Here is a 144179-nt window from a genome sequence, read left to right as displayed (position 1 = left end):
GACAATAAATGTGATTCTTCATTTCGTCATTGATAAGTATTGATTTGCTGTGTTTGTGCATTTTCCCCCCGTTTTCTCTCTAGTTTCTCGTTTTATTTTAATATGTTTGTAAAAACAAAAAAGTTAGTGACCAGACGTTTCGACCTTAGCTCGAAGGCCTAATGAAAATACAACACACACACGTAATCAGGTATAGGACAGAAGCAGTCACGTGGAAAGATATGAGAGCACACAGAAAAAGCAAGGGATAAACAAAGAAGGTTGTGACAAGGCTTAGAGTGAAGGGGCTGGTTTCACCACAGGAGGATGGGAGCACAAAAGACAAACTCAAAATTGATGAGAAGATGGAGAACAAACAAGTAATTAATTGGTGAATGAGGCAGAATAAAGGGCGGTATATCTGCGGGGAAAAGGACTCAAGGACAAGACATAGTCATTTCCTTATTGGATATTGAGGCCATGGGGGTTAAAATGGACACTGAAGGCGCTTTATCCACAGTTTCTCCCTACTCGGACGAACAATCTCTCTTTATTGTTTGTAAATTGTTCTTAATATGTGTTTTGATATTTGTTATTTGTTCCAGTCATTTGGTTTGTTTTATTACCCAGACTTGTTATCTCAATACGAAGGCGAAGTCAATTTTGTCTGAGAAAGTAGTGGGGACTACTGCATTTAGTGAAAACAAGGTGTTTTCGTATTAATTTTAACAGCCGGCTCCATCAAACATTGGCAACTCTTGTCTTGTTTGTGTACAAAATAGTATATGTCTTGTTAAAAGGACAAAAGGGGACTCTTGATGAGTGACGCAATGGTTAATTTGTTTTACGGTTCCCTTGTTGCGGGTAAAGGTTTGTGACAACTCAGTCGTTTGTGTGCGTGTATAAATCATTGTTTAATGCTCGAATGTATTTTTACTTCGAAAACAAGCATTATTAGTGCAACTTGGTTAAGAAGTATTGAGAAAGAAGCTTAGATCAATAAACTTACTATGATACCGTCAACAAACATAAAGTGCAAAAAACGTGTGATCGTCATGCATGTCGTCTGATTTTTGTGAGTTTATTTCTCATGTTAATCGTAATGATGCACAACTAAAAGTGTCTTGATGGATCAAGTAGTTAATTAATACTTTTTGTGATAAACTTGTGGAAAACAAACAATCTAGGCCTAAACTGGTAAATGTACGGGTTAGATTTGTTTGTACACTAAACGAAGGGATGTACTTGTTTTCCCATCGATCTGTCGTAATAAAGCAGTTTAATGCAATGAATGGTAGTACGATATTGGTGTGAGTGTTTTTTCTATCTTAACAAACTGGGAATGAAACCTCAAAGATTTCACTTTGCCGAAATATTCGATTCAAAAGAATCGAATTGAACGTTCCCTTGATATGTAAAAACACAGAGTTATAGGAGGGATGGTTTTTTATTCTATAAAACGTGTGTTGTGCATGGATGTCTAGGGGGCCTACAAAAACTTGCAAATAAGTTATCTGAGTGATACTCTCTAGTCACAACTCTCGCAGGAAGGGGAGGCATCGATCGATAGTTCATTAAACCTAGGGTACTGAACCTGCTTCCTTGGTATGTGTGCAGGCTACAACGATGTTTTGAGGACAAACAAGTTGTGTTCATTGGATGTAACTGTATGTACGCCTACTTTGTGTGTGTATACATACATGTAGCTTGGATATGTAAGAACTTACAATTTGTTGGACAAGATAATGATAACTTAGCTTCTTCAATCTGTTTTGGGAGAATAGTTAACACTCCATGGACTTTAAAGGATAATTTTGGAACAGTCGTTCCATTGCGTAAAACAGTCTGACTTACATACACCGCCAATTGCCCATCGACTGAGTAAGATACTCGATATTTACAGTAAATTTAACCAAAACTAACGTCATGTTGGCACATGTATCGAACAAAAACCCCCACGCACCCTCCTTTATGATCTGCATTGCATTCATCTTGTATTGCCTGGTACTCCGATGTACGGAAAGTAAACTTAGTCCTGTATTCTGAGATGTTCACGAGATAATATACTCCGATAAACACAAATAATTAAATAAACACCCCAACTCATTTTAATAACACGCCCGTCTCATCAGATTGTGTGTTTCATTATAGTATTCTCTTGTTTTAGACGCACAGCTAAGTATAAGCAAAGTTCGGTAGATTGCAACACATCTTATGATAGACGTAATATATAGGGCCCACGTATAGTTGATCGAGAGAATTGATCAATACATATCGATTGAAGGATTAACTTCCTCATTCATAGCCATTCGCACTCGCCCGCTTAGTCCCGGAGATTATCTCCTAAAAGCTATTCTCTCCCATGACGTCACACATTGCACCACCACCTGTAATCGTGGCTACTGGTTTATTTACCCTTTGTATAAACAACCCGTTACACTCCCACCCAAATACAAGCTTTTTCCCATGACTTTTGACAGACTGTTGGGTCATCGTATTTTTCCGTTAATCGTGTAGATAAATGAACTAATCGCGGACAACTGTCCTCTGTTTGGTTTTGTTGACGCAGATAACGCAACCCGCTACACATTGGCTCAACCCTTGAAGATGCTATCGAACGATGATGTTTTCCTGCAGACATGATGACCGTACAACTGACCAAAGTTATGATGTTATAATAGTTCAACGAAAATAATATTTATAAGTCAATGGGCTATGCGGGTGGAATTTATACAATGTATAACCCTGACTAATAATACTTCAACGTCATCTTCAACGGATCAATAGGATTTATTTCCTTCAACCATTCAGTAAAACTGCAACGTCATTCCCACACGCGACTCTTTGTTTGGGGATTCCCCTGTCAACTGCTATACCAATACACACACACACTACCTATGCATTGCACCACCACGAGACATTTTAACTGTTTTTAACCCATTTCGGGCACAGTTTAACCTCTCTGAAGGAAGGTCAACTTAAAGTGTTCCATATTTCTACCCTATTTTGGGTACAGTTTAACCTCTCACTGTTCTCTAGGGCAAAGGGCAAAGTGTTCCATATTTCTACCCATTTTGGGCACAGTTTGACCTCTCCTTGTCCTCTAGGGCAAAGGGCAAAGTGTTCCATATTTCTACCCTATTTTGGGAACAGTTTGACCTCTCATTGTCTTCTAGGGCAAAGGTCAAAGTGTTCCAGAGAGACTATCTTAACTACTAACCTTGCCTTGAATAATCATTGGAGTCAACCATTTACTAACTGTGCAAAGGTACATGCAGTAAAGTTATGCAAATTTCTTTCAAACTCGGCTTGAATATATTCATTACATTTGTAGTGTCTACAAAAACCAACTGTGCACACGTACATACAGTAAAGTTATGCAAATTTCCTTCAACCTTGCCTTGAATAATCATTGGAGTCAACCGTTTACTAACTTTGCACAGGTACATGCAGAAAAGTCATGCAAATTTCTTTCAAACTTGGCTTGAATTATTCATTAGGGATGACAGTAACATTGTGCATTGGTACATAACGTAAAATCATGCACAATTCTTTCAATCCTGTCTTGAATATTCATTAGGGTCGACAGTAACCAACTGAGCAGGTTACTTTATGAATGAACTACTGATTGAATGGCAAATAGGCCGCCACCTGGAGTTGATATGAGTAGAGCTAATGGACCATGAAAAAATGAATTGTAAAAGTTTGTGCGACAGAGTTCAGTTTGCCAAAAATTGCTGCTTAGAGTGCGTGTACAAATTCTGTAAAAACAACATTTCTGTTGGCTTGTGCAGGAAGTGCACTATACAAATTTTGATGGGAACAGTTATTTTTGTTGTGTACGAGTTTCTTTTGAGAGTTTAAGTTTCACACGATACAGCAGGGTATGCATTTTGCCTGAACATGTACAGTACTTGTGCTGAACTCAAAAAGAGAGTAGTCAAACGTATTCAAGACAGAAGGTTTCACAGCTGAGTATGCTCCTCAAACTCAATTTGACAATGAAGGTAAGTACAGTCAATGAGTCAGTTTCAACAACACACTTTATAATTTCACAAGAAATTGTTTCGACCAATTTTTGCAATAAAATTGATCGAAGTGTGTTTGGCTTAAAAGATTTGGGTACTTTTTGTAACACATAACACAAAGTCCACAGATTGACATTTAACTTACACAGCTTGAAGATAATGATCAGCTGATGATGATAATAGAAAGCTTACCTTAAAATATTACTTGCTGAGGTGCTGTCGTTTTTGAGAAATTAGTAAAACAATGTCTTGATAGTTACTGGTAAATACAATTTACATACTAAAATAATTTTGTCTCGGCGAGACAAAAAATATTGTTGTGACTTGTTTTACTAATTTCTTAAAAACTACAGCACACCAGCAAGTAATATTTTAAGGGAAGCTTTGTACTATCTTTAAGTAGAAAAGTTTTATGTGTAAGTTTAATGTAAATCTGTGGTCACGTATCCTACAAAAAGTACCCAGACCCTTTAATACAAAACAAGCCATTACTTTTTAACTAGTGTTATACGATGCTGACCAATTTTACAATACAAAATTATTTTGGACCATGATTTTTCCCAACTGTCCCTGCTGGCTCGTAGAATTTTAATTTAATTTTCACCCCTGTAATAACATAAGTAAAGTCCTCATGTGAGAGGGAACAAATATCAACTCTCTAATCTCACATTAAACTGGTGTAAATTGCTATTTGTCTTTGATAATATTCCAGGGCATAATTTGTCAACATCAAAAACACTTGATGAAGTTATTCTGAAAAAAATAAACCTGTACTTTTTTGTGGAAATTAGAAACCCCAAAAGATGCGAGAGAAAAAAAAATGAGAAAAAAGGGGGTTGAAAGTTGAGCTGTTTGAATATAAATTAGCAGACTTTCTGTCAATGCTAGTTTGAACCCATTGTTTTGATGTTATTTATGAGGAAGGAAGTTGCCCATATAAAATAGATGTAGGATATGTTTTGACATTTAAATTGAAATTGTTTTTGTTGTTGTTGTTGAGAATTTCATCCCAGTCATCAGTCTGTTGTGGCTTGTTTCTCCATACTGATACATGTACGTGTACATATACATTTCCGACAGACAACTCATTTAACTTGGTGTATCTCAACATATGCATGAAATAACAAAAATGTGAAAATTTTAACTCAATTGGTTGTTAAAGTTGCGAGAGAGAATAATGGAAGAAAAAAAAAAACCTTGTTGCACCCCAGCTGATACAATTTAAACATTTTAGTGAGAAATAACTTCTTTCTCAAAAACTATGCTACTTCAGAGGGAGACATTTCTCACAATGTTTTATACTATCAACAACTCTCCACTGCTCGTACCAAGTAAGTTTTTATGCTAACAACTATCTTGGGTAATTACCAATAGTGTCCAGTGCCTTTAAATGGTCTTTTAAATTTCTGTGCACAGAATACTTCTAGTTCATTCTTAAACGTTATTGATAATCAATCACAAGGACATTGAGTGTGAGCTTATGACTGACTAAAAAATTCCCCTGTGAATCCCCTGTGAATACAGACCCATGACGTCATGTATGAAATATAACAGTAGTATAAATTCAACGACAATTTACACCATTGTCATATGAGGTTGCAGACTTGTCTTCCAGACTTTAATGACTCATCTATTGGAAAATGAGTGCACCACAAGATTTAATGTGACCTTTGGAGCCCCTCTTTAACACAAAACTTATTCAAATTACCACTGAGATAAATAGGTATGTACCTGCCAGGGTAGAGACTGTTAATGTGAATGCTAAGAAACCTGTGTGATCATTTGGTTGCTGGTGCTGCATACTCCTGAGGAGTTGAGATGGTTTCACAATGCTGAAGGTGCTAAAACTAGTAAAAGTGTATAAGGGCACTTTGATACAATGATAAAAGTGCCAAATAGTTGCCTTTTATTATATTTAAAAACAAAGCAATGAATACTATTAATTTCTGAGCAACATCAATGGTCTCAAAACCAGTGTTTATGTCAGATCAACAAATATAAAAGTTTGAGTGTACACATTCATGCTAAAAACTAGATGTAAAGTTTCACAAACAGTATGCCACATGAAAAAAAAAAAAAGGAATTATTTAGCCTTGAAAACCAACTGAATATGTACATGTACACGTAGCCTGAAAGGCGCTAAGATGGGAGTACGGCTCACTAACCATTCATGAAAAGATATTCATATCAGCCAAGAGTTACAAAAGATTTTACCCATATTTCAACATCACTGGGGATTTTCCCCAAAAGTTCCAAAAGTTGCAGGTGGTGACTCATAATGTATCTATAGTTATGAGACAGCTTTACTTTTGTAGCAGTGAGAGACGTTTCATTATTTTGGAGGAAGTTAAATTCAATCCAATATTCTTGTCAAAAAACAAGTAACAAATCCATTGCTTAACTAACATTGGTGTATGGGTAAAACCAATAATATTCTACTAAAAAAAAGTCCATCATAGTACAAACAGTTTGTAATGCTGCTTTCAACGATATTTCTTTTAACTATTTTTCAATGCAGGAATACGCATTCTAGAAAACAGAGATTGGGCCGACAGTCACAAACTTGAATCAAACATGTCCATGACACTGAAGGGACAATGGATTTTTTCCTTTAAAAAAACCCACAAACATTTGGAGTCAAAAAGTCAACATGGTCATTCTCCTAAAATGGAAAAAGCTACAGAAGACTCACATATTTATGAAACAACTTTAGATTACAAAGGTCCACACGGGGGTACTTCAAAAAAGTCCCTGAAAAAATCATCCACATGTACCGAAAAAGCGTGTGATAATTGTTATACGACTAACGAAAGAAAGCAACCACACTCCGAGAGTTTAAAATCAGTAATCTATGGCAACTGCATTCCACAATTTGCGGAAGAAACTGATTCAAGAAACTACACAACTCCTTTGGAAACTGGAGTTTACTACAGCAGCATCCCCGAACAACAAATTTCAGCTGTTCAGACAAGAGTTCCATTGGTCAGTATAACTTCAATTCTTAGTCTAATCAACCTTTATCATGCAGCCACAATCTTGGTCATGTTCCCTGTATCAAGTACCAGTTATAAATGCTAATAGTCATCACACAAAAAGGAACAAGACTATTTTCCCTTCCTGCCTCGGTCTGGTTACACTGGGTTGAATGGGCGAAAATCAAGATGGCTGCACCATGATAAAGGTCTATAGCATGTTCTGTACATACGTGTACATCTTCTTCCCATGGCATAATTTACTGATACGTTTTCTCACAGAATCCTATTTGTGAGTACATAAACAAAAACAACACCCACCTAAGGTTCAAATCTTGGGGAAATTCCACAAGACATGTAGCTCAAAACTATTGCTGGACCAGAATATTGTTCACTAGCCATAACTCAAAATGAGAAAACAAGATATCTGCAATGTGTTATGAGTTAACTTGTTTTCATTGGTGCAAATTACATCTTAAAAGTACTTTAAAAAGTACTGAAACTTGCTAAAAATTATCAACAGCACATGCTTATAAATAATTTGTAAAAATGGTTGAAGAAAAATACAAAAATGAAACAATGGGAAATATTTGGTAAGATACTAGGTCAGTTTGTGAAACGAGTGACGAATTGCAACACTGAAGATGTTTTCGATCTGAATTCAAGAAAATTTTCCCAATTGATTTACAATATGCATCTTGTCTGTGATCCCCAGCACTACGAAGATCCAACTTACGAGAATGTCTGCCCAAAGTACAAGGTCAAATTAGGGACGCCAAGTGAAGAAAATAAGTCATCTGGAAACAAACAAGAAAATGAAGTACACCTCCGCCAAATGAGTGAAACTGTGACATCTCATGAGATGTCATACACCAAGCCTGTACTAAATGCGAGAGGACATACTCCTTCCAATGGGACAAACAAAGCTCAAGAACCCTCGAGTGAGCAAGAGGGGCAGAAACATTATCAAAGATGTACTGATGAAGTCACTAAAGAGGACAACACAACTAGGGTTTCAGATACCAAGATTAACCCTGTACCACGACCCAGTAGACTACGGGAATCCTGCAAAGAGATACATGAATGTGAAGACCTATTTGAAGAATACATGGAGAGGGAACAGCATGAAAAGAACAAAGCTACTAAGATGCCTTCTTTCATAAAGGAGCTGGAGACAAAACTTAAAGCAGATCAACGAGCACCTTGCAAAGAGATGACTGAAACTGAAGAAAACCTGAAAGATGCCAAGGGGCAGACACAAGAAGAAAAACGTGATCTCACTCAAAAGGACAAGATGTCAGCTCCCAAGAAAAAACTGCAGACCGAACTAAGTCCAGGGCGACAAACCTCTTGCAAAGAATTACCTGAAATCGAAGAGCACCTGGTGGAGTTCAGGAAGCAGTTGAAGCAGCAGGGAGGGTGCAGAGACGTTACCAGTATGGTTGTTTCAAATCTCAATTTCGCAGGTCGCATGATGGACAAGAAAGGCGGGTGTTTACAGCTGAAGTCACATGGTGTAGTCCTCTACATACCACCTGATGCTCTTGGAGATGGGCCTCAGGAAATATACATCTACGTTCAACAGAACTTGACGTCATCTTCTCACACTGTGAAGAATGGGTTTGTTTCACCCATTGTTCATTGCGGTACCTCTGGGCTCAAGTTCAACCTTCCTGTGATTCTGACCTTCCCTGTCCAGTCCAGCTCTTCTCCCAGCAAGTTGATGGGAGTTCGTCAAGATTCATCCACACAACCATGGGCAGACATCTCTGATTGTTCCAGCGAAGTTGTACTGTTTCATGATGGTCTTTGCACAGTGATATCCGATCACTTCACTGGATTTGGAGCCGTTGAACAGTTTGATGAGCGTCCTGTTAATGGCCCACATAGTGTAAAGCTCAGAGTTGGGGTTTTTATAGCACAGCATGGACCACTACATCCCGTGAATGGTTGCCTGCAGTTAAGAGTCCGTATCTGGGATGAATCTCCAGAAACATATGAGGTATGTTGAACAAATTTGTTTTTAAAGGCACTGGACACTATTGGCACATGTACAAATGTACATGTAAATGTAATTACTCAAAATAATTGTTAGCATAAAAACTTACTTGGTAACAAGCAATGGACAGCTGTTGATAGTAAAAATCATTGTGAGAAACAGCTCCCTCTGAAGTAACGTAGTTTTCGAGAAAGAAGTTATTTTCTACAAATTTGATGACAAGACCTCAGAACTAGATTTTGAGGTCCCAAATTCAAGCATCTGAAAGAAAACAACTTCGTGTGACAAGGGTGTTTTGTTCTTCCATTATTATCTGGCAACAATTTGAATGAGTTCAAATTTTCACAGGTTTGTTATTTTGTGCATGAGATACACCAACTGTGAAGAATAGTCTTTGACAATTACCAATAGTGTCCAGTGTCTTTAAGTTAATGGCTTTTAGTTTTGACCCTAGCAGAGTCTTTCTCGGAGGCTTATTACATTTGTTCACATTAATACAATTATGTCATTTTGGTTGCAACAATTTTCTTCTTTTTCATTATTCTCAATCAACTTCAGTGATCAATCCAGCCCAAACGTTCACAGGTTTGTTATTTTAAATGCAAGTTGGTATGCACAAAGTGAGAATAATAGTCTTTGATAATTACCCCCCAAATACCCTGTTTTTCAGGACAGAAGCATCATGACAGGGACTTCAACCCACACTCTACTGATCAAAAAACAAGTTGGGTGCGATTCTCAGCTCGGCCTTGACACACCATGCTTATGCACCATTAAAAATAACATGTGACATTACTGCTACATTTATAGCTACCAAATTTTATCTCCTACTCAACTCCTTTCAGTATATTAAAGAAGCTGAAGAAAACAGCACAGCGATGGACACACAGCGTCGACTGTTCCTCAACACCACTGAAGGCCCAAACAACCATGTATTTGTTGAGGTTCAGAGTCTGAATAAACAGTGGGAAACATCCAACAAAACACAGGCAAGAGAAATTCAAGAGTTAAAACTCGTTTAAATTGCATTTGTCATTATTACAGACCTGGAATTTCATCTTTGCAAAGGCAAGGACATTTTTATTTTTGGCAATTGAGAATATTTTAAAGTCTATGGGAACTTTAACATTACATGGAGATAACAGGTGTGAGTTGCCAAACAAAAAAACAGTGCTTTAATTTTAACCTCTTTCTTCAATTGAGCTTCCCTGTAAAACAGAAGCACATCTGTGTTTAGGGTGATTGCTCAATACAAATTTAAATAGTAACAAAGTCAAAAGGAAAGTAAATGATTTTCCTTGGAATTGAAAAATCATTTCAATTTTAAGTTTGACTCAACACATCATGAAAATAACCTGTGAAAACAATCACATCATAACCGCTACAAAATGCCTTTTCATCAATTTCATGTGCATTCATCAATTTCTTTTGATGAAATTGTGTTGTTGGTAAGCGTAACTAAGTCTCAATTAATTTACACGCCACAGGTGCTGCCATTGCAAAGATTTCAAATGGACACTCGTGTGGATGAGTCATGCACTTTTAATTTGAAACCAGTCCCCCAGAACGATGCGTCAAATGATAACCAACGACAGCTAGAATGTGATGTCAGTGTGTCCCAAAGATCACATCCAATGTCTGCAGTGGTCATCAGGGCAGTTCATGAGATTAAAATAAGGGTACGTGCACAATCTTAAGACTATAAATAAGTCATGTTAGTTGTCCCACAAGTGCTCGTTTAAAACTGAAAAAATACATTCAAATTTGTTTTAATGAGAAATCGCCTATAATCACGGCCACAGACAGCAACTCCAAGTTGAGGGCTACGCTTGACTGACGACTTGGGCTGTAAATAGACCCAAATCAACTGTCACCATAGGCAAGCTTGACCATAGGGATGTTGCCAGCTTCTCCTGGGGCTGAAATAGGTACCCATGTGTAAGGAGGTAGACAAAGGTATCATCCACTACTTAGGAGCCTGGCTAGTAGAGCAAAATGCACTACCTTAAAAAAAATTTTTACAAATCAATTATGGCTTTGTAAGTGCCCTGCTCAATGGCGATTGTGTCACGATCCAGGGATTCGAACAACAACTTTGCTCTGACAACACCAGAGACTGGAACCAGTGACCTGCATGTATACAAATGTAGGCCACAAACTGACCGTAGTTCTGTACAATGCAATGCAGCGTATTCAGAGCACCGGAAACAAACTCAACCATTATTGCTTTTGGCCTTCAGATTACGGCTGTAGCTTCATTGTGCTGCATAACGTACAAATGTACCTTTATATATATCCTAATAAGTGTATACACAACATTACCGTTAGAATCAATTTAACTTAATGTGCATTGTAACTTAATCCACAGAACCAAATGGACAGTTTGAATATGCGTGTAGACAGTGCAGACTCCCACACCTGGCCACCACAAATGTACAAGAATTTATTCTGGTACTACAGAGAAAGGCAACTGAAGATTGAAAGAGGAGAGATAAATGGTCCAATAGATTGTTCTGATGACGACCGGCAAGACCAGGCTGGACAAGCAAACCATCCCATCCGGGAGAACTACGGGCATCAAGTTCAACAAGACAATGGGATACAGGTTAGAAATGACCAATTATTGGCTCAATGTCAAGCAAGTCAAAGCAGACTTAGAATAAGTGAACAAACCAGACTAGTAAACCAACAGGTTGAAGAGAGTCGGAATGCAGCAGGCAATTCTGAAATTGGTGGCAATGTTGAACATCTCTACTTGCATTCTAATGACCCATCTGTAAATAGTAACAGTCAGCTAGATTTGCAACCAAATCAGATCTCTGTCACACCCAGGAATACATTCACACGTTTAACAAATTTCATAGTGAACCGCTTCAAAAAAAATTCACAGCCAGGCGAAGACTTTGATCCTTATAGTTTGCCTCACGATTTCCCTCCAGCGGAAGCACAAGCTGAGCTTCCAAGGGGTTACCGGCACCTACTTCCACCAATGGAATTAACTACCACTCAAACGGAATCTTACTATGTCAATATTCCTAAATCACACTAGTTTTGGACTAGTGAGATCAAAAGTAGTTGCTTGTTGGTTGGTTACTTGCCAGGGTCTTAGACAAAGCAAAAAAGCCGATTACACATCAGTCTGTGTGCAAAGCAGTTTTTAGCTGTGCTGTTACACACAAATCAGAGTTAGACTGTGTAAAAAGGCATTAATGTACACACTGGACAGTGAAAAAGCTAAGAATAAACCTTAACAAATAAAATAAAAGTTGTAATTACCTTAAAATCCACTGATTGCTTGATCTGACCCATTTGCCAATGTCACAGGTGGCTCCTGTAGTCACAATTAACCACTGTGAGCAGGTTACTTGCTACATGTACATCGCCCAAAATGTGCACTACATGTACACTGTATTAAAAAAGGAAACTGACTATGAAGGACAAAAAGTGTACAAACAAAATCTTGCCAAAATCTGGTGTTATAAACCAGAAATCATATTTAATTAAAGTCCCTTTTCAAATTTTAATGTTTTGCTATCAGAAATTCAGATTTTTCATTTCCTCGTACATCGGGTAGTCCAAAAGTCTATAAGGCAAAATTCATTCAAGCTTTCTGCTGGTACATATTTGGCAATTTGCGTTGTACACGTTTGGACTGCAGGAGTGTGGAGAAATGTAAAATCTGAATTTCTAATAGCAGAAGTTGAAAATTAAAAAAAATTGACTTTATTTGAACACAATTTTTTTAATTATTTGTACCAGATTTAGGGTCAAGCAAAATTAATGTGATGATACCCGCTGAGCTGGGCTAACAGTACATCTTAGAGTCAGTTTCTTATGTATACATTTGTAGATATAAACAATGTATCCCCTTGTTACTCAATGAATGAATTCCCTAATGCTGGATTAATTTGCTCTGTATTCATGGTTTAATTAGAAATATATTGTGCTTGCTAAAGCACAGTAAACATGTAAGTAATAGTTTAAAACAGACCTATATTATTACAAGTATTGACTTCTTACACCAGTACCACTACTTTGCTGCCATTTTATGAGTCAAATTGTTTGTTCAAAACAATTCTATTTAAAATCTTGAATAAAAAGTTGCAGATCCCCTTTTTAAAAAAGGTGAGCCCCTGGCTGAAGCGTCCCAGGTTGAATCGTAAACTTTGGTGTCGTTCCTTTCTACACGACAGCTATGTAACGGTTGCATGGCTTCTGACCACAAACAAAGATATTTACAAAGTAGGGAAACCAACAATGTATTATGTGGGGCTAGATAGCTCAGTTGGTACAGCCCTGGAAAGTTGGTCCAGAGGTCGTAGATTCATAACCCGCTGTAGTACATTTTTCTTTGTTCAACCCCAAATCATTGTGAAAATTAAGTGTAAACACAGCATTGGCGAAAATGTGCAGGAACGTACACTGTATAACACAAAAGGTCATTGACTCGTAGAATGGCGCAACAAAGATTATTGCGATGATGACATCATCAGGGCCCAAACTCAAGGCTCTGCTTATTGTCGAATTCTGCACTTGCGATCACTGTTTTTTTTTTTTCAGCTGAGGCTACTGTTCAAGCACAAAATTTCTGCGCTAGCTGTGTAAGCCAATTAACGTGGAGTACGCACAGGCAAAACTTCCCTAATAACAGGGAAATAAATATTTCAAACCTCAAATGTTTAACTGTCAAAGTGTCTGTAATTGTATTTTGTTTACGTTTTTTAACAAAAGGGCATTTATGAATGGGAATAAAAGAGTAGTGACTTGTTCTTAAACGTCTGTTTAAAACCTTGCAGGGTCGTTGCCTCGCCTTCGACTCGGGCCTTATCACACGGCAATTCGACCCTGCCGGCTTTAAACGGCCATGTACATGTAAGAACTCGTCGCTACCCTTTTGTTCCCTTATTTAACCAGTTCAAAATATTTAATGAAAGGCCATTTAAATTGTTGTCATTTAAACCCAAAGTCCTTCTGGTTGGTAAGCAGTTTGCAACAGCTAGGCCTAAATTTCTCATTAAGGTTTTGTTACTGGTATTTACTCAAACTACATGTGTAATTGTTGGTACCAAAAAACTTACTTGGTAACAAGCAATGGAGAGCTGTTGACAGTATAAAACATTGTGAGAAGCGGCTCCCTCTAAAGTAACGTTTTTGAATTGAATTCAAGACCTCAGCTGAGGTCTCATAATTTCAAGCATCTGAAAGCACACAACTTGTGTGACAATGGTGTTTGTTATTTTCTCACAACTTTGATTACCAATTGAGTTCAAATTTCAAGGTTCAAGGTTTGTTATTTTAAGCATACAACATACACCAAGTTTGACAATAACCAAAGGTGTCCAGTGCCTTCTGTTCTCTTCTAAATCTCTTGGTGTTTTTGGGTTTGTTTTTTTTGTTGGGGGAGAGGGATGGGGAAAGAAAACTGAAATAGAAGTTTATAGCTGAGTTGTTAGTCATTTTTCTTTACAAATACTATTTACATTGTAAAATCAGTGAGCTTCAGATTGAAACTTGTTGTTGTCAAACCTACATTCTTGCATAAGAATAAATTCAGAAATTGTACCCATATTTGATTGAGTAATATTATTTGCATACGGTAGTAGGACTCGGGAAAGAACTGAGCATACAGTGCAAACACTATATGGGTAAAAAATAAATAATCTTTATCCCCGATGCAAATTGAACATCTCTAATATGTCGTTGCGGTACCCGCTGCCAAAACATAGGATTCGAACTTCTTCTAGCTACCAGGTAACGTCGGTAGTCTAGTTGGTAAGACACTGCTCTATTGTGCTAACACACAACGGTGTATGGGTAAAAACCCAAATTAATACTCTTTATCCCCGATGCAAGTTTAACATCTACTACCTTTGCGGTACCCGCTGATAACATATAGGATTCAAACTGCTTCTAGCTACCGGGCAACCTCGATAGTCACTGCTCTACAATTGCAAGGGTCCTGGGTTCAAATCCCACCTGAGTAATATGCCTGTGATATTTTTTCACAAACCTCGGGAAAGTACTGAGTATCGAGTGCTAACACACATCGATGAATGGGTAAAAACTGACTGTATTATAATTTTTTAAAACCTGTTTAGAAATATACATGTAGGCTACACTTGTATTCCCTTTGTGGGGAGCGAGGGAGCTATTGGGGCAAAATGTAGAAACCCACATAACAAGTGAGGGGAGGCAGACCGAAGAAGCCTGTATAACATGCCTAGGGAGGACCAAGGCAAACAGGAGAAAACCCAGATAACAAGTGAGGGGACCGGGGCAGGGTAAACAGGAGAAAACCCAGACTACAAGTGAGGGGAACGGGGCGGGGCAAACAGGAGAAAACCCAGATAACAAGTGAGGGGAACGGGGCCGGGCAAACAGGAGAAAACCCAGATAACAAGTGAGGGGACCGGGGCGGGGCAAACAGGAGAAAACCCAGATAACAAGTGAGGGGATCGGGCAGGGCAAACAGGAGAAAACCCAGATAACAAGTGAGGGGACCGGGGCGCTGCAAACAGGAGAAAACCCAGATAACAAGTGAGGGGATCGGGCAGGGCAAACAGGAGAAAACCCAGATAACAAGTGAGGGGATTGGGCGAGCAAACAGGAGAAAACCCTGATAACAAGTGAGGGGACCAGGGCGCGGCAAACAGCAGAAAACCCAGATAACAAGTGAGGGGATAGGGCGGGGCAAACAGGAGAAAACCCAGATAACAAGTGAGGGGATCAGGCGGGGCCAACAGGAGAAAACCCAGATAACAAGTGAGGGGACCAGGGCGGCGCAAACAGGAGAAAACCCAGATAACAAGTGACGGGAACCGGGGCGGGTCAAACAGGAGAAACCCAGATTACAAGTGAGGGGACCGGGGTGGGTCAAACAGGAGAAACCCAGATTACAAGTGAGGGGACCGGGGCGGGTCAAACAGGAGAAACCCAGATTACAAGTGAGGGGACCGGGGCGGGGCAAACAAGAGAAATCCAGACTACATATGCAAGGGGGTAAGCTTGGGCAGTTCCTTCAGTTACCCGGTTCTACTCGGTTCCAAATATTATATGTACTCAAATATTGGTACCATCTTCCTGTACTCAAATGTTGGTACCTTGTTCCTTTAACCAAAGTGCTCTGGGCTGCCGGTCTGTTTGGTAGTGTGTCAGCCAATGAACTCTGCTACAGTATACTTTGTGTTGTGTAGCATGTGCATTTCATGTGCCAAATTTGTTCATTTCGGGGGGTCACATACATGTAAGTGCCAAATTTAATAATACCGGGGACCACTACTACTACAGATCACACAGTCGCAGTTCCTGGGCGGCATACAAAGTAACACAAAAGTCAACTTTGTAATATGCTAGGGCGCCGCACAACACATGTGGATGTATGTGTATTGTGTACCAAATTGCAAAACCATTGAACGTTTGGGGAAGCCAGAAGCCTTTTATTCCTACAAACTAAAAGTAGTGTTTTTCTCTCATCATTTTCTCGCAACTTCAACTACCAACTGAGCCCAGATTTTTTCAGGCTTGTTATTGTAAGAGAATACTGGTCTTTGACAATTACCAAACGTGTTCATTGCCTTTAAAATAAAAATAAATTGAAAAACAATAAATAAAACTTCACTTACATGTACATGAAAAACCTTGGCACATAGAGATTCCTGAAGACTGCTGAGAGATTGGAAGAACACAACTTTAAGAGAAATGCTTCAAAATCAAGTCCCTGTCTCTCCGGCTTCCAAGACTTGTCAGAATGTCTGCAATGGAGAAAACAACATGTTCCAAGATTTAATTTGAATGTTATTTGATACAGTTACAAAGCCTATCTAAATCATAAAACTAAATGCAACAATATTAACCTCAGTGGAAATTAGAGATACACTTCAATTCAATTGTTTATTGTCACACATATAAATACATATACAGTGAAATTCACTTCGGCTTGTGAGTCTAAAACTATTACAAATTACAAAAATTTCAGAAAAACCATAGGCAGGCATACAATACTAACGAACAAATAACTAGTATACGCACATTACTTTTCAGTACATGTGCGTAATCACTTCAAATATATTGGCAATAGAATACCTTGTTAGGTAAGAAATTATAGCAGCTTTTGATAGTATAAAGCACTTTGATAATCCCTTTGGAGCAATGTGGTTATGAAACCATACAATTTGAATCTGAGTAGCAATACTGACAGTACATGTAACGTCTCTCAGATTGCGTACTGCATTGAAAAAATCGCTCCGAATTATGGGCAATACAGTATCTCAAAAACATGAGCACCTTTTGAACAAAACGTTTTTGTACATATGTACAATGTGAAGGATTAAAACAATCAAATGCTTCCGAAAACTAGGTATACATGTACTTTCCCATTTAAAGGGCATTATAAAAAGGCCCCTCAACTCAATTGTCAAAGATTTACTATTTGGTCAGACATTTGTTTTTGTCAATTAAATTACAATCCGTGACAGTTAGGAGATATCGATATTAAGGATCGAGGTATTTTGATCTAAAGTGTGATGTTTAAGGGTTACCAATGCTTATTTACCACTAGATCCAGCTCTGCAGTTTGTAAAAAAAAAAAACATGCACCGGGAACATGGTTTCCTCCAAAACCTAACTTCAAACAATTAAAAGTAAAAAAAAAAAAACTCCTCTTTGACAGTGCTTATTCTCTGAATGTTCTGAACTAATAACAAGTACCTGAACAAGACCTCAGACACCTCGGACATTTTATTAAAGGCAGTTGACACTATTGGTAATTACTCAAAATATTTATTAGCATAAAACCTTTCTTGATTACGAGTAATGGGGAGAGGTTGATAGTATAAGACTATTTTAAATTTTAAATTTTAAAGGTCTCGAAATCAAGCATCTGAAAGCACACAACTTCGTGTGACCATGGTGCGACAAGGGTGTTTTTTTCTTTCATTAATATCTCGCAACTTCGACGACCGATTGAGCTCCAATTTCCACAGGTTTTTTATTTTATGCATATGTTGAGATATACCAGCTGTGAAGACTAGTCTTTAACAATTACCAATAGTGTCCAGTGTCTTTAAGGAGTTGAATACACCCCTGGAATCTTTAAACAGTAAAGCAAAACAACGTGAAAATCGATGGTTGGGGATTTTATGCCGTTGACAACAACCATAAAATAGAAACCTGTAACACCATGGATTTTGGGGGTATTTCCTCCATGACCCGTACTTTTCAACAATGGAATTGAACATCAATACATGAAACTTACTATTTCCTCAACAAAAGCTCACAAACCCTTTCAGCAGTGAAAGGAGTAGGACGTCTCCTTGACTGTATACTCAACAGAGAAATTAAGCGCATGTGCAGCACGCATTACTTTACAGTTACAAAAAAAAGCTCACAAGTTTTTCAGCAGGGAAAAAAGTTGAACGTCTCCTTGACTTTAGTACTTCAACACTGGAATTAAGTACATGTGCAGCATACACGAAACTTCATAGTTCCTCAAAAAAAGAAGTTGGACTTATTGAAGTGAATGAGGTTCCCAGACTTCTAAATTTTCATGCAACACTGAAGGTAAGTTCCTTCGTAAGGTACATGTCTCAACCAAGACAATCCTTCTACATATACATAGAATCACCTTTACTCATTTTAATAGACCCTTCCCATGAAATATGTAAATTACACATAGCGCGTGCGTACTAGCGTTTTGGTTAGCAAAGTGAGGGAACATCGCGCTGTTTTGTACACGGCTAATGGGTGCGTGACGCAGACGCGATTGCGCGTTTGCTTAGTGCACAACTCTGGCGTTTGCCAACCAACAGGGTCTGTACGCATGCGTGAATGTAATTAGCATATTTCATGGGAAGGGTCCATTGCTACATGTACAGTAGCTCCTGTAAGTTATTAACAAAAATCATTTTACAAGCCACCAGTGTAGTGTGCCTGTGATTTCCTTTTTCACAGAACTCATGAAAGTACTTACAATGAAGCATACAGTGTTAACACACATCAGTGTACAATGTATGTATATGGGTAAAAGTAACATGAATATTGTTTATCCCAATGCAAATTAAACATCCTATAAAAATCCTTTTCTTAATTCAACCACCAAAAGTTGTTTGACTCTAATTTGCCTGATCTCATGTGAAGCATTATCAGTTGTTCAATCCAACGGAATCAAGAAAAACATGATCTAGGAAAGGGGGTTACATTATAACTCTTACCCAAACAGTCCCATTTTCACACTTAAGACAACAATAGCACATATTGTATAGTCATTTCACAATAACTGTATCAATGCGCTTTACATAGTGCCCTGGATCACTTTAACGCTGATTAATGGGCATCCCCTGGAAAATAGCCACCCCTGCTCTGGTGGGCAAGTTAAGCTGTAAAAGCCCAGGGTATTCTAGGAACATGGAATTGAAACCTTGAGAAAAAAAGGACCTCCGATGACAGTTTAAAATGTGCCAAGATTGTGGGATAAGAAAACGCTAGTCCACAGGGATAATTACAGATAAAGTTTGAAAAGGGCTCTTGTAACCTGCATAGCATATTGTGCACACTACACAAATGGAATGTTTGGTGACAAACTACAAGTCGATGGGTCAAATGACACAACCAAAAGAGCAATTATTAAAACCCTTTCTATATGAAACTTGATTTGGGGTTGAACGAATAGATCAGATTTGAACTTACTACATCCTAATTAACATGCAAGTGCTCTTCCAACTGCGCTATATAGCCCTTACGTTTGCAATATTGTTAATAATCTTTGTTCCTTTCATAATTCTACCAGGTCATTTTCCCGTTTGGTTGTTATTTTGAAATTAAATTATTTTAAACATTTAAACATTTCAATCACCATATCTCAGTTCGTTCTGAACAATTTTCGTGTACCATTTTCATGTGTCAAGCGATTAAAGGCAGTGGACACTATTGGTAGATTTTGAGACCACAGAATTAGATTTTGAGGTCTCGAAATCAAGCATCTGAAAGCACACAAATTGCAACTTCGTGTGACAAGGGTGTTTCTTCTTCCATTATTATCCCACAACTTCTTGAGTTCGAAGTTTTCACAGGTTTTTTATTTTGTGCATACGTTGAGAATACACCAAGTGAGAAGTCTGGTCTTTGACAGTTACCAATAGTGTCAACAGCTTATGACTAGAGACTAGCTAGTCTCCTCCTCTTATGTACCTAGATCATTTAACAATAACAGGTGGATACTTATAAGCAATCATTGTATCCATCACTTAATGACACTCAGTTTTCCTGCAAGCAAGGGCATCGATAGGTAGGGGATGGGGGGAGCGGGGTGGGTGGCAACAAGTGAGGGGGGGGGGACACACATGTCCCCCTCACTTGTTAAATTTAAATTGGAACCAGTTGTTTCTTAAGTATGAAAAAAACCATTTGTATCCATGATTACAAACAACAGGCTCAACCTGAAATAATAATAATGCACTGATTCAAAAGTTATAGGACCTACCAATGGAAAGACAGAAACATTTTACCTAGAACACAAATTTAATAATTTAATTTATAAGTAGCCTGTATAGGCCTGGCCACTCATGGTGTCTGGTGGCTACGTACTGTATGCATCACCGGACAGGGAATGTACAATGTATGCATCAATTACACAAGCCTTACACTGTAAAAAAAGAAAGAAAAAAAAGTTTGTTCACTTTGGATTTTCCCCAAAAATTGCGAAAGAGAACTTTTGACGGGAAAGTACCTCGCAGTGTGCTAAAGAATTTTGTCCTATTCATGTCTGACATAAAAAAGTCAACTTGGGCCGTTAAAAATGATTACAAGAGCATTTTCGTCTTGATAATTAAAAATATTTAGATTGTTTCGTAAGCTTGGGTGTGATCCCTGGCAACATGATTTACATTGTACTAACGGTTGTATGGTAAGTGACTGGCACCCTTGAAAAATACGACAAAGGGAGACCGCCAACAATAGGGCAAATATTTCCAATGAAAGTCCTAAAAACTGCAGCAATTAAAAATATTAAACCCAAAATTTTCCTTACACCAATTGTGGGCACTTTTTTTGAATACTATTGCAGCAAACTGTAAGTTGGCCATTTTGTTTATCAAGTTAAAGACACTGGATACCAATGGTAATTGTCAAAGACCAGTCTTCTCACTTGGTGTATCTTAACATACAGTATGCACAAAACAACAAACTTGTGAAAATTGGTTATCGAAGTTGCGAGATAATAATGAAAGAAAAAACACTGTTGTCACTTTCAGATGTGTGCTTTCAGATGCTTGATTTCGAGACCTCAAAATCTAATTATGAGGTATTACCTTGAAAATCAAAATCGTGAAAAATTACTTCTTTCTTGAAAACTAAGTTACTTCAGAGGGAGCCGTTTTTCACAATGTTTTATACTATTAACAGCTCCCCATTACCAATAAAAGTTTTGTTATAAATTATTTTGAGTAATTACCAATAGTATCCACTGCCTTTAAACCTAGTATATTTTAGAACTGAATAGTAAACAAGCTCAGTATGAATAGCCATTTTTTGACCCAAATTCCTTTGTAGAGTACGCTGTAAGGTATTTTTCTTGCAAAGTCCCTCTTGCGCAATTTTTTGGGGCAACCCAAGTAAACAAACTTGTTTTGTAATGTAAGGCTTTTGTAAGTTTCTTGTGAGTGTTCAGTGATGCATAGGTACGTGGGTCATTCCATGTCAGACCAATGCACTTTTTTACCTCATGTCTTCCGATTTTGATAAAAATTGCTGTGCTTGTAGGTCCTAATGAGCAATGAATGCACACCAATTTTTAGCCCGATCGGACTTACCGTGTGGTCAGGGCAGAAACCACTAGAATCTGACGTTTTTAGGGTAAAATACCACCTTTTTGGTAAAACCATGTCAATACTCAGCACACATATGCAAATTTGGTATCAAAATGATGAGAATTGCATGCTGAAATCAATTCTTTTGTCAAAAATAAATTTTCTGAAATGTAAGTCACTGTAATCTTTATTATGTTATCGTGACCTTTGACCCAGTTTTTAAAATAATGTATCATTCCAAAAATCAACGAAATAAAAATCACTTAATAGAGCATGTCTTCCTCTATCAGAATCCACTAAGAAACAGTTGGGCTCTTCAAAATTTACAACTTGATGACTATTTTTGTACAAGTAACCATGATCTTTAATATGTTGTCGTGACCTTTGACCCAATCTTTGAAACTAACAATAGTTGGGGGTCAGGCAGTCAGAAGCCAACAAACTGCTGTCCTTGTTCTGATGGTCACAGGCTTAAGTTTTCGTTAGTTCTTGGGCCACCAATAACTTTGAATTTACCCAGTAAGTTGTTTGATTGTGATTTACTGCTTGATACTTGTTTGTTTTGTTTGTTTGATTAGTTATTAATTTTCAACAAGAAGTGTTACTAAGCCATTATTACTATTATTTTACTGAACCATTTCGTGGTTACCACTTATAATACTCAGCTTATAACACTCAGCGTAAAACCTTACTAGGTATTAAACGAGCAATGGTTGACACATGTAGTATAAAATATTGCAAGAAATGGCTCCCTCTGAAGTAACATAGTTTTTCAAAAAGAGGTAAATTTGCACTAAAATGTTAAAAGACGTCAGGCCTGCAGCTTTTTTAGGCATCTGAAAGCACACAAATTTGTGCAAAAAAGGCGCTTTTCTTTCTTTATTCTCTTGCAACTTTGATGACTAATTGAGTCCAACTTTTTACAGATTTGTTCTTTTGTGCATATATGTTGGGATACACCAAGTGAGAATACATGTACTGCCGTCGATTTCACAAAGAGTTAGGACTTGCTTATCTCGAGTTAGGACAAGTAACTCGTCTTAACTTAGGATTAATCTTAAGGTCTGCATGCTACAGCGCAGGGTTGGGACTCGTCTTAAGTCCTAAGATTAGTTTTAAGTTAGGAAGAGTTTTGTGAAATGGACTGCAGGTCTTTGACAACCCAAAGGTGTCCAGTGCCTTTAATACTTTTGAACTTCTTTTTACTGTTACGCCTTGAGTAAGCCTGGACAATATCTTGATAATTTCATCACGATAGGATATTGAAACACAACATTGTCAATTTTGACGTTGGTTTTGAAAATATTGAAATATCGTGACAGAGACAATATTCTATTTACAAAGACGATATAATCCGTCACTTCCTGAACACGTCTTTTATTTAAAGACAGTCTACACAATCGTGTACAATAGGTGGAAGTGTTATTTACTTGGCAGCACTTTTTCTAATCGAACATATACGTATAATAACCAACCTGTGAAAGTTCGAGATCAATCGGCCATCTGGTTCAGGAGAAAAAAGTGAAAAACCGACGATATAATTCCGTTCTTCGTGCATGTCGTGTGAATTTCAAATGCTTGCACAATTCCTAGGACAGATTTTTGAATGTCGCCCTCACGCGTTTGAAACAAGAAATCGACGACTATTTTATGAAAGATAGCGATTTTTTTGTGAACGGTCGTTGGTACAGTCGCTCCTACTCGGGCTTCGGGGAGAGAGTGCCCGTCTGCAGTTGGTTAGAAAGGTCACCGAAGAGCCAATCTTTGATAAGCGATCTACTATGCTTTAGCGCGTGGGATCTGGAGACGGTGCGTGTGTGTGTGTATCGTCGGCCTGCATGCTGCATGCATGCGGTACAAATAATGCTAACTTGCTAGCTATACCAGCGCAGAATGACAGTGAAGATAAATTCTAATGGACGTTTTTAGGACTATTTTTAACTTTCCTTTTCATGGAGATAGAATGATATTATCAACGCACACCATGACCATGTTGATCGTCAAACTACAGGGGTCCTGTACCGAGATAAATGTGGAACTTGCATTATATAATGTCCATATAAACAGATATTTTTTTCCCTTTCCCTACATTGTCACAGGCGGCAATTTACAGGCAACCAGCTCGCATCTGCAATTTTCCAAAAGGAAACTCATTCACATTCCTGTTTTAATTCACAAAGGACATTATTTCTAGTATTACATTTTCCAAACAAAAACAAATAATCGACAATTTATTACCAAAGTCTCCTCTCTCGGCCGTCCTCCGAGACGACACTCCTCCATTTCAATCTTGTTTCTCAAAATTTCTAAATTTATATAATTTATTTTGTAATTTTAATTTGCCTCTGTGGGGTCTAAATATATCAGTAAAAATTGTTAAAATGTACGTCTACTCTTTTTGTCACGCACCATCAATTATCTGACAATTTATGTTGCACCCTGGACCATGGTCACACTTTGTACGTGCGTTTACTTTTGTGAAATAAACCTAAGTCCCAGCAGAGTGGTGGCCCGTTGATTTCTTCCTCTATGGTTGAACCGTGGCATGCAACACACAGGCACCCGGCAGGCGAGTGTGGGTGAGCCTGCTGCCGGGTGTACTCCGACTCGAGCATGCAATAAACAACACTGAGAAGTGCTCGGGGAATATATTTATCGAATGGGGCTAAGATGCGAGGAGATACAAGAAGTAAAACAATGACTCAGTCGAGCAGTAGGTTTCGTCAACAACCAAAATAAACTTTATTTATTAAAAATCTATAGAAAGCTAAATCAGTCAGTGAAATCCAGAATAAAAATGAAAGGGTTAGTAACTACACCTTATTTGAAACCCCAGAGAACTAGTGAACCATGGAGGAATACATTTTGAACACAGCTATAAGAAGACGAGAAAAAAAAACAGAGTGCTAATAAGTTTCAGATTAAAATATAAAAAAAAAACGACACCATGTAGCACTGTATTGAACACACGTAATGTAGGCAAAATTGTGAAAAGAATTACATAGTTGGGGGGGGGGGGGGGTGACTTGGATCGTGGAGGAACAAGCTGAGATTGATTGTTCAAATTCCCCCCCCCCCCCCGAAAAAATTATCTCTATGCCTTTTGCTGCCCCCCCCTCCTCCAAATAATTTTGTTTACGCCAATTATTTTAATTCAACAAAAGACAAAGTATGGCTTAGTTAGTGTTGTTATTAAGCACAATTCTAAATCTACCATATATGTAAAAACCAGTAACAATAATTACTAATAAATATAAGTACCAAGGTAAAAACACACACGTTTATTCCATACAGAAAAGCGTATAGGAACCCCTCCCCAACACCCAACTAACTGTGTATTTTTTTTTTCATAGAGAATGGTTTAGCAACCCACCCTCACCCCAAAGGATGTTTTAGTTACACACTATTGTTTCATGCAAAATATTTCCTTTTTTTTAATTGCAGACATTAAACAATATTATGGACCCTATGGCAATCGCTCTGTAACGTGCGTTATGGAGAGAACTCCTTAATGTCGACATTGGCGATGAAAATCCTGGAGAACACAACCGCCAATGTCGACACACTGCTTACAGGTGTTATACTTATGGCAGCATGGTCGACTTGGCGCTGGAGTGCGCCGTGTCATTCCAAGTTGTGTTATCCTTGCTATACGGGCAACATACCCAGATCCATTCAACCAGTACACTGGATTCAGACGGGACAGATTAGCTTAATCCAGTGTTTTGGTTGTATCTGGATCATTCCAAGTCGATTCAACATGCCATAATATATAGCACCTGTAAGCGGTGTGACCTGACTGTCACGGTTTGAAACTAAGTTTGGTGTGTAGCCTACACACCAAACTTAGTTTCAAATTGTAGGTTTTGTAACTTTCTTCATAATAGTAAACCTCATCTGAGATGGCCTTCATTTCAAGTGATGGAACTATTGGTAATTGTCAAAGCGCAGTATTCTCACTTGGTGTATCTCAACATGTGTACAAAATAACAACCTGCGAAATTTTGAAATCAATTGGTCGTCGAATTTGCGAGATAATAACGGAAGAAAAAATACCCTTGTATTGTCCCACTAAGTTGTGGCTTTCAGATGCTTGATTTCTTGACCTCAAAATATAGTTCTGAGGTCTTGAAATAAAATTCAAATGTTTAGTGGAAAATTACTGTTTTCTCAAAAACTATGTTACTTCAGAAGGAGCGGCTTCTAATGTTTTATGTTATCAACAGCTCTCCATTGCTCCTTACCAAATAAGTTTTTATTCTGACAAGTAATTGAGTAATTACCAATAGTGCCTAGTAGCTTTAGTAACTGTGTTTTTAATAAAAGTTTAATAACTTGATCACTGCAAAAAGTTATGAAAACATTCAACATTTGGACCTCGCCTCGGAAAAATGTTTATTTTTTTTGGTACTTTTTGTACATCAATTGATTAATACACTGTCTATATTATTTCTTGAAAACGCTATCAGATTTTTAAGTTCAAATTTGACAATGCATTCACCTTTCGGGAAAAAATATGAAATTTTTTTCTTTATTTTCCCCAAAATAGATTGAGTCTGCTTACATAATGAGAAGAAACTTGAAATAAATGTTTCCAGACTCCTTGTGTACATATTTCAGAACGTTTGGTTCCAGACTCCTTGTGTACATATTTCAGAACTTTTGGTTCAAGACTCCTTGTACATATTTCAGTACTTAACTTTATATGCATGCAGTACACATATTTAAAGACAGTCATGCCACCAGACTGCCATCATTCAAAAGCGTGACATGTGTCGTCGTTTCAAGATGTCCTCGACCTTTGGTGGAGTCTTGGTTGCGAGGCGAGGGGCAATCCTCCTGGGGTCATCGTCCCGTCTCTCAGGGGGAACACTCAGTCGGCCTGTATCCTCCAGTCTCATCCGTAGTATTTTCTGCATCAAAGCGGGGATATAGGTGTACTGCTTGGGTACTTTGTTCTTGATGGCGACATAGTCTTTGGAGTTCTTGGACCACCTTGCAAGATACCTTGGGTTGTAAAAAATAACAGTTTCAGTTTTAAGTTTCAGCTGTTATTGTTTTTCACATATTAAAAAATATTTTACTATATGGTCAACCTATATACACCCCAACTACGGTCACCGGATGGTTGGAAATAGACAAATCTCATGTACAGTACAAGCCTGGAGCACAAGAAAAAAAAATTGTTTGTTGGCATTACAATCTGAAATATAACTCCTGAAAGAAGCCAGGATAATGGATGGCCTATCCATAAAACACACAGGCCTATAACCCTTTTCAGATGGCTGACAGATGACCCTTTCATTAATTTAACTTTCATTAGTTGTGCAACCCTTTAAGTACTACTGTTGCCTAGCAACAACCATGTGCAACGGACTTTCAGCTACTCAGCAAAAACACAGCAGACGACCAACTGTGACCCACTGTGACGACCAATGACACTGAACACTCTGAGAGGTGATTGTTTCAAATGGAGAGCTATCCATTGCTTGTTAGTTTATTGTTTCATAGTGAAAATTGAAGAGTCTGATTGGTTTTCCACTGATGTTTGCTTTTCACCATGGAGCTATATTCTAACTTGGTACAAAATCAGGCAAGACTGTACGACCTCGTCACCAATTTCTTTCCTTTTTTGAATAAATAAAATAAAAATGTTTGTACTGTTTATGTTATTTTTCCTCTCTTTTCTGAATGTATATTTGCAGAAAACATTCTTATTTGCAGTAAACATTCTTATAATATAAAAGACACTGGACACTTTTGGTAATGGTGAAAGACCAGTCTTCACAGTTGGTGTATCTCAACATATGCATAAAATAACAAACCTGTGAAAATGTGACCTCAATTGGTCGTCGGAGTCGCGAGATATTAATGAAAGAAAAAAAAACCACCCTTGTCGCAGCATGGTCACACGAAGTTGTGTGCTTTCAGATGGTTGATTTCGAGACCTCAAATTCTAAATCTGAGGTCTGGAAAACTACTTCTTTCTCAAAAACTACAGAACTTCAGAGTGAGCTGTTTCTCACAATGTTTTATACTATCGACCTCTCCCCAAAACTCGTAATCAAGAAATGTTTTAAAACTTTTATGATATTAATTATTTTTGAGTAATTACCAATAGTGTCCACTGCCTTAGTTTAATAATTATAACGTAAGAAAAAAAAAGTCAGTGTAATTTGAGCGTATTAGGACGGATAAATTGTTGGCCAGGTGGTAAAATTTGACCAAAATACCCTGAAGTTCAGGGCCTAATAAACAACTGGACCATGACGTGGGCATGGTGGTGGGCGTGTGAATCTGCATGTGTGTGTGTGTGTGAGTGGGGTCGTCTCAATTTGCCGTTCAAACCAGCATAGCTCACCAGGGGCGAGCGCCGTGTTTTTGCGGTTGAGAGCATGAAGTAACATTTTTTTGGTCAGATAACATCTAAAGAAGATGACTGCAAAGTTATGTATAATGAACAAGTATTTTGGTATTTCAATTACAGTAACACTCACCTGCTATCGTGCAAGTCAAGCAAAGTTTTTGCAAGATCCGCATTTGACTTGCGGAGCTGCAATGCTTTGGTTTTCCATCTGATGATCTGTTCATAATGGAAACTGGAAGCTTGATGTTCCCACTAATGAGCGCCTTTCTTGCCCTGTACTGTTTGTTTGCAGATACATGCGATCGTTTCCTTGCGCTGTCAGTTAGCTTTTTCTTCCGTTTACCTTCTTCCATATCGCATCAAAGGACTTGCCAAAATATTTATGAAGAAGTTGTGCGCTACGATAGGACGAGTCGAATGGCAGCTCGCACCGCGTAGTCGATGTCGGTGTGTCTTCGTTCGTCGCGTGTATTTTCCACCACACGGATGTACACACGATTACGTACGTACGAGTCACTGTCAATGTCAACCCATGGGCCCAATTGCATATGATCGATCGTACCAATTAAGAATTATGAATAACTTGTTTTGGTCGTGTGAGGGCAGCGTCGTGTTTTATTTTAAAAAAAACAGCGGTTTTATCACGCGTGATAATTAGCGAACGTTGGACCATCGTTTTACTAATTTCTCGAAAATTATAGCATTTCAAGACGAAATATTTCATGAGAAGTTTTCTACCATGACCATCTTTATACCATGTAAGTTACATGTAAAACTGTTTCAAGTTTTTTTTGTCATCATAGACGCTGCAGTAACGATTGTGTAGACTGCCTTTAAGACCTTCTTCGCGTGTTTTTCGCTAAGGGTTTATAACAACCCTAACAGGAAAATCAGATTTGTTTGGGCTGATGCCATTTTAAGGTATTTTTTTCCGGACTTCAAAACTAAAAAGTAGGCTTAACCCGTACTTTGTGTACGTCTTCACATCTAGCCATGGTGGTCTCTCTTTTTAGGCATTGCCAAAGCAGGACGAATGTTTCTGAATACCACGTGATAATATTGGCGTATGCGCGCGCCGAAACGCGGAAGCCAGCCAGTTATAAACAGCTCCAGCTGGATCAACCGTTTAAACACCCCCACCTGACGCGCTCTCCACCAATAGGAGTAGCGAAACTGTCTGGGGTATCGCAACATTTCTTTTATAGAAATTGAGTTTTTTTTCTCGTGAAAAAGTTACCTCTAAGCAGCAAAGCTGTCGGCCGCCATCTTGCTTGTAAATAGTTTGCTGCCATCTTGGGTCAAGACTAAACCATACACTGCCAATATTATAGGCCTTGTTGACGGCTAGTAAACAACAAAAAGTAGGACCAAAATATATTACTGACACATGTATGTATAGTGTTGTCAATTGTCAACGAATCGGAATAAAAAGAGCGGCACCAGCTTTTAAGAAAACACAACATACAATCGATTGAGGTAAAAATACAAATTAATTGAATCCGAACCAGTGATAAAAAAACAAACAAAAATGTAACTTTTTGTTCATGGAATATAATAATAATAAGACTTGTAATGCGCACATATCCACCCTGCTGGGTGTTCAAGGCGCAGTATGGATGTTAATTTGGAGATTTTCAGATCAACAGTTTGTATTGAATTTTGTTAATGTACACAGTCGCGTTTTTTTTTTCATTTATTTTACAACAGTCATGTTTTGTTTGTTTTCCTCCTTGCAGTAAAAAATTGTTTCCGTGTGCGATTGTGCCATTGTTATTTGATTCTATAGGGTAATTTAAATTTTCAAAAATCTTCACGATATATCGTCATATCGGCGATACTACCCAAAGACATATGGCCAGTCAAAACTTGTGATATCATCATCCAGGGTTAGCCTTGAGTTATATTATTTATTAGAAAGTGCGCTTGACAAGTTTGTATTTTTATTATCAAACTTCTCCAGTAACCAGTTTGTAACAGTATTTCCGATACCACCCACTATAAATAGCTTTTGTAATGTTATATTTTTATGCAGGAATATTCCTAAGTTCCACTTGGCAAGGAAACGAAAACTAAGACAATGGCTTTGAAGAAGTCAACCGACAAGACCATACTGCACCAGGATTCCGAGGGGCACAACAAACAGTCATTCAAGAATGAAACTGCCAAAGAGGATAAGTCTAATTATGTATTTATGACTCAGTCCAAAGAAGAACATCTGTACCAAAACCGCAAAGAGCATAATTACAGTAAACTGCATGATTGCCAAAAACAGCATGATTTTGGTAAAAAGGACAATGGTAAAAAGTTGGTCACTGTAAAAAATTCAACAGAGACCCTGGAATCAAGTACGGAAGATGAACATAAAGAACAAAATCCAGAGAGTGTATATGAAGTAGTGTGTATTGATAGTACTTTGGCAAAATCAGTGGATAAAACAATACATGAGAATCCAAAGCCCCAAAACTCTGACTGCAGTTATGGGAAAAAGGAACCTAAATGCCATAAAAAATAACGCGGTAACTACACAATTCTGCAACACCACACAACAAGACTTGGATGAGACTACACTTTCCACAAATTATCCCACCATCCCACAAAAAGGCAACAAGTGCACTCAGGCTGTGGAGACCAAAGATTTTCCGGTAAGTAACTATTGCCAAAGTTCTGTAAAGGCAGGGTGTACTTTTGGCAATTGTTCCAGAAGTTAATGGCCACAAAGATTTACTTTGTAAACAGCACTTGAGAGCTGTTGATATGTTAAAACATTGTTAGGAACAAACCCCTTTGATGTAATGTAGCTTTAAAGAAAGATGTAACTTGCTAACCCAAAGAATTTGAATAATTATAAGAAAGGTTTCAAGCATTAGGCCTTTCTCAGGCATCTGAAAGCACACTATTATAAATGCAACACTTGTGAAATGTAGTTCTAAATGAAACTACAATTATTGAGGTCAAAGCAAAACTGTGATAAAAATTAACAGGCTCTATTCCTATCTTTTATTTAATCCACAGATTTATCAAGATCATATTCTTGACCCTCCAACATCCGAGGAGAGAATAAAAACCCAACCGGAAAAAGAAAACACTGGGATGTCAGCTGGGATTTCAGCTTCGACAAAGCCAAAGCCAAAGCCAAAGCCAAAACCTAAACCTAGACAAAAAATATCTTCCCAAAAGCAAACTGATGCTGAAGAAACCTCAACAAGCTTAATGGGGCAGAAGCAAAATCAAAGACGACCTAATGCTCTCACTCAACAGGATGAAGCAAAGAAAGAACCCTTGACAAACTCCAAGGAGCAACAGTCACATCAGTGTTGTACTGATGATCTCACTCAACAGGTCAAAGCTACTGAAAGGTCAGTTCCAAAAATCAAGCCAAGGACCACACACAATCAGCAGACAAATGACAAAGAGATGCCTGAAGGTACTGATGAGCTCAATCAAAAGGGCCAAAAGACTGAGAGGTCAGCTCCCGAGATCAAAAGAAAGCCCAAACACGACCAACATACACCTGGGAAAGAGTTACCTGCAATCAAAAAACACCTGAAGCAGTTTAACAAAAAACTGAGGGAGGAGGTGTTCAAGGAGCAGTTGAAGCAGCTAGGAGGTAGTGACATTACCAGCAAGTTTTTTGCAGATCTTAATTTCACATGTCGCAAGATGGACAAGAGAGGCGGAAGTTTACAGCTGAAGTCACACGGTATAGTCCTCTACATACCATCAAGAGCTCTTGGAGATGACCTTCAGGATATATTCATCTATGTCAAAGACACCGTGCAGTCATCTTATCAAACTGTAAAGATGATTTTTTGTGGAACCAGCGGGCCCAAAGGCAACATTTCTGCAATTTTAACTTTCCCAATGAAGCACTCCTGCAAATGGGAATTGTGTGGAGATCATCAAGGTTCCGTTGCAAATTCTAGTGCAGACAAATCTGGCTGTATGAGTGACACAGTAAAGTTTTGTGATGGCCTCTGCATAATGATTACGGATCACTCTATTAGGAGAGAAGACCAACGTCTCACAGACGCCCGGGCTGCTGATGTGCCCCCGCTTACAGTTAAGACCTTTTACTTGGGGATTGGAGCAACAGAACCTTCAGACAAAGTACGATGCCTAAAAGATAACAAAACAAATATCATCCATCATGACTAAAAATTAATGAAATAACCCCAATGCTTTTGATCATTCAACAAAACTTATTAAGATTCTTGTTTCCAGTAGTTCTGAAAATATCATTATCTTCTTTGTTGCTACAGCGGCATGATCTAGATGAAATGGCGCTTTATAAATCCCATTGTTATTTTTAAAACCAATCTGTCAATTCCTTTTTATTATGTATAGGATGGAGAAATGAACATCACGTCAAAGGAACCACAGCTGCGACTAATTGTTTATAATGTTGAAGATCAACATGCTACAATAACCGCACAGGTAGCAGTCTGAATAAGGGAAAAAAGAGTAGGCGCAATGAGGTCTTAAATGGCATGGTTGCCTTTATCACAAAGCAACAACCATACAAGGTTTTACACTGTCAATTAAGACCTAATCACTATTCTTAAGTTCCCAATCATAAATGCCCTGTTAGTAAAAGGAAAAAGCGTAATAAGGTGGGGAATCTGTAATCTTTTTGGTAAATTTTCAATTCCTATCACATCTGCAGGCAACACTTATTGTTTCTGGGTACGCACACGTGCTATCATGTGAATACAAGTACAAAATTGATGGCGTTAAGCATAAATTAATCTTGTGCCCAAAGGGTACATGTACAATATGTTCAAACACATTTCACTGTGTTTATAACACAAACATAGCCACGTGATCACATTTCGACCAATCAAAAGGTATTTGTGAATGTTATTTCAATACTGTCCAACTGTTGATAATAATACATAACACTTTTAAGACTTTCTTCTAAAAAAAAAAAAAAAATTGTAGTAAGGGCAAGTTATTTTCACCACAAACTAATGTGCATGTTAACGCCTATGATAAAAGGATTGGAGGACATGCAGTAATCATTATTCACAACATTTTATGCCTACATACTGCGAAGCTTGCATTTTAGTACTATTCAGCAAGCATTTTTTCCATCATTTTTGCTTTATTGCATGCTTGAAGTGCAATCCGAGGCAATGTGTCTACTTTGCTACAAAGCAGTACAAAACAACCTCAATAGTTGTCTCGTTGGATGAGAATTTCCAACTTTCAACGCATGCAATATTCTCACCAGTGCACTCACAAACATCCATTATTTGGATACTATTCCACAGGGCCAGCAAAGAGTGTTTGATACAAGTACGCCCACAGAGATGGCAGATGACTCCACCCCAACTCCAGTACAATCGATCACGAAGAAACAACTAGAAGGTATCATGCTACAAACTTCAACTTAAAGGAACATTTATACAGAATTGGTTTTGCTTGCAAAAATGTTGCTGGCAGTGTAAGCACTTTATGTAATCCACCATATATATAAACTGACAAACCTGTAGAAGTTTGAGATCGATCCACCATCTGGTGGGTCATGAGAGAATAGTGAAAAAACGTTTACAAATTTTGCATTACATCGATGCCAAAACTAAAAATGAATAAAACACTCCCTGAGCGATAAACTCCAAACGCATTAGACTATTTGTTTCTCATCAAATATGACATTTCAGACAGAAATATTTCAAGGGATATTTTCTACTATCATCATCATTAGACCGTGTAAGTTTTATGTAAATCTGTGATCTTCACGATTTTTGTTTCTTACCAATTCTGTAACGTTCCTTTAAAGACAGTGGACACTATTGGTAATTGTCAAAGACCAGTCTATTCACTTGGTGTGTCTCATCATGTACATAAAATAACAAACCTGTGAAAATTTGAGCTCAATCGGTCATCGAAGTTGCAAGATAATAATGAAAGAAAAAAACACCCTTGTCACACAATTGTGTGCGTTTAGATGGTTGATTTCGAGACCTCAAATTCTAAATCTGAGGTCTTGAAATCAAATTCGTGGAAAATTACTTCTTTCTCGAAAACTACGTCACTTCACACAATGTTTTATACTATCAACCTCTCCCCATAACTTTTTACCAATTAAGGTTTTATGCTAATAATTATTTTGAGTAATTACCAATAGTGTCCAATGCCTTTAAGCACCAATGAGACGGGGTGATTTAATAAGGGAGCTTATGATTAGACCAGGCCACTACATTGTACATGTAGATCTGAGGGTTTCTCAACAACACCAGTTACCATATTTAGCTACTGCCAATGGAACAACATACTCATAACAAATTACAGTTGGGAATTCCTGCTGCAGCTGTATAATTAGGATTTGTTGTCACAATAACAGTGACCTAAAGGCAGTGGACATTATTCGTAATTACTAAAAATTCAGTAAACCCTGCCATCTTTTCATCTTGCAACAACCAATGAAACGTAAGGTTGCGTTTTTTTATTTATTAATATTTTGTTTTATTGTTTAAATTATTGTTCAACCCACAGATAAAGAGATGGCCTTCTCACAAAATGAGTGTGAGCAATTCTTCAGACGTCTCTCTAGGGAGAGTCTTTGTACTGACTGGGAAAAGGTAGCAACGCATTGTGGATTACCGTCTGGTGAAATTGAGATCATCAAACATGATTATTCCAAACTGGAGGAGAGATCATTCCAATTTCTGGTCAACCTGAGGCAAAAATTTCCTGATCTGACTATTTGGTCGGGGAAATTATGTAAAGCTCTTCGTCAAGAAGGAAGGAACGACTTGGTGGCACGTCTGGAAGAGTTCACATCACGAGGTTTGTAAATAAAAGGAGACGCCATTTTGTTAATGTTCATTATCACAATTTGTTATCCAAGTTCATGGCAGTCAAAGACCATTTTCCACATAAAAACTATAGTAAGGTTGAGGAGAAACTACTAGCTAACTGGGTGAAGTTTATCCTTTACAATTGGGAAGTTTCATTATGTTTGGCAATGGATGAAAAGAATTGTGGCCTTTCTTAGTATCCAGCAAGTAAGATCAGAATTAGAAAACAAACTCAAGAATACGGAATGGCTGCTTTGTAATCACTGCTATTACAAGTGCTCAATGTGTAACCTGCTGGTACTGATGATTTTCAACATAAATGTTGGCTCAGTTCTTACATATTTGTTTTGCACAGGTGACAAGTAAACTTGTATTTACTCATACGCGTGAGTTTGTGAGTTCTGATCTTGCAGGTTGTCAAAATTCAACAGATATTCTAACAGCAGCCCTGATACTTCAGCTTTTAAGGGGCAAGCTTGACTTTTTGCACAAATTTAGGGCATCAAGGCAATCATAAAAAGTTGTGAAGGGCACGAAGGCAAGTTGAAAAAAAAAAAAAACTCTAGAGTTGCCTGTAAAAATAGCTCTCTCATTAACAATCAGTTGCTTCATCTTTAACCCAATAACTAACACACTAAAAAAAAGCATTCATCTAACTCAACAAAACAAAATAAAGAACAAATCTTAGATTACACAATAAAACAATGTTTGTGTTCATACGGAATCCAGCTAATTTTCGTGCATGTTGTGTAGTTTTCCGTTAAGACGCTAAAATTCCCACGTACATGTAACTGCTTCATTTTGACAGGATGTTAACAGAATGAATAAATGCGGTGTGCGCGACGACTGTGCTGTACACGATGTACATGTACTACATGTAAATAATTTGCGGGAAAAACAAATTTCTCGAGCATGCGCAGACACGTCGAGTCTTTGTCTCACTCAAGGCATTTGTTGCTGGTTTGCGTAATTTTACCATAGAGGGCATTTCATCTCGCGCTATCGCATTGTTCCAAAACGCCCTCTAGCGTTCAATGTTTCTTGTATTTTTGTTTCGCACGCAAAGTAACAATGACTAGCGGGCCTGAAATCTGCTGTTGTGTTACATGTACGTGCATTCAATTAGGTTTTATTTCTTTTCGTAAAATTCACACAGACATCGGACATTTAGGTGTTTTTTTCTTTTTTTCTAGAGAATGTTGAACTCGGAAATCGTTTAATATAAAAAGAAATCAGGGGGAAGGGTAGACGGCAGTGATGAGATATTGGGACTGCAAAAAATTGCAGTAAAAAGGGTTTTTGAAGGGCATTGCGGCAATCGGTAGGGGCATTGCCCTGCCGTCGTGAAGTATCAGGGCTGTAACAGTTCAATCCCTTGTTTTCTCAGGGATATTTGGTTGATCAGTAAAATGTGAAATCATATTTCCTGAAAATGTAAATTTGATAAACTTTTAAAAATCACATTTCAGCCGTGTTTCTTTTTGTTTGTATGGTATGTATGTAACAATGTCAGTAATGTTTTAAAATAAGGGACCTACTGTAGCAGTTTCTCATACCTTTTTTCTTCATAACTTTTTGTCTTCAATATAGTCAAGAGTACATATAAGATGCCATTAATTAGTCTTGAAAGATTGGCAGTTATTGCAATATTGAAATATGAAGTTTATGTATGTATTCTTTTTAGAATAAAACTTTTTTAATAGTAAGAATGTTAGTTACTGTTCTAAAAGAAAACAGACAGTTGTATAATTCAAGGGTTTGATAACTATTATACACTTGTAGATGAATGAAGATGGATATTACATGTAATATAATTTACCTGCATGAGTTTCAGCTTCAATTAGACATAATCCTTTTTTTTTTTTTAAAAGGTAAAGTCACAAAGGAAAGTCTTGACGTTGTACCACACAACTCAAAAAAGTGTCAAACATGAAAGGCCTAAGCTGTGGAACTGGATACATGTACATGTACCTCTTTGACAAAAAATACAGAGTTTATTCTTATTCAAGCGGAAACTACAAACTCGATTAGTCAGCAAATATTTATAAGCAGACTTTCTTTATTCCAATCTCGAGTTTAGTTTACTAGCTATGCCAATATCTAAGTTGTAATTTAGTTCTGATTGTTTTCATTATAAGTTATCACACAAGCGCAAGTGGAATATGGAAAAATATATGCATCCCAAATCCAACGTGGCCGAAGGCCGAGTTGGGTATGGGACGCAGACGCGCTATATTTTTCCGTATTCCACAAGCGCGCGTGTTATAAAAACAAAATTTCCAGTTCAACCTCATTTGTAAAGAAACAAACAAACAAACTTAACTTAAACAACAACTTCATTAGCAATTCTGGAACAATTTTATTGTATTTATAGCCATTGACTTGACTCGTTTTTCGTAAATTTCGTCCGCAGAATGACAAGCAAAGCATTTACTGATAAAAGGAACGTCGTTTCTAAAAAATGTTTCGCCATTTTGCTAATCAAATAGTTGGCCGTAATTTTTTTTCTTTTTCTAACAAGCGTCACACATGCAATGTGCAAATTTTTTAATTTCAGAACGTTATTTTGCGAAGAACAGCATGCACGCGCACAAAGTTTAGAATGTTATTTTTGCACTGTCCGTATGCGGAGCAGGACTCATTGAAACTCATTATATGACCATTATATGCAGTGTGCAATCAAAAAACTGGGAGTAGGTTATTATACACATAATGAATGTTTATGAGTGCAATGGTGCGAATGTGTTCATGAGTTGAAAGATGGAATGTTCCATTTAACGAGGCGGAGCCGAGTTGAATGGAACATTCCAGTATTCAACGAATGAACATTTCGCACCATTGCACGAATAAAAAACATTCATTATTTGTTTTATATAACATCCAAGTAGATCTTTGTCATTTTGATTAAAAGATACAACTTTCAAAACAAACAAAACGTAGGCCTACAATTTTTAATTGTAGAAGCCGAATGTTAAGTAATTTTACTACCTTGCAGTAACACTGCTGCGTTACCAGTAACACGCGCACGCAGTGATATGTGTTTACTCAGCTTTTTCGTTCCATCTGAAAAGTACTATTGCACGCTGGCAGCGTGCAATAGTACTTTTCGGATGGAACGAAAAAGCACGGTGAGTGACTCAGCGTGCAATGGCACTTTTATTTGCTATCACGTGACGGACAATCCTCCAATCGAATGGCAAGGATCTGCTCGGGTGTTATATAAAGGTTTTTATACCCCCTCCAAGTCTGATTGGTGGATTAGCACGTACTGGAAGATGAATTGTTGTATTGTTCTTTGTTTTGTTATTTTACGAGTGGGGTCTGTACTCGACAAGCAATGCTTCTTGGAGACCTCCATCCTCACACAAAATTCTATTGTACTTATGTTTTCTCTAATCATTGATGTAAACAATATCGCTTTTCTTTTTATGTGGAAAAAATAATAGAAATTAATGGATGAATAAAAATAATTTCGGTGACATTGTTTTACTCATTTCTCAAAAACTACAACACTTCAGCAATTCATATTTTAATGGTAGTTTTCATTATCTTCAAACTGTGTAAGTTAAATATAAATATTTGGACAGCGAAAAAAAGTACCAAAACCATTTTAAGACATTATATGTGACCCGCTCTGTGAAAATGAGTCAGATGTTGACAATTAAAAGAATTGAGTTATATGCATGGCTGGAAAGAACCCACCAGCAACAGTTATTTGGTATATGTCTTAGCTTTGAGGTGTATTGCGTTGCTCAGTTCATCCCATTTGAAATTAGCCAACTTTTTTTGTTAAAAACGAATTACAAGTAAAGTGATGTTTTAAACTACCATTTCGCCAAAATGATACAAATTAGACAGAAGTATGGTCTAAAAATTTTTGTATTCATAGCTTTTTTGCCTAAAAATAAGTGTTCTAAAGGTTTACAATGCAAATATAAATCTAAAAAAAGTAATATGTGACCCACAGAGTGGGTCACATATTTTGTCTGTGTGTGGTGAATTAATGGCGCAAATTTTATTATGAATTGTTACGAGTTAAGCAGAAATGTATCCAAAAACAATAGGCTTCTGGGGGATTCTAAAAGCAGTCCACAAACCAAGTTGGGAGTTGATATGCCAAGTCCTGTTTGAATTTTTCTCAGGCAACATTGCTTTTGTTTAAGCCACAATGAGCGTTTAACTGAGGGGGTAAAAAATAATATATAGACTTCCTGGGTGACCCCACCATGACCAATCCACAAACCTAGTTTGGAGTTCATTAAGCTAAGTCCTTAATGAGTTATTGCTTGGACAACATTTCTTTTCTTTTAGCCATAATGACATACAAGCACATGGAAGGCTTGCCTCGCCGGGCGGGGGCATACAAATTTCAGCACAAAGCAACTAAGTAAATAGGAGGCATTACATTGCAGTGGTAACAAAATCCTTGAAATTTAATACACCAAAATGTTGGAAATGAGTCAAAGAGGGGGGCTACACAATCTGCCGGCTTCCTTGTAACTACATGTAGTGCCTGTGTCATGGGGAATTTGAACACCAGTGTGTCCCCAAACAATAAGTTTTAATATAGGTCAAAAACATGTTTAGCACCCAGACCCGCTTTCTTTTTAGAAGCCGCTTGTTTTTGGGTTTTTTCTTTTGATAAAAACAAATAAATAATAAATAAAGATGTATTGTAAAAGATAATAATTATGTTGAAGACTTCGGCATAAAAAAATAACTTAAAAAAAGCTGCCAACCATCATGAAAAATACCCCCCCCTTGAGGGTTATCCCAGAAAAATGTGTAAACACTTTTAAAAAAGGCCTTTATACTCAGACTGAGCTGAGATTAATTCTGTACTAAGAAGCGTGACAGTGACTATAAAAAATGTATTTGCTTAACAATGAGCCACGGAACTTGATTCAAAAGGGCGGTATTATAAGTATTTTGACAAAAGTTGTATTGGGGAACACTTCTAAGAATCTCATGCCACACTCCAGCAGTTTTCTAACTCACATCTCATGCCTCAGTCTCTAGGCCCTATTCATGATTTATGCACGGCCACAAACAGACAAAGTAGACCCATGTCTTCACTTAAAGGGACAGGGGTCGATTTCACAACTTGGGACTACATGTAGTCCTAAGAGATATCAAAAACGCATAGCTAGTCTTAAGTTAGGATGAGTAACTCGTCCTAAGTCGAGATAAGACTAGTCCTAACTCTTTGTGAAATCCACCCCAGGACACTTTTGGTAATTGTCAAAGACCAGTCTTCTCACTTGGTTTATCTCAACATTCATAAAATAACAAACCTGTGAAAATTTGAGCTCAATTGGTCGTCGAATTTGCGAGACAATAATGAAAGTTGTAACAAACCTCTTGCTTTTTCTGTATTCTGGTTGGCTGAAACACGGTCACGTGGGACGAACTAATATAGTTTAGTGATCATGCGCGCCTGTTTTGCAGAAACTGGTTACCGAGCGGGCACTTGTCTTTGAAAATAGTGCCCGGTACAGCGCCCTCTCTTGACTTGAATCGTGCACAGCAACTACAAAACTTCTTTTCTTTTCCAGATTTAAGTTCTTAATATTTCACATTTAAGACCGAGCTGTGTTATAAAACACGACAACAAAAATTACAAAATACCAGTTGATCGTCCGTAATTTTTCAAAAAAAAAGGATGAGGGCCTTTTTATTTATTATTTACTATTGTTTTTTCAAGATGGTCGCTTAGTATTTCAAATCAAACAGGCCACCAATTCCTAAGTTTGAAGCCACCGCAAACTTATTGTATACCTATCTGTGTTAACACTATTAACAGGGTCGGATTACACTAAAAAGATTTGCTGGTGCATTCACTAATATTGTTTTATGAAATAGACGGTTACATGTGTTCGAGAGCATCACGTTAGATACGGGAAAAGCTCCTAGGCCAGTCCTTTTGAAAAGATAGATTTAAAAAAAAATATATAAAAACTTTTTTTAATTACAAAAATCGAAAAATAACAAAAAAATAGTAAAAAAAAGGATGCGGCCTTGGGAAATAGGTCGCTCTTCTGGTCACTCAAAGTCCCTCGGGGGAATAGTAGTACACTAGTTACCTCATTGTGTATAATAACACCCTTGTAACACAAAATTGTGTGCTTCAGATGCTTAATTTCCGAAACCTCAAAATCTAATTCTGAGGTCTCAAAATCAAATTCGAGAATTACTTATTTCTCGAAAACTATGTTACTTCAGAGGGAGCCGTTTCTCACAATGTCACTACACTATGACTAATCACCAGCTCCCCATTACGTTACCAATTAATTTATCGGGCCTTCAGATTTTATGCTAATAATTGAATAATTTAGCACCTTATCCACCTGGCTGATATCGTCACTTTCCCACAACATCCCAGTTTAGCCCAAATGGGGCTGTAGGATTAACAAACCAAGAATAGTGTCCACTGCCTTTTAAAAAACATTAACAGAAAACACAGCTAAATAATGAATTGGCAAATGTTTGGAAAGTTTACCAAACCTAACGTCCACCATTTTACTCTTGTTTATGGCTACTAGTTCCGCTTTTATCAAAACAATTGTAAGCAGTAGTCCTAAACATTATAAACGTCGTTTGTAAATTTGCACCGTCCTGAGCGCGAAACAAAGTAGCGCATACTCGAAATGTGTGCGTTCAATGTACGAAGCAGCCCAAGCAGATTTAAACAATGCGCGCCAGATTCTTTTGTTTTTCTATTTTGCGCTAACCAAATGATTGAAACAGCGTGCAGACAACATTCTTCAGCTTGGAAATTTGATAACTAAAATAAAAACCAAATTTGTGCACAGTTATATTCCCCTTTCTTTCAAATTATTCAGGAGAATATGTTACTGGAACAAGTCATTTCTTGACCCAAACATGACAGAGATAAGAAGTCAAAAATTTTCATTAACTTACCACCAACTTTGAAGATGTACAAGCACTATAGCTCCATGGTTTGAGAACATACAATGACACAATTTTGAAGAAACCGCACGAACTCGTCCGTCGCCGCACACCGCACGCACGTGCAGACGACAGTAGTAAACATAAACACGTGAGACCTTAGACTGGTACCCTGTCTTTATCAGGAAAAACAGGTACTACATTTTTTCGAACCAGTGATTTTATTGGATACGATAATTTCATTGGATAACGTTCAGTGACGTAAACTTTATATATCTGCGTTTGATTGGTCCGTGGGGTGACGTTTGGCAGATGCAGCACTTTGGCAGCTAGCCTTTTGTCAAGGCCTTCGTGGCTTGGACAGCTTGCGTGTGTGGTCTCCCGTTCCAGTCGCTTGGGACCGCGGCTCTAAGAAGCTGTCCAAGCCACGACGGCCTTGACAAAAGGCTATTTGGCGGCCAGCAGTCGTCCATTTATTATTATGAATCTAGGTGAAAGGTGTAAATGGGGACGAGGATTTACCTCGGCAACTATTTAGACTTGTTCAAAGTTAAGTCACACGAGGGCGCTCTAAAGAAAATTGCACTACTTGGAGGGGTGCACAAAAACACACAAACAACAACAATGCTAAATGCTATCTTAGCCTATTGAAAACCAACGAGACAACTTTTGGCTGGATAACCACTTGGAATTTTTGAAAGACCTCTGCAAAAGTTGAAGAGCAGAACCCATAGGCTTTAATAACATGTCATTATTAAACATTATTAATTTCATGGCCCAAAGCCCTTAAAGGCAGTGGACACTATTGGTAATTACTCAAAATAATTATCAGCATAAAACCTTACTTGGTGACGAGTAATGGGGAGAGGTTGACAGTATAAAACATTGTGAGAAACGGCTCCCTCTGAGGTGACGTAGTTTTCGAGAAAGAAGTAATTTTCCACGAATTTGATTTCAAGACCTCAAGTTTAGAACTTGAGGTCTCGAAATCAACCATCTAAACGCACACAACTTCGTGTGACAAGGGTGTTTTTTCTTTCATTATTATCTCGCAACTTCGACGACCAATTGAGCTCAAACTTTCACAGGTTTGTTATTTTATGCATATGTTGAGATACACCAAGTGAGAAGACTGGTCTTTGACAATTACCAATAGTGTCCACTGTCTTTAATTAGCAGAACAAAATTATAAATAATAAGTTATGCCCACATACTTTGGCCCATTAAGTTCAGTTCATTTAATTACACATTATTAATCGCATGGCCCAAAACAACTAAATTAGCAGAACAATATATGAATAAACAGTTAAGCCAACATACTTTGGCCAACTTAGTTCAGTGCACATAAGGGCAGTAAATTACCGTTTTCAGTTGAAAATTATGCTTAAAAAAATACAGAGAACATCAAAGTCACAGATATTAACATGTAAACTAATACAAGGTCAAGTCTGTGTTTAGCAAAGTTAGAAGAAAAACTTGCACACCTCATCTCAAAATCTTCCCTCAAAAAGCTTACATGTCTCATATGTTATGATAGGATGCTATGAACTTTACAAGTTATTAACACAAAGGGAGGTTAATTATCTGGAAAAGCTTTGAAATGGCTGTAGGGAGGGGGTGGGGCTTCATTTGAAGAGCAAATATCACACAGCCTTTTCAAGGTCAATACTTTTAAGGGCTAGCATTTGTAATGTATTACATCTGCCAATGTCACAATGGCATTTAGTTAGTTGGAAAACAAAACCTGAAAAGGTTTGACAGTTGTTTTATAAGCGAGAAAACTCTTGGTTCAGCCCACAATCACTGTGAGATCAATGATCGCGATACCATTCACTGAGTTACACAATCCATTACAATAAAACTAGATATAGGTTGACCTGTGGCATTTTCAAGATGCCAAAAACTTTTCAATCAAAAAGGCCGACACAAGTCACTGCAAGAAACATGCTGTGAAACAAACTCAAAGTACCTACACTATGGTATGTCAAAACTATCATTCGGTCAACAGTGCACATCCACTACACGCACAGCAACAAGTGCACAGCCAAATGTCCATTAAAATTTTAATTTGATAAACGAGAGAGGGGGTGTACAATTTTGCGGTACAAGAGGAAAGAATAACAACGTACGCTGTCTATAATAATAATAATGATAATAACCAGTTTTTATACAATGCTTTTCACACCCGAGGGCTTCTCAAAGGGCTTCCGACATTATTACCCCTGGTCACTGGGCCTTAAATAATTCTTTAAACCATCTCAACTCCCATGGGGGGTATGCAGCCTGTGCCACAATTATTTGCGCTACTTGGCTAGACGAATCACAAGAACCATCTCTGCCCTTAAAGGGAACCATTTACCCCTGGGTGGAGAGACGCAATTAAGTTAAGCATCCTGCCCAGGGACACAAGTGTCACGACTGGGATTCGAACCCACGCTGAACAGAGGCACCAGAGCTTGAGTTCGGTGCTCTTATCCGCTCGCCACAACACCCCACAGTGTCTATAAAGGAATGACTTCTATCAAATAAAAACTGGAACGGGAATAGAAAGTCTGGTGGACTCATCCCACTTGAATCGTTTACTTTGTGCGGCAGTCAGCCGAGCACAATTTAGCAGTAACATGGGCCTGATAAAGCTGTAATAAGCAGAAAATACTGCCTGACAAATTTCTTTGCTAAGCAAAAATGTGCTGGGATGCAAGTTTATAAAATGTAAACTTAAAGGGAGTGGACACTACTGGTATTTACTCAAAATAATTGTTAGCATAAAACATAAAACCTTACTTGGTAACGAGTAATGGGGAGAGGATGATAGTATAAAACATTGTGAGTTTGGCTGGCAAATCATTTCTGTTAAGCAGTATTTGTCTGTGCTTAGCAAGTTTTTGTGCTTACAGGTGTTAAGAAATTGGGTAATTTTCCCTGGGATTGGTGCAAAAGATTGTGAACAGAGTACGTTCCCCCCCCCCCCTGATTTGCTGATGACACAAAGTCACAGAGCACAGGCTGAAGCAAACCATATTTCCATTAAATGCAAAAGTTCTCCTACAATTCAAAACTGCTACATGGGAGGAATAAAACAAACATTACTAACTTGCATTTATATAGCGCTTAAAGGCAGTGGACACTATTGGTAATTACTCAAACTAAATATTAGCATAAAACCTTACTTGGTAACCAGTAATTGGGAGAGATTGATATAAAACATTGTGAGAAACGGCTCCCTATGAAGCAATGTAGTTTTCGAGAAAGAAGTAATTTTTCACGAATTTGATTTTTATAGAGACCTCAGAATTAGATTTTGAGGTCTCGAAATCAACCATCTGAAAGCACACAACTTTGTGTGACAAGGGTGTTTTTTTCTCTCATTATTATCTCGCAACTTCGACGACCAATTGAGCTCAAATTTTCACAGGTTTGTTATTTAATGCATATGTTGAGATACAGCAAGTGAGAAGACTAGTCTTTGAAAATTACCAATAGTGTCCAGTGTCTTTAATACCGGGTTTCTAAGCGCTGAAACAAGAAATGTACGATAAAAAAATAATAACAATTTTAAGTGGAATGAAATAGCACAAACTTAGATGGATTTAAATAAGTGTGTTTTGAGAGCCGTTTTAAAATGAGTCCAGTGTAGTGGAGGCACAGATGTGGACGGGAAGACTGTTCCAGAGAGTGTGTGTGGCAATTGAGAAGGCGGATAGGACCAGAGTTGAATTCCAGGTGGGCGGAAAAACTAAGAAACCAAAATCAAATTCTAAAAGTACCCTTACCTGTCTCCCTTTGTCCAGGTCAGATTGATTTGAACCTTCATTAAGATCAGGAACTCCTAAAAAACATTTGGGGAGAATGTATAGGAGACAAGGTGATACAGAGAACAGAGCACAGAACGAGTAGTAATAACAAAATTGGCAAAACTTAAAACCCACACTTAGGCCTTTCCACCATTGAGAAAAAGCATAGGTGACAAGGTGATACAGAGAACCAAGTACAGAACGAGTAATAATAACAATAATAGTAAAACTTAAAACCCACACATAGGCCTTTCCACCAATAGAGTGCTTATGGAACTAGATGCTTGAATATGCAATGGAAACAAATTCCACAACCCAGGAGCAGGTGTAAAGAGTTACAAGGTGACAAAGGCATGAGACATTCAGGATTTGTTCGATTAGCTTCCCCGGCTCGACCCCGGTCTGCCCCAAGTGCCCTGCTTCCATGAACTATTTATAGACTATGACAAATCCTTAAAGGAACACTAACCTGTACACAGAATCTTGATTCAAGAGGTCACAGCTTCATCCATCTTTACGAATGACCAAAGTTTGAAGCAACTGGCTGCCCCATAGCCAGATGATCACCCACTGCAAGTGCCATTGGTGCAATGAACAAAAAACATTATCACAAAAATTGTGTAATGGGAAAAACATATAAGAGACGAGCACAGTATCGTGCTAAACAAAATCACACTTACATGTACTATGTTAAACACAATTTGTATCAACCCGCGCAAATAATCAAAAGTCACAGGACTCTAACTATTTAATGAATAACTATGAGGGGAAGCAGCACAGTTACAGCAAATTAACGCTGTGGGCAAGGGTTCGGGATTGGCTGAGGGCTAGGGTTGGGATTGGCCGTGGGTTTGGACTGGGGCTAGGGTTATTGAGCAGGGACAAAAAGGGTTTAGCCAAGTTCAGGCTAGGGTTAAGGCCGAGTCACAATGCAGCGATAACGAAATTGATAACGGTTGAATTGCTCTACACAGAATACGCACACGCTCATTCAACCAATAGAATGCGTTCTCTGTACGTTAGATTGTTACTGCTGCAGTGTGACTGAGCCTTTTGTGTTTGGCTGACATGCTGAAGGCTTTAGCTTTGGGATAAAAATTATCACAGGGTTGAGACAAAAAAAACTTACAAGTTTCAGAAAAGGCAGTCTTCAATCTCACCTCAATCCCCACAGGGATGACTTGCAGTATACCAGTGAGTTTGCTAACAGTACAAACTCTTGTCACATTAATGACCTGCAGTGCTTGGGGTGTAGCAATAAGATCAAGAGCGGTGAAGCAACCTTGGAGCTTGGCAGTCATCTTGGACATCATCCACATAAAGTTCCTGAAAATGATCTTCCTCTGGAACTGTCTCCAATCTACGTGTTCATGTACAAATAAAATATCTCAGACATTAATCCCCATCCTAATCAACAAATCTCATACCTTATCCCTATGTTAAAGTCCAGCAACCAAGCTCCTTACAGGAAAAATTATACCTTTGGTTTTCTGTAAGGCTGTTCTGGCTAGGGTTTGGACTTGGGCTAGGTTTTTGGGCTGGGGCTATAATAAGGGCTATAATTAGGGCTGGGGTTAGAAATAGTACATTTAGTTGGCTGAGAACTTGGGCTTTGGCTAGGGATTGGCTGCAGGCTTGGGCCGGAAGGATAGGATTTGTCATAGGGTTGAGACAAAAATAACTCACAAGTTTCAGAATAGGCAGCCTTAAAACCAGTCTTGTGCTTTAATCCCCACCTTATCAATACATCAACTATCTGATACAGGGCTTGAATTTTTGGGGAAAACGCATAACTGCAGGCAGGTCTTGTAGCTCAAAATTTGTCCTGGACCAAGCACTTTGATTTGCATTTGTGTAAGTGTACTTTGACACTCTTGAAAGATAATTGAATCATACTCACTGTCAATATTTTTTGTACAAAGATATAATGAGGTATGTTATTCGATTGAAAAAAAAAAGACATTACCACAGATCTTGTCCCATTTTGAGTTTACTGGCCCAATGCTAAAATCACAGGCCTCATCCAGTCCAGTGTTAATCTTGAACCCTGTCATACATTTATCTCAACAGTAATGTCCAGCAACCTTGATCCTTACAAAGCTTCTTAAATTATGTTTGTCAGTAATGTTCCAGTAATTACGTATGATAGTACATGTAAATCCATCACTTACATTGATTCCGCATGCTAGGGAGCCTTGTCACAGCAGTATCACAGGTGGGGCTGCTCCCCATCCCTGCTTTGTGACTGTGGTGAACCAAAGACGATGCACACTACAATGCTCTGTTGCCTACACTTCCTGATTAATGGCGGCATCACAGTCCTTCATCAGGCTTTGGGCCACCGGCTGACACACTTTAGAGATCGATACAGCATACGACATCATCATCATCAACTCACAGTTTGGTAACAGAATCACTAAAAACTGCATCTGTAACTCAATCTAAAAAAAACTATGAGACCCATTATATGTAACACCTTGTAATGGTTAACAAGGTGCTTTCGCGCATACAGCAGCCACTGCCAGAAACACCCTTCTCTTAGCGAAAAGTGTAAGTGGGTTCTTTTACATGCATAAAGCCAGGTTCATACTTCCTGCGAGTGCGAAGTGAATGTTGACATCACAAATTCTAATGAATAATTCGCAGCAGTTGAGCTGTGCTCAACTATTGCGAATATTCGCAGCAAAAACAGAGTTGTGACGTCAAACTCACATCGAATTCGCATTTGCATGAAGTATGAACAAGGCATTACACAACACACAGGACCAATGGCTTTGTGTCCCATCTGAAGGACAGAGCAACATTTATTAAAGTGTCTTGCGTAAGGACACAAGTGTTACAACCTGAACTCGAACCCACATTCTGCTGATCACAAACGCCAGAGCTCGAGTCCAGTGCGCTTGACCTCTCAGCCACGACACACCAAAGAAAACCATTGTAAACAATCAAATAAGTTTAACAGATTGAAACAACTACAGTTTAATGTGTTGCACCTCCTTATCAGATTATTCCGAGCATTTTTTAATCAAGCAATGTAATAAAATAGTTTATTTAAATCTCATTATCAATGGAATCACAACAGATCTAATAACTTTATAAATGATTTACAAACATACAATGTACTATAGACCTTTATCACAATGTCACCATCTTGGTCACGTTCCCCGTTTCCACTGACAGTAATGAATGCTAACATCCATTGCGCATGGCACCAGACTAATATTTCGGTCAGCCTCCGTTTGGTTACATGAGTTGGAATGGAGTAAAATCAAGATGACCACATCGTGATACAGGTCTAAAAGTCCACAATAAACTGTGCTAACTGCAATGAATTTAGAGTTTGATGGTTTGAAACAAAGGTAGTGCAATAAAAGTAACTTGAAAAAGCTGGTGCATGTGTTTGCAATTTAACAGTGTCTCAATTATCCCACCACCATGTTAAGGCCAATTTCCATTGAGCTGGCTTAAGCATAACAAATTGCATAACAAATTTCTGCTCAGCAAACAATAGCAGGATACGAGCCACAGATTGTGTTTGAGAAATGTCACTTTGAATGGTGTGACCATATTATGACGAGCACAATTTTATTGTGCTCAACTATTTCTGCGCATACATGTTCACTGTAAGCCAAATTTCATCAAGCTGTTAATAGAAAATACTGCTTAGCAAACTTATTTGCTGGGGCGCCAGTTAAAACCGAGTAAACAACAGTTGTCTGTGCTTAACAAGTTGTTATGCTTACAAGCTTTATGAAATCGGGCCCAGTTTATTAAAGACATGGACACTATTGGTAATTGTCAAAGACCAGTCTTCACAGTTGGGGTATTTCAACATTTATGCACAAAATAACAAACCTGTGAAAATTTGAGCTCAATCGGTTGTCGAAGTTGCGAGGTATTAATGAAAGAAAACACACCCTTGTCGCACCTTGGTCACACGAAGTTGTGTGCTTTCAGATGCTTGATTTTGAGACCTCTAATTCTAAATCTGAGGTCTGGTTTCTCACAATGTTTTATACTACATGTATCAACCTCTCCCAAATACTCATTTCCAAGTAAGGTTTTATAATAATAATTATTTTGAGTAATTACCAATATGTGTCCACTGCCTTTAAGCTAAAATGCTAAGAACAGAAAAATCATAGAACAGAAAAATCATCAATAAAGTAGTCTTATACTAACGAGTCACTTGTAAATTTAATCATTCATTATTCTCTGAACAAACTGTGGCCATATCCTTGCAGATGTCGGCTACAGCTTTGACTGTTGCTATGGGTGTTGCTATGGTCATTATTTACTCCAACACATGACGATGGGGCGATCTAGCCAGAGCCGCCAAATAGGACACGGCTTGATACTGGTAGAAAAAAAAAGTCTGGCCCCCCTTCACTGTTGAAATTAGTGTTCAAGATTGCTATTGCTTAACACATGGACCAAGACAAAGATTGCTGAAGTGTAAGGCCATGGCCAAATTGGTGGCTACAGCTACAACTACAGCTAGATTTCCGTGTAATCACGCATTGAGATAAAGGACGTCCTTAGCAACGTCCTTAGCAACGTCCTTAGCAACACCCTTAGCAACCGTCATAGCCGTAGCAAAAACTGTAGTCCCCAATTCGGATACGGCCCATTACTTGTCTAATCTAACAAAATGAAAGGAAGCTTTTAGACATAACAATTTTGAGTAAGTTCTACATAGTTCTACAATGGACTTTTCACAAACCTCGACTTAGGGCTCCCTTTCTGGGTTTGTCATAAGTTTTAAAGCAGTGTTTATTTTGCACATAGGATTGGAAATGCCTCTGGCCATCGAGCTAGCTCCATGGTCTAGTGTTCAGACATCTGCTCTAGCAATGAAAAGGGCATGGGTTCAAATCCAGCACAGGTGCAAGGTAAACAAACAAAATTAAAACCCCAGATGCAAAGTAACATGTACATGTTTTAAAATTTGCATGAAGTTTCTGTCTTCAAACAAAGCCGGGAGACTTAATCAAGGTTTTCTAAAAAGCCACGTGCATCCATCACCTTTACAGTGGCCAATCCTGGATATTCACTTATTACCATGGCAACAAGTTGAAATGCAATCATCGAGCCATCATAATCGCAGTGTGCACATACAATCATAAACAAAATTAATAATTTTTAACAATTTCAAAGTTCAGATCCTTAATTCCACATGATTTTTCTTCAATTACAAATATCATTCTTTAAAATATAGCTTTATTTATAAATATAAAATTAATCTGAAATCAGATTTCTCAAGAAAAAATGTCATAGAAAATTAATGTTTTCGAGATGCATGTTTCATGTACATGTACATGTACATGTACATGTACATGTACATGTACCTGCATTGCGTATAAAATAGTCTGTTGTGTATTCAGACCCAAAGTTACCTTATAAAATAAACTAAAGTTGAACAAGGTTTAGTCTGCTTTGATGGGGTAATCTAATTCTGAGGTCTCAAAATCACATTCGTGGAAAATTACTTCTTTCTCGAAAACTACGTTATTTCAGAGGGAGCTGTTTCTCACAATGTTTTATACTATCGACCTCTCCCCCATTACTCGTAATCAAGAAAGGTTTTATGATAATAATTAGTTTGAGTAATTACCAATAGATAGTGTCCACTGCCTTTAACTTAAGGTAGGCTATTTTGTAGAGTAAGTCACTGCGCGTGACTATTGCTAGTTAGTCAGGGTTCCACTTTAGCGGTGGTTCCCTGGCCAAATGTCAGTGGAAACGGCGGTGGACCAGCTGAAACACCTTGCCAAGTGGTCCGGCTGACCAGTCAAAACTATAAGCAGCCGTACTACAGAACTATGACTATTTATTTATTATTATAAGGTTCGATAAAACGTAAAAACCTTCACTCGAAGGTGCTGTTGTGAAACGTTGGCCAGTTGAAAGAAAAGTTAAGGGGGGTCTATTGACAATTGGTACTGGTGTTAATGGATGCGTGTGTTTAGCATGTAAAGTTTTTTGCAAAAATAATGAAACTTAAATTGAACGTTACTTTCCCCCTGACAACTAAAGCCTTTGATTGGATGGAGTTCCTACTCTGTCCGTAGCTTAAAAAACCACGAAAAGAAAACCCTTGCAGCTGCTAAACCTCACACTATTACTCCCATTAATACTATTATCTACACAATAAATCGTCAAACATTTCAGGATTAATATTAGGTACTGAATAATTACTATCATGATTACTTATTAAAAACAGATTGGCATAAATTTCAGGCATCAAGATACACAAAGGCACCCACAATAAAAGACCCTTCCTATGAAACATGTTAATTGCACATACAATTGTAGTGCGTGCGCACTAACAATTTTGATGGCAAAATAAGGGAACATCATGCTGTTTTGTATGCAGCTTATAGCTTTGTGGCGCAGATGCAATTGTGCGTCTGCTTAGTGCACATCTCTATCACGTTTGCCAACCAATGGTCATGCATGCGTGAATGTACATGTACATCATGGGCAGGGTCTATTGCCATAAGCTTTTTTGAGGTATGTGTATGGTGTGTACATTGTATGGTGGATGAGATAGGAGTGTACCGTTTGGTTTTGGTGTACATGTATACACACAAATTTACCCAAACCTTCCCAGGTCAAAATTCCAGTTGAACCTAGTTAACTGGGGTCAACTGGTTCAACTGGAAAGTGACCAAACTCGTCCATTTTCCATATTAACCAACTGGTTTGGACTAGGTTCAACTGTGTTCAACTAGGTTGAAATTATAAACCAGTTGGTTTCTGTCCATTTTCCATATTAAACCAACTGGTTTTAACTGTGTTTAACTAGTTTATCAACTGGTTTCAACTAGTTCCAGTTAAACCCAGTTTAACTAGGTTCAACTGGAATTTCGACCTGGGTTACAGTGTTGTAACATTGTGTCCGCCATATCTCAAAAAAGCCTCATGGTGCCATGTGATTTCTGTGGTGCCCTTTGCAAAGTTCCAAATACCAAATTTGAGCATTTCTCATAACCCCTCATGAGAGGGAAACTGTTTGGTTTGCAGTTCGTGCTTATTTTGTTATGGGGTAGAATTCCCATATAAGGTGTCAATAGTTACTACATGTATTTACCATTGAGATTTCACATGCATTTACAAAACACTTCATGCATTTGTTGTAATAAATATAGATTAAAATCAATCTCACAAGTGTAAACCTAGCATGTGGGGAAGATATTGGTCAGTATTTTTAGTTTTAGTTTAATTATTTAGAGACAAGCAAAAAAGAATGATTTACATGTTTCACCACCAAGGAAGCTTGTAGTTCTTTATCCACTCCCAACAATCCGCTTTTTGACCACTGAACAAGTAAAACCTTGCCTATCATTATTTGAAAAAAATATATGACAAAATCGAGTCGGCAAAAAATTATACCTTTTCTTGTAAGAGTCAGATAGCAGAAGCCTGCTATAATGAGCCTCTCAATATCTATGCCCTCTACTCCCAATCTCATGGCCAGTACAAGCAAGGTTGTCAGGACCTACTATACACAGAGTGCAAGATTAGTGTCACAGGATGTTATGCTCTTGCCGCTTCAGTTTCAGAGACTGGCACAAGACAGGAGAGATTGGGAAAAGCTTGTGTCTGCCTGCTGTGCAGACGACTGATGATAATGACCAGCTCAAGCCTGATAAATAACAGAGGCACCGAAGGCGACTGCCTCCATGCCCCCTGGTCGTTGCCCTGATGCCCTTGAAATGCTCCAGTAGAAATTTACAACTTCCTCATAGGCTGCTCTTTACCAATGAGAAAATGCCTTGGTACCCTCGCTCTTTCAAATAACAAAGCATCAAGGCCTTTCAGCTTGACATGTACATACATGTACATGTAGATTGGTCTTTTATGGAAACTTCAAAACCTGTCTTTTAAAAAGTCTATCTTTGCTCAAACGCCTTGATCTCCTTTATGGTGGATATTTGTGCTACATAAGACTCAGACTCCAATATGATTATGACATGTGCCAACTACATGTAGCATTGTAGTAGGGACTCGATAGTCCAAGACCAAGACCGAGACCTGCATGTAATAGTGCTGTAGTAGAGACCAGTGTAGTCCGAGACCGAGACCTGAAGGTCTGTAAAGACCTTTCCATTGTTGATAAACAAGCAGAAATGTTTGGCATGAAAGCTCAAATGTTACAAATCACTCAATCAAATTCATTATTTTCTGCAAATTTTCAAAGAAATAAAACACCTCTCATGATTGGTTGCCGAGACATCAAACATTTGGGTCACTCAACACTGCTCATAAATCCTGACCTTATTCAAACAGAACTATAACAAATCAAGGCACCTCACAAAGTTATAAAAGATTAACAGCAAAATCCTCCTGATTAATAACAAATAGCTCAAGAAAAACAAAATAGCTGATCAACCCCAAAAAATACAATAATTCCAAATTGCAACGTGTACATGTACATGCACGTTATAAAGGCACTCAACATCATAGGAAGACCCATAGCGTTCATTTTCATTTCAGTACTGACCATCCTTGAAGTGTAACTAGATTGGACCCTATACATGTACATGGTGTAGAGAAAGTAACAGCAATTTGTTTTACAAAAGGCAGACATAAAAGTCTGAATTCAGATCTAGGTCTAAAATTTCTCACCCTCTGAGCACGGACTGTTTACTTCTCATCTCACTCTCCAGAGTTTTCTCAAGCGTCCACATAGAACCATGTGATGAATAGACCAATCCATTAAGCCGGCCTCAGGTCGACCTTGCGTCAACAAAAAACAGTTGGCGACTGACTTTTCACACTGCGCATGAGCTAAGACCATCGGCAACCTGAGTGTACCAGCGATGATTTTAAGACAATCTGAAACAGTCGCCGCTCGAAAAGATTAACAGTCGCAAGAGTAGAACAATTTCAACTCGAACGATGTGATTCCGACAGTCGGGAACCAATCGCAGGGGCATGATTTCTCAATTGTTGCGACCTAAGCATATTTTTTCTGCGCGTTGTCGACGGATTGTTGCAGGCGCAAGAAAATCGTAGGTCGTAAATCGTAGGTTCACCAATCACAACCCATTGCGCTTCCAAAAGTCTAACAAATAAAGTTTGACATGCATGCGCGTATGCTTGATGCGCGCAACAGAGTTGTGCAGATCGCATTCGAGAGGCTCACGTGTTCTTGCTCACACATGCGCCATGGGCGGAGCCTAATGGATCGGTTTATTGACCCACATTCCATCCGACAAACTTACTTAACGATTTCAAAGGAACCTACAGTATCTCATCAAGTTTTGAGAGGAAAGCACACATCAAGTAAACCCATACAGAAAAGGAGAAAGGGAACAACAATCATGAGCAGTAACAAGGAGGTCTATAATCTCAGTCACATTTACAATCCACCACGTCCACTGATCACGCCGACCACAGGCTTCAAGAAAACCCACCACATCCCGCCAGTTTTCCTGGCCAAAATTACATCAACTACCGAGCATCAGTCGCTTTAAAAAAGCTGGATATCCACTAGCGAAACTGTCCCCAGTACAAGGTGTTTCCTGATCCTTTTGATATTGCGGTCTTGCCAAAATAAAACGATTAATGAATTGTTATCGACCTTGGCCCAACTTCAAGGCTCTTCTTACTGCCGAATTCTGCACTTACGGTCACCACTTACTGTGCAAGCGCCAAGTTTCTGCACTTGCTGTGTAAGCGAATATTACCTAATAATGTGGAGTAGGCACGCACACACACACACAAGCAATAATTCCCTGCTAACCCATGAAATATGCTTGACGTAAGCAGGAAGTTCCTGCGTTTGTAAGCATCCAACACAGTAAGCAGAGCAATAAAATTGAGCCCTGATGAAACTCTGTATGGCAATCTCAACAAGTTGCTTCTGTTAGCTCCAACGCGACTTTCTTCCTGCATTCTACACCAGTAACCAAATGTACAATTACAGAATTATCTACTTAAATAAAAAATATAAACCCAAGGTTTTCGACGAGAACATTCTCAAGAAGTTTACACACCATTATTTACAAAAAGGAAAACAACAAATTGAAAGGTTGAATCTCTATCACCCTCTTAAAAAATTGACCCCTGACCCAAGTCGTCACCTTTGAACTCAGGTCAGAACATTAATATAAAATGTTGGCACTCTGCAATTCTAACCTTGCTCCATGGTTAATTATAATTTGCAAACCTGTCAATCGCAGTCAAATAATTTGTACGGAGAGTAAAAATACTCTCAGTGAACGGTCCAAGTTTAGACGTAACGTCATGTCAGTGTAGCAAAGTAACAAAGGGTTTGCCCTGAACCTATTCAGAGACTAGCCAGCAGCAGCCGATTGCACGAACTGCTATATCCTTACATCGAGTTCAGACGAGTATCTCGTCCTAACTTAGGATGGGTTTACTGCATCCTAACGTTTATGGTTACAGAACTAAACTCGTCTTAAGTCCCAAGATTAATTTTAAGTTAGGAAGACCAGTAAGCTTGCTATTTCACTTCTCCAGCAGCTTTTTTAATAGTCCTTAAAACATAGGAATGCTTTTCAACACTGAGCTAACCAGCTGGACCACTTGTAGTGTATTTGGCTGATCTACAGGTGTTTTAAAGGCAGTGGACACTATTGGTAATTACTCAAAATAATTATTAGCATAAGACCTTTCTTGGTGACGAGTAATGGGGAGAGGTTGATAGTATAAAATATTGTGAGAAACGGCTCCCTCTGAAGTGCCATAGTTTTCGAGAAAGAAGTAATTTTTCACAAATTTGATTTTGAGACCTCAGATTTAGAACTTGAGGTCTCGAAATCAACCATCTAAATGCACACAACTTTGTGTGACAAGGGTAGTTTTTTCTTTCATTATTATCTCGCAACTTCGATGACCGATTGAGCTCAAATTTTCACAGGTTTGTTATTTTATGTATATGATGAGATACACCAAGTGAGAAGACTGGTCTTTGACAATTATCAATAGTGTCTACTGTCTTTAACTGGCATTTGGCCAGCAGACCAGTGTTAAGGGAGAACGCTGTAACAACAAATACACTTTCTTTCACTGCATAGGCCTAGGAATGACACCGAAGCCACAGCCCCTGGTTTTGGCCTTGGCGCCCCTTTAAAAATTTCCCTTAGACTTTTGAGACTTTCCAATGTGCCCTGTGCAACATGAAAATGGCCTTGCCCTCTCAAAGAATTTTTTGTAGGCCTGCGTAAATGAATGTTATTACCTTCCCAAGGTTTGTAAATAAGTGTTTTTAGGTGGGCAGATAAACATACATGTATGTATTCACTGTGGAAGGTTTTGAAAACAAGTAAGTAAAGTACATGTACGTCCCAAGCCAATATGTCTCATCAGGCTGGTCGACTAAGAATATTTCTATTTCCCCTGGACAGAATGTCAGTCCTTCACAGGTTACTCCCCAGCTCTCTCTGGTACCCATTTGCACACCTATCTGGAGAGAAGCAACTATGGTAAAGTACGTTGCTCAAGGACACAGGTGTGGTGACTGACTACACATTCTGTAAATAACAGAACTTGAGTCCATCGCACCAGATCGCACAGCCACAAGTGGAACCTCCTAAACTGCTTTGATACTCTGACATGGCGCTATTGCATTTCACCGTTTATTTTACGACTGCATACAGTGAATTCAGGACTACAATATATTCATACACAACACTCTTACCATCAACCTCCTACCTTTTTCATTAATTACATTGTACATTCATCACCATACAATATGTTTGAAAGCCGGGGATGAAGGAAAGAGTGTTATCTGAAAATTAAAAATCCTGACCAATCAGGTCGTAACTTCACCTCTCTTTCCTGCCCTCCGTACCCTGAGTGTCCGACACCACATCACGGATGCTGGGCGCTCCATTCGTGTGGGCGTAGTCACCTTGATGGGGGGTGCTTAAGCCGTTCTGGTCGGTCTTCTCGCCGGATTTATGTTTTCCCGGCTTCGGCTTGGAGGGAAACGTGAGGAGGATCAAAAGACACAAGATGTGCAGACACCAGTAGACGGAGCTGCAGGAGAAACACATCATAGAACAGCACAACTTAACCCTCTCACTTCTTAACCCTCTAACACTTGGACACTATTTGTAGGGAGTCTGGGAGTTGACCACACTTTGAAACCATTCAACTCGACTGCATGTGTTATGGACGGTGCCATCATGCGCGAGAATTTGTACGGGCGCATCAGAGCCCATCCCAACAGTCTGTGATGAGACCAGTGGGGCTGGGCAAAACCTGCATCCTCACCACAATATATCTTGCTAGCCCTCTCACCAGTATTCCAGGACTGGGACTTTACGATCATCTCAACAGCCATTTCTTTGGAATAGTCTTCCTGTGCATATTATCCAGGCTAGTTCTTTACACTGTTTTACAAAATGTAAGTCTCTGTTAAAGCTAGTTTGAAGCTGCCGACATTGTACATGTATTTGTAATCTGCTTATTTGTACATGTAGTTGTATCTCTGTAATAATGTGGAAGCGCTTTGAGATGCCCTTCGGGTGTAAACAGCGCTATTTAAAACTGGTTAATATTAATATTATCTGCAGTGTTTCATGAAGTGAAGAGACACTTTCTCATGCACTAACCGTCACTATAACCTATTCTCGCAGGGTTTGCATGAGCACATAGGGTGTGTTAGATTAGCACATTGAGTAGGCATTGAGTACACCGCAGCGAAAGGCGCGGTGCTCAACACTTGCGCATCCGGTGCGAGTCGGATTGGTCAATAGACATTTAAACTCTTTTATATCACATTCTACATGTTTGTATCTTTAACGTCAGCCAGTAACTACATGTATTTATCTTCTTCCTTCTTGTTATTGTCTTTGATGAAGTAAATTTATTGATACTTGCCGTCGTGTAAACACAGTTTTAAGCTGTTATTAGTGTCAATAATGTTGTACTGACACCATAATTTGTTATTTCCTCATTTTAAAATTATGTTTACGGTTATTAGCATATTCAACAGAGCAAATTTTCGTGGTATGGAAAACAAAGCATTGAATTGAATTGAATTAAATGATGCCAGTGCATGGGGTTAATAATTAGTAGTGAGAGCATTAAAACATTCCTGAAATGAGAGACTTTGGAACGCTAGGTGGCAGCAGACTTAACAAGTGAATTTTTATTGATTTCATTGTTCTAAGCATGTGCACACTACCAAGAGCAATGGATTTACATAGTAAGTCTGCTGCCACCTAGTGTCCCAAAAGTCCCAAATTATTGTGGAAGTCTCGCATTAGACTGGGCCGTCTTTATCCACAAGGATAAGGACAGGTACCTGCTACTCAGATCCAGTGATTCCATTGGATACAATGATATCATTGGATACATGTAAATGCAGTGACTAAAAGCTACTGTATCTGGGTTTGTTTTGATTGGTCTGAGGTCACCTGGGACGACCAATCAAAACACAGATATGGAAAGTTTACTTTCAGTCGTCTGCATGTGTCCTTGTGTGTGGTATTATGAATACAGTGCATACATACATGTACATGTACATGCATGTAATGTCAGTGTAGAATTTGACCCCGTATCTCTATGTGAAATGAATGCAGGTCAAAGGTGAATGTACACGCCGGTTTAGAGGCTGGTCTCTGGTGTTATTCAAGTGTGAAGTCAGATGTTCAGGTTAGTCTTGCATGTATTAAAAACTTGCTGACCAAGCTGGTTCCAACTACAGTAAATTTTAGGTATGTGCGATTCAGTTTCTTCAAATGCCTTGAACAGTTAAATGCAGTCTAATGCAAGAGAGAATAGTTGACGTAAATTTTTGCCCAATTTCATAAAGATGCGTTAGCCCAACAAAAGCTAAGCACAACAAAATAGTGCTTACCAGAACAGGGCTACCAGCCAAAATACCATGTCACATTGACTGGTATCCTGCTCAAATCTGTTATGCAGAAAACAGGAAGAAACTGTAACTAAATAGTAAACTTGCAGGTACAACCATGTGTAAACATCTATTGTGGGGAGTGTTGGCTCTGAAAAGAGCTGGTCATCCACATTGGCCCATCTCACACCCAATAGAGAAATTAAGACTAGGTTGTACCTGCAAGTTTACTATTTATTTATAGTTTCTACCAATTTATCCACACCATGCAAAGCTTCAAACGATACTTAAAGGCAGTGGACACTATCGGTAATTACTCAAAATAATTGTTTGCATAAAAACTTACTTGATAACAAGCAATGGAGAGTTGTTGATAGTATAAAACATTGTGAGAAACGGCTCCCTCTGAAGTAAGTTTTCGAGAACGAAGTAATTTTTCACAAATTTAATTACGAGACCTCAGAATTAAATTTTGAGGTCCCGAAATCAAGCATCTAAAATCACACAACTTATAGTGACAAGGGTGTTTTTTCTTCCATTATTATCTCGCAACTTTGACAACCAATTGAGTTCATAATTTCATAGGTTTGTTTGTTTGTGCATATGTTGAGATACACCAGGTGAGAAGACTGGTCTTTGACAATTACCAAAGGTGTCCAGTGTCTTCAAGGAGAAATTTTTTAAAAGCATTAGCTAAGCAGAACATTGTTAAGCAATATTTACTGCTAAAAGCAACTCTAAGAAATTGGGCCCTGATGTGAAAATGGACAGCAAAGTATAAAAAAACTTACTTGAAATATTTCAGGGTGAGGTCCAGTTTGAGAAATGAGAAGGGCACGATGACGTAGGCCAGAGATATATAGGTACACGCCCACGTGATGACATCGTAGAATAATTTCAGCTGCGTTGATGATAAGAAATAAGGTCTGACCAAATAACGGACCTGCATAAAAAATTGAATAGATGTTAAATTTGCATCAGGGATTATTGTTACTTTGGTTTTACCCATACACCAATGTATGCAAGCACTGTATACTCAGTACTTTCCAAAGTTTGGTGAAAACAAATCACAGACATATTACTCGGGTGGTATTCAAACCCATGACGACCCTTGCAATTCTAGAGCAGTGTCTTGCTAACTAGACATCCGAGATTGCCCAGTAGCTAGAGGCAGTTCAAATCAATTTTTTTTACAGCGTGTACCAGTTTTAATAGAGGCTAAATGTTATCAGCATCACACAATGTTAAAGGGATGATTTACCTTTAGAGAGAGAGGGATTAAAAACAAATTCAATCCGAGAAACAATTCTTATAATAATTTTGGGAGGCGAATCATCCTTACTCGCAGCAAAGAGCTGAATGGCTAAGGATGCAGCTACAACATGTTCGAGAATTTCAGAACGTTATTTCACGACGAACAGCATTCACGCGCACAAAGTTTAGAATGTATTTTTTTCACTGTCCGTATAGAGAGCGTGACAAAATGAGATTTCACAATACACACTGTGTAATAAAAACAGAGGAAGTAGGATATAAAACAGAGGTCGTAGCAGATACGTTTTTATCCCCCTAGTAGTTGGAACTTCTGATTGGTGGATTAGCGTGTACTGGAAGATAATGTCACATGAAGTAGTTGAAGAGATAACGTTTATATACTCCCCAGGGTGCTGAGATGGTTCAAGGAATGAATTAAATGGCCCAGTGACCAGGGGTAATATTGTTGGAAGAGCTGTATCCTAAGCTTGGACGATATCATAATATCATCGAATATTGCGATACTAATTTGGAAACGATTTCGATATCGGAACGATTTGGTTTATCACGATATATCGCAATATCGCGATGTACATTGTATTTCCTAGCTGAGACATCTTGTACCCCATAGATTTGGAGTAAAACCAGAAGAATAGGTCATAAGAACACCTCTCTTATGCTATGATTGTCTCTTCTACAACTTTCACTGGGAGTTTAAGACAAATTTAATTAATCGCGATTATATCGAATATCGCGATATATTGTCGGCGATATATCGTGAATAAAATAAATCGATATCGCCCAAGCTTACTGTAACCGATTGTAATTATTATATAGCAATTCACTTCTTCAAATAAAACTCTCTTTGTAACATTTCATTACTTGTGGGTATTGTGGCTGAGTGGAATTTCTGGTGGTTAAGTCATCTGGATGTGGGTTTGAATCCCGGTCATGACACTTGTGTTCTTGAGCAAGACACTTACACATACCATAAGCTTCTCTCCACCCAGGGGTAAAATGGGTACCTGTGAGGGCAGAGATGGTTTATATGGATGATTAGCTTAGAGAGCGGTAACTCACAGCACCGGCTAATTACTCCCAAGGGAGCTGAGATGGTTTAAGGAATGAAATATATGGCCCCATGACCAGGGCTACAATTGTCAGAAGCCCTTTGATACGCCCTGTGATGAAGCGCTATATCAAAATCAGTTAGAACTATTTTTACTCACTTTAAAGGAGGCAGAAACAAAAAGGGGGGCCGAGATGAAAGTCGCAAAGTAACCCGGGTAGAACCCATGCCAAATGGCAGACAGTAGAAACGTAAAGAAGCGCTTGCTGAACGGGACACGGTCGTAGCACACAAACTTCAGCCACTTGGCGCTACGGATGTTCCAGTTGTCAATCAACATCTTCAAGCTTGTGGCGGTCTGCAAAAGGTCAAAGGTCTTCGATTAACATTACTGGAAAGCTCCATTAAAGAGATAGGTCAGAATAAAATGAAATGTTTTCGTCTGGCAACTCACACCCGTTATCTCCATGTTATTCCTTTTCCGAACAGGTGACTGAATTGGATAATGCACAAACCAGTAGGGCTGCTGACTGCACCAGGGGTCGATTTCACAAAGATTTGAGACTAGTCCTAACTTAGACCTAGTCCTAGGAGACCAATTAAAACTTAAGGCTAGTCCTAAGTTGAGGACGAGTAACTTGTCCTAACTCGAGATAAGACTAGTCTTAACTTGAGAAATCCACCCAGGTAGATTAACTCACTGATTAAAGTAATTCACTGTAAACACATGTTTTTGTGGCCAAGCTCTGAAAGAAAATCTTTAATGGAGCTTTTCCACGATGAATAGACCATTATATCGCTAAGAGAAGGGGTTCACCCTGGTGTTTCTGGCTGTGGCTGCTAAATGGGCCTTAGCACCTTGTAAACCCTAAGTGGGTCTTAGAATTCATAACTTTAATAACCTATCCTCTTCTGTAGAAATGTATAATACTAAGCGCCTTGAGTACCTCGTTGGTAGATACATGCGCTATTTAAGACTTTGATATTATTATTATTATTAATTGTCTGGTTAACAAAAAAACACCCCACCTGAAACTTGACAATGTCGACATTCGTGATCCCCGCCCACGTCGGATGACCATTCTTGTCATAGCCGCTGAACCCTAATCCTGCTGCATTGTTTATAGCATCCGCTGGAAGAAAAAAAAAATTCATGGAGAAGATTAGTCTTGGGTTCAAGCAGTGCTTGAATCGCTCACTGGACCAGCAAGAGCAAGTTCCAATGCATTGGTCGACCTGTGGTGGACTACAGACTGGCATTGCGCAGTGATGTACTCACCCGAACAACTCGTTTGGAAGTCTAGTCAACGATTGGCAGTGATGATACTTGGTTCTAGGAACATTTTATCGTGTATAACACCTGTACAAGGGCTAGCCTACATTTACAATGTCTGCATGGTGAAGGCTTTAAAATACTTTTCAGGCCTTATTAATAACACTTGAATTGGGTTAATGAAAAAACCTGCATAGATCGTCACCGTTCAAATATCTGCCCTACAACATGACGTCTGTGCGTGTGTGTATAGGTATGTGTGCCGTAGAAATCAATCTTGGAACGCTGCGTGCTTCATTGATGTATGCATTTGGACGCGCATATGGTTTTCCCTACAAGACGGCGACTTTCATAGCATCAAAGGGGTTATTCATTAAGGTCTATTAAGCGTGCAAGTAAGCCAGTCTGTAAACATTTTAGAATACAAGTCATCCGTCATTTCCGGCCTCAATTTCATGGCTCTGCTTATTGCCAAATTCTGCCCTTGGGTTCACCATTCTTTGCTTACAGGGCAAGCGCCAAATTCCTGCGCTAGCTGTGTAAAGGAAAAAAGGCCTCGTAACATAGAATCAAAGAATACCTAGTTACATGGAGTACACACATGCACAAGCAAAAATGTCCTGCTAACCCGTGATGTACACATGATATAAACGCCAAATTCCCTGCTTTCATGAGCGCCAATTATTTCCTTCATGGAAAGCAGAGCCATTAAAAATTGTGCCCAGGGGCCAATTTCATAAAGTTGTAAAGCATAAAACACTGCTCATCACTTTTCTCTGCTAAGCAAAATTTGAGTGAAGCACTAGTTACAACAGTGAAACTTAAAGTAATTTTGGTTGGTAACCAATTTCTGCTAAGCAATATTGTCCTGTGCTTAGAAAGTTTGTTGCTGCTTACAGGCTTTATCAGTGTATGAAATTGAAACCAGATGTGAAGTGGTTACCAGATTTCGACGAGACCATCTCTTTGTGAAAACGAACACAATATACTTACCCCAGACCCACGCAGTAAAATATTTTGATTTGGCGACTTCAATGGACAGGAGCAGATAGCCGAACCTGTACAGAAAAGACCTGTTTAGGACTTCATCAGCTGTGGAATAGAACAAAAACGAAATGTATTAAATTTTTGTATGTATCATATAATTATTATACACCACATGGGGAACCGACTTGAACTCATACTCGAATCAGAGACTCTACCAACTTCTACTACTAGTAGAGTGTCATGGCCGAGTGGTTAAGAGCATCGAATTCAAGTTCTGGTGCTAAGTCACCGGAGTGTGGGTTCGAATCCTGATCGTGACACTTGTGTCCTTGAGCAAGATACTTTACTATAATTGCTTCTCTTCACCCAGGGGTAAATGGGTACCTGCGAGAGTAGAGGTTGATATTGTGAATGAAAAAGACTCTGGAGCGATATAAACTGTTGCCCAGGTTGTATACTCCCAAGGGAGGTTGAGAAACATTTAAAAGGGATGTTATTGGCAATAATATGACCAGGGCATTAATGTAAAGCGCATTGATACAGTTATTGTGAAATGCGTTATATAAGAGTTGTTATTATTTATTATTTATTTATATTATTTTATAGCGCTTTATCCCATCCCTAGGGGTGTATCAAAGCGCTCAGTATTTTGTCCTGGTAGGTACATGTATGTGGAGCCACAGTTTGAATTATGAGACCCATTCCTTTAAAAATGTAATAGTTTATATGCAGCCAATCAAACCAGGAACAATGGGGCCAACCCCTTCTCCTTTCAATAAGTGCACTGAGTTATTTTACGTGCATGAAACAACACACAGGACCAATGGTTTAACGTCCCATCTGACGGGCGAAGCAATGTTTAAGTGTCTTGCTGAAGGACACAAGTGTCACGAAAGGGACTCGAACCCACACTCTCATGACTCTGCTGAGCTATACAGCCCTAAATGTAGTTAATTTTGACCATTATTGCTACATCCTTCTGATGGGACGTAAAGCCATTTGTCCATTGCGTTTTTAATGTGTGACGGTCATGAACATATGCCTGCAGTCTATTTTTTACTTATTTTCACTCTCTTATGTAATACTTCCAAATAGCGCCCTCCAGCGATCTCATTTTTGCGGGCTTTCAGTTCATAAGATCCCGCGACGAAGATCTCATCACATCGTATTTATCTTCGTCAACCGATTCATGAGTGTAAAAATAATACTGGAAAGCTAACAACTGAAAAGCCGTGTCAATACAGTCAGAGGGGTCACAAATGCATTCACAAGAACCCAGTACAACTATTGGCACTTGTGGTTGATCGGCAGCATGTTGCGTCAAAGCACTATGCAAACCATAACATGGTGCTACATGTATATCATTAACATGTTTTATAACTTGATAAATTAATAAACAGTGATAACTTACAAACATTTGCCATGATGGGGTATTTGGGTGCAACTTTTACAAGCACGATGCAGCAAAAAACAGTGAAAAGAAGCTTTGTAGTAACAGCCCACTGAAAAATAACAACAGATATGAACATTATTAAATCCCACCAGCTGGAATAAAATACTCTACAAACAGTAATAGTAGCTCAAGTGGAATAGTACATTTTACAACAGTGGACAGTTCTTTTCAGAACTGAGAAGTCTCCCGACCCTCCAATTATCTACTCCACGGCAGTAGAATAAAGCAAGACAGTTCCCTAAGAACGACTCTACCTGGCAAGTAGATACACACATGGTGTTACCGCAAACCAAATATATAGTGGAATAATTACTCAAGCTGCACTGACACATTGGAATGGTTTACCATCAGACATTCAATTAATACAACTCTTTCAGTTTTAAAGGCTAAGCTTAATACTTTACTTTTTAAACAAGCACTTGGCTAATTTGTTATTTCATGTGTAAAATTGTTTTTTTTTTTACTTTCTGCTGTTTTCTTTCGATTATGCTGATTTTTATGCTGTTGTAGACTTTTGTAATGCCCTTTTGAACATTTTATGGTGAAATGCGCACAATAAATGTGGTTTTATTATTATTATTATTATTATTATTATTATTATTATTATTATATTAGCAAAACAAAATGCTTGCTTCTTACCTTTGAGGACGGCTCATCAAAAATGATCTTCTCCTCTCCGTTTTCATCTTTGACTTTGCGTGAAAAGTTCTTGCCCTCGATGAAATCGATGTAGCTGCTGAAGAAACAGACGGGGCCAACCAGGAGGCCCTGGGGGCAGAAGATGTAGCTCCAAAACTCAAGGAATCTCGGATATCTCCTGAAGGAGGGAAGAAACCGTCAGAGAAATCAAAGGTAATTTGAAGTCTCACAGGAGAGCCTGCAATGGGCCGTATTTTGACTGTGTGAGGGCGCTCTCAATAGTAATTTTATCACTTCCAGGGGTATACGCGTTTTTGTCCTGAACAGTTCTAATAGGCGTTCTGTCACTTTTGTTGCGCTGTAGTTGCTTTAGAGGTGAATTATAACGGCTCCTTTAAAGGTCTTATTGCGCATGATGGATTAGATGTCTGTGGTGGTAATGTGTTCCAGTGTTTAATAACTGTTTGGGGTATGAATGAATATAGGCCTACCCCAAGATGTGATTAAAAGCGGTCCATTCAGCTCAATAACTTTGTTTCAAATCGGTAATCAAATTGCACATGGTAAAATTATCATTCAAAGACACTGGACACCTTTGGTAATTGTTAAAGACCAGTCTTCTCACTTGGTGTATCTCAACATGTGCATAAAATAAAAAACCTGTACAAATTTTGTGTAGCTTAAGTTCAACCCAAAGTTATATACAAAATATAATTGTTTATTTTTTTTTCAGTAACCTGCAAAAGCTTTGACGTACCTGACAACCAATTCTTTCTGAAGCTTAGTCAAGCTAGCCTCATCTTTTGTAAAGCCTGAAAAAAACAAGCAGTAAATGGAAACTTATCAACAAAATTGTGTAACATTTATAAAATTTCATGGAAAGCAAGCAACATTGAATCAATTCAATGCTAAAAATACAACATGAACAAACACCAGAAATAAACTTTGATTGGGGTTCAGACATTTAACCACTTAGCATTCAGTGCGTACAAAAAACCTTTTCAGTTTAAATAATTTGCTGTGCAAAATGGCTTGGCGAAATTGTTGCCTGCGTCCAGAGTTTACATAAGCCATGTCCCTGGAAGAAGGGCCTAATGAAAGTGTGACTGGAAAAAGGTTAAGACATGTTAGCAATTAATGTCCAAAATTGTGTTCCAAGAGTGTGAAAGTTTTGTCAGTTTTCTTCCACCCCATCGTAGGAAAAATCAATTAATAGACCGACCGGGTAGATTTCAAACAGTCTGGGTATGGACAAAGAAAATTGAGTGGAGCATACGCTTGAACCAAAATGCTGTACCTGATTAACTTGCACCTTAACCAACTTACCATCGTGGATGCTGAAAGCAAGAGCACTTAGTTTCACTGTAAGAATCATCAATGGCCTGCAAAGATACACCAGACAAATAATCACCACTCAGTTCAACCAAAATCAGGCTTAGAAAGTCATGTTGGAAAGGGCAATGAATTGGTCTCAACATATCAACTAGCCTAATCTAGTCATCATCAGGAGACTGACAAGAAGTCCCCTGGATCTACCAAGCTACATGTACTTAGCTTGGTAGATCCAGTGACCTTCTTGATCTAGGGTAGATCCAGGGTAGTAGATCTACTTACCAATTTCCTACCTTACGCTCAGGGCCCAATTTCATAGAGCTGCTAAGCACAAAAAATTGCTCAGCATTAAATTTCTTTCCTGATAAAAACAGGATTACCAACTAAATTTCCACCTGATTTTCAGGATAAGCAATTAACAGCTGAATATTAGTAACAAGCAATATGCAACAAATGGAAATTTGGTTGGTAACCCTATTTTTATCCAGGAAGAAATTTAATGATAAGCAAATGTGTGTGCTTAGCAGCTCTATGAAACTGGGCCCAAGTACATGTAGTAGAAAAATCCTGCTTATTAAGTTTAACAAGCAGAATAGTTCTCTACAAACTGATTAGAGTCTCCCTAATTTCCGAAATCTACTCCGCGGTAGTAGCAAAAATAGCGAACAAGATCTCCAAAAGAATTATCTATAGGCCTATACAGCAAAGTAGATGTAAACATGGTGTTACCGCAAACCAGATAAATACATTGATACATGTACCTCCCCATGCTATGCCCCCGGGCAATCTCGATGATCTAGTCAGTAAGACACTGCTGTAGAATTGCAAAGATCATGGGTTCCAATCCCGCCCGAGTAATATGCCCACAGATGCTTTTTTCACAGAACTTTGAAAAAGTACCGAGTGGGCCTATAGCCTACCTGTATACAGAGCTTAATCACATCGGTGCCAGGGTAAAAAGAACAGAACTAATATCAAGCTCTGGTATTTCCAATCAGCAGAGTGTGGGTTTGAGTCCTGGTCATGACACTTGTGTCCTTAAGCAAGACACTTAACCAACATTGTGTCATCCTTCGGATAAGACATTAAAGAGCCAATAAAGGATGATCTCATTATGTCAACTACAGTATTACATTGTGTACCTTTGTATGGCCAAATAGACATCGCAGATACCGGTTAATAACCATTTTACTCTCAAAATTTGCATTTAGTAATAAATCATTCGAGGTAAAAATGCACCCGGCCGCGCAGCTTTTTCATCCGAGAGTCAAAAACGGCTTAGGCCCCCTATCTATTATAATGACCCTGGACGCCAGTGACAATTATCCCCTATTGGTTTTGAACACAGTTCTCCAGCTTTGGCATTTCCACACCAAATAGCCGCCACTGACGTCACGATTCCTTTGTCGCGCGGGCTTGTTTGACCCCACGTATTTCAGAAATTTGGCTTGGAGCGTTCTGGAGAAAAACCCATTTTTACCATGTTTAACGTGAGGTAAGAGACTCAGTATATTTTTTATGTTTCCTGGATGGACTGCAGCTGTTAGAAAACTGTAATATCTATATATTTGAGATCATCCTTTATTGGCTGTTAAACTTGTGGGTGAAGCGTGTAATTATAAAAACTTTTAAAAGACACAGCCCATTTCAGTTCCCTCCATCCTTTCAATTCTACTCACCCTATGTAGTCAAGATTACCGACCCCAGCATTCCTCACTTGCATGTAGAGATGAACCCAAGACAGATGCAAAATAGTAAATACCAAAACGTAATACTGCATCATTTTGGGGTTAAAGAAAAGTATCATCAAGTAGGCCACGCCAGCTCCTAAAAGTATATGAAAAACACCCCTGCAAAAAATAAAAATAAATAAAGAGCAATCAATTGTCAAGATTTTAGTTCAGCTTAGTTCTGTTAAGGGTTATTTGTACAATGGAACAAGGATTAAGTTCGTGGCCAAGTGGAAGTGTCGTGGCCGAGTGGTTAAGAGCACTGAATCCTGAAGCACTGAATGGGTTCGAATCCTGGTCAGGAGATGTGTGTCTACAAGCAAGACACTTACATGTAGCCATATATTGCTGCGTCCTTCGTAGGGACGTATAGTTGTTGAACCCGCCTCTTGTGTAATTCACTTGTCGAAAAGAGAAGGGGTTCACCCCAATGTTCCTTGTTTGATTGGCTGCATATTGTACATCATGTGTAAACCATTAAAGCCAGAGGACACTTTCGGTAAACAGTGTTGTCCAAGGCCAAAACATCGTGTATCACAACTTATATATAAAATAACAAATCTGTGAAAATTTAGGCTCAATCGGTCAATGGAGTCGGGAGAAAATAACGGGAAAACCCACCCTTGTTTCCCCACGTTTCGCCGTGTCATGACATGTGTTTATAGTAAATCCGTAATTCTCGTAAAGCATTTCATGGAATAATATTTCAAGATAAGTCTTTCACCATAACCTTCTTTAAACCCTGTAAATTATTTGTAAATCTGTGAACTTTTTTCTTTTTTTTTCTGTACCGAAAGTGTATAATGGCTTTAAATGTACACAGTGATGTCAAATAATTTGTCTCATACTTCAAGCTCTACCATGTCTACAAAACCTTACAGGACAATACTTAAAAGTACTCAATTCCATGCAACAAGGATGCCAATGAGTTTTTTTTCCCGACATTATTTTCTTGCAAATTGATGACAGATTGAGCCCAAATTGTACACTAGTACTGTATGCATGTTGGGATGTACTATACACCAATTGAGGAAACAAGTCTTTGACAATTACCAAAAGTATACCCTGCCTTTAACTCAACTGTACGCATGTATGATCAAACTTCCTGCTTTTGTAGTTATACGTTGACTAAGTATTTAATTAAAGCTCTGCTATGTCAACATAATCTTTTAAACAAATACTTAGGGGCCTACATGTATGTATTGCTGCACACAGAGTAGACAAAATGAAAGGAGTGTGTTTGTTCAATGAATCAATCAAACACACTGTTGACTCATTTTTTTTAAAGTGTCTCTGGTAATGTGACTGTCAATTGTGTAAAAGTCATTTTTTCTTCTAATTCAAGGCAATTGCTTCAATCAATCAATCAAATCAATAGAATTAATTTTGACATCAAAGCACACAGTTGGAGTAACAACAAAAAATATTATTATTATCCGCACCAGGTAAAAAATATAGGTTTATGTTAAATTTGCATCGGGATAAGAATATTAATTAAGGTTTCACCCATATTTTGTATACACCGATGTGTGTAATCACAGGCATTCATTACTCGGATGTGATCAAGATGGGATTCAAATTTTTCACAAGACTCGGGGAAAGTATTGAGTAAATGTATACAGTGCTAACACACATCGGTGCATGGGTAAAAACCAAAAATAATATTCTTTATCCCGATGCAACTTTAACATCTGTTCTAGCTAACCATTGTTTAAAAAAAATGTTTGTACAAGCTCTGGAAAGAAAATGGACAATGGATTTTGACACCCAAGAAGGCACAAACCTTCCTCAATAAGCCTTTTTGAGGTATGGCGGACGTGATCGGAGTGCACTGTTTGGTTTTGGTGTACACACAAATTTACCCAAACCTTATAGTGTTGTAGCAATGTGTCCGCCATATATTAAAGGCCGTGGACACTATTGGTCATTCTCCAATTCTAGCCTTCACAGTTGGTGTATCTCAACATATACAGAAAATAACAAACCTGTGAAAATTTGAGCTCAATTGGTCGTCAAACTTGCAAAATAATAATGAAAGAAAAAACACCATTGTCACACGAAGTTGTGTGCGTTTAGATGGTTGATTTCGAGACCTCAAGTTCTAAACTAGAGGTCTTAATATCAAATTCGTGGAAAATTACTTCTTTCTCGAAAACTGTGGCACTTCAGAGGGAGTCGTTTCTCACAATGTTTTATACCATCAACCTCTCCCCATTACTCGTCACCAAGAAAGGTTTTATGCCAATAATTGTTTTGAGTAATTACCAATAGTGTGTACTGCCTTTAAAAAGGCTTAGTCCTAATGTAACCAGCTCAACATAGAAAAGACTAGTCTTAACTCTTTGTGAAATCCACCACTGGAAAGGAAGACACAACCTACAGACCCCTTTTAGAGGTAGATCACTTATGCGCATGATCTACAAACAACAACTTCACAGCGCAAATCAAAATGACAAACAATGGAAACAAACAAATACCAAAACAAACAAATTGAAGCCGCTGAGCATTGCCTGTGCAGACGTCACCGTGATGATTAAACTTTTGGTAATTTTCAAAGACCTGTGGATTTCACAAAGAGTAAAGACTAGTCCTATCTCAAGTTACGGCGAGTTACCCGTCCTAACCTATTAGGACTAGCCTTAAATTTCTAATATCTCCTAACTAGACTAGTTAGAACTAGTCCTAAGTTAGGACTAGTCCAAAGTTCTAAGTTAGGACTAGTCCAAAGTTCTTTGTGAATCGACCCCAGTGTCCTCACTTGGTGTATGCTCCTAAGCTTCACCCATCAAGTGAAGCGCTTAGAAACTTATTTTTAGTATGAAGCGCTATATAAATGTAATCATTATTATTATTATTATTATCAATCCGTGTTGAAGTAAAAAAAATTATGTCTGATGTTCTTGTACAACTTACCATCCAAAAGACACGCAGGCCAGTGACAACCCTAGAAGGATTTGTGCAAGGTGACGGGAGGTCGGGGAAACCCATCTTGGGTTCAGGTACCATCGGAAGAGATAGGAATATATTAAGGCAGTGCACTGGCAAAATACAAAGTTGACCTGATATATAAGAACAAAACAAGTACATTGTTAGAAAATAACAAAATATGGAAATTTTGTGTGCGTGTAGCCTGATTAACCAAAAGGGAGATCAACATAGAGGGCAAGTTTAAGCGGCGACCATTTTGTCAAGCACTGTACAAAGTTTGGCAGTTCACTGGCAAAATACAAAGATGACCTGAAATATAAGAACAAATACGTGTACTTAGAAAAAATGTATAACATAGTTTTGTTGTTGGTAATAAACACTTCTAAGGCATGATATTTTGACCTTTAAAAAAAGTAGGAAATTTTGTTAAGTACAAAGGCTGACCTATTTTAAAAGAACACTTCTTTGATTTTTTTCTCGTGAAAATAATCGGAAACAGACTAAAGTAGGAAGAATACCAAAGCTGAATAAACCACAAGCTGTTTAATCTCTTCAGAGTTGAGAAAGCTCGATGTCATGTGAATTTAATGTTGTTGAGATTATTCAATAATCTTGACAAATATTGTCTAAATTACTCCAAGTGGCGTTTTATGACCATTTGCCCGAGCGGTCTAGTTCATCGGTCGGAACCAAGCTATGGTATTGTCAGCAGCAGAGTGTGTGTTCGAATCCCAGTCATGAAACTTGATCAAGAGCACAACCATAATCGCTTTGTAAAACGCTGGGAAGGTAGTACAATGTTTAGCCAAGGTTGTCAGTGTTTTTATTGGGGGGGGGGGGGGTGAGGGCAGATTCCAGCAAGTTTTCCTCGCTTTTTTTTTCATCCAAAACACATTCTTCTTAGTAAAACTTGTTTCATGTGTTTAATTGTCAGAGACATTTACATGTACTTCCCACTTGTGCCCAAGAATATTTTAGAGGGGTTTCACAATAGGTCCGGTTCCCATCTTGTGACTATGAAGACGTTTATCACAGTAAAACTTTTAAGTCCACACAAATCGGTAAATGGTGTTATGTTCAGTGCCACTTCGTGAAACCATGTTAAGAAGTACCCAGTCCGTGTATACATCAATCAACAGCCAATATTTGCAAAACCAACTTACTGCCAGTCAGTAGCAACCAATTTCTCAGAATTTTTTTTTGAAAGGAAATTAAAATCCAACATTGGAAAACTTTCCGTATCCTGCCATAACTTCTTAACTCATTTATTTTACAAAACAGGAACATCTTATTTGAGCAACTAGGCTTTTTAATAAACCCTTGTTTGATGGGTAAAATAAGATACTATTTTATTTCATACAATACAATACAATACAATAATCTTTATTAGATCCCAAAAAGGGTATTTCAAATGCTCGCATACAGTAAAAACATTGACATATTAAAAACATTTTTTTTAAACAGACAAAGGCTATATAAAAATACAATTACAAGAAAAACCACTAAAAAGCGATAAAAAAATACTGGCAATAAATTTATAATTATCGTTAGTAAAATTGAGATAAGAAAAATACTGGAGACTCGGCGATAATTAATAATTATCGTTTAAAATTGAGATTGTGTTATTGCCTGCGGGATAAAGGAGGATGGCAGCCCTGATACATGTACTTCGGCTTTTAAGGGGCACGACAGTTTTGCCTTGACTTTTTGTAAAAATTTAGGGCACCAAGGCAATTTTCTAAAATTTGGAAGGGCATCATGGCAATCATAAAAAGTTGCGAAGGGCACGACGGCAGTTTGAAAAAAAACCTCTGAGTTGCCTGTAAAAAATCAAAAATAGTTCTTCCAATTTTTCCATTTTCTAACTGTTACCCAATGAAAAAAGAAAGCATTCATCTAATTCAACAAAATAAAGAACAACTACTTACAGTACACAATAAATAATTTTTGTTCATACGTTATCCTACTATTGCTCATGCACGTTGTGTAGTTTTTCGTAGAGACGCTAAAATTCCCACGTAACTGCTCCATTTTGACACGATGTTGACAAAATAAATCCATGCGGTGCGCGACGACTATGCTGTACATGATGGTACATCACATGTACCAAGCATGGGGAAAACCACTATCCCAGCATGCACAAACACGTCGAGTCTTTGTCTCAAGGCGTTTTGCAGTGGTTTCGCGTAATTTTACCACTAGAGGGCGTTTAATCTCACGCTATCGCTTTGTTCCGAAGCGCCCTCTAGCGTTCGATGTTTCGAGTATTTTTTTGTCGCACGCAAAGAACAACGACTAACGGGCCTGAAATCTGCTATTGTGCCTTACATGCGTGAAATTGGGGTCTATTTCGTTGCGTGAAATTTACACAGACATCGGGACTTTTTGGCTTATTTTCGAACTTTGACAACGTTGAATATAATTTGTTTTCGGGAGGAAGGGCACGGCGGCAATGATGAGAAAAGGGCAAGGCAAAAATTGGGTTTTTGAAGGGCATTGCGGCAATCGGTAGGGGCAACGACGGCAATTGCCGTCGTTGCCGTCGTGAAGTATCAGGACTGGGATGGGTAGCGGTTTGTCGCAGAATATGGCACTCACATACATGTAAGACCAGATCTTGGGATCAGCTGGCTGGCAAGCGCATGAAAAAATTGAAGCGGATGGTTAGCATCATTCAGTAGCATATTTAGCTTGCCAGCCAGCAGATCCCCATATGCTGTGTCAACAAGCGGCCGCGACTCCCCAGTGTCGTAAAAAGTAGCTAAAATATTACGATTGACAAGAAACGAATCAACGGTTCCGGTTAGTTTAAAAATCCTGTACTAAACTGAAGTAACATCCCACGACTGTTGGTTGGATATGACATGTTTCCCACTTGCCGAACAAAATAACAACTTCCATTGAATTGTATTGAAGTAAACAAAAACTTTAGACTGAAAGTGAAAGAGACGGTCATTATATAGATTTCTGTTTGTGTTTCCACCACAGCCAAACACAAGAATACATTAGTACATCAGTCCCATCATATTCTATTATAAAGAGGACGTAGAAGTACGTAGATATATACGTACACACGGAAAAGTTTCCGTATGGCGCCACCACTTTTTCATTCGATATGAAATAATATAGTATCTAATTCTAATTTACCTCAATGAGATATCCCTTTTTGTAAAAATGAGTGAAAAAGTGGTGGCGCCATACGGAAAGTTAACCGTACACACTACTATTATTAGCTGTGTAAAAAATAACAACATAGTATTTGTAAACATGAACGCTCCCACTTGTAACTTGAACCAATGTTTTATTTGTATGGATGTCCGGAAACTGGACACCCGCAACAAGTCAAAATTACTTCCGACTGGTACGCGACAAGAACCAAAACTCCGGAGCGTAAAATGTACCTGACTGTACTACACTGTTGTCTGTCTTCGATAAAAAACACAAATAAACTCACCTCTTCTACCCTGACACCAAGCTTTGTAGCTACATATGCGATTGGGTTTGGCACTTCCATGTTGGACGACAACAGAGTGCTACATAAAAACATGCATGACACACATTCTTTTCTACATTTAACTTAGGCGTAGGCCAGGTGACACAACCTTGTTTTGAGATGCTTCCCCACTGCCCCAGCGCTTTTACAATAACAACGCATTGGGTAAGGGGTCGACTATTAAGTGAGCACGAAGTTGTACAGGCTAGGAAAATCCTGTACAAAGGTCAACGATGTGTTTAATAGACTTGATTTCGAGTCTGAAACCCGCCATTTTCGTTGGTTTATCCCAGACTTTGAGCCAAGTCTAGCATGTAAACAGTCTTGTCATGGGCCCAATTTAATAAAGCGGAAGTTATTAGCTATTAAGCAGAACCGTTACTGATTATGAGAGGTCTGTGCCAAGAACAAAGAGTGGAACACAGTTGCAACAACCATGTTCGATTGGCTGGCCCGGGTTTCTGCTTAATGTCTGTGCTTAATAGCAAGTTGTTGCGCTTCGATTAATCTAATCCTACCTCCTTCTAATCTAATAAACATAATCCCGTTGCAAACCGAAAGCATAAACCCCTTTAATGTATCATAACCTAACCATCGTAATGGACACAATTGCAATATTAAGTGCGGTAGGAGTGCGGTGGTTTAATATATAAACTTCATAGTTGCTTATTATAATAACTAATTCTTAATCCTTTAGCGGTATAAAATAAGCGCATGAGTGAACAAAATGTATAATAAAATATTATAATTGCTGATACACTATTTTGAGAAAATTATCGGTCGTTCACAAAATATTGGTAGTCAGCCAAATTGAAAATTATACCCTGAAAAATGGGGGAAATCACCGCTTTCTGTCTTAGATTACTTTGTGTAAGGTCCACACACTGCCGGTTGGTGGTGCGCTCCACAAACTGTGTATAGCGCCCTCATTGATTGTCTTCATGAAAGGTTTCATTCATGTTGTTGTAAAAACAGTATTGAACTAAACCACACGTGGATGTTGTACTTTCAAAGATCAGACTGTAGATTATAAAGGCACTGGACACCTTTGGTAATGTTAAAAAAAAAACCAGTATTCTCACTTGGTGTACCCCAACATTATGCATTTAATAACAAGTCTGTGAAATTTTTGGCTCAATTCGTCATCGAATTTGCAAGAGAACAGTGCAAGAAAAACACCCTTGTTGCATTACTTTGTGTTCTTCATTCAGATACATAGTGAAGGGCTTCTCCCAGCTGAAATCTGTTGTTTTTATTAATTTTTGAGTGAGGAACCACTTCTTTCTTCAAAGGGAGCCGTTCTCAAAATGTTTTATCAACAGCTCCCCGTTGATCGTTACCAATAAAAGTGTCCAAGCGGTGCCTTTAATCATCCGATTGGAATTAATTTTCACCAAGCGAAGCTTGTGCAGTTCAATTTGATTCAATGTCAATTATATTTCACCCCAAATAATTCAAGTAGCTGGAAGACGACATCTGAGGGTTTCTTCATCCAGAAACAAAATCATCTCAGGATGTGATCATCTTACATCATGATGTAATCATTATGCAGTAACCTCGGCAACTTTTCCAGGAAGTTTGAAGGCAACCAACTGCAGTGCATACCACGAGACCATTCTTTTTGGTAGCGCATGAGTAATTTTCCAAACAATGTATTGCGAGCCCGAAGAAAAGTATTGTGAACATTCAAATGTGAGCACCCTTTCTTCTTTGAGATTACCTGGAATTGGTTGCCTGTAAATTGCTCCGTGTGGCATGGCCCTAACTCAGGATCTCAACATATCGGATGGCACTTCGAGAGTTCCGTATGTGGAGATTTTCATCTGGTGATCCTAGTCAACCTCGCGCTCATGAGATCATCGTCTTCCAGGAAAAATTGATACTAATAGTAATAATAATGTGTGGGCAGCGGACTCAAAGCGCGCAGCAATGACCTTGCTCCGGGGATGAGGATCGAAGGAGAAAATGACACACTCTGAGCTGAATCTTGGAGTATAACGATATAGGAGGTGAATAATTTTCCCTGAAAGTGTGAAATCGACCATCTAAAAGTGTAGACCTGTAATAACACTGCTAAAAGGTTGATTTTTTTGTAATAATAACGAATTGATCAAATTAAACATTTCCTAAGTTAACATTTGAACCTCCGAAGATGGTCACACTTAAATGTGGTTTGATTAAAATCGAAAGTTGTGTTGTGCTATCTTATTTTTCGTCCATGATCTCGGTTAAGATAATATTAATGTTGTTTGTTTTTTGTTGGTTGTTGTTGCTGAAGGTGCTGCCTGTTGCGAGTGCACTTTGGTGCTTTCGTAATGTAAATTTATACTAGAAAGAGGTAATTTCTCACTCAAATAATGAAAGACTTCGGGCCTAAAGCCTTTTGATGCATGAAAGCATGCACACAATGTGTGCAACAAGGTTTGTTTATTTTATTGTTCTGTTGAACCTTCGATGACAAATTGAGTCCACATTCTCACAGATGAGTTATTTTATGTTGGTATACACCAAAATGAGGATACTGGTCTTTGACAATAATTACCGAAGGTGTCCATGCCTTCAATCAAGCAAAACCTACGAAAAATACGAGGTTTTTGAAGCGTTTAACAAAACACACAGAAGTGTGTTTGCTACAGTTAACTTCTGTGTATTTTGTTAAACGCTTATACAAAAAAACTTCTGTGTATTTTGTTAATCGCTTCAAAAACATCGTATTGTTTAAAAACAATACTGTTCATGACAGTGTTTCAAATGGATTAAGATTGATACAAAACACCACGTGCGATTATTAGTATACAAATCTGTACCATTCTTCGAAGGACGTCAACAATGATAAATGTTTACACAAACAAATTGATTTGCGGAGAAATTGAATTGAATACCAGATATACCGGAATAGCTTTCCACATCTTACGGAAACATTTTTTTCCCTTGACCGGAAAAAGCCCGTCACTGGCCGCGGGTCGAAAGTGCATTCTCGGTAGTCGTGGTACACTCATCGGCTAAGCATGCAGAGCACTGGCGCGTCTTTTATTTATACATCGTGATTATGGAGTCATATAGGCTGGATGACAGCGTTGGAAATAAAATGAAAAAGGAGAAGGAGAGCTGTTCACGGGAAAGATAATATACTGACTGACAGTGCGGTTGTCTTGGAGAGTGCAACTGGCTTACATTAGGATATCTGAACATCTGACGTCACACTTCGAGGCTCGTGAATTACTCCAGAAGAGATCAGGGCCCAATTTCACAGAGCTGCTTAGGCATAACAAGTAACTAAGCACAATGAAATTACAATAAAATTGTGCTTACAAGAATAAAGTTACCAGCCAAACTACACCATCTCACACGTACCATTTGTGAGTGACATCCTGTCTGCTTAACACACAAAATGTTAAGCCTCATACTTTCTGCTTAATCTCAGCGCTTTGAAAATGGGCTCTGATGATGGGCCCAGTTTTTAGAGATCTGCTTGAGCAGATATTGCTCAACAGTTTTCTGCTAAGCAGAAATGAGCAGGATACCAGTCACACTAAATTGTGAAATGTTAGTTTAGCTGGTAACCTTATTCTAGTAAGCGTTATTTCGTTATGCTTAGCTAATTTTCTGCCCAAAATGAGTAGTCCTACGAAATTTGGGCCCTGTCGTGGAGTCCACGTTCAATCTTTGGCCTCGCATCTTTCCACATGGCCTTCATGGTTCTAGAGATTCGCAGTTGAATCCGACGTACCAATGATATTTTTTGTCCTTGGAAATAAAGTATGACAAAAACTCTTGAGTACAAGGCCTGACCAACTTGTTCATTACGATAATTATATATATTTTTAAGGTCATTTAATCACCCATGTTCCTGATTTTTCAAAAGGCAAAAACAATCAGAAATCAAACTAAAGTATCATGCCTGCAGAAATTAATATACTGCAATGTTTTCGACGGCTTGTATAGAGTTGCAAATTTGAAGTTCGCCAAGGTGGAAACAGTGCAAGATCGGTGTCAACTACTGTTCAAATACCCAATGGTGCAATACAATAAACCTCGCCAGGTTGCATTTCCACCCCGCCGCGAAGAGTTGACGATTCTGTCAATCCAATAAATGTTGAAGTTCAATGTTCACTGGCATATTACAAGCAGTACTTTCAGACGGCTTCAAAATGTATAACACTTTAAAGTCACCTGGAAATAGAATTTTTTTTTGAGTACATGCTTACGAACAATAAATTTGTTTGTTAGTAATTGTTTGTCACGATTTATATGTTTAAAAAATATATAAAGTTGTTTGGGGGACTGATTCCGCCTACCCCTTTTGTGACGTCAATCGAGGCAGACTTTGCCTGCAATGCGTAGAGTAAACACACGTGCAAAGTACATGTACGACCAAGTCGTGAGTGGGTACATTTCAAAAAGTGTTTTTCTGCATTCAGCAGCAATACACCTGGTCGGCATTGCCGGAAAAAAACAAAAAGAAAATTTTCCATGAATTTGATTTCGAGACCTCAGATTTAGAACTTGAGGTCTCGAAATCAACCGTCTAAACGCACACAACTTCGTGTGACAAGGGTGTTTTTTCTTTCATTACTATCTCGCAACTCCAACGACCAATTGAGCTCAATTTTCACAGGTTTGTTATTTTATGCATAATGTTGAGATACACCAAGTGAGAAGACTAGTCTTTGACAATTACCAATAGTGTCCAGTGCCTTTTACTATTTTGTTTTTGTTTAATAGGATTTGAGGCATTGCATGGTGAGGTATCAATATACATGCATTTGGTTTGCGGTAACACCATGTGTGTATCTACTTGCCAGGTAGAGTTTGTTCAACTGTCTTGGTATACATTCTGCTATACCGGAAGAACAAACCGGAACATCACTGTGTCATTCAGGTGTTAACATTACTATGATATTCAGCGCAGCAATTTTATGTCAACTCGCCGCCTCAATATTATATTTTTCAACATAAACACCACATTGTGAGTTAACTGTGCGTTTTGAAATCTACAGAGCGGTGGTTTACGATTCTAAATCTACAGAGCGGTGTAGTTATGGAACAGACAAGACACACTGGAGAGAAATATAATGCACTCGCGGTCAGTATACAACATGATATGCATTTCCTATCTCATATCTATACTGAGTTAAGCACCGTGAAAACAGACGCTACACGAAGAGGAATTCCATCTTCATAGATTAAATCATGACGTCACCAGTGACCCCCATCCCCCATGTTCCCCGTTTCCATGGCGATTAAGACAGCCCAGGAAAAACAAGCCAGCTTGTGTTTTATACCCCGACGACGCATGCCTGAGTCTAGGCAAAGGCAAACCACCGGTGTTTTCGACGCGCTGCCACCGGGCCCCCTGGGCACAATCATACTCTCAATGATGACTGGGCGAGCAGTTTTTAATAATCTTTTTTTTTCCCGCTTCTTCTTGCAAAGCAATCGCTATGGGTAGTCAAGTGTTACAATTTCAGCAAAGTGTGGCAGGTAACGCCTCGCATTAAAACCCGTCACTGCGTATTAGTAATAGGCTTTTGGGCGAGTTGCTGATACTAATGAGTTTCGCGCCCGACGACTGTTGCATGTACTCTTTATTTTCTTCATATCAGTACAACTGCTATACGGTGCCTCGACGACAGACTTTGAAGTGTTGAATTGGTAAATCACGTGGTATGTACAAGTGTACGGCCAAGGACACACAACTCTTAGATCACCACTCCTTGATTGATGGCGTTGACATTAAAAGCCGTCTGAGTGCGCCCTCTAGCTGTTCTGTATTTGATACTAATGATACGGATTAAACCTGTTTGACAACTTGAACTCTACATGTGGCCGCCTATAGCTGAGCATGGCTAATGATTCAGTGCGTACACCAATAAACAGTCTTAGATTAAGTGACCTCATGCTGGCGACCCACATTAGCTAAATCCCTGCGATGACGTCAAACGGACAGCTACCATACTCGGTTGGCATGGTCGGCCGACTGTTAGTAAAACACTGAGTCGTAACAGATGTTTTAACAAAAATCAACATTTTCTGAAAATTTTCAATCAAATACATCACCTGTCATGATAAGTTGTTTTGTTTTTAACAAAATCAACAAATTTTGTTACATTGTTATCAAAAATAGCGATCTTTTCTTGACTTGCACTTATGACTTTCCATAGTTTTCCAATCTGGGTTGGCAAAAACTCGGGCTGTGACGTTGCAAAAGAAAGGTCTATAATGGCCAGCACGCCTTAGAGACTGGTCCCCGCAAGGATAAAGACACGCACTGGTTTTACAGACCCAATGGTCATAATTTCATAAAATGATTTCATTGGGTTAACGTGTAGTGACGTTAGTTGTCCATGTGTTTTGATTGGTCTGAGGTGATGATGTGTGTCAGTTGCACTTTCGGTCGTCTGCATGCAGAGTGCATAATGTTTGTACATGCTCATGTATGACATTCATGTTTCATGTGTGTACATGTGTGTACATGTCAGAGGATTTGACTGCGAATCTCAATGTGAAATGGATGCAAGGTCAAAGGTGCATTTAGAAGGACCATGACGCAGGCTTGAGGCATGTTTCTGGCGTAGATCACAAGCCTCGAAGTGTGACGTCAGCATTCAAGCTACGCGCTCTATCGTTTACCTCTCATCGCAAACAACGTTTGCAAGAAAAACAACAAAATTAATGGCGAGGCGAGTTCGATCTCCCCTGGAACGAGGTTGCATGTAAAGTTATGGCGCCACCTTGCCACGGACGCGGCGGCTAAATTGGGTACCGTCAGTAACACAGGAGAAACCGGACTTTCAAAATGGCGCACAAGGGTTAGGTGGGTGATGACGTCACGGGACTTGTGTCATTGGGGAGTCACAAGTTAGTGTCGAGTATGAACTTCGACTACAGGTTATTTTTCAGTTAATCGAGTATAATGGACTTCGACCTTGAGGTCCTACGATTATACACTGCAACGCATAGGTACCGAGAAGAGAATCAAAGTTATGAATACACCGATGTAGTCGCCTTGGCCGGCAGAAAACAGTTTTATTTTCACTTGGTATAAATCTTAACTCTTGTGGTATATATTTGTTCATTGCAGTACTCCAGTTTTTGCAGTGTGGGTACCATTAACATGGTACTCGAGTAGTTCTTGAGTAGTATGAGTTCCAGGTACAACTATCAACATCGGAAAAAAAAGTCAGCGACAAGAGGTACTATTGTAGTGTTATGTTCAATTAATGACCAACGCAGGATGAGCATCTTGTAGTGCGAGTACCATCTCGAGTAGCACTTGAGTAATACGAGTTCCAAGCACTACACACCGAGAAAGAGAAAGTGTGACAAGAGGTATAAGTTAGTATTTTGTTCAACAACCAATTCACGCAGTATGAGCATCTCCTACTCATCTTCAAAGAACTGTTTGCAGTGTGAGTACCATCAACATGGTACTTAATAGCACTTGAGTAATATGAGTTCCAAGGACTACAGCACCGACAAAGAGAAAGTGTGATAAGAGGTACTAGTTAGTCTTTTGTTCAATTAATGACCAACCAATTCACGCAGTTTGGGTATCTTCAATGAGCTGTTTGCAGTGTGAGTACCATCAACTTGGTACTCAAAAGGTAGCACTTAAGTTATACGAGATCCAAGTACTACAACACTAGAGAAAGTGTGGCAAGAGGTATTGGTTAATCGTCTTCTGTTCAATTAATGACCAATCAATTCACGCAGTTTCGTCACCTTCAATGAGCTGTTTGCAGTGTTTGAGTACCATCAACTTGGTACACAAAAAGTAGCACTTGAGTAATACGAGTTCCAAGTACTACAACACCGACAAATGGCAAGAGTACATTTAATAGTATTCTGTTCAATTAATGACCAACCAATTAAACGCAGTATGAGCTGTTTGTAGTGTGAGTACCATCATGGTACATGGTACTCCAGTAGTAGCACTTGAGTAGTAAGAGTTCCAAGTACTACAACACCGAAAAAGAGAAAGTGTGACAAGAGGTATCAGTTAGTCGATCTTCTGTTCAATTAATGACTAACCAATTCACGCAGTATGAGTTTATTCAATGAGCTGTACTATTGTCAGTTAATTCAAAGGGCGTACCTTTCAAGGCCCAATGCTTTCCCGTATTATTTGATCTCGCCCATTATTTCCCCATCACTTATCGCAATCATAAATTCACACTTCGGCGCCTGCTCTAATTTACGTTTCAGATCCGACTACCAAGGGCATCAATGATATGGTTTCGCACATAATAGCTCTTGACAACGGCACACTGTCGGTGACGGTCACAAACCAAGAAAATAAAATCATCCACAGAACAGCCGTCGAGAACCTGCCCGACGGCTATACCATTAATGAACGATTTTGTATATTGCCTCGCTGATGAATATGTGCGTTTTTGAAAGAGTTTTTATATTAAAATTCCCTCCCCTCAATTTATACAATAATAATCGATGTAATAAAAATACTACAATCAGACATGCAAGCTGACGCCTAAAGATAAAGTCACAGATTGTTTTTTGTTGTCAACTTATTGCTGATAATGGGCAACAGTATAAAGACCTAAATAATAAAAGTCACCTGTGAAACTTTCAACTGAATTCAGTGTCTACTTACCAGTAGTATGTTTTGTTGTTATGGTCAGTGCATTTTTGGAGTACCAGTCTATGACATTACTTTTAAAGGCACTGGATAATTAAGTATAATAGCGTACAACCTTACTTGGTAACGAGTAATGGAGAGCTGTTGAAAACAGTGTGAGAAACAGCTCCCTCTGAAGTGGCGCTGTATTTTTCGAGAAAGAAGTAATTTTCCACGAATTTGATTTCGAGACCTCAGAACTAGATTTTGAGGTCTTGAAATCAAGCATCTGATAGCACACAACTTTGTGTGACAAGGGTGTATTTTCTTTCATTATTATCTCGCAACTTCGACGACCAATTGAGCTAAAATTTGCACAGGTTTGTTATTTTATGCATGTTGAGATACGCCAAGTGAGAATACTGGTCTTTGACAATTACTTATAATGTCCAGTGTCTTTAAAGACACGTTTGGTACTTTTCAAAGACCCGAATTCAAACCTGTAAACAAATTGGTCAATGTTGGTCATCGCAGTTGCAAGAGAATGAGAGAAAAATCAACTTTGTGTGCTTTCATCAGATGCGTAATAAAAGGCTTCGTATTTTATTATTTAAGTGAGAAATTACTTTAGTTTTTATGCGAAGAATTATGTTGAGTTATTACCAATAGTGTCCAGTGCCTTTAATATGCAATGTGCATTTCAGGAAATGCGCGCGCGATTCGACATCACAAAACTTTACAGGCAAGTTTGACTGCCAAAAATATGACAGACCAATCCATCATGCGCAGATTGGCGCGTGTGACGTCAGAGAAGGGAGTCTGTATAATAGCCCTTTGTTAAACTACGGCTACGGCCAATAAGCACCGGCTTTTAGGCACCGGTGGTTGTTTCGAAAGCCCGCGCTTTCGGCAGAGCTTTAGATGGAGCCTAGGCCGAAGCACAAGCCTAAGTCGTGGTTCATGACACTGCTTGTATCGGTTTTGTGTTTGAGTCGAAGTAGGTTTGTTGCACAACTGCTGATAAGCTAAAGGGCCAACAAAGTGGCCCAAATCATAGTTTGTCCTTAACTTGTTTGGTGACTGTCAAACAGGACCTGTTAACATGTCATTTCATTCGTCTCCAAGCTTTCTCACGTCACTATTTTTTTCACAACAGGGATGGTTTTTTTTTTAACACTGAACTACCCAGCATAGATACCACATGATCTTACTGTCACATCGGCTGGTTACTCTACGTTTCGACTACGTTGCTCCAGTAGTCATCAGTTCGATCATAGGTTGACCATTTATAGCGAGCTTAAAGGGTAAGGTCATGGTTTTTTGTTCATGGAAATCACATATAATGGGAGACTTTGGAGCGCTAGGTGGCATCAGACTTACCAGGTAAATGTTCATTGTTTTAGTAGTTCTGAGCCTGCGCACATTACCGAGAACAATGGATTTTACATGGTAAGTCTGTGCCACCAAGCGTCCTAAAAGTCGTCTATTGTAACGATCTTTATTTGTCAGTTATTTAAACAAGGGAAACTGACTAGAAAAGGGCACCGGATTCAAGCTCTGGTGTTTGATCAGCTGAGTGTGGGTTCGAATCCCCAGTCGTGACACTTGCGTCCTTGAGCAAGACACTTAAACATGATTGCTTCGTTAAGTTGGGGAGGTAGTGCTTTCTGCTCTGCCAGCCAGGCTTCTGATGGATGATACCCAAGCCTACATTCATATTGACCGTGAAGGGGGTAAACCTGTTTCAGCCCTAGGAGTAGGTGGCAACGGCCCCTGGAAAAAAAATTGTAACCCACACCTTGAAGTGGCCTTCAGGCCTTGTGTGTCTGGCGACTTGCATAAATCAACCTAAACAAAACAAGACCCATTTCTAGAGTGGGAATTAAACCAACGACCTCCGTATAACCAGATGAGCTATGTATAATGGCCGTCTCCCAGTTTTGTCTATCTGTGTTCAGGGGTGCAAGTCAGACGAAGCCATTCGACCTGCAATTACACCCAAGTTTGCGGTACAGCCTGGGAAGTGTCAGCAGAGGGATCACCTTAAAGCGGATGAAACTTATTAATTCAATGTCACTTTCACTGCAAAGATGTGCATCTTCTGTTTAAAATTAAAAGCAGAAAACAATACTTGCTTTGTGGGGGTGTTAGGCCTTTCGAAGTAGCGATGTGGAACAGTGTCTTCAGTTGTGTGCTTTGGTAGATCTTTAGTTCTCATGAAACAGAAGTCTTAACAATTTTCGAGCCATCAATGTTGCAAATCCAGAATATTGTGCTGGTAGGGTAAACTGAAACAAACAATAAATACATCCGGAACATTAATAATTATACCAGCAACAAGTTATTAAATAGCGCTTTTCTCACCCGTAGGGCGTCCCAAAGCGTTTCGCATTATTACCCTAACCCTGATCACTGTGCCTTAATTCACTCCTTAAACCATCTCAGCTCCCTGGTTGGGAGTATGCAGCCTGTGCAACATTAATATGCGCTACTATAAAGCTAAATCATTAATGTAATAAGTTTGTAGGATCTCTCCTTTTGTTAGATTAATTAATTAATTTGTATTGTGGTAAAACAAATTTGTTGCCATAGTTGTGACGAGAATCTATTTTTGTTTATGGACAAATTCAGCATAAACGCAACAGCCGTCGTGTATACCCAGTGCCCGTGCAGCCGGGGTGAATCTCAATGCGTTTGCGCCACATCTGACATACACGGCGCTGGGCTGAGCTCAACCCGCATCCTTCCCTAAACTGGCATTAGGCGCCACATTTCCACACATAGCCATGCCTGTGTAACTAGTAGACCTGTCTCTTTGTGTGTGTGTTGTATACGTGGGGGCTCCATCTGCGAGAGCGAGAGAGAGCCCGTATGGCCGATCACACAACTACAGGGCCAGCCTCATTGCCGTTGGCATCATCAGTTGCATCAGCGTCATCCGTCCAGCATATCGTCTACTATAGATATAAGCAGCGCTAGAGCATTCCAGTGCGACGCAGTGAGAATTATGGTTTGGACACAGCACCCATGTTTGGATATATCCTGATGATGAACGTTTGGGCGGTGGAAAAGAATGAAGCGACAAAACGTTCGCACCTTGGTTCTTCTGGTGTCGACATTTTTATATCTCCTCGCCGGTGCGGCCGTTTTCGACGTTCTCGAGTCGGAACATGAAGCGAAGGACAAGATATCTTTGAGCGGTGTGATCGACGACATACAGAAACGCTACAACATCAGCTCGGATGAAATGGCCGCGTTGCAGGAGACTATCATCAAATATGTGCCGCACAAAGCGGGTGTACAATGGAAATTTACAGGTTCTTTCTTTTTTTGCATGACGGTGATAACGACAATAGGTGAGTTTGTTTGTTGTTTATTTAGATGATCTTCCCATCAAGGGAACTCAGCAAACTCCCACAGCCAATCTCTTTCACACAAACATTGGTTTAACGCCATGATTATGAATTGCACAAATCAAGAAATATTGTGATTCAGTAAAATAGACGACAATATTTATTCTAGTCATTGTGAAATCAGCGGTTCGCACAACACCCTGAAAATATGGAGTGTGTTCTGAACAGCCGTTTGTTTTTTCTTTCTTTGCAATGATAGCGTCAATTATTAACCCATGGACAAATGGCTTGACAATATCGCCGCACCTCCTTAGCGAGCCCTTAGCGAGTGTCTAACAACAGGAATCCATGCAACGGTCGAAATATGATATCAGAATGGAATTGGTGTCCAATGCATCACGCAGGTTCACACACGCTGTTGCACAGTCGTACCGTGTTAGTGAGTTTGCATTCACCAAACAAATGACATATCTATAAGCAAAATATGGCAACTAAATCAATTGCCTATCATAATAATGACGAACTGTAGGTGATACTTTCAACCCATTGCCATTGTGTATAGGCGCTACCCACATACACAACACAACACAAGGAGTTATTGCCATTGATCGTAGAAATCGGATGGCTCATTTTTTTGTGGGCAAAAAAATAGAATGACATAAGTATTTGAACATGGTTCACAATGGCTTACTTTTAATATGTCGTAGTAAATGCATATCACGGGGACCCTCTGCCGTTTTAAAAATAATCGTAAAATTTAAGGATTACAAGATTGATAAAACTGACAAAAAAATAGTCACAGGCAGTGTTGTGTTCTTTTTTTGTGATCAACCATGATACAGGAAAATATGCGCTTACAGGCAGTGGACACTATTGGTACATACTCAAACAAATTATTAGCATAAAACCTTACTTGGTAATGAGTAATGGGGAGAGGTTGATAGTATAAAACATTGTGAGAAACGGCTCCCTCTGAAGTGACGTAGTTTTCGAGTAAGAAGTAATTTTTTCACGAATTTGATTTCGAGACCTCAAGTTTAGAATTTGAGGACTCGAAATCAAGCATCTGAAAGCACACAACTTCGTTTGACAAGGGTGTTTTTTTCTTTCATAGTTATCTCGCAACTCCGACGACCAATCAAGCTCAACAGGTTTGTTATTTTATGCATATGTAATTGAGAAACACCAAGTCAGAAGACTGGTCTTTGACAATTAACAATAGTGTCCAGTGTCTTTAATCCAATTATGAGTCATGAGAAGAAAAACAAGAAAAAATAACAACAAATGTTCAGCCTGTAAAACGCATTGACCTTAATTTAGGTTGTACAAACCGAAATATGCAATATTGTTTATTATAGGTTTGTATGTACAGTTCTCTCAAACATAACTTCATTTCAAAGGGAAATATTTTACAATTGTTCTAGTATGATTTTCATAATCAGTAAGCTTTCAGACTAAAATAAAACAGTGATAATTTGTATTCTTACTAATCCTGTATATTACCTTTAATAGCAGACGGTAAATTCATAATAACCAATGTTTTCTCTACCGTATTCAAAACAGCTATTAATATTTGACTACCATTTAAGTCCACAAAGGCAATAATACATCTCTTTAAAAATTAAACACAGCTTGAAACAACATAAGTGCCCTGTGTTATTGTCGTTATACGTTGCGACGCTACGGCGGGTAATACAATGTTGACGTACATAACAATACAAAATTATACAATGACAACAGCAATATTTAAAGGGGTGGATTAACGGTGAAGTGCCTGTAGATAATAAAAATGGGAAACAAATACAGCAATGGTAAAAATGGAGTGATCAAAAAGTACTCTGAACATCATCTGAAAACCTATTGTACCCTCTTTAGGTTATGTTTGCTATTAAGGTGCTTCTCTGATCGGCTGAGTGTGGGTTCGAGTCCCGGTCATGACACTTGTGTCCTTAAGCAATACACTCAACAATAATTGCCGCGTCCTTCGGATTGGGCCTTAAGCCGAAGGTCCTGTGTGCTGTGTATTGTAAAAGAAACCAGTTACACTTATCGCTATTAAACAAAGGGGGACTTGAACCTGCAACTTCTGGATTAAAGTCCAAGCGCTGTACCAACTGAGCTATATAGTCCTATGTTGGCAATATCCCTATTAGTCAATAATTTATTTGTGTTCGGGGTGCCAGTCAGAAGCCTTAACTGCCACTGTAGACCCTCAGCATGCTGCCACCATCTTGGTCATGTTCCCTGTATCACGCCAGTAATGGATGCTAATTTTCATTGCACAAAAAGGAACCAGACTAACTCTTCTTCCAGCCTCAGTTTGGTTACATTGGTTTGAATGGGAGAAAATCAAGATGGCCGCAACAAGATAAAGGTCTATAGCTTAGGATCACACCTAAATTTACAATACAGCATGGGTAGAAGCAGCCAGGGGGTAACCTTAAGGTGATGTGACTTTTTTTCTTCTTCAAATACCAAGTAAAAAACCACAAAGGAAAACTGTGACTGTGTACATTTTGAAACGAAATTTCTCAAACAAACAAAAAATGAAGAGTAAATTCAAAACGACTACCGCATGATTGTTGTATACACATGGATAAGTATCGGGCCGTCTATATAAACAAAACCAACGTCTCATTTTGAGTCTCAAGCTCGGAAACCCTGCGGTTAAAATCCTCCTCGCATTTTTAGTGACGAGAAGGATTATATACTTATATGGGCATCCAGCGATTTCACTGTGTAATATAAGTATGGCCATGATAGATAGGACGGGTTGGTTTATCCCAATTTTTTAGTTTTCTTTTGACATCCCTTTTTAAGCAAATTGTAACAAATCAGCACACTTTATTTTCTTTCCTCCGTGCAAAAAAAAACAACCCAACAACATTGCATTTATGTACAGGGTTTTGTAAACGTCATTTTATAAATTCAGAGTGTACTTTTAGTAATTGTTGAAGACCAGTACCCTCACTTGGTTGGTGTTTCCAAAAATATGCTTACAATAACAAACCTATGAAAATATGGGCTCAATTAGTCTTAGAAGTTTCTCGGTTGCAGCCCCCCGCCTGTGGAACGACTTGCCTCTCACCCTTAGATCACAACCTGACATTTCTTCATTCAAATCCAATCTCAAAACTTACCTCTTCAGTCAAGCCTACCATTCATTTTTCCCTTGGTCATATTTTAGCGCAGTGAATAGTTTTCTAGATACCAGCGCTTTATAAGATTTATTATTATTATTTATTAAGTTAATAATGGCAGCAAAACAATCTTGTTGCATAGAATTGTATGCTTTCAGAAGGCCTTTCTCAGATTCAAACGTGTTGGTGACAATTTACCTCTTTCTCTAAAACATACATAACTTCAAACGGGGTCGTTCGTATTAATGTTTCACCACATCAACATATCTACAGTACTTTTTATCAAGTTGTTTTCATGCACATTAATTTTGGCGTAATTATAAAGAGGTATACCCTGCATTAAAGCCAAACGAGTGCTTTGAACGTACGGCTTAAGAATTGCTTATCACCATGCAAGCCATTGGAATTCTCGTATCTCATATTGCTCTCAATTAAACAGCAGTTCTTAGTTCTCCATCAATAAATACGTCCCTCGTGGCATTAATTATCAAGTCAAATTAATCACTCAACAAACCCCACTTTAGACAAATAGCCCATCACTCTTCCCACGTATAGTAAGCTTCAATGAAATAGTACTAAGCAAATGGTTTATGCAAATGGAATATGCAAATTTATCAGGTCAAATTAATCACTCATCAAACCGCACTTTACAAATCACCCATCACTCTTACCGTGTATAATAAGCTTCAATGAAATAGTATTTTGCAAATGAAGTATTCAAATGGGGTATCAATGCAAATTAGGTATGTACATTTTTTCTAGCTCAGTTAGTCGTCGGTGAAGGTCAAGGCTTTTTGTGCATAAACACTTTAATGACTTGGCATAATGACAAAACGTATTGTCACATAAATTGAATTAAGCCTTGAAGAAAGACTAACACTATTATACCACCTATTTTATCGTATTTCAAATCGATTTAGCCAATCCGAGTCTGGAAGGCAAACTCCATAAAGCCAAACCGAGGCTTGGAGGCATACAAACATGGATGCAGCTGTACTTATTTAGGCCTATGGTGTTGCGCACATTGGGGGCATGTCAAAGGCGGTTAAGGAATGCCTGTATATACGTCGTTCATCAACTATCTTCATACGATAGCAAAACACCGTGCCCTTGATAAAGATATACTGTTTACTCGCTAGACACATATCGTATTGCAAGCATAAGTACATGATTATTACATCAAGTCCTCTTTATTTCCTACGACCAACTGCTGTATTTTTAAAACAGATTGTTGTATTTACATACCCGTATAGCTTCATATTTGAATTAAAGGAACACTGTGTTAAAACAAAAATCGTGAAGATCACAGAATATCATCTACATAAAACTATGATACAACTTACACGGTCTAAGTTGATGGATAGTAGAAAACATCCTTTGAAATTTTTCTGTCTGAAATGTCATTTTTTGATGAGAAAAACTAGTTTCCCGTTTGGAGTTTATCGCTCAGTGAGCATTTTTTTTTCAATTTTATTTTGCACCGATGTCATGCAAAATGTGTCATCAGGTTTTGACTATTTTTTTTATTGTGACCCAGATGGCCGATCGATCTCAAACTTCTACATGCTTGTCAATTTATGTATATGGTGGATAAGATAAAGTACTTTAACTGCCAGCAACTGTTTTGATAGCAAAAACCAGTTATGTACTGATGCTTTAAGTTGTTACATTGGAAATTATAATCATCTAAAACAAGTATTGTTGTTGAAGATTACATCCATTGCTTCTTTAAAGGTAATAGTCATGGATTGGCCAATTTCAAGGTAACGCTGACTTATTTTTCACATGAATGTCAAATCCATCCACGTTTGAGGTGACAGCGGGTACCAACCGCATATCTGGCCACAGCATTCGCGAACGGACACCAACCCTCAGATTCTGGGAAATGATTCATGCATGAACCATTTCTCAGATTCAAATGTTTTGGGGAATACAGATTAAACAGCCATGTTACTTTACAGGGATCTCAAAATAATTCATACTATATCAACAGCTGCAGTGCTGCTCACCAAGTACATTTTCATGATCAATAGTTTTTCCCGAGTAGTTACAAAACTATGAACATTATAGTTATACCTTAAATCAACCACATTTATTTCATATAGGATTTGAGGCATTGCATGGTGATGTATCCATATATATTTGGTTTGCGGTAACACCATGTGTGTATCTATTTGCCAGGTAGAGTTTGTTCTTTAGAGAACTGTCTTGCTTAATTCTACTACCGCGGAGTAGATTGTTCGGGTGTTCGGGAGACTTCTCAGTTCTGAAAAGAACTGTCCTGCTTTTGACTACTACCTGTGTGGATGGTATGGAAATAGGCTGGGACTACTTTAGCTTATAGGATCGTAATTAACTGTACTACCACTGTATGAACTGGTCTCAACGTTTCGACTAGCTTGCTCGAGTCATCGTCAGGAGACGAATATACATCAAAACAAACAACTTGATTTTACAGAGACTGAAACTGTATGGAGACATGACCCATTAAAAGCATAAGCTTTGTAGGCTGAGATGCCTTTAGGTGGAAAGTATTTCCGAAATATAACAAAATATATCATTGTGTAAAAATGTGGTCACAGCTTTGACTGAACCCTGAATTTGTTTTTATTGGATTTTCTATACATTAAAGTTGGATAATTAACATAGACATGTTTCTTGTTTGACATGATTCCAATTAGAGTGGTAGTTCAAACACAGCTAATGGGTATAGCAATTTCCAAATCCAGAATCCCTTAAGTAGAGCCATGCTTCATTCATTGCATGCATGCTGAATTAATGTTGTTTTACTTATGTCACGTTTGCTATTATGGCCCTTAGCAAAATCACTCAAATAGCTTAGTTCTATTGAGGTTAATCAATTCATTTAAAGTCGAAAGTAAAGCAATTGTCATCTTGTGGTGTGAGTCCCCGGTTTGAAAGTGTTTTAAAAACACAAACACACAGTCTTATTAAAATGTTACCATTACGTTAGAGGACACTTATTGTGCTTTCTGTTGTTCCTGTATTGAAGCAATACCTATTGGTTTTGTACACAAAAGACTAGTGAGGACCCATTAAAACAAAGAACCGACTATAATGAGGACCTATTGTCCCTATTTTTTTTTTTAAAGTTAAACTGTTAAGGCTTGCTTTTAAGGCTGGCTCTCTACCCATATTTTGTCCCTTTGATTACGTCTATTTTTGCTAAGTCTCATATTGTTGGTTGATTGTTTGTTGTTTTGATTGTTTGTAATACTTGCTCATTATCTATTGTGTGTTTTAACTGTTTAACCTTTAAGCTATTTTTAAAGAAATTTGTTATACTGTATACATATTCAAGTGCAATTCAACCATATCGGTTGTCATACTGTTCATTCCTTTGTAATGTTTTTTTTAATGAAATAAACCAAGAAATATAATATAACAAACATATTGAATTTTCCTCGGAGGGTAGGCCATACAATCCCACAAACACAAACACACAAATCAACAGCAGCCAAACAAACAATTCTATTTCTGTATATTTTTGTGAAATGATTACAAACGATCTGTTTTTGCTTTGCATTTGTTGCTTTCCATGGTTTTTCAAGCCTCGGATAAAAAAAAAAAAAACAGGTTGTAATGTTTCAAAGAGAAACCTTCGTGAAAATCACCTGGGCTAGCGTTGCCATATTGTTGCAGGTATGGTTTACAGGCGTGCATGCATCAGCAGGCAGGGCCAGCAACAGTAAGTGTTCACGAGGTGCCGTACCACGTCGCCTTGAATAATGTGTAATTAAATATGCTGACACGATTTGAAGCAGGAATTTCAATAGCGATGATGCAACCTCGGCGCGTGTAATTTAATTTCTGCCGGTCGCTCAGAGTGTTTCTAATTTGCATATCAATCAGTTTAATGAAAGGGAAAGAAACCAACAAGGATGTCCATCTAAAGGTGGACTAGTTTCTCTGCAAGAAGTCACTGATTCAAAGTGGTCTTTTAACACATATTCAACAACACACACTTGTTTTGCGTTGTTATAATCTGAACAAAATTTCGGCACATTTGAAAAATAAAAAAAAATAAAACAATAAAAATTTACATTCGAAAAAGACAGCTATAGTGTTCAACCGTCACGATATCAGCCAATTTCTGCATTTTTATCATGTTCCTTGTACCAAACTTTTGACTCCCATAAATGGCCGACCGTGTTAGTTCGCAAATTAAAAGGAAAACCGCGCAATTTTGAGTGATACTTGTGTGGATCATTATATTTCACTTTTAAAACATCTTTCTAACCATTATGCATTGTATAACAAACGGTTACAAACGCCTTCAAAGACCAACTCGACCAATCCAAGGCAACGTGTTCCTTTAACGTGGAACCAATTTGCTGAAAGCTCGTATCAGTATTACACAAACAACTAACGTAATAACGACATTTTTAATATACATGCCATACAGAATGGTTTGTTATTAAATGTCCACAAGCCCCCATGCTAACCCTAACTTTTGTAGAATACTCAATTGCTATGACCATATAAAGCTCAAAATACTTCAGCTGCTTTTCGCTGTTGTTATATTATTATATGTTCATGTTTGGAGCAGCGCGTATTGCACGTGGTGGTTTGAACATCAGCAGAACTTTTAGATAGAAGTCACGTGACAGTATTGTTAAAGATGCTATGTCAGATTTTTTACACCAAACATTAAAAAATAGATTTTTTTGAGTGAATGGTATTTCAAAGAGTATCACCAGCTCTAACGAAAAAAAGTTTAACTTTTACTTTTAATGGTCAGGAAATGTTTCTTATAAAACACATAAGAATTGGTCACGTGATATTTTATTGTCGGGATCCCGACAAAAACTAATTTTAGCACTTTATTTCACTGCTACTAATAATTGGCGGACTTTTTCGAGCAATGGCTCAAATGAAAGCTAGTTACTTTCTCGACCCCATCAAAATACCTATTGAATTTTTAATCAAAATTTTGGGTCAAATCGGCCAAAAATCTGACATAGCATCTTTAAGAGGTTTTCTGAAGCACATGGTTAATATATAGGCCATACAGAATGGTTGATTAATGTTCACATGCAGCCACACGCTCACCCTAACTGATGTGTACTCAATTGCTATCGGACTAAAGCTCAAAATGCATAAGGTGCTTTTCATTAATGATATGGTATTCTCTATTAGTTATAAATGTTCACGTTTTTCAGAGCTTTTCTGAAAGCATATAGTAATATAGACCCTGTAGAATGGTACATAACAAAAGGGGCATAACAGCCACATGTTGAATCGCAACAATATTATAACAAGGGAAAACAATACAATATTTGTATTTTAGACTTGGGCTAATCAATGCCTCATAAGATCTGCCTTATTAGCATAAAAACAAACATTATAAATCAATATTAACCTTTTTAGAACAACCGTGCAAGGTTAACGCGAACCTTGTGAAAATAAATGATTATTGGGCACAGTTACCGCCCATCTAAACACATACAGTAAATCCGCATGTTTGTCTCATACACTGTTAAAACACACATTTGACGTAAAATCATTGAATTGATGCAGCACGTAAACCAAGCAATGACGACCGGGTCCAAGTATCACCCACTAATTTATATAACTCAAAATTAAGACAATTCCCCCGAGTTGATCAGGATTCCCTTCTAATAAGTCAGAAAGCAGCTGTGCTTCAACACAAAAGAAAACAGTAAAATCATAATTCCTCAGATAGTTCATTATGTTTGATCCAAAACGCAGATTGCAAAAAAAAAAGGATACAGCGCAATGACCATGTATGGGCCAGGCCACAAGGCCTAGGGTGGTGAAAACTCCGCCGCGTCCGTGGTTGATGCTGAAATACAATTTCCCCGTAGGCGGGAACAACACCACGGTATATCGCTCAGTCACACCGGAGACAGACTGTTTACTACTTGGTGAATGGAGTAAGAGCACAGACTGCATGAACCATCCATAGGGCTCTACTACTAGAAACAGAAAGCTAAGAAAGGTCGCGTCTTCCGCAAGCTGACAGGGGATTTTTTCGATCGCATAATATGCCCCCGGCTAACCATACAACAGAAATATGCAATTCGTTCGGCAACAATGTCGTATAGATTGCATTGCTAGCTAAGCATTATCATGCTGACGTACAATATGAAAAGGAGATTTAATTTTGAACCCTGGACAGTGGTTCATTTCGATGAAGAAATCTAGGTTGAACCTTTGATTGATGACAGCTAAAAAGGAAAACAAATCACATCCCAAATTAATTATTCAATTTGTTGTATTGCTGTCGGGATTTAAGACCATTCATCAAACAGAATAGAAATTGATTACTTCTTACACCTGGCTTGTTGGGATTGTTTTGTTCATTGTCTCTGTAACTTTTAAGTGTTCGATTTTGTATCATTTGTAATATTTCCTTGTGATACTAACCGACCATCATGTTTTCAAACGGAAATAATAAAGAATACATAAATAAACACACAAAGCAATACATACATTCATAATTTTTAAACCGGCAAACGCGGCATACTCTCAAACCGAAATAATGTACCACAATTAAATATTCATAATTTCTTTCAAATACCTTCTTGTATTTTATGAGTTTCGAGAATGAATTTCGAGAACTCAACTACCATAATGTTGCTCATTCGGTAAAATTATGGCACCATCGTTGAGCAGTCAACCACATGCTAATTTAAATGGTTTTGCCCATAAATATAATTCTTCTCTAATGACAAAGTAGGCTATAAGCCTGTTAGGAGTCTTAGATCTTCCGATTTGTCCTTTCTTGTAGTCTCTCTCACTCAAAAATCCTGGGGGATCGATCTTTCTCTAATGCTGGTACTCTTCTTTGGAATAAACTTCCTCAAAACACTCCCAAAATAGTTTATATTCTTTGAGTAGTTTCAAGGAAACTCTCAAAACATGGTTGTTCACTCAAGCTTATTATAGCCCATAAAATTTGTGTTCTGTTTTCTATTTGGTTCTTGTAGTAGTAGCTTTGTTTTTATTACACTTTCTCTTTCTATTAAATTTCCGGTTTGCGCCATAAGCATCTTGTGTGATGGATACCGGCGCGCTATAAATATTCCTATCATTACTATTAATTATGTTTGAATGATTACTTTATTATATACAACAAAGGATTCGAATCATGACTCAAAAACCGTCCGACGACCGTTTGAAATAAAATGTTCACAGGTGAATAGTTTTATGGTATATATACATCTCAATTTAAATACGATTCAAACAATCCAACGGTTCAAAAAACGAAAGGTAAACTTTGCCCTTTAAAGGCATGTAGACATGATGACGTCATTCTGAAAACATATACTTACAAAAGATGGATTGCACGTGACGTCATTGACCGCCATCTTTGATGAAACGTGCTTAGAGTTGTGCACTGTGCGTACACGCGTGCACTTTTCAATTATTGATCATCAAATATGGCGGTCGATGACGCTATGTGCATCCATCTTAATACAGTTATAAATCAAGTAGAAGGCGCTGTGCAAAAAAAAAATTAAAACAAATTTAACGACATTGTTTTGTTAACCCAATGATTCACTCACTACCCGCCTAAATATCTGCCATCCAATGCTCTTTATGGACAAGCCGGTCTTGTTGCCTTGGTAGCCAGGGACAATTGCTGCAAATATCCTGGTAGAATCATCGCGATTCAATGAACGCTAATTAATCAGCCCACGGCACAGCGGGGCCGCCATAGAAGCAGAATTTGTAACATCTATCTTATCTGCCTGCACAATCTATATACAGCCATGGCAATGGCGTGTGCGGCATATAGAGCTCATTTTTAGATAGACCAAGGACATAACATAACAGGGGAAGTAAAAGGTCTCCATATAGACCGGGACGATCAACATCAAAGGAATTTGTGCACGAAGTCTTAGGGAAAACAAAGGCAGGGACTGTTGTTGTTGCAGCCCCCGTCCAAGAAAGAGTGGCTTTTAGCCTGTTTGGGGCGAACATGCATACATTTTTTAACAACAAATAATGCTCCCAAGGATGCGTTTTTTGAGAATACGTGACCGTATAACTCTAAATCTAACTAGAAATGGGCCGATGCGAAAATTTAACACAAAAGTTAGTAGTATCAAATATTGCCAACATTCTATATGTTAAAATAACAAGAACTAAGGAATTGAATTTATATCTACCCTTACACCGATGTGTGGTACACAGTATAAGGTTTAACCTATTTATTAAAAAGAAATTTACAGGACTTCTCATTCCCCATGCAGCATGGTTTCCTAGCGCCCAAGTTTTTCCCTTGCTATATAAGACAAGTCAAACCATAGCATTGTTTATCCGTGTATGCAAACATGTTAACATCTATAGGAGCGTCTCGTCACACTTTAACGTGATAATTTCCTAATTTCAACAGCTATCGAATAACTTGCAATAAAGGAATAGCACTATAAATAAATTGAATAATGAAGTATACAGGGTGAATATAATATAGTCTTTTCTAGTATTAGTGTAATATATAGTGGAAATATAATTGAAATACGGGGTTTATGCCATGTTCGCTGTATAATGCATTTTACGACCATGGTCGTATAAATGAATATAAAGGCGTATCAAGCTGTACTTTCTGATGGATTGTGGTCATTAGGTCGATCGTTCGTAGCCATGGCATCACTGACGATGCTCCATTATAGCTTATTTGATTTTATTACACCCCTTACTAATATTCTGCTTTTTCATTGGTTTAGAGCGCGTCACATGGTGTCTTAGTTTTAATAAACGGCGGACGTGTGATAGTGTGTCGTTTGCCGTGTGGTAGTGTATTGTTTGCTGTGTGATAATCCGGCGACTACTGGCGCGCAGTACCCAGACGTCTTTTTGCCCACCTCGAACCCAATCAGTTGTGCATCTGTGTATCTGAAACGCGCGTACGAACGTTACGTGTACGAGGATGATAAATAGTCTGTTGGGGGTGTTAACAAACAAATATTTACTGCTTTAACTCGTGCTATGGTTAAAACTACGACTCCCTCGGTGATCCCCGGACCGTTCCATTTCCCCTCGGCACGCTCCGGGGATCACCTCGGAAGTCGTAGTTTTAACCATAGCACTCGAAGCAGTCAATATTTGTATACTATATAATACGTAATACACCCAAGTGTGTATATTCCTGCAACCGTGTACCTCCTATGGTCCCTCTTGTTTATACTAACAGCTCCCATTGCTTTGTACACGTTTTTCAACGTGAAGCTTCCCGAACCGTGACCCCCTTACGTTTGGTAATCACTTCGAAGTAATTCGGTTTTGTAAAAAGATATCTAGTTTTATGCCACACAATTTGAATCTGATAAGCGTTACTGTCGTAACGGGTCTTATTTCATAAAAAGTGTGAGTCACATTTAGTTCGGCTGTTTTTCAAAACAATGCTGGCAACTTTTAGACGAAGAAAACAACCATGCGTAAGCGAATTTATACTTCACGACTTCAAAGAAAATACAATAATTTGATATATTTTGTTGAAGACATACCAAACAAATCCCTTAATCTGTATCATTTCAGAGGATTTCTAAAACACAAACTCTTATTAGTCTATTCTAAAAGTAGTCTCCGCATAACGGAATTAAATTTATCTGCGTAATACATGGTTTAATACAATATGATCGAGCAAGGTCGGCGGCAAGTAAAACAAAAAAGCAACAAAAAAGCCGACATTGCGAAGATTCTCACAGCGTAATCCGAGGTCACGGTGCTTAGCTTGGATGTCTCTTCGGCCGAACCAGAGCCAGAGACAATCCGGAAAGGATTTGTCGTTAGTCTCCGGTCGGTCATTATAAAGACTCAATTTTGATTAACAAAGTACTGCCGTAATTTCTGCTTTAATTATAAACCCAGTTAAAGGGAAACAAGGGGGAAATTAAAGCTCAATGAGTTTCGAGTATAAAGTTTCACCGGAGACCCAATTCATTTCTCCGAAGAGATTTATTTCTGTTATGAAATACTGTCAAAATTTAGAAAAATAGCACAAAATAAAAGGTGTTGCTTATATAGGTTGCTATAATCAAAATAAGCCTGAAATAAATATGAAAAAACATATTATTATCCCCCCCCCCCTCGAAAATGAAAAACAACCACCCCTAACAAAAACAATACACAAACAATCACAATAACAAAAAAAATAACAAACAAACAAAGAAACACCCCCTTTCCGCCCAAAGAAAAAAAAACGGGGAAAAAAAACCCCACAATCAAAATAAAAGACTGCTAGACTAGCCAGCAGTCTTTTTTTCCTATCTGAAAGCACACAAATCCCTCCAAAAATAATGTTTTTTTCTTTCATAATTTTCTCCTAACTTCGATGACCAATTTAGCTCAAATTTTCACAGGCTTGTCATTTTATGCTTATGTTGGGATACACCAAGTGAGAAGACTGGTCTTTGACAATAAATTACCAAACGTGTACCTTCCCTTTAAGCTTTTTGGAAAATAACGTGTGTCATGACTCACATGTGCGAGTACAAATCTCTCTGTCAGGTTCGGATGACGTTTCATATACATGCCCCGGGCACGTCCCGCTATTCTAATAATTCACACTGCAGTAATTTATGACCGGGATATGTCCACAGTATTTTGACAAATGAGGTGTTTAAAATGTGGACCTCTGAATTAAGCTCTTCAAACTACGATGTTTTTGTCATTCAGTAAGATAATAATTATGTGATTGCGACTCGCCTGTCTAATAAATGAAGTCCCTCATAAATAAATCGCCAACAGGCACATACATAAATAAATACTGGGGAAACAGAAGTTAGTATGCAGCAAAGTCAGTTTGTGTAGCTTGATTTGGAAAATTGGAAAGTACCGTTGTGCATTTTGTGCCATTAATTTATTGTAAGCAGACAAAAGAGTTAAAGGCAGGGTGTAATTCTGCTAATTGTCAACGACCAGTTTTCCCACTTGGTGTATCCCGACATATACAAACCAACCTGTGAAAATGTGGGCTCAATTGGTCAATAATGGAAGAAAAAACACCCCCTGTGACAAGACAGGCAAATAAGCAATGAGTTTAGTTAAAAACCGGGTTCCAAAGGTTGAACATTAACATCAGTCAAATTATTATAAAATGAATTCCCATGTGAACTTGCGAACATTTACGAGAATTAGTTTTTAGTAAAGCAGTATTCTTTAGTTGGGCCCGACCATTTTTAGTTTTGCTTTCAGCTTAATAATAATTGTGTATGCAATAAGTGGGAATTGGATATCAATGACACTACACCAAACATCATTCTCAATTGGGCAATGTTATGAATTCGGGTACAGATGCATTGTATGTAATCCATAATAAAAATGCTAGGAAATAAAGATTGCTCATAAATAGTATGGGAAATGATGCTTAGCAAAAGCCGGGTGCCAACCAAAATACCACGTCATCTGGCTTCGACTTGTTATGTGCAAAGAATTGGATATCAACAAAACTTTATTCTCAATTGGGCGATGTCATGAAATTGGGCCCAGATGCATTGCTCATAAAACGGACAAGGCAAAGTATTGGAAGATTTATCTCCTACCGGCTGGAGGCAATTCCTAGTTATTAGTGATAAATGATGTCTCAGATATATATATGTGGTAATCTGAGTCCTCAAACTGAGCCCAAGTGTTGATCGGATAATATTAGGAAATCATAATGAACAGAAACAGGTGTGTCACACATTTGCGCTAACATATCAAATCACCGTTGTCAATATCAATTTAATACAGTTCCATGTCAATAAAATGATGCCCGACTTACTGGACCTTCCCTTTGGTTCACACGTGCTATTAATATTGTGGCCTAGATACTTCCATATTAAAGCAAAGATACAACATTTTGTCTCAACCTAATTTTGCACATACTAGGCTGATCGATGTTGCGTACAGTTCGGAAAATGTCAAATTGACAAATAACGCTTACTATAATGAGTACACCAGTTACAGGCCCTTGTAACACGAGGCACGTTTTACATTGAGGCAACAAACTGCAGTGCTTGCTACAATCTCACTTTGGTAGCACACGAGTAATTTTTGGAACAGCCAGGGGTGAGAGTCATTACTAACGAAACGAAACTCGGATACAAATTCAAAGGTATGCTGAAATGATGGCATTTCTACCGTTTGGAAACCCCTTGGGTTATAGATTCCAAGGAGCTTTTGGTAACAGTATCCAAAGCACTAGAGAAGTAGACAAATGAGCAGGATTTCTTTATTTGTTGAAACAAATATTGTTTGATTTTCTTCACCAGGCCGACATCAAAAGTCTGAACTCAGCCAAATGTCTGAACAATCTCATCCCTCAACAGCATATTACGATCAACAAGAACAATGTGAACACTGAAATATTATTAGTGGTGTTTTGTTTGTCTTGGATACTGCCTGGAAAAGCTCGTGTGACAGAGCCCTTATATTGCACAACTCAAAAAACCCAGGCGGTACTTAATCATTACTAACAAAAGTTATTATGTCCGAATTACTAACTGCCTGATGATATTAGTTCATGAGTATTGTTTTTTGGTTTGCAAAAGGGAGGAAGGTTCGGGAAAAAAAATTCTCTATTTTTTTGGTGAGCGAAAAGAGCTAGCTTAATTTAAATTTGAACTCTATTCAGTTTCCCAAGATGCATTGCGGTATATATAAAATGGTGCCGGTGCATATTGGCACATTTATCAAGACCTCTCAGAAGCAATATATTTGATATTTGAAAGTCACACTTCCAGGGGTTAAGATGGCACAGCGAGATAGAAACCACTGAGAACAAGGTTACACCCTATACTCTAATATTAACTACAAGGGCATGATGTAAGTCCTACAAGGTCCCCGCAACTCCTCATCCCGCATGCACCATGCGTCCGTCCACCGTGCCCAATGAACCACTGCCCTTAACATACATCGTAATTGGGTTTCAATCTATTAAATACTCATACAGCCAGCGAAGGGTGTCACAGGCTTCACACGTACCCCTCCCCCCGTATTCCCGAAGGGATCTATCAATAATTAAATGACTTAAAAACGTACAAAGTGATTTAAGCGGATCGTTAAGAAATGAATAGGTCAGATAGATAATAGAATTAGGAACAACCCCGCTCACCTGCTCTAGTATTTATATGATTACGATTAAAATGTTTAAATGCAACAGTAAACGGTGTTTTCCCAATAAAGGGTGTAGACTGTGTCACAGCAAAGAGTACATATACAAAAAAAATCACAGCAAAGCAAAGGTTGTACATTGTAAACCAGCAGCGGGTGTACACTGTATCCCAGTAAAGGGTTCACATTTCGTCCTTCGGATGGGACGTAAAGCCGTCTGTCCCGTGTGTTATGTAACGCACATAAAAGAACCTGCTCATCGAAAACAGAAAGTGGGGATCACCCCGGTGTTCCTGGTTTAATTGGCAGCATATTGCGCCATAGCACATTGTAAACCATGACATGGTGCTATGTAAAATGAGGTCTCATAACTCAAACTTATCCACACACCTTGCGGGAAAATACTGTATGTTAAAGCACTTTGAGCGTTACTGATTGGATGGTTAGAACGCTATATAAGAAGTCACTATTTGCTGCATTATTAATATATATTGTTTTCAGTGAAGGGTGCACACTGCATAACACCCAAGGGTGTACATTAATAATTAATCATAGTGGGTAAACATTAAAGTCACCTGGAAGTGGTATTTTGTCAAAATAAAGCTTTTGTCACTTAATTATATTATGTGTTTTGATGAGTAGAATAAGAATAAACAACTAACTAAGGTTCTACAAATTTAGTTTCCATTTTATTACCAAATTTAAAAGTAGGCCCGACCCGAGAGGGCGCTGTTCGTGACGTCAATCGAGGCGCGATATTTGAAGCACGACGGCTCGAAGTGTTTGCTGCACAGCGCTGAAAAAGACGTCGGACCGAACCTCTTTGCAAACTGACCGCTGTTTTAGTTGTTTTGCTGACTCGAGCTGCAGCAATACACCAGCAGCAATACACCTGGTTGAAATTGCCGGAAAATGCAAAAAAAATCTCTTTTTTCGAAACGTACAAACTCACGACTATCTTTTAAACATATAAATCGGTACAAACAATTACTCAACAAATTATTTTATTGTGCATTAATAACATATACTCTAATGTTTGAAGAAAACATTTTTTTATTTCCAGGTGACTTTAATATTGTACGTTTATGGTATCAAAGCAAGTGTGTACATTGATTTGTCATGAGAAAGATGTCACATTAATGTGACGGGTTTACATTAGTATTGTATCCAAGCAAGGAGTTCACATTAATATAGTATTCCCGTTTAAGGTTACAGATTAATATTGTACGGTTATGTACTTTATTGTACTTTAATTTGGCCCACACGGCCATGGGTGATTTTGTCTGAGAAAATCAAGTAGAGTGACATTTTGACATGTGGTTATATTCTACCTATATATTTTCAAAAGACAAATCTGCAATGGTATTTTTATTTATGTTAGTATTACTATTTATTATTAATATGGACAAATATATTTCTAAAAACACTCTGACTGTGTGACAAAATTACATATCATCAAAGGTACAATCCCCAAAATACTGTACCACTAATGTGTCAGTTATGTAGCCCGAAATGTCCCCATATTGTAACCCTCCACGTTGTAAACACCACACGCACAAAACTCTCGAATGCCAGACCCTCGGCTTCGGGTCTGCGTAGCATATTGGATTTCAAAGCACGACCTCAGTAAGTCCTACAGGCTGTATGCTAAGTGTAGTTTTACATGATTGTGTTTCTAAAGGAAACATATGGAGACTCCTATATGTTTGTTGTTGAAAAGTGTCCATATTGTATATCCAAGGTTTTAAATGCTAAAAGTTAAGGTTTTCGTTGTTAACCTTTGGTTAATGTCGACTGCAAAACGAGCGTCTTTAAAATACGACCATCACCTGACATGTACATTCTTTAACGTGTAGATAAGTTCAACAGAATTTAACAAGTTGTCACTGAAAATTGAACAAAAATAGAGCTGGAAATGTAACAGGTGAAAGCACCAGGGCCCAATTTCACAGAGCTGCTAAGCACGAAAATTTGCTTAGCATGACATTTTTTCATTGCCTTGATAACAACAGGATTACCAACCAAATGTGATATTCAGGATAAGCAAACAACAGCTGATTACTAGTAACAAGCAATATGCAACAAATATAAATTTTGATGGTAATCCTGTTTTTATCAAGAAAAAATTTCATGCTAAGCAAATTTTTGTGCTTAGCAGCTCTATGAAATTGGGCCCAATTGTCAATTACAAATAGCCACACTTGTATTGAACCAACATACATAATATAGCCCACATGAAATAACAAACCTGTAAAAGCTCAAGTTTCATTTAAGTCACGAGAAGAAGAAAAATTGGGGAGGGGGGGGGGACCTTAAATGTTTTACCTGTTTGCAAACATTGAGTTAAAACAAATTGCTTTACTTCTTGCTAAAAAATGGTGCACTTCAAGCAAAGAAATTTCAAAGGGGTTTCCCAACTTGACCGCCTATATACCATTACATACGTTGTTTGCAAATCTGAAAACATTTTTATATTTACCCTTATCAATGTTGTACACCCACCAAGACAAAAGAAATGCCCCTAAAACGTATATCAACAAATTATTCTAACGTGCACTGCTTTCATCCCACGATAAAAGACAGTCTTCCGTTTCTCACAATGTTTTATACCATCAACCTCTCCCTATTACTCGTAATCAAGAAAGGTTTTATGCTAATCATTATTTTGAGTAATTACCAATAATGTCCACTGCCTTTAATTATATTCGCTCATCACGACCTTTTTTTGCATTGACCTCATGTTGTTTAGATAATCATCTTTAAGTCACTAGACTCTATTCTAACCCATAACGCACGATTTGTTTCTGTGCACAGCAACTATCTTGGGTATCCTTTTTTTTTCGCTACAAAGAAGCCGAATACACAACAGATTAATATTGAGTAACTCTTTGCAGATCTTGTGTTCGACAAACGAGAATGTTTTTTAGTATTATCCATCATTGATACAGCAATTGTTATTTGATGCATTAAAGGCACTGGACACTATTGGTAATTACTCAAAATAATTGTTAGCATAAAAATCGTATATGGTAACGAGCAATGGAGAGCTGTTGATAGTATAAAACATTGCGAGAAACGGCCCCGTAGTTTTTGTGAAGAAGTAAATTGTCACTCAGCTGAAGCCCTTCCGTATACATCTGAAAGCACACAAAGTAAATGTAATGCAACAAGGGTGTTTTTTCTTTTATTATTCTCTTGCAAATTCGATGACCACATCCCCCATGAGCCCACATTTTCGAAGGTTTGTTATTTTATGCAAATGTTTGGACTTGGGATACACCAAGTGGGAATACTGGTTGTTGACAATTACGAAATGTGTCCAGTGCTATTTAAAGCCATTGGACCCTTTCGGTAAACAGTGTTGTCCAAGGCCCACACTTTGTGTACCACAACTTATATATCGAATAACAAACCTGTGAAAATTTAGGCTCAATCGGTCATTGGAGTCGGGAGAAAACAACGGAAAATCCCACCCTTGTTTCCGCGCGTTCTGTTTTCTCAAAAAGTAAAGCATTTCATGGAATAATATTTCAAGAGAAGTCTTTCACCATTGCCTTCTGTAAACCCTGTAAGTGTTTTGTAAATCTATGATTTTTTTTTTCTGAACCGAAAGGGTCCAATGGCTTTAAGGATTTGTGTACTTTTTGTAACACAAAACACAATGTCCACAGATACATTAAACTTACACCGTTTGAAGAGGATAATCATAGTAGAAAGCGTACCTTAAAATGTTAGTTGCTGGGGTGCTGTAGTTTTTGAGAAATGAGTAAAACAATGTCATAAAAACTAATACGTTTTTACATGCTAGAATAAAGTTCGTCTCTTGATCACTGAGACGAAAATTATTTTCATGACTCAGCAAGTAACATTTTCAGGGAAGCTAATTTCTACCATCTTCAAACTGTGTTAATGTAAATCTGTGGACATTATGTTTCTTGTCCTACAAAAAGTACATGCTACATCAGTGGTTTTTAAACAGTTTTCAGTACATTGGAGACACAAACATAATGTGTACTCACGACCGAGGTTCTGCATTATGCTTCAAACTGGGCGTAACGCGGCTCGCAAGTTTAATTATCAAGTTTGTTAACTCAGTTGTTTGAGAACATCTACGTTATTCTAATGGCAGAAACACCTGTTTATGAATGGGTCTCATGCGTGAAATTAATTGCAAACAAGACACATAAGTAATCTACTTCGTATGGAAAGTATGTTGACTGGTAACGTTGTGTATCCAATAACGTCGGTTTAATTAAAAAAGTCCGTTTTCATAATGCGCCCAATTTCATAGGAATGCTTAAGCAGAAATTACTGCTTAAGTAATAACTGCTTAGCAGTAACGAGCAGGATACCAGGCACAAATTGTACATGTGATATGGTGTTTTGGCTGGTAACATAATTCTGGTTAGCAAAATGGTGTTTTGCTTAGCTTGCGTTTGTGCTTAAAGCAGCTCTGTGGTATTGGGCCCAGATGTCCACATAACTTTACTTCCTGAGCTGACGCAACATCTTTGTTCTCCGTATGGAATTAAAGGCACTAAACACGTTTAGTAATATTGTCAAAGACCAGTCTTCTCACTTGGTATATCCAAGCATTAGCATAAAATAACAAGCCTGTGACAATTTGGGCTCAATTGGTCATCGAAGTTGCGAGAAAATGATCAAAGAAAAAACACCCTTATTGGGCGAATTTCTGTGTTTCAGATAGTAATAATAGTCTTCTGGCTTGAAGTCTTTTATAATTGCGTTACTTCAATGTGAGTCGTGTCCCACAATGTGTTCAACAGCTCTCCAATGCTCGTTACCAAGTCGGTGTTTAAGTTTAAATTTTTTTTGAGTAATTACCAAAGGTATACCTTCCCTTTAAATCCAAACGCCCAACTCATTTTGTCCGAGTAGTTTGTTGATGAGTTTTGAAATGTTTTATTCATTTAAGGTATACTGTTTGGGTGTGGCATTGCATTCAGAGCAGTATACTAAAATTGTGATTAGAAGCTATTTTGCAGGGAAAAAACCGTATTCGTGATGATAGGGGGCCAGACTAGTCTGTCGATTTGGGTTTTACGGCAAAATGGCGTCCAATAAAAACAAACAACCGCATTGGAGAAGTCAGTGTGGCAGACTAGTCTGACCATTGTGTTGTCAGTGCTGCATTTGAACCAAAAATGGTGTCCATATACCCAGTGACTGACGAAAACAGGTCCCTCAAGGGATTTTTGCAAGGGACCCTGGACACTCCAAAAATGATTGTCCTTTCACACGTGGTACATTTTGTAAAATTGTACAACCATGCTACATTTCAGCAAGGGACCCTTGCTAAATTGCTCTCGTGTGAAAGGGGCGTTAAGTCGCAACTCTCTATAGCTCTAATTACATTACCTAATACTCTACTCACAATGACTGGAAATCCATGTCATTATAATCACACTTTAAACTTCCAAATTTCGCTTGCCGTATACAAAAACATTACAGAACTGCAATAATTACATTCACATTGTCATGCGTATGTTCTATACATACACCAAACTGAGAGCGGTTGTGCATTATTATTCCATGAGCATTTCATCAATTTCAAGTATCTTGGAGTATTTTGAGTGCGTTGTTTTGCCTGGAGGCTGTAGTAACCTCGCTGCAGTGCAATCTATTTATTTGATTTGAAGGGGGAATGTCTATTGTGTTTACCTCAGCGGATGTCAGTGCAAAACAACAGTGGCTTGTCAATGTGCAGCCTATAAATTAAAATACATGTTATTCACGGGCGTATGGGTGCGGTACCTTATGGAGGCCATTAACAAAACAAAAAAAGGAAATACAATTTAAGGCACTGGACACTATTGGTAATAACTTAAAATAATTATTATCATAAAACCTTACTTGGTATTACGAGTAATGGGAAGAGGTTGGTAGCATAAAACATTGTGAGAAACGGCTCCATCTGAAGTGACGTAGTTTTCGAGAAAGAAGTAATTTTCCAAGAGTTTGATTTCGAGACCTCAGATTTAGAATATGAGGTCTCAAAATCAAGAATCTGAAAGCACACAACTTCGCTTGACAATGGTGTTTTTTCTTTCATTATTAAACTCGCAACTTCGACGACCAATTGTGTTCAAATTTTCACAGGTTTGTTATTTTATGCATATGTTGAGACACACCAAGTGCGAAGACTGGTCTTTGACAGTTATCAATAGTGTCCACAGTGTCTTTCAACATTCTTGTTTTTCTTCTATGATTTAGGTTACAGAAAACAAAATTTTTTGTTTGGTATAATTGATTACAGTTACATCTTAAAATTACGTTGCCATACAATTAAATACTGTTATGTTGGTTTTAAAGTCACCTGGAAGTGGTATTTTTTCAAAATAAAGCTTTTGTCACTAATATATGTGTTTTGATGAGTGAAATGTGAACAAACAGTTAACTAAGGTTTTAAAAAATCAGTTCTTATGTTATTTACAAATTTAAGAGTAGACCCCGACCCGAGAGGGCGCTGTTCGTGACGTAAATCGAGGCAGACTTTGCCTGTAATGCGTAGAGTAAACACAATTGCAAAGTACATGTACGGACCAAGTCGTGAGTTTGTACGTTTAAAAAAAAAAAGGGTGTATTGCTGCTGAATGCAGAAAACACTTTTTGAAATATACCAACTCACGACTTGGACGTACATGTACTTTGCACGTGTGTTTACTATACGCATTGCAGGCAAAGTCTGCCTCGATTGACGTCACAAAAGGGGTAGGCGGAGTCAGCCCCCAAATAACTTAATATATTTTTTAAACATATAAATCGTGACAAACAATTACTAAAAAAATTGTTTTATTGTTCGTAAGCATATACTCTTATGTTTGAAAGAAAACAAATTCTATTTCCAGGTGACTTTAAATAATTACGGTTGCGCTCTACCACGACACACATTACGTCATTTGAGTTGTGTCTTTGCATATTGCATTCTCATGGAAAGTGAACTGTGACAAAATAATCACTGAAGCTAGTAGCACTGGTAAGAACAATTGACGTCACGTTTAATTGGACAGTGCCTTAAAAAACATCAACATGTTTGTGATGTCGCAAAGCTATTAAATGTCGCAAGCACAAACATTCTTCCATCGGCTGATGTTTCAGTTCAACCTACAAATGTCAGTAGGATTTGAAACTTTGCATGGTGGAAATAAGATATAGAAGAGTTTGCGGCAACACCATGTAATGACTATCTCTAAATGAGTTGGGGTGGTTCTGAAAAGAACCGTTGGATTTACTCGACGTTTCGATCAGTATGCTCTCCAGAAGACGATCAGAGCATACTGATCGAAACGTCGAGTTAATCCAACGGTTCTTTTCAGAACCACCCCAACTCATTTAGAGATTGTTATTACATGGTGTTACCGCAAACTCTTCTATATCTACAAATGTCAACTATTCAGTGCAGTATTTCAAGTTGATGCCACAAATTTGTGTTGTGTTCCGCAACGTAGAAAAGATATTCTCCATAAAAACGTGACAAACTCATACCATATCTCCAATTGCAGAATTAAACGATACAACAAGACCTTTAAACATGAAGTATATGGCCAACTTTTTCAACAACATTCATATACAAAGCTGTAAAAGCCGAGAACAAAGTTTTTAATTTGCGTCGGCCATGTCTCCCCAATCCTTATGTTTAATATAATGATTGTTACATAATCTAATTTTAGTGCAAAATATCACCAAAGGCTTCACCCATTTAAAGTCAGTGGACACTATTGGTAATTGTCAAAGACTAAGCCTTCACAGTTGGTGAAAATTTGAGCTCAATCGGTCATCGAAGTTGCGAGTAAATAATGAAAGAAAAATAACCCTTGTCACACGAAGTTGTGTGCTTTTAGATGGTTGATTTCGAGACCTCAAGTTCTAAATCTGAGGTCTCGAAATCAAATTCGTGAAAATTACTTCTTTCTCGAAAACTATGGCACTTCAGAGGTAGCCGTTTTTCACAATGTTTTATACCATCAATCTCTCCCCATTACTCGTCACCAAGTAAGGTTTTAAGCAAATAATTATTTTGAGTAGTTACCAATAGTGTCCACTGCCTTTAAAACACAAGACTTATCTTGACTCATCTTGTTCCATTGCAATGGTAAAGATAAAAAAACATGGTTCCTATTTCCCTGGCCCCATGTCCCATGGTGGACATCATGCGACTCTCGGTTGCAATAATCCGGTTGCACTTCAGTGCTAATCCAGTTCCGAAAACAAGATGAGTTGAGATGAAAACAAGATGACTTAGCACCCAAAATATTCCGGGGTAGGGGCCTACACCTGAAATCGGTCATTTATCACAACACTTTTTATCAACATTCAGATCTAGGGTCTACATCAAATTTCGGTTCACGGTATAAGCCGAAATTGGTTTTGTTGTGTCGTTTGATTGTGAGCTTTACAATAATTTATACAGGCTATGGTGTACTTCAGATGCACTGGCTTCCGTTTCAAACCAAGCCCGTTCTAAAAGTGTGTTGACAGCATAGATCAGCACAGCTTTCCTAGAATCGTTAATATCAAGAGCACGATTAGGTTTATTGGCCGTGTCAGATAGATCTGCGCCTGCAGTGAAGACTACAGAGACTAAAACACAAACCAATGCAGAGTGTATTGTGGACATGATGCACCGAGAAGACAATTTTGCCTTTGGCTTCGAAAATGAGATTTAAACTGCTTAAACCACATTGATCACATTACATTCATATGCTCTTCCTTTCGTCCGGTCTGCTTTCTGAAATATAATTAGGTTGAGTCCCAAGTACAGTTTAGCAGAGTGCTTCAAATCAAACTGTCTTCCCCAAATGGTTTATTATTAGGTAAACGTATTATCGGTGGTTTTTTTTTTATCCCTTCTGACGAATCAAACGTGCAGGGGTCGAAGCTTTGCAAGGGGAACATTCTGAACACATTCTCAATAAAATGGTGTTATATACGAATTTGAATTCGGGATGGAATTCGGTGTATGCTATCGGAGTTTAATGTACAAATAAGTAATGTGAACAGTTACACAAAACGTGTACGAGAGGGCTGGGGACACTAAGTCATGGCACCTTGTATTCATGTCACTTTTTTCTCCAAAGTGCATTGCCCTGGGAGAAAAAAATCATTGATATCATAGACTGGACTGTTCCATTTTTTTAAGAAGGGATCGGCTGCACAAATTGTAGAATACTGGTTCGACAATTACCAAACGTGTCCAATGCCTTAAACGAATCATATGTTTCAACTTTCGTGCTTTTTACTTATACGACACTTTGCCTGTTTTTTTATTCTCCCCGCAGGATACGGTCACTCCTACCCTCTCACGGATGGAGGAAAAGTCTTCTGTATTATTTATGCCTTAGTCGGGATCCCATTGAACCTCGTCATGTTTCAGAGTGTCGGCGAGCGTCTGAATATATTCATGGGATTCTGCGTGAAAAACTTCAAGCGTTGTGTACGCTTCAAGAAGGCCGAGGTATCGCACACGGAGCTTGTGATGCTGGGTGGTCTGTGCACGCTGTTGATTACGGCAGGAGGCTCTCTTGCGTTCGTCAAATTTGAAGAGTGGACACTGCTCGATTCTTTCTACTATGTGTCTATAACGTTAACAACAGTTGGGTTCGGGGATTTTGTAGCCTTGCAGCAAAATAATATGCTACAGGAGCAACCCGAGTATGCAGCCTTTGCGATTATATATATCTTAACGGCCTTAGTGGTGGTTGCCTCCGTTATGAACCTCCTTGTGTTGCGTCTACTAACCCTCAACACTGAGGACGAGAGGCGCGAGGCTCAGCAGCAGGAGATGACGTCACGCAGCAGTGGCTTGGACCTCAACCACATCGACGGCCACCTACCCTATCACCATTTGCACGCAGGGGGCGCCCTACTCGGCACCAAAACGGACCCGCGGCTGTGTTGTAACGACTGCAAACATCCACACAGAACTCACCAAGATCCGTTTGGGATCGGGGCTAATGCAATACACCTCCAGCGGATGGAGACAACTCTATACCACGCCACCTACTCGGACGATGACACCTTTGAAAATTTTATGGCGAGTGAAAGGGCCACGAAAAGGAAGTCCATATAACGTGTACAAATTATTAAGGTGGAATTTTTGAATCTGGTTAGAATGATTAAATCTCTCCAAGGATATCCTTGCGACCCTCTGACCCCAAAAGGGATGCCGTTCAAGGATCCATCGGCCTATCAATGTATGGTGTCTGAAGTAAACTCTGCGCAAATATCTCTAAGTCTAACGTGTAGAATTTTTGGAGAGGGGTGATTGAGTTCTAATTTCGCCATAAGAAAGTACGATCCTCTGACCCCCAAAGGGATGACCCCAAACGGGATGCAGTTCAAGGATCCATCAGCCTGTCAAAGGATGGTGCCTGAAGTAATCTATGCGCAAAACTCCATCTGTTAATAGTCTGACGCCACAAATTTACTGTAGAATAGTGTGTGCTGCAATGAGTCTGGGAACTATACCGAATGCGCCAGACTTATGTTTTCCCTCAGTGCGGTCTAGTTGGCGAAAGACATAAGGTACAGGAGTGATACAAAAGGACCAAACGAGATATTTCATATTGGTTAAACTCTACTGCTTTTTTTCAATTTAGGTGTATATCACGATTACATAAAGATGTGCTGTAGGTTGTTTCAAATTAAAGCTCATGCTCAAATGGTATCAACGACTGACCAGCTTCAGTTACGGGATATAAAATAAGCCACCTTCTAAAAACATTGATACAGGATGACTTGCGGATAGATTACATAAAGATGTGCTGTAGGTTGTTTCAAATTAAAGCTCATGCTCAAATGGTATCAACGACAGACCAACTTCAGTTACGGGATATAAAATAAGCCACCTTCTAAAAACATTGATACAGGATGACTTGCGGATAGACTTCTCCGCAGTTGATTTTCCAACCAACAAGATATCCTGGGAAAAATCCAATATATTGCGGATACGTTTGCGGGGAAAGTCAGGCAATTTATTTGACAAGATGACCACACAGACTAAAATGTTCCCATCTATTGATAACCTCTTAGTGGTCGAGGCTATGCTTTCATTCACATCCCAGTATCAATACTAAAGTGCTAAGACTGGTACTGAGTAATAAGACTAAAGTGCTAAGACTAGTACCGTGGACTAAGACTTAATTGTCATTGAGCAAAATTCATTTTCCATAACATTACCAAGGGCTATGAGACATTTAATATCGGCTGGCCAAACAGCTGACTGCTCAGTTTCGAGTCTGTCAACAAGCTTGCGGATAAAATGAGCTTCGCATCGGGCAAAAACCAACATCCATCCGCAACTTATCCCCAATGACTTATCCTTTGTGGACAAACTTTCCCGTAACTTATCCTGGAATAGTTTTGAGAGAGTTCTTTATTTCACACAACTCGTAGCCACTAAGCCAGTAAACATGTAAATACAAGGGCTTCATACACTGGACATCACGGTAGACATGGCAAGGTTCTTCTGTCAATTTGCTTTCATGGTGTCATAAGTGCTACTATGCCTTGTTATGTCAAAAAGCCAAAATTAAACAATAAAGGTACGTCTTTTGGACCTATCTAGATTTTGGTTTAAAAGCTGCCTCACGAGAAGTCTGAACAATGTACCATGAACAACTTGGGGCAATCGCAGCTATGCCTTTGTAATGTTAAACAGCCAGTTTGCTTTTTTTAATAGCTATAGATTTCCTATTGTTCATTGATCTTATGATACCAACTGTTGATTCTGTACAAATTTTTATTGGAAAAAAGTTACCATTCTACAACGGTTAGGTTATTAGTTAATATGAATTGTTACGTAACATCTGATGATGTGGAGGCTAGCAAAACAACCGAGGTAAAAAAAAGTAGTGTATGTAGTAATTATTTGTTGAAGTTATGTATCTTTTTAATCATTGGTTTAGATTATAAAAGTATTTTTAACAGGGGGTGAAATGATTTGACACGTGTAAGTAATAGTTTAAAAGAAATTGGTACAACATTGGTAACCCGTGCCTACAATAATGAGCGTGTAGTTGGTGGTTGCAGAAGTCTCCTTGGAGCTATGTTCAGTTTGATAGTCGCTTCTTTAGGGAGGAAGGAGGGCTGAACGCAAAGTAATTGTCAATTTCCTTACTGAATGATAACTCGCGGGCCGGAATAATCGACCTGTTTTAGCATCACATGGGGCCACATCCATGCTGTTTTTGTTCTGAATTTCTCGACCGGTTATATAGAATGATAAAAAGAGCAATCGAAAAGACTCCAACTACCTGTCTATTAGATTTCCCACGGCCATAACTTACACAATCGAAGTAGGTCAAGTGAATCTCCCATTTCAGATAGTGCTTGTGTTTGAATTGGGTTTTTTTTGTATTCACAAAAAACATGTAGAACTAAAAATAAAACTAGATTATATAAAACTAGCAATAACGAATTCTGCTGTACTGTACGAGTTTAAAGTTACTATATGCTATCCTTTGTCAAACTGATCACTTAAGTTAAAACTACATTGCGTTTCTCATTTTCCCCCAATCAAAAATGAGCACATGAGTTTGAAACAAAAAGAAACCGAACAATACTTTAAAACAGAGGTCTGACGGGAATTGGTTGTGACTGAGACTGAGAGTCAAATGCCTGCTGCGGATATGCTTTGTCTTACCTTTTTTTCAAGTCGAACCAATTGTACGTTTTCCGTAAACTGAACATTCACTGAAACAGTTCATCTCTTTCTTAGAAACTGGTCAAACGATTGGAAATAATTATTTATTCTATGAATTAATCCTGTATCAATGTAAATTTACTTATTTCCGAAAACTCCAAAACAATTAAATGCATTCTCTGCATGTTCTTCGGGCAGTCACAAAATACCATAAACATGTCAACAAACACTGCAAAAACGGGCGTGTTAAAATTGACAAAATGTGCGATGTCACTTAATATACCGAAGAGAGAATCGAAATAAACAAAAGCTGGTGTTAAATAAATACCAATGTAATTGCTTTTATGAGACTGCGCAGAAATTAGTGTTATTTTAACACCCAATGGTGGAAATATTGATTCTTGTTTTATATCAATATGTAACAACACCCATGGTAGCGATCTAACGCCCAAGTTTTGTCAGTGAACCTTTCAAGTTCATTATTGAGTGCTGGATGGCCAGAGACAATTCTTCCACATGACAAATTAATTAGATCTTAAAACACTTTTGTAAAATGTCAAAGACATAACTAAGAAGGGGGAGTTGAAACTGCTTTAAATGATTGAAGCCAAAAGGAGAAGAAAAGTACGAGTGTTCAAAAAGGAATCAATATACTAGGTCATGCGAGGTCTCCATATGTTAAAAGTGGAACGGAGATACAGACAGCCAGACTGTACGGCAGCATTGCTTCTAGCACCTAGTGTGGTAAGCTGTTGCGCCCGTTGTCTGTTAGTCCCCATCGGTAGGTGGACCGGGGAGCTCATCCCCAGGGGACAACTCGACCATTGAATGGCTCAGATGCGTCAATATTAAAGTGCGGGCATTGAGCTACCGGGATTCAGCAAAACAAGGTATAACTCGAGTCCAGTCCCCAAACTCAACCACTCCTCCTGCACGTTAAGCAAATGGAGCGTGGCACTCCATGCGTTCAATGATATAAAAAGAATCTGTCGGTATTTATAGAACCTGCTTTTTCCTAAAGTCAAGCTCCATGGGACATTATCAAACCGGAACTGATATGGGATATCCCCGTTCTGATGGGATACGCCCACGATTACCCGTAGCTGTATATCATAGTATCGTGGTACTATTTGTGGGTAATATTGCTTAAACAAAGTACTAGTGTTAATCTAGAGCTTGCATCAGACGGGTACAACGATTTTTAACGTAGACAATGTTTCCGTCGGAAATATTATTTTCGTTGAGAAGAAATTGTAAATTTTTTGTCTTAAAGGAAAGGGAAACTAAACCTATTAATGGTGTATGTGAACCTACGCAAACTGCAAAATGTAAAGAGAATGTAAAGAGAACATACACTCTATATGAACCGAGTAAAACGTGACTTTTAGTTACCTATGTTAGTTCACAGCAACGATGCTTTGTAATTGATCGTTTCCACGCTCGTAGTAAGACAAGTGTACATTTGGAAATGTGACAGAGTGGATATAAGTTTACTTAAATAACTCCTCATGTTCAAACAGCTTTCATACTGAGCTCGGTGAGCCGTGAACAAGAACACCTGTGCTTGAAATATTAAATTCATTTCGACGGTTTCATCTTGCCTTGATACACAAAATGAGGGCAGGTCGAGGTCTAACGACTGCATCAATGCAGATATTGCTTATACCTGTATAAAATAACTGGCATGCATGACGTGCCTTGTGTATTCAAACAGAACGGGTTACTTTTTCCCGTTCAGCATTATTCACTTGATGAATTACAAATGGTATTATTTACACATCTGCATAACACTTTGTCTAGCTTCGAAGAGAGCAGACGGTTGTCTTGTTTTGAAAGGTAAAACAAATATTTGTTACAAATGTGCATAACATTTCACACACTTTGTCTAGCTTTCAAAACGAGAGCAGGCGGTTGTCTAGATTTGACGGTTGAAATAACTTTCTGGTTTGAACGGTAAAATAGTGTCCGTTAAAAAAGTGCATAAAGTTTGTCTAGTTTCAAAGAGAGCAGACGGTTGTCAGGTTTTGAAGGGTGAATTTACTTTTCCTTAAACCAGCACATGGCCTAAATAATGTTTAAATAAAAGCAATAGAAAAACATTTGAAAGCTATTTTTACTGGGGACCATTTACACACAATGGCGATGGTAACTATAAACTTGGTATTGCAAATTGGAACCAGACTATTCTCCCTAACTGGTTACACGTGGCACACTTGGGACGTCAGTCAAGATGGCGGCCAAAAAAAAAAGGTTAATTGACTCACCCCTGCTCAGCAGTCTGCATATTCAGGTTTAATATGCTTTGACCTCGCGTATGATGACGGTCTCCTGGCTCATTCTTCCCTGTCAAAGCTCACATTGGTTGCCTCTTGATACCGCCCCGAGAATGTAAGGTCGGTCTCATTAAGTAGATTACATGATGCATGTTCCTTCCGGAGTTGTTGCACTGACGTATGTACTAATATGAGGACAATACATACTACATGTTTAACTCATGTGTAGTGTACGTGGAGTTATTCGCGCCTCAAGTTGAGGAGCAAATGAGGAGTTTTCAATACAATTCAATAGAACACTTTTTCCACATTTGCACATGTCAGCATCATCTTAAAAGCAGCGGCTTTTGATAAATGTGCCCGTTACAACAATACAAAACAAGATAAACAACACTGGGCTGAATTGGTTCATCCAACATGTATTTCATTAAAACAAAATGTTAAACAATTTTACCAAATACATATAATATAGGAAGGACTCTGAAATTTGAGGCAAATCAAAACGAAGTAAACAACACCAAACGAGTTCAGTTGGTTCATCTAACACCTGGCATCTTCAAATAAAAAAAATAATATAAAAACAAGACTACGCATATTACAGCTTTGTTGAAATGTGCAGCAGTCACACTTTAACAAGTAATACACTGTTTGATATACCTAATCTAGTTTAAGCTTCGAGAATTACTACATAAAACCATTTTCGGAGTGCGCAATTTGGAGTCCATTTCTTTAGAGAAAATCGGTCATCAGTCAATAGCTCGTTTCAATTTATCTATGGATTTATTTGGCGTTTCTTCTTCGAATAATTCATTTACAATTAAAATCACAATAAAATCACCGAACACATGAACCAAAAAGTTTGACAGGTACAGCTAAGATTGAACCCCGTTTCTTTAGAAAGGGGGTTTATATTAAAAACTATGGACCATTCTTTTGCGAATTTTGGTCATCAGTCAAACGCTCGTCTCAAGTTACATATTGATTTATTTGGCGTTTCTTCTTTGTATATTTCAGATGCTGCATGTACTTGCTCCCTATGGAATCACTGAATAAATGAAAACAAAACCTGACAAGCGCAGCTTATGATTAAAGCCTGCATCTTATCAAGCGGGTTTATATTAACAGCATTGGACCTTGAACTAATCAGTCTGCCTTAACTCGTTTGTAATTACAACCATGTAATAAAAGACATATCGGTTATGTAGAAGGACGCGGCCAAATGCGCTCAGTGCCATGACTTATCGGTGTAGTTATCTTATTGCTCAGCTATACACTGGGAACTAGACCGTTATTGAGTGTCCATCCTGGCTGGTCTCCCATTCAATTGAATGCAGTGATACCGAGGTCGAAAGGGAACTTTGTGTGGTACCGTTTTACGGAAGAAAGGGAACCAGGAGTCGATTGTACAAAGAGTTCTCGTCTTACACTATAAGACATAAGAAACTGTATTATTCTCGAAAAGTTGCATTGCTCGTAAAAGTTCAAAAAGCGCCCAAAAATATCAAAAAATTACAAAACATTGCACATTAAACAACGCACAAGGGTTTAAGAATATAATCCAAACACACCAGTTCAGGCCATGTATACATTGAGATAAAACAAATATGAGGGTATTAGGACTAACCTTAGGGTTCTAATAACTCCTGAAAAGTCCTAGGACTAGTCAGGAGTTAGGACTATCTTCGTGAAATCAACCCCAGAACTAATGATGTCGAGATTATAGGAACACACGATTGGAAACTTGAACATATTTGAAACCAACGAGGTAATATAGGTACGTCAGATTTAATTGTTATCGGGTTTTCTTTAACAAAACCAATGTTGTACCATTTTTTTATAAAGCAATTGATGATGAATTTAATGGGACTCTTGTGTTTCGATGCTACAGTATCAGAAAGGTTCGTGTAGGTTTCAATCATTCACCTTTTTCCCAACTCAGTTGTGTTTGAGTTGTTTTAGCAATTAGAAGCGTTTGTAAGAAAAATAAGAAACGACAACAAAACATTACGGGTGTCAACGACTTTTACATGAGCTTTTAGTAAAAAGAATTCCCACATTTATCCGCATTAATACTGGGAGAGAAACAAAATCATTCGGTCCGTAACTGGATACCAATAATACAGTTTGTATTTACTCCCTGCGGCATTTTATCTGCAAAACAGCAAACAGGATTTTATTGCTTACCAGACGGCTGTTTCAGTTGCACTTCTTATTACAATTTATTGTGGTTTCTTCGGTGTCATGATATATAAAGGTTTGGTCAGTTTGGTGACAGAGAACGTTGAAGATACAAGGGATTCGGGAGAACATGACTCTACTGGTTGAACAGTTAAAGGGATTATATACGTTTGGTAATGGAACCTACTGTTTGTTTCAATCTTATTTGTAAATAAACACCATGGAATTAACCTGTGGAAATTTCATTATCCAGAAGGTGGTAGCATTGTGATATATACACGAACATCCAGAGCGGTTATGTCCACGAATAATATGCAATTGGAATACACAAATTGAGATACATTACTGCTGTAACGTATTTCAGATTTACATTTTTGGTAATAAAAAGTGATATCTTTTCCCATAACCGCAGTACTTCGAGAAGTGAAAAGTTTCTCGAAATGCATAATACTATTACTTAAGCAGCTGTACTTCGTACCATTGTATTGCCTTTAATTTCCAGAGTCATTACCAAACGTATGCATACCCTTAAAGTTGCATTAAACAACAACATAGCCAGCCCCACTAGTCATTTTAGACACGTGCGTGGCGTCTATACAGATCCTATGCGGGAAAACAGTTGTAGCAAAATTGTAAAGCACTCTAAATTTTATTTGTAAATACATAATTAATATATCGTTTCGGGACGAAGGTTCAGCCTGAAAGCCATCAGTGTGTCATAAAAGTATCAGTGTAAAAAAAGAATGAGAACTTTCTGTAAATTATTTATACGGTCATCCAGGTATACTAAACAACATACAGTTTTAACTGTTAGGCCTGATTCTCTTTTAACTATTTTCAAATTAATATTTCCATTAGTTAACTTCTTTTATCTAAGATCCTTTTTCAAAGTTTGTTATGGACAACATTGACATTTCTTCGAGATTTTTGGTTTCGTGATAATGTTATATAGAGTTTAGAACAGAGTAGTGATTCGGGCTTTTTCCCCTTCCAATAGAAAGGACACTTCGTTTTATGGAGTAAACCGGTTCGGGTAGCCAATTTATTATGACGTGGTGTACGTTGTAATAAAAGCAAATGTATAGAGCAATTAGATTCGTAGCGCATTTTTGGATGTACGAGTTGGTTTGCGGAGCAGTTGGGAATCTTGGATGAGTTAAACATAGATTGGTGTTCAAAGCACAGGAGGGCAACAAATAATACAACTAAAATCATTTGAACAGTTACCCATTTTAGGCAAACATTTTTGTACTCGTTTATTTTTTTTTTATTCCATTATTTATTAACAGCAAAAGAAATTGACTTAAGATATGTGCACAGCCTCGAATACACCTATACACTGTTTTATGAAAAACAGTTTGAAAGCCAATAAAGTGGCATTTACCTCATTGTTATTATTATAATTGAACAATCGCTGTGCCAATGATGAATAACAAGTCACTGAGTTTTTCCAGAACATGATCTGCAAAGAGTTACTCAATACTCTTCTTCAATTGGTGTCTTTGTAGCGACAAGTGTACCAATGATTGTGGCTGTGCACAAATACAATTGTACAATCTATTTCTTGGCCTTTTCAGGCCTTATGCTTCGTTTTTTAAATGGCAAGGGCACCCAGGCGTTTTCCCCCTTGGTAAACGTCACCCTATGAGGAAATTGTAAAATAATACTGGAGCGTTGTACGGGCACCAAGGCAATAACTAGGGGGCATGGATGCAATCACCTCCTTTGCCTCCGTGAAGTATCAAGCCTGCATTTTTAATTGAATGTTTGCCGAGTACCACTGTCATTCGATACCTTCATAGTTAGTGTGCATTACAGGAAGTTACCATATTCATCCTGGATCAATTTCTATGCCAGCATTGTATTAATAATTAAATATCAAACCATATTTGCAAAATTTGTTACCAAAAAGAAAGCCATCTGTTGTATCTTTGACATGCAAGATATTTGTTGCATCTGTAATATTGATTGTCCATTATAAACATGTAGATACCAAAAAAGAATACAAATCTACACCAAAGGGTGTTCAAACAACCCTAAATTCTCCTCAATTTCACTGGTGTAATTCAACACCCAAAGATAATATTTTGGAATTCTGTTTCGGTTTTTATGTGACAAGCTGAAGTCTAGAACAGTTTTAAGGGAATGCCTTTCAGTTTAGACGAGGTGTTTTTGTTTGTACGAAATGAGCCAATAAAGTAGTACAACCACAAGAGCTTGCTAGAGTAAATATTTCCAGTTTAGATTAACCTTTTAGAATTCGTTCAATATCAAAGTGGAAAGTTAAACTTTCGTCTCTGTTTTTAAAATTAAAATCTTTCTCTTTTTGCTATAATAATGTTCTTTTGTTTGCTCATTCTCTATTGATTATAACAAACTATTACCATTTTGTATAAAGCTTTCAGAAAGGCTAGTTATGATAGTATTTCTTTTTTCATATACATTGACATTGGAGTTTGTGGTTAAAATGGTAAATAAATAGAAGATGGTGTTTTCCTATTACCGTAAAGGGTTGTTTTAATTGATGATAAAATGATTTCTACAATGTATGAATTTATGTATAGGGAACTATGACAATGGCGAAACGGGACGAATAAAATATTGAGCTTTTTATCATAATTATGATGATTTTCAAACTGTTTCATTTAAAATTTATATATATATATATTTTTTTTAAATTGGAAGGGAAAAGGCGTGCTCAATGTCGAGCCCAATGAGTAATGCAAAACGTCATTCACTTTTATGGGTATATTAACAATTCATTTGTGATAGAGACCCGATGACTATTTCATGGCAAGTTTCAATATAAACTTGTTGGCAGGTTTCTTTGAATTGCTGGAGCCAAACAAACACCTTTGGGTATTTTGAAGCAAGTTACCAATCAAATTTCCATAGCAACTCCACAAAATGGTGGACCGTGTCACACGAAGTTAAAGGAAAAACCCCGCAATAATGAGGCATATTTATGTGGACCATTATAGTATATTATATGTATTATTTTTTTAACCATTTCGTTTCATAAGAGACGCCTTGAGGCGCTTTTTATAGCACAATGCGCCCAAATCAAAGGCGTAAAGCAAGTCCGGTTATTGTCGACCATTGGGCGACTTTGTTTGGTACCCAGGATGTATTGCATGAAGAGTTCATCTTTGAACATTGGCAAGTGGTCGACAGATGGTCGCTGCTCGAGCATGCCAAATGTATCCGTTTAATGATAGAGTTTTGTATCTGCCAAGATGCTCAAGTAAACATTGACGTCGCTGTGTGCTTGGTAAATAAGTCCCCGCTCCCTATGTTTATTTTACTGTACGCTCGATACATGAAGTTGATTTTAGAAGACTTACATTCGTGAGGTATTACCACAAATGTTTTGATTCTTTGAGAGCTGCTTCTTTGAGAGCTGCGCTGAAGAATTAGTGAAGTTTGACATTCAGTAAGCCATGTCAAGTCATGCGGAGTGATTCCACATGAATGATTGTTTTTCACATTTAAAATCATCTGTTTACTGTCAATCATGTGAACTCATTTTTCCTTATTGATTGAACACATTTAAAATGAATTTCAGCTAGAAAATCATTTTTGTCATTTCCCCAAGGACTATCAGTCTGTAATTGCGTTGCAACTATTTAACTGTAGTGTTCAAAAACAAAGGGTATTGCGCAGTATTTGAAGGTTACAATATCATTTTTATTGCCGCATGTAAAAATAATTATCGAAAAATGCGCTGGTATCTCGTAGATATCTCACGATTTAAGAGATTAGGGACAATCTAAACAATCAGATTAAAAAATGCAATCAACATAAGGACGAACTTTCCATAATTTAGGGAGATTGTCAAATCTGTTCATCAGAACACGAAATTATTGGATTATTTTGTGCAGACGAGGGACAGTTGGCAACTCTACTGTAAGTGAAAATTATTCAGGTACCAGCAATACGTTATAAAATGGTCATAACAAACTTACCTTGGAAGCTCAATATGGTTGAATGTCATTAGTTCACCATGAGTGATCGTGCTTTCTGCGAACTGCAAAGACAAATTAAGACAAAAATATAAATTTACGTACTTTGCAACAAACTTCTACAACTCCCGCTGCAGGGTGAGGTGTGGGTAAACTAACAACTGTGGTAATAAATTATTCTGGTATAGACAACACTTTCCTGGTGTTAAGTATCCCAAAAACTTGGGTAATGATTTGTATATTCTGGAATAGACAACACCGGCATGGTGTTAACTATCCATCTAAGTATGGAAAGTTGGCATTTAACACCCTGTCAGTGTTGTCAGATAAAGATACAAATAAAATCAAGTTAACACTTGAGTTTTCACAGATTGGTGTTGGGTAGATGTCGGGGCACCCTTTGAAAAAGTGCAGTCATAGAGAAAGTGGTAACTGTTCAACAAAACATTTGAATCTGAGAAAGCTAAAAGCATGAAAACAAAATTAATACTTGGCAAAAGATAACTTGATATTAAAAACATTGTGAGAGAAGACTTCCTCGCATGAAGACATACATTAACTATATAATTGTTTAAGTGATGTTTCTGTAATTAATTCCTCCAATGACCAATTGAGCCCACATTTTCACAGCTTTGTTATGGTATGCATTATTCTGAGATACACCAAGTGATTGTAAGCCTAAAAAATGGGCCAACTTTCATAGAGTCGCTTGAGAGGAACATATTGCTAAATAATTGTCTGCTTATCAGAAGTGAGCAGGATGCCAGTCACAAATCAACCTGTGACATCATGGTAGTTGGCTGGTAACCTTATTCTGGTAAGCGTAATTTTGTTGTGCTTACATACTTCCTGTGCTTAAGCAGCTCTATGAAATTTTGCCCAAATTTGACAAAGTACCACAAGTATACATTGCCTTTAAGAGCCACATTGGAGGAAATATATTCCTTCATTCTATAAAAAATATAGTTTTTTTTAGTCATAATTATAAATACAGCCTCGCTGATTCTCGATCGGTTTCACGCGAATCAATTAAACTACACCACACCGACCAAGGTCGGACATGCTATTAATAAAACATGCTCCGTGTTCACCAATGTAGGATTGGGGCTTATAATTGCTGATTATAAACTACGTAGGTTAGTCACATAGCATGGACAACTCGACATTTTAATGACTTACTATACGCGGTCAGCATCTGTCGTATTCATTTGCTCACTATTGATTAGCGTCAGAGTTTCTTAATTTTGAACCAAGGCTTGTTTTGTATTTACATAATGCTACAACAACGCCATACCGTACTGCTATTGTATAAACATGATTAAATTGCTGGACTCATGTATAAACATGATTAAATTGCTGTGTGCATAACATTGGTAAGATTGTATATTCAATTCATGTCAGGGCCTTTGCAGTGATGGAAAAAAGTAGCAAGACAAATTCCCAATGACTAAAAACCGTATACAAATCTGATCACAGATTTGCAAATGGTCAACAAATTTCTTGACACCAAATCAACACGCGTGTTAAAATAACACAATAGTAATTTGTTTTGCAGAAATTAGTGTTTTTTTTAACACATATCAAGGTACAATTTGTATACAAACTGTATATTATGTGACAACACCCAATGTGTCAATTTAACACCCCATGTTGTTGCAGTGTAGTTTTCGATGAGTAATTAGTTTTTATCTCGCTAGTCAAAAAAACTGATGTTTGAAAACTGAGGGAAAATGTTGTTTACATATTGTTCGTTACCGTGTAGGCCTACTTGTTTTCCGGAGTGGGCTAAATAATGTATTGACTGGTTGTTGTAAAAACAACGGCAACTCGAACATGTTTCGACTCAAAATAAAATTACAATTCCCCATCTACATCATTAACACAGGGTACCAGACCAAACTGTTGTTTCTCATACAAATGTTCAACCATAAATCCGCCGGCGAAAAATTATAAAATTGACACAGGGTGTCAGACCAGACTGCTGTTTGCAAAACAGCAGGGGGTGCCAGACCAGCCGGTTGGTTTTCGTTAAACTTTCAACATAAATCCTGAAATTAACACAGGGTGCCAGTCGACTGTTAGCAAATTGACACAGGATACCAGACCAAAATGTTCGTTACATCACCGTATAATTTTTTTTTTACCGAGTTCAACAGCCTGGAAACCGAACTACCACAAGCATGTAACAAATATGGATGTCTAGCAAATTGAGAATCAATACATACGAAGGCCGAACCGGCGTACATTTTTTTTTTTTACTTGGCGCCAAAAATTTACCAAGGTTGGTCGGCGCGTTCGACCTTTTGATGTCGTCTGCTTGAGCACACTTGTATTGATTGGACATCCACAGCTGCACATTATCACATCATGTGATAGTATTTCTCTTCTTAAAAGCGAGTGATAAATGACACTTCCCATTTAGGGATCGTCCATCTGGTAACTCGTGGTGCGTCTTAATTTAATAAATTGCAGGACACACGCCGAATAAGAATTCATTTGTATCGCTGGGAATAATAAAACAAAACAAAAATTGCGAACGGAACTTCTCGGAGCGGGAAACAGTGAAACTGACGGCGTACAAATATTGATCAAGAAACAAGCGGCCGGGAGAGGTCACTTGACATCACGAATCATGATTTGGAAATTTGACGATCATTTGACTCGCACGCATTTGTATAGACCTTATCGCAAATACCAATGCGCAAGCGCAGACTGTTGAATGAGGTGCATTGTGTGATATATATGGATCAAATTTGGATACCAGCAAGACCACAATGCACCTAATTCCAAGCTTTACGCGCGCGCCCCGGTATTTGCGATAAGGTATATTATCATGTACGTCTCAACACTGGTTACGAGCCCCATAATTTCATAAATTCCAATGTTCGCACATGACTTTCACAGACTATACCTCCAAGGACCCTATTTTTTAAGGACAAAAAGTAGCTAACAAGCACAACAAAATGATGCTTACCAGTTATCAGCCCAAATACCAGGTCATGTACAATATGTTACTGCATCCTTCTCACCATGTCAGCTAAGCTGAACATTGTTAAGCAATATTTTCTATACCGCCAGGCCCCTGTTCTTTAAGCACACAAAGTACATCTAAGCACAACAAAATAATTCTTACCAGAACAGGGTTACCAGCCAAAATACCATATCACGTGTACAATGTGTTACTGGTATCCTTCTCATGTCTGCTAAGCTGAAAATTGTTGGGCAATATTTTCTGTTGTAGCAGCTAGGCCTAAATGAAATTGGGCACGAGCTATTCTCCCTCAAAAAGAAAAAAGACACCCTAAGCAGCAGTGTCATATTCCAAACATCCGAGCATCAATCTTGCAAATGTCACTACACCTCTCGGCAAATAGGGCCATTTATTTCAGGGCCTATCGTCCAAAATACATTGAGTTGAAAGCCAACAACACTCAGGTTGCAATTGGGCATTTTTCTGTATGCTGTTTCCCTTTTATTGGGTTTTTCAAATTTGTCTACAAACGAAAACTCCGATGACAAACAAAATAGTATTGAGGCTGACGTTCTGTTTTTTTTTTCTTCTTTAAAGGTAGTGGACACTATTGGTAATTGTCAAAGACTAGCCTTCACAGTTGATGTACCTCAACATATGCATACAATAACAAACCCGTGATAATTTGAGCTCAATCGGTCATCGAAGTTGCGAGATAAAAATGAGCGAAAAATAACCCTTGCCACACGAAGTTGTGTGCGTTTAGATGGTTGATTTCGAGACCTCAAGTTCTAAATCTGAGGTCTCGAAATCAAATTCGTAGAAAATTACTCCTTTCTCGAAAACTATGGCACTTCAGAGGGAGCCGTTTCTCACAATGTTTTATACTACCAACCTCTCCCCATTACTCATCACCAAGAAAGGTTTTATGCAAATAGTTATTTTGAGTAATTACCAATAGTGTCCACTGCCTTTAAGTGGTGCTACCAAAAGGCGTTCTGGTGAAATAAAGAAAATGACGCGGCGAGATCGAACGCGTACACCACTGTGACTGCACGATGCTAGTCGATGCAACAGTGCTTTGCACTCTGTATGCACAACTATTAACTTGACCTTTCAGTAAAAAATTAATGATGGGATTGATTTCTTGCCCGGATATTGCCGTATTAAACCTGGTACGTCTTACGACTCCAAAATATAGTCAAGAGAAAGCCAAATTTGTAAGGAAGTTAATTAAATGTCTATTTCCTATGAAAATTATTCCGTAATGTTGCTCATTATGAAAGGATAGGCCTTTATAGTTGGCCGGTTGCGCGTGAAGACTCAAACAAAAATGTAAAATTTTGCTAGAATATTGCTTTATAGTGTTTTTACATTTGCCAATTCATATATGATTAATAAAAAAATGAACAAAACTTTATGTTTTGCATATCCATCGCATTTATTCTTAATGACAAAGTCACCTTGGACTAAGCCTGAACATCTGACATCAAACTTCGAGGCTCATCAATTATTACACCAGAACCATGCCTTGAGCGACCGTACGGATGTACCATTGACCTCGCATTAATGTCATGTGGGTATTCGTAGTCAAATCCTACTTACATGAACATAACAATATACCACAACATTACATGCATGCTGATACACGTGCATGTACATGAACAATATGAGCGAACATTATGCAAGCAAAATGCAAACGACATCAACTTACAGCTGACAAACGACACCTCGGACCAATCAAAACAGATATTTGCAAATCTTACGTCACTTCACGTGACTTTTATCCAATGAAATCATTGCATCAAATGATGTCATCGGGTATGTAAACCCCTTGCGGATAAAGACAGGGGCCAGTCTACATAGGATTTGGCAATAAAGGGGTGGGATAAAAAGGTGAAGGCGGACAGGAAACGACATTAAGAATAAAGAAAGAAGACGACACAAATTGACACACAATTCTGGCGGACCGGACATTGTTGGCCTAAAGCAACCCAACCATGCTGAGGGTGGTAGGTATGGATATTGTATAGTGTTTCAAACCGAGCCAAGAATAGGAAACGAGAGGTCATCGATTAGATTTGTGTGCAAGACTAACTGTTATTGTTTTCTTTGGCGAAATAGTATCCAAATATTGACTGCTTCGAGTGCTGCGGTTAAAACTTCGACTCCTAGGGTGATCCTCGGCGCGATCTATTTTCCCGCCGGGGAAAAAACTGCAAATAGACCACTCCGGGAATCACCGAGAGAGTCGTCGTTTTAAACATAGCACAGGTAAAAGCTGTCAAAACTTCTTATGACGTATAGGTACCGCACAACTTTTCATGTATAGGGTGTTGTTACATGATTGCTATGGAATAGTACATTGGTTGCTACAGGTAAAGCGCACTGGTTGCTATGGGTATGTAACGTTGGTTGCTAGGGGTATAGTTCATTGGTTGCTATGTGATAGTACATTGGTTGCTACGGTATTAGTACAATGGTTGCTTCGTGCATAGTACATTGGTTGATATGTGTAAACTACATCGGTTGCTATGGTTATATTACATTGGTTGCTATGGGATGGTACGTTGGTTGCTAAGGGAAAGTACGTTGGTTGCTGAGGGAAAGTATATTGGTTGCTAAGAGAAAGTTATTGATTGCTAAAAGGATGGTAAGTTGGTTGCTAAGGGTTAGTTAACTTGTTGGTATGGGTACAGTACAATATTGTTCGCAGCGTATTTATAGCACATCGAGTTCGCGCAGCTTGTAAGTATAAAATGACATAACATGTAGCACTCTCTCAACCAATCAAAAGGCAGAATCTTTGTTAATGGTATTATATAATTTGCTCCATTGCTCGTTAACAAGTAAGTTCTTATAGCAACAAGTATTTTGAGTAACTACCAATAGTGTCCAATGCCTATAAGGAAAAGATAAGTCGATACAGGATTTGAGCTATTCATAAAAATAAGTTCATTGTGGTTCCCATGCAGTTAAAGAAACACGTTGCTTCGGATCGGACGAGTTGGTCTTTGAAAAAGCGTTTGAAACCGTTTGTTATGAAATACATTTGGTTAGAATTTTTTTTTTTTAAGTTGAAGTTAATGATCCACACAAGTTTCGCTCGAAATCGCACGGTTTCTCTTTTACGTCGCGATTTAACACGGTCGGCCATTTTATGGAGTCAAAATTTTGACTCCTTAAAATGGCCGATCGTGTTTCTTAGAAACAAGAAAAACCGTACAATTTCGAGGCCAGTGTGTGTTGATCAGTATATTCTACTTTTAAATATCTATCTAAGCATATGCATTTCATAACAAATTCAAACTCTTTCCAAAGACCAACTCGACCGATCCAAGGCAACGTGTTCCTTTAAACAAGCAGTATTTCAACAAACACCCACCTCTGTTTTGAGGCAAAGAAGAGAGTGGGTGTATATTCGTACGAAAGGTTACGTCCAGGCCAATAAAATATAGATGGGATATTGGAAGCGAGCGGTCGATGTTGCCGATACCTTGTAACCTGGTACACCTCAAATATTAAAACAAGTATTGCAAGAAGGTTGTGTCAATCCGTGCACGAACGACATGATAATCATTAACTGACATTGTGTTTATTTAAGACAGGATGTATCAGGATGCTGTGTTTCTGTTCAAGAGATGGCACAACTTTAGTTTGTATGATATTTTCACCATTTGCGTTTCTTAAGCACGTCGGTAAGAACCATTATGTAAAATGTTCTGTAAATTAAAGTCGTTTTTCGTGTGTGAAAGATATCTAAGTGCGGCACCTAATTAAAGCAGACATTGGTTAAACAGACTGCCGAACTTGCAATCACAAGGTTGTGGGCTTGAATCCTACCTAGCTACCCGCTGATTTCACTTATGACTAGAATAGTAAATTAATATTCGTTATGCCCGATGCAAATTTAACATCCATTATGTCGTTGCGGTGCATGCCAAAACATGGGATTCGGACTGCCTCTGGCTGCCGGGCAGCCTCGGTATAGTCTAGTTGGTAAGACACTGCTCTAGAGTTGCGGGGATCGCGGGTTCGGATCCCGCCCGAGTAACATGCCTGTGATATTTTTTTCATAGGACTCGGGAAAGTACCGAGTACACAGTAGCTAACACACATCGGTGTATGGGTAACAACCAAAATTAATATGACTAGAATAAATTATTGTCGTCTGTAGCTATCGGAATCACAAGTTCATGATTTGTGATATTCATATTCATAAACCAATGTTTGTATTAGAGAGATTGGCTGTTGCCGGCTTGTTGATTATGTGCTGTTGGAGATTGTTGAGTTCCCGTGATGGGAAAATCATCAAACAAAACCAGACAAGCATGAATATAGACCCAATCGCGTATCATTGGCTGAAGGTCTGGCCAAGGTAGCCAATCCGCCTGCCTGTTGTTGAAGGCCGGGCTTAAACCCACCCCTAACGCGCATCTAACAATAGTTTTGACATAAATGTACCCCAAATATTGCACATGTCAAAATGTATAATAGGTTTTATGCTAAATAAAATCACTTTGCGGCCCCAAAAAAGGCGTAACTACATGACATGGTGAATATATTTAAACACACAAAAAGAAGCAATATGTAGCATCAACACCCACAGTATTACGTTTACAAAATCAATATACGACGGTATATTCCCCTTTAAACTAAGTTAGCTATGTCAATTTATCAGCATCTGCATAGAGCCAATGTCACGGACTAATAATATAATGATAATCAAATTGTTAAGCTTAGCAAATATTTACGAGGAGACCAGTTACAATCGTAGATCAAAGGCATGGTGTACTTTTTGTAACTGTCGAAAACCAATATCCTCACTTGGTGTATCACAACATATGCACCTGCTCAATTGGTCAACGACGTTGCGCGACAAAAAGTAGAAACAAAAAAATACCCTTGTTGTATCTAGAATTGTGTGATTTCAGATGCATGAGAAAAGAGTATGCCTGAAGCATTTCTCTAAAACTACACTACTTGAGAGAGAGTCTTTTCTCGCAATGTTTTACATTATCAAAAGCTCTTATATAAGTGCTCTTTTCCAAGGTTTTTCAACTGTCAATTACCTGTGAGCAATTACGAAACTCCGCATTAAATATGCAACACAATTGTATATGTTAAGCTGTCGTTAAAATATTAATGCTTTTAAAGTATTTCCAACCACGAGAGCGAGACTAACTCGATGCCCGGGCAAATTATCGAAGATAAGCATGATGCCCGTTGCTAGGCCCGTTCCCGCCACCGAGCAAAATGCCACGAGTTGTTTGTTCAATCCAAGGTGCTTTAGATTGTGCATGACCGCAGTTTGGAGTCGAACATAGTTTTTTCTGTTCCTAAGTGTTTCCGACAGGTTGCAGTGCAGTGCAAACGCAATGCTCTCAACGGGATGGGGCGACGCTATTTTGTTATCAAAATGCTGACGGCAAGTAGAATTGCTGATGAACACAGCTGAGGGAAACGCGGGTAGTTTAGTGTCCCCTTAAGCGAGCACTGGTAAAACTAAATCAAGGCACGTTATTTATTTCAGTTTTCTCCAAAGTGCGTTGCCCTGTGGACTCATGGTCCTTGGTATCCAGACTGCACTCTTCCACATGTATACTAGGGGTTCAGGTACAAGAGATGTGGAAATAAATGTATACAAACATTGTATTCATATTTTTTTAACAACTATGGGTGAATTATAATTAAAAGAAGATTATGCAAAGTCATTGATATCCTAGACTGGACTTTTCCACATTTCTAAGAGGGGTTCAGGTCCCAACGTTGTGGAAATTGTGTTTACAACAAAGTGCTTTTGGTATTGCTATTGTAGAAACAAAACTGAATACCCTTTAAATAATTTTCAAAAAGAAGATAAATTCATAGACTAATAATTGTCTTTCTGATATCGAAAAGCATGACCCAGTATTTTGAGCAAAACAATGGTCGGATGATATAGCAGACTGCATGGATGATATAGCAGATAGCAGTCAACGTTTAAAACCAGACTGAACTCACACCAAGTCAAAGGACTTGGGAAGTCTACTACAACTAGTCAACAACATCTCCAACATGGAACACTAGAATGAAGTAGATAACATTTGGACGTTGTCCTTTACAGCAAGCACTAAGCCGTTTTCAAACTGTATTTTCCGGCCTTTTTCTAAGAAGCACTATGCCCGTTTTCAAACTGTATTTTCCGGCCCTTTTTTAACCCCCCCCCCCCCCTTCAACAAGCATGATTCTTTTTATTATTATTATTATTTATTATTATTATTATTTTCTTTTTTGAGGGAGGAAAACCGGATAGTCTGGAAAACCCTCGTGGCACAGCAGAGAACCAACGCACAACTCAACTCACATATGGCCCCGACCGGGAATCGCACCGGGGTCACCTTGGTGAGAGGCGAGCGCTTTACGCACAAGCCAACCGTGCCACTTAAACAAACCAAATTCACACAAAAAAAACTTCCTCACAGTCGTGGTAACATAATTCTCGCATGAGTTAAATTAACACGACTGTACTGAAGTGTAATAATTTCCTGGGCTTTGCCTCACTTGCCTCTATATTGATTGAAAGGGTCATGCCATCTCTCAGATGCCATTGCCCGCCCCTCCCCCCTAAGGGACGTACTACGTGGAAATGTGCTCTGAATGGTTAGATGGAGAAGACCTTTTTTATATGAATTTCATGACTACATCTTCGACTTCAGTAAAGTGGAGAGTGCGGACATGCCCGAGCTGTTGTGTTGCTGAGGAAGGTACGTGCCTTGGCAACAAGGTCTCGGGTAACTGCAACATTATTACAGCGTGCTAGCCGAGGGTTAACGGCCAAGTTTAAAAGTTAATGTTATGGCGTGCAGGTCATTGCCATAAGTGGACAAGTCTAGTCTAGGAAATCAATGATTTTTACTTTGAATCCCCCAGTGCATTGTTCTTTGGAGAAAAACTGTCAGTGAAATAAATAACAGTTCTCGCAACTGCAACATTATTACAGCGGGCTACCTGAGGGTTAACGGCCAAGTTTAAGAGTTAATGCTATGGCATGCGGGTCATTGCCATTATGTGGAAAAGTCTGTTCTAGGAAATCAATGCATTTGACTTTGAATCTCCCAGGGCATTGTACTTTAAAGAAAAACTGTCAGTGAAAAATAAAAGCTATCGGGTAACTGCAACATTATGACAGCGAGGGACCGGCAAAGTTTATGAGTTGGCGGTGGCGTAAAGGTCAGTGCCACAACAGTCTAGTATAGGATATCAATGACTTTGAATTCCCAAGGACATTGTTCTTTGGACAGAAACTGTCAGTAAAATAAATAAATAAAACTTCCCGGTAACTGCAATTTTGTTACAGCGGGCTAGCGGAGGATTCCGGCCAAGTTTAAGAGTTAATGCTATGGTGTGCAGGTCATTGCCATAATGATGAATAGTCTAGTCTAGGATATCAATGACTTTGAATCCCCAAGGGCATTGCTCTTTGGAGAGAAAATGTCAGTAACATAAATAAATAAAAGTTCTCGGTAACTGCATTATCATTACAGCGGGCTAGGATTCGGCCAAGTTTAAGAGTTAATGCAATTGCGTACGGGTCATTACTACAATGTGGAATAGTCCAGTCTATGATATCAATGACTTCGAGTCCCCCAGGGCATTGAACTTTGCAGAAAACAGTAGACGATTCCACATCGAGAGAAAGGGCCACTACTGGTATTTAGGTCAGTGATCTGACGGCTGTGCGGCACCTAAACGTAGCCCGAGCCCTAAATGTAGCCACAAACATGTACCTAAATGTTAGGTCCGGGCGACATTTCGGTACATGTATGGGGCTACATTTAGGTCAGGCTACATTTAGGGCTCGGGCTACATTTAGGTGCCGCACAGATGGCCTTCAATATAAATTTGAGAAGCGTTACTGTCGGTGAAGTTTCTCAGATTGTGTTTTCCTTCATAGGGATTGTTCTCCCTGCGTGCACATATTCGCTACGGAATTTCTAAAACAGGAAAAAACATTTAAAATGAAATTTTCACATGCTAGTTCTGTTGTACACATCTACATTTATAAAGGAATAAAACAAGGGAACGGTTACCAAAACGTATTGCCTTTAAACCGAGTTCCCAAAACAATAATGATATATGATTAATAAAATATTGATTTTTTGTTGAAAGTTTATTTTGACTCAATAGATTTGCGTTTCACGTAACGCAAAGCTATCGACATTTTTTCTTCCAGTGACCAGTGAGATTGGTGGTAAACGAACCACGATAATGTGGGGAACCAAAAGTTCCATTAAGAAGGCCTTTATTGGATTTTGACAGCAAAAAGCCCTCAAACGGAACTGCATTAGATTTATAGAAATAAGGCTGTGGGAACACAATGAACATAGCGATTTGCTTGAACTTCAGGAAACGCCATCACATGTTTAAGCCATTCGTGAGTTAGATTTGAAGAAACAAAACACTAATAATAATGTTGGCGCAAAGACTTGCTTAATCGTGGCATTGAACTTAAACTTCAGAGTCATTTCTTTATTCAAATGACACCATCACAGACGCACAATCTAACAAATGCGCTGCGATTATGAGAAGTGGTAAATACACACTGTTTTTACATTGACTATGCATGTTATGGTGAGCTTAAAACAAACTCAATTCTTAAAGGCTTCCATAACGAGACAAAGAACGACAACAAAACATACCGAGCTGTCCAAAGACAATACAGTCTGTTAAACAAAGAACTACTTGGAGTCTTTTGTCTCCGATTCTCCCCCAAAGCACGGCTTGTCAATAACACAAACCACTTTGCGGGTTTTCTTTTATAACCCAGCACGTCTGGACCAAGTCAAGGACCGGAGCCATTTGTGACCATTTTGATCAGGCACTATCTTAACAAAAACCTTTCTTCCCAAGTCCGGTCGGACGATATCTTAAATCGTTTCAGCTCAGAACATCTCGACCGGGCATTTATTTATTGTATTTATTTATTTATTTATTTATTTCCAGGCAAACAGTACATACAAAGAATAGGCAATACAAATATGACTACACAGAGAACTAAAAAACATTCACTCACATAATACCCATTTAAAGACACTGGACACTATTGGTAATTGATATCAAAGACAGTCTTCTCACTCGGTGTATCTCAACATATTACACAAAATAACAAACATGTGAAAATTTGTGCACAATCAGTCATCGAAGTTGCGAGATAACAATGAAAGAAAAAAACACACCCTTGTCACACGAAGTTGTGTGCATGCTTGATTTCGAGACCTCAAATTCTAAATCTGAGGTCTCGAAATCAAACTCGTGGACAAATCTCGAAATCTACTTACTTCAGAGGGAGCCGTTTTTCACAATGTTTTATACTATCAACAATTATTTTGAGTATTTACCAATAGTGTACACTGCCTCTAAGACTATGACATTGGGATTCTCCACAGTAGGGACGGTCTCAAAGAAATAGGGACAGTTGAAAGGCATAGATGTTACAAGTGACATCGTGTATATATATTTATATACCTCATGATATTTGGATGATATTACTTCAATTAAAGTGGCCTGTAGCAGGAGACATGCTCCAGCTAACTAGCTGACCATGCTGAATGATCAATTACGGGTTGAATGATCAAAGAGCGGTGCATGACAGCAAATTAGAAACAGTTCTTTCATGCATTCCTATTGCGCATGGTGGTCAATTAAGGGCAAATCCATAAGTTGGGATGTAAGGTACAATTACTCGAACTTAACTTCCGTGCTTCAGTTTACTTCCACATGTTGAATGTATTACATTGTGTCCAGTGTGTATAACAGTGTACTGGTCGATAGTCGTTGATAAATGATGATCATTACCAGACAAACCAAAGACATGTTTTAGTCTAACCCATAAGTAATATTATGTTGGTTAAGCTACGATATCTTACAGTGGCAATTCGTACTTCATTTTCTGAGCCCACTCATCGCAGACATATATACGTAAAATTTATACAGTACTCGGCATGTCTGTCTACATCAACATTTACGTATTTGCGTATGAGCGCTTACGTCGAGGAGATGAAATTACTTGAACACGACGTTAATATTTCCGGAATTTGAGCTTTAGTAGTTAACAATGATGTCATAGTGAAATCAAGTCATCGCAACGTTCAAACAATAAAAATAATAGTTTAAACACAATGTTGTATGCCTACCCATTTTTTAAACAAGATAAACAAGTTAAGGAAAAAACTCTGATCAATTCGCCACCTGCTCAAATTATTTTAAGCATTCAAACAAACACAAGAATCTAAACATGTTTTAGATTCTAAAATATGAAAAAGTGGTTACAAAACGTATGCTTAAATAGGTGTTGATATTCTACACACTGTTTTTAGAGTGCAGTTTTTTGAAGCCGCAATTTGTAAAACGCTTGTCAACATACGTCAATATAAATTGGGTCATCTTTATCAGAGTGACAGCAGAAATTACCTCATTCTCAAAAACTACGTTATTTCATATGGAGCCGTTGCTGATAATTTTATACCACCAACAGCTCTCCATTGCTCGTTACCAAGTGAGTTTATATGCTAACAATTACTTCAAGTAATTACCAACAGAGTCCAGGGGTGGATTTCACAAAGGTAGTCCTAACTTAGGACTAGTCCTAGGCAATGCTAAGAGATAGGACTGGTCCTAACTTAGGACAAAGGTAGTCCTAACTTAGGACTAGTCCTAGGCAATGCTAAGAGGTAGGACTGGTCCTAACTTAGGACAAAGGTAGTCCTAACTTAATAATAATAATAGGACTAGTCCTAAGCAATGCTAAGAGATAGGACCAGTCCTAAGTTAGGACTAGTAACTCATTCTAAGTTAGGACCAGTCCTATCTCTTAGCATTGCCTAGGACTAGTCCTAAGTTAGGACTACCTTTGTGAAATCCACCCCAGTGCCTTTAACACGATTTTTGATTTTGATCGAGCTGATCCGCAACTGTCATTTACAAAAGGCACACATAACGCAGAATTCCGCCAGTGGCAAAAAGGGTGGCGTTTTTTCTTCTTCTCGTTTTCGCAAAAGCACCTGATTTTCCAAATCAATTGAACCAAATTGAGGCAGAGCTAACCGAGATGAGTAAGTGCATCTTGTGGATGAGGCAACATGATCCAAGAGCGCGTGGGTGGTATCTTCTAGTTCACACCACTATCGGCTCTGATGACTTGGAGTCAACTCCTGAACGGGGCATCAGCCTGTAGCTCAACCTCCGGCACTGATGATGTGTCAGTCAGGCCTCGGCCAAATTTCATAAAACATGTTAGCACCCGTTTTGTGCTTACGTAGCGTCCCTTAGAGGAATTTCGATTGCATAAAGCTGTTTACCGTAAACAAGGGAAAATTCTGGCTGACCCGCGTTTAGCACACGAGTGACGTAACAAAGCAAATACATGGCGAACGTGCATGCACGGTTAGAAACTTTCTGCTAACTTGAGAAATCATGGTGAATACGTTTATGCTTACGCAAACTTGTCTACAACAGTACGAACAAAATGTTCTTATCGGTGAATAGCTTCATAGAGCTGCTTAAGCATCACTAATTGCGCAAAAAAATCTGCTTCGCAGAAATGAGCAGGATACCAATCATTGTACTTGGGACATGGTATTTTGGCTGGTAACCAATATCCTGGTAAGCAAAATGATGTTGTGCTAAATTTATTTTGTGCTTGAGCAGCTCTATGAAATTGGGTCCAGGCTAATGAGAAGGATACAAGTCACACATTGTACATGGGACATGGTTGGCTGAAGCAATATTCTGGTAAGAAAAATGATGTTGTGCTAAACTTATTTAAGCATCTCTATGAAATTGGGCCCATGCCATTCAGAACGTGATACAAGGTAGATGCATGGAGCAATAAACTGGTAGATGCTACCGAAGTGATATCACTCTCAGACCGGCTAAAGGAGCCCTACTCAAGAAGAAGACACGGGGATATAACCTTACGCCGCGTAACGACAGGTGCAGTGCCGCAAGGGAAGATGCCCAACGGGGGTGTTGACCGCGTAGGAGAGCCGTAGATATAAGACAGCCGGCCAGTCGGAGGCAACTCGTGTGGTGACCTTAACAGAAACAGCCCGTGAAAAAAAGAATTCACGTCTTTAAAGGCACTGCCGTCGATTTCACCAAACTGTTCCAAACTTATGATTAATCTTGGGACTTATAGGACGAGTTCAGTTCCGTATCCGAAGACGTAACAGGACGCATTGAACCCATCCTAAATTAGGACGAGTTACTCGTCCCAACATGAGGTGCTATCCGAAATCGGCTGCTGGACACGTTTGGTAATTGTCAAAGACCAGTTTCCTCACTTGTATTCCAACATATGCATACAAATAAAAAGCACAGAGCTGTGAAAATTAGGTCTCAATATTGGTCATAAAAGTTGGCAAAAAATATAGACAGAAAAACACTATTGTAGCAAAAATGTGTGTGCGTTCAGACTTCAGACTTTAGGGGTTCAGACCTGAAATAAACTCTTTCTCAAAAGTAACGGGTTTTTTCAGTGGTGCCGTTTCTTATAATGTCTCATACTATCAACAGTCTTCATTGCTCGTTTCCATTTTTTATGCTAACTATCATTTTGAGTAATCAACAAACGTGTCCAGTGCCTTTAAGTTGTGATCTTACACAGTACTTTACATTCGTGGAAATGTTAATGCGCACCATACCCGAGGATGCAAAATTGGTGGTGGAACATGACAGACGGTGATTATATTGGATGCGCCGATGGCCAATTCCACAGCTGTTTTAAATTTTTTGCGTCGCTAAGAAGAAAATGACCGTAGAAAAATATTGATCACGACTCTACAGGGAATGCCATTTGGCTTTTGGTCAATTGCATCAAGTTTCATAATTTCATATTGACAAACAGAGAATGACAGTAGGAAACTGTTTATTACGACTTTAAATGAAAGGCAAATTGAGTGTTGGTCAATTTGCTAAACATTTCATAATTTCATACTGACAAAAAACAAATACAGTAGACAAATATATTGATAAAAACTACAAGGATTGCCATTTGGGTTTTGGTCAATTGCCATGCGTTTCATAATTCCATATTAACAAAAGAAAATGACAGTAGAAAAATAATATTTGCGGCTGTAAAGGGGAGCCAAATTTAGTGTTGGTCAATTTGCCAAACTGTTGATAAATTCAAGTCGACTAAAAGGAAATGACAGTACACGAATATTGATCACGACTGTAAAAGGAACGCAAATTGAGTGTTGGTCAATTTGCCAAACATTTCATAACTACAAAGTGAACAGAAGAAAATGTCAGAAGAAAAATATTGATTACATCTGTAGCAGGGAATGCCACTTGAGTTGTTGTCAATTGCCAAAAATTTCATTAATTTTAAATTGACTCACAATAGAGTCTCGACATTTCAATTGAATTATTCATACAGACTGTGACCATGGCACCATTCTTTGATGGAAACATAACGCACACATGAGGAAATAGATCAAATAGGGTTATCCATTTACAATCGATCCACAAAATCCAGAAAAGAGACTCAGCCTGACTTACAAAGAGTATGATAACATGAGAGAGAAAAGTTTACTGGCTCTTGTGAAAAGCCAACTGAAATACAACACGCTGCAGAATCATGGGCTTTAGGGAAGAGGACAAAGCGTGGATCTAGGTAAAGGGGCCAGGGGAAAATGCACCAGGATGTCGAAACCAGGTGATATGGAACGGGTCCGGACGCTAACAAAACAAGGCCTGAGCAATGATGCTCTGAGTGATTCCGTTCTTATTACAGAAGGTGCTTTTGAGTTTGCTTTCTTTGCGCGGTCAGATCTGAGAAACAGAGTATCTATAGTGGGCGAGTTTCCCCACTGGGCCCACTCAACACGCTTCGAAGGGACTTAAAAGGATGTATATAATGATGATCGGAATCGGGAAGACTGCGGCCAAACAAATAAAACAACTTGTTCATGGAATATGGATGAACAACATTCCTTTTTAAAGAGATGTCGCCTAACCTCAAAAGGGAATACATGTACGACCACTTCAAGGCGAGGGCTACACTTAACTAATTTGGACTGTTGACCCAAATAAACTGCCACCAGGGGCAGGTTGCCATACCCATGGGGCTGAAATAGGGTTACCCCTTCACAGTCCAAAAAACATGTAGCCTTGTTAAATCATCCACGATGCCTGGCTGGTAGAACCATGGAGCTATAATGGAGCTATAGCTCCATGGTAGAACAGACTGCACTAGCTTCCTAACTTGCCCGAGTATATAGAGTAGAGACATAGGCCTTCAACACACGGTTCAATTAATAACCTTATAGGACTATTATTTGATTTTGTATCACAAACCCAAAAGTGTTAAGACAATAAACCGTATAGGTTGCCCAACAACATGCATTGCACAATTTAGTGAAAAGTATTGACATATATTTTGCTGATTAAATTAATGAAGATGACACCCCGGAACCTACTGACAAAAAACCGGCATGTTTAATACCGGTTTTACTGTTTAAATTGTCTCCACATCCAAGTTGCTGTGCTTTTTCGCAGACCGTCATCGGCCCCTGTGTATAGAGTGACCAGAAATAAAGTTTAATCAAATCAAAAGATATCTTTGACAATTTACATGATATCATTACCAAAGAGGGCGACAGAATATTTAGAACCCTGTCACATGAGCAATTTACGAGGGACCGGGTTTGGCAAAGACGCGGTTTGAAGTGGTCCTCTGTCAAGCTTGGAGTGATTATTATGCGTAATGCGGAGACAGTTGATAGCGGCATCCGATACGAGCGGTCATTTTGGTTTGCAGCAGTGGCTCGTTAAAGCAAGAGTCCCACAACATAACATCTTGAGAAGAGAAATAAAAACAGCAATAAAAAAACTAGTTATTAAGTAGTAACGCCTTCTACAATAATGTAGCAGTGTGCTTTACAAAAACAGTGACCTGGTTATTGGGCGAATAACAACCTTTTCAGCGCCCTGGGGAGTGTACAGCCCTCTAAGCTGCCATGCACTGGTGCTCCGAAGGCCTTTTCAAGCACATCATCAACCTCTACCCCTACAGGCACTCATTTATACCCCTGGCAAAAATGAAGTTAGTACAGCATCCTGCTCAAAAGCACAAGTGTCGAGACCCACTCAGTTTCAGGCGAATGCCTTCATGTCCCCCATTGCCTCGGTGCCCTTGAAATGTTCCAGTAGAAATTTACCTCAAAGAATGTCCTTAACCAAGGATGAAATGCCTTGGTGTCCTTGCCCTTTTAAACACAAAACACACAGGCCTGCAGTATTAAGCATGTAATGGTCTCTTCCGGGTGTTTGTTCTGAAAAGAAACGCGACGGTTTCTTCTTGACGTTTCGGCTTGCTGCTTTGAGCAGTCGTAAAGAGACTGGTGACATACAACAAAGCAACTATTACAAATGGGAACCAGACCAAGTAGAAATTTACCTCATGGTCATAGAATGTCCTTTACCAAGGAGGAAATGCCTTGGTGTCCTTGCCCTTTTAAACACAAAACACACAGGCCTGCAGTATTAAGCATGTAATGGTCTCTTCCAGGGTGTTTGTTCTGAAAAGAAACGCAACGGTTTCTTCTTGACGTTCCGGCTTGCTGCTTTAAGCAGTCGTAAAGAGGCTGGTGACATACAACAAAGCAACGATTACATGTGGGAACCAGACCAACAGGCACAATGTAGCCAACAACTATCCATACAATGAACATACTCTACCTCACTACTAAATATTTGGTTTTATCTACCATTGATAACTGGCGAACTGATTTTTTACACAAATATTGCTGGCTGACTTTTGTTTTGCCACCTCACAAATCACGGCCGGTGTTGAGTGACACCCCTCTAGGAAGTGTGGCATGGTCCTGCTTAGAATATACCTAACTAATGCAACTTGACACCACATGAATAGCCTCAAATCTCAGTCTAGTTGTCAAGAATTTAAATACTAGTTTGCATAATAAATGAGAGAACAAGATATCAATACTAAAGTTATTCAGTTAACCTGAAACTTCAAATGCACACAGTATGGTATTACTACAGTGTCAGTGTTCATTGCAGATTGAGTCGGTACCTGTATTAAAAAAGGTATATTCAGAAAACAAAAAAAAACAATGATGCTTTTTGCCCTTTCTAGGGTCGATTCCAAAATGATAGGGCATAGCTCTATAGGACAAGTCCAAGGATATAAGATAACGCTATTCTTAACTCTTTGTGAAGTTCACCCCTCTACCCTATAAAGGTCCTCTAATTTTGGGGACAGTTTCAACATCATAAAGAAATATGGGAAAGGCAAAGAGTAAAGTCTGATTTAAACATGGGCGGTG

General features: G+C 38.4%; 5 protein-coding genes across 5 annotated transcripts; 4 read left to right on the top strand and 1 right to left on the bottom strand.

The window, feature by feature from the left end:
• The first annotated feature begins 3810 nt into the window (after positions 1–3810).
• LOC117300967 lies at positions 3811–13706 on the top strand. The gene is made up of 6 exons (XM_033784837.1): positions 3811–3986; positions 6526–6989; positions 7695–8981; positions 9824–9967; positions 10466–10657; positions 11347–13706. The coding sequence occupies exons 2-6, from the start codon at positions 6582–6584 to the stop codon at positions 12025–12027; spliced, it is 2712 nt and encodes a 903-aa protein (XP_033640728.1). The 5' UTR covers positions 3811–3986; positions 6526–6581; the 3' UTR covers positions 12028–13706.
• A 17649-nt stretch (positions 13707–31355) lies between these two features.
• LOC117301022 lies at positions 31356–32591 on the top strand. Its single transcript, XM_033784905.1, has 2 exons — positions 31356–32252; positions 32490–32591. The coding sequence occupies exons 1-2, from the start codon at positions 31356–31358 to the stop codon at positions 32589–32591; spliced, it is 999 nt and encodes a 332-aa protein (XP_033640796.1).
• Positions 32592–33421: 830 nt separating this feature from the next.
• Positions 33422–35284, top strand: LOC117300966. Its single transcript, XM_033784836.1, has 2 exons — positions 33422–33512; positions 34641–35284. The coding sequence occupies exons 1-2, from the start codon at positions 33455–33457 to the stop codon at positions 34940–34942; spliced, it is 360 nt and encodes a 119-aa protein (XP_033640727.1). The 5' UTR covers positions 33422–33454; the 3' UTR covers positions 34943–35284.
• Positions 35285–56570: 21286 nt separating this feature from the next.
• On the bottom strand, positions 56571–75707 carry LOC117300585 (membrane-bound O-acyltransferase domain-containing protein 2-like). Its single transcript, XM_033784248.1, has 12 exons — positions 75605–75707; positions 72136–72281; positions 69172–69342; positions 67487–67542; positions 66918–66972; positions 66161–66338; positions 65480–65570; positions 64075–64173; positions 62838–62941; positions 61969–62166; positions 60277–60428; positions 56571–57660 (listed from the first exon to the last, which is right to left on the bottom strand). Exons 1-12 carry the CDS (start codon positions 75695–75697, stop codon positions 57447–57449), a joined length of 1557 nt encoding a protein of 518 aa, XP_033640139.1. The 5' UTR covers positions 75698–75707; the 3' UTR covers positions 56571–57446.
• Positions 75708–87017: 11310 nt separating this feature from the next.
• Positions 87018–116083, top strand: LOC117300649 (two pore potassium channel protein sup-9-like). Its single transcript, XM_033784341.1, has 2 exons — positions 87018–87577; positions 113100–116083. Exons 1-2 carry the CDS (start codon positions 87295–87297, stop codon positions 113888–113890), a joined length of 1074 nt encoding a protein of 357 aa, XP_033640232.1. The 5' UTR covers positions 87018–87294; the 3' UTR covers positions 113891–116083.
• The last annotated feature ends 28096 nt before the right edge of the window (positions 116084–144179 follow it).

Source organism: Asterias rubens, chromosome 16 (assembly GCF_902459465.1).
Source record: "Asterias rubens chromosome 16, eAstRub1.3, whole genome shotgun sequence".
NCBI classification, from domain to species: Eukaryota; Metazoa; Echinodermata; class Asteroidea; order Forcipulatida; family Asteriidae; genus Asterias; species Asterias rubens.
This window is presented reverse-complemented; position numbering and strand designations above follow the sequence as displayed.

Excerpts from the sequence above, each read along its gene's own strand:
- LOC117300967 (XM_033784837.1), top strand. The coding sequence starts at position 6,582 with ATGTCCATGACACTGAAGGGACAATGGATTTTTTCCTTTAAAAAAACC. Across the intron at positions 8,982-9,823 it reads AATCTCCAGAAACATATGAG|TATATTAAAGAAGCTGAAGA; the intron begins GTATGTTGAACA and ends AACTCCTTTCAG. Across the intron at positions 9,968-10,465 it reads AAACATCCAACAAAACACAG|GTGCTGCCATTGCAAAGATT; the intron begins GCAAGAGAAATT and ends TACACGCCACAG.
- LOC117301022 (XM_033784905.1), top strand. The coding sequence starts at position 31,356 with ATGGGGCAGAAGCAAAATCAAAGACGACCTAATGCTCTCACTCAACAG. Across the intron at positions 32,253-32,489 it reads CAACAGAACCTTCAGACAAA|GATGGAGAAATGAACATCAC; the intron begins GTACGATGCCTA and ends TATTATGTATAG.
- LOC117300966 (XM_033784836.1), top strand. The coding sequence starts at position 33,455 with ATGGCAGATGACTCCACCCCAACTCCAGTACAATCGATCACGAAGAAA. Across the intron at positions 33,513-34,640 it reads CACGAAGAAACAACTAGAAG|ATAAAGAGATGGCCTTCTCA; the intron begins GTATCATGCTAC and ends TTCAACCCACAG.
- LOC117300585 (XM_033784248.1), bottom strand. The coding sequence starts at position 75,697 with ATGTTTTTATGTAGCACTCTGTTGTCGTCCAACATGGAAGTGCCAAAC. Across the intron at positions 62,942-64,074 it reads TTTTACTGCGTGGGTCTGGG|CGGATGCTATAAACAATGCA; the intron begins GTAAGTATATTG and ends TTTTTCTTCCAG. Across the intron at positions 60,429-61,968 it reads TTGTTTCTGCCTCCTTTAAA|GTCCGTTATTTGGTCAGACC; the intron begins GTGAGTAAAAAT and ends TTTTTTATGCAG.
- LOC117300649 (XM_033784341.1), top strand. The coding sequence starts at position 87,295 with ATGAAGCGACAAAACGTTCGCACCTTGGTTCTTCTGGTGTCGACATTT. Across the intron at positions 87,578-113,099 it reads GACGGTGATAACGACAATAG|GATACGGTCACTCCTACCCT; the intron begins GTGAGTTTGTTT and ends TTCTCCCCGCAG.